The following is a 144,179-nucleotide window of genomic DNA, read 5'->3' as shown; positions in this document are numbered from 1 at the left end:
AGTGCTTGTTGCGTTGTTAATTCATGGGTATCCAAAGATCAATGCGTGATCCTCCTCAATGCCCTCTCACCACAGATAAATATGAAGAATACACTAATACAAAATTGCAAATGCTTCAAAGCCAAGGTAATGATAATTGGCCCAATTTTATGTGATAAGTCCCTCAAGACCACACTGAGATCACATGGCCCAGGCGTATGAAATGACTTCACTTTATCGACATCAATTCTATATAAATCACAGATCAAATGCTGTGAAATTGGTTTGGATTATTTCCCAAAGCTGCCAGCAGTTTGGGAATGAGTGATTCCTCGACATTCTGTCATGAAGGGTTGTGTTTCTACTTCAAGTCTGCCAAGTTCACTTTTACAGAATACTGTATAGGCAGGCAGATAGACAGACATATAGTTAGAACTACAGAACGAAAGACAGAGAATGTACAAACAGAAAAACTGACAGATAGATACAGTAGAATGACACAACAAAAAAGTAAACAGACAAAAAAAACAAAAAAAACAAAAAACAAAAAAATAACAAAAAAACAGAACAACAGACAGGAACAAAACAGACAGACAGAAAGAACAACTGACAAAGACAAACAAACAAAGAACAACAACTTACAGACAGATGAAAAGACAGACAAAACAAAAGACAGACAGAACAACAGACAAACAGACAGACAGAACAAAGAACAACAGACAGAGACAGACAAGCAAACAAAGAAAAACAGACAGCCAGACAGAAAGACAGACAAACAGAGGCAAAGAAACAAAGAGCAACAGACAGATAGACAGAAACAGAGAACGGTGGACAGAGACAGACATATAGAACAAAAGACAAACAGAGAGAGAGAAAAACAGACAAAGAACAACAGATAGAGACAGAATGAACAACAGACAAACAGATAGACAAAGAACGACAGACAGACAGAACAACAACAGATGGAGAAAACACTAAACAAACCGATAGAACAACAGAAAGACAGGACAAAAAAAACAGAGACAAAACAACAGACAGAACAACAGATGGTGAGAACACCAAACAAAAAGGGACAAACAGACAGATAGAACAACAGAGAGACAGACAAAGAACAACAGAAAGACAGACAGAACAACAGGCAAACAGAGACAGACAGAACAAAAGTTCAACAGCGCTAGCTGGAGGCAAAACAAAGGGAAAACTGTTCAAACCAGTGCAGACTTGGCTACATAAGTAGTTTAAAATATCACCTTGTTGTGATGTTGGGTGCCAGAATCGACGTAATACAGCCTCAAATTAGAAATTTTAGCGTATACCTGCTGCCACTGAAAAAAAAAAAAAAAAAAAAACACACGACGACAGCTGAGGTTAAATGCGATAAAACGAGCGGACTGGATATGATTGTCAAAAATGCTCGTGTTTGCTTATCAGAAAAGGTTCAATAAAGTATTGTCTTTTCTTGTTATGGGTGCAACTTTTAAAATAACAATCACGGACCCGGATAGTGAGTGACCTTACATATGCAGGTAAAACCGGATTTTCTCCAGTCATTGTTAAAAAAAAAACTAGCTAACCAACTTCATAGATGAAAGCATGAACAACTTACAGACAGACTGATACATAGAATGACAGTACAGCAGAGAATGACAGACAGAAAAGCAGAACTGTTGGCAGATGGAATGAAAGAGAGACAGACAGATGGACGGACAAATAGATAAAATGATAGATAAAAAGACAAAGCAATATATAGACAGACAGGACAATAGATAAAATGACAGAAAGCAATCAAAACAGGCAGGCAGACAGACAGAATGACAGAACAACAGAGAACGACAGACAGATATAGACAAGACACGTTGCATATTTTGCAATGTGTTTTTCCAATTTCTTATTAATTTCACACCTTCTATTTTTTCCTATTTTACCCCATGAATCAGATCAATAGTTGAAGATCTTGTAAAACGCTCTTTGGTTTGCCATGTTAACAAAAATGGGTTAGTCATCGAATGGGGATGCCATAACAAGTCAAGAAAAAGCTATGAAGAAAAAAAATCAAAGAAGGTAATAAGTGTAGATGAAAACACTATTGTTCTCTGTAGTAAAGCAAAAACAAAGCATTGCTGACTGAAAAAACTTCAGGTCAAATACTGAGAATTGATTAGTTTCGATTAAAGTAGTGAAGCATGTGTATCCAGTGCTAGTTCAGAAAATTGCCCCTTATGTTCTTTCTTAAAAACCGTTTCTGGTCTTATTGTGAACAATTCTTCGGTCCAAAGTGAATTCAAAGAAAGAAACTGTTTGTTTTCGTTATATTTCATCAAAATGTAATAACTTGTAATGGCTTACTTGGCTGCCTGGGCGAGAATGTTTGCTGTTGAGTCAATGTTTTTAACTACTGTTGAAGGTAATTCAGCCTTTCTAAAAGTAGTTATTGCAGTAATTTAATGTCAGTTAATATTAATGTAATGTAAAATAAATAAGTTCACATAAGCTTTTATCCAAAGGGTTATGACTGTGTATGGTTGTTTATATTTGTTTAGGTCAAAAAATGTTTATATAATGTCGGGAAAACCAATTAACAGTCAAATATTTCTATTCACATTTTATACATGTTCAAATATGATTTTAATATAATTACAATGTTCAAAATGTCAGAAAGCATTGTGATCTTAGTTATATTTTACTTTATTTTTAATAAACAAATAAATGGTTAATTTTAGCTGAGATTTGGCTGAGGAATATTTATAGAAATTATACAGTAACAAAATTTGCACATACACTGTAATTTCATGGGATAGGTGAGCTGTATATATATATATATAAATATATATATATATATATATATATATATATATATATATATATATATAAATTAAATAAACAAATAGATGAACAAATGAACAAACAAATGAAATGGTAAGAACAAAAGAAAGAAAGAAAGACAGAAAGAAAGAAAAAGATTGAAATTGAGACAATGTTATGTGCAGTGTTGTGTGTAACTCGTTACTAAGTAACACATTACTGTAATTAAATTACTTATCCACTGAAAAAGTAAAGTAAGGGATTACTGTTTATTTTTAGGTAATTTAATTACAGTTACTTATAAAGTACTTGCAAAGTATTTATAAAGTTACATGCTTTAAATAATTTCAACAGTTCTAAAATCAATATTGAATTTGAAATCTAAATTTACAGTCTAAATATTAAATTGAATGCAGCATTTATAACCCTCTGCATGCCTGACGCGTTCACTTTCAGTTTTTCCTGATTCACAGAGAAACCTTAAATACTCAGACACAGAAAAGACTAAAATCAATCGAATCTGCAATGGGCCTACTTTTATTTGTATACACTGACAATAAAAAAAAATATTGTGTTTTTGTAAAATAAACAAAACAAAATAGGTGCGCTTTCTGCCGTCTCGGTCTCTGTGAGACACTTTCTATGCATCACAAATATAAACCGAAACTCAGCAAATACTTGACAAAGAGACATGAGAAATATGTCTATAGAAAGCTTGAAATGTGTACTTTTAAATGAATGAATTCAAATTGAAAACAGATATTCTCTGTTTATGTAACCCGTATGAAACTAAAGCGAGGTACAGTCTTTCCCGTATCTGAGCTCATTATATGCAGTCACCTGCGCTCAAACGGCCTCACCTAAATACTCTCTCTCGCTCTCTCTCTCTCTCTCTCTCTCTCTCTCTCTATATATATATATATATATATATATATATACATAAATTAAGATTCATCTAATTTTCATTGTTTTTGAAAGAAGACCTGCTATAAAGAATAAGCAGGAATTTACCTCAGAAGAACAGTGCGATCTGACATGGTTTTATTCAGCGGAGGAGATCATTTCTGTAATTTATTCTTACCAACATTAGTTAACTTGTTATTTTTACATAAACCTGTACAGATTTTACTAGTTGGGCTATTCCTGAACATCTTGCCAAACTGAAATGTATTGCTTAACCTTTCTAAAGCTTTTTTGTTATTCAGATATTTTGCCTAGCAGTATTTCTATTTGTTAACCAAAAAAGGTTAACAAAAGGTGTTATATATAAAAAAAAAATTAATGTTTAAGTATTATAGATATTTTAAAGCTAAAAGGCTAAACTATTCTATGTTTGACTCAAATAGAATAAAGAGTTTAATTTTTATTGTCTATGCTTTAAGGTATATTGGGATTTTCAGATGTAGCCTAATTAGCGATTTGAATAATTAAGTTACTTATTGAGTAACTAAATTACTTTTCAGACAGAGTAATTAGTAAAGTAATTTAAATACGGTAACAGTAATACAGTATAGTAATAGTAATTAATTACTTTTTGAAAGTAACTTACCCAACACTGGATATATGATATATTGATAGCATGATATATTCCTAATATTTTTTTATTTTATTTTTTTGTCTATCAATTAACATTGAAAATAAATAAATAAATAAATAAATATCATTGTGAGATAAGTAGGCTATAAATAAATAAATAAATAAGAATCGAGTCTTTAAAGAAAAAAAAAATGTTTGCATCCATATATTAAACCAGTATGATATATTCATGATGATCAATTTTAGTCTATCAAATAAACATTGAAAGTAAATAAATAAATACATAAATTGAGAATTTAAAGACAAAAATATTTGCATCCATGTTACACCAATAATAATTGATACCATGATATAATCCTAAAAAAAATTTTCATCATTATATCAAACAAATAAAAATGTAAAATGAATGAATGAATGAGTGAGACTTTAAGACAAAAAATATTTGCATCAGTATATTATACCAGTATTATATATTCCTAATGTTCTATTTTTACTCTATGAAATAAACATTGATATAAATTATTATTAATTTATCCCCACCCCAAACAAATCTATACTAAATAAATGATACTTTTATGTATTTATAACAGCCCAAACATACCTTTATACATGTAGAAAGCTCCACCAAACAAATTTGTGTGGGGAAAAATTTAAACAATAAACCAACTCTAGAGCAGATTCTAAGTGATTATAGGCTTAGGACATTCCATTTCTCCAGTAGTGGGCACTCATTCAACTTAATCAATGACGTACATCCGAGTTAAGGAGACGGAGCGAAGTTTGCGAGTAACGGGCATAAAAAAATGGACTGGAACGCAGCCAGTATATCAACAAAATACTGAAAAAGGAAGTGTATGAGTTGATGTTTCTAATACTACAGATAGAAAATCTTCAAAAAGTAGGATGTGTTTTGTTGTTGTTGTTGTTTGTTTGTTTTTCTGTTGCTCTGACACCTAATAGTCTCACAAAAATACTGTTAGCCAGACATTAATCTTCCCAGAATACATTTCTTTCTCTTTACTGTAGTCTTTTCATTCGCATTCAGCCTTTGTATCTGATTATCACTTTTTTTCCCTGCCTCACTTTTAAAAGCCCGTAATGTGTTTCGCGGGTTCCTGTGACATCTTTGTCTGGTTCGCACTCAGGGAATCGATAGAGGTGCATAAAGGTGCAGCGGGTCACAGCGATGCGCACAGGAACAAATACAAACAGTCAAATAGCTGACCTTTGAGAGCCATTTTGACAACAATGCAGGCCCATGCAGGAGCAGGTTTCCATTTTGAAATAACGAGTGTTTTTAAAGATTTCACTAACAGTCTGCGCTCAATATGAGGCGCTGGTTGACCTTTCACAACACGTTTGCCGTCCAAACCTGCAAACACACTTCTCTGTTTTGTGGAGTTGACTAGAAGCGAACGAACACGGAATAAACAATGTGCGACATCTGCGAGAAGCAGCATGCAGCGCAAACACAGTGTGCTGCTGCTAGATACTACAAAACAAACAAACAAACAAAAAAATAGTACGATGATATATTGCCAAAAATACCATAATTTTATAATATGATAATATAATACCACTATCACTATGTTGTTTTTATACTGCTAGCATTTTTAATAAATAAATAAATAAATAAATAAATAGTTTGGATTGAAGATAATAATAATAATAATAATAATAATAATAATAATAATAATAAAATGAGCATATGAAAAGTGCTGAAATATACATTTTTAAAAATACTGTACATTATGAATGTGTGTTATGTTATCAGATGTATTATCAGATGGAAAAATGTAATATACTGTAAAGAGAGAGCATTTTAAACTGGAAGAGTGTATATGTGCCTATATGTCCAAGTGAATAAACATGTGTGTGAAGATCAAACAGAATGCCTGCAGACACCTGACACTCCTCGTCCTGATAGACCTTGAGCATGTTATTCTGCACTGTTACTAAAAATCCATTATGGCCTTGTATAAGAAAGCTATAGGGATTCTCCAATAACACCTGTTCTTCATCATTTCCCTCTCTTTCCCTCGCTTCTTTCTCGTACTCTTTTTAGATTAAAGCACTACTTTTGCTCTCTGTACAGTATATGTGTCGATGTGGTACAGCTCTTGCTAAACTCATTGAGCATCTCAACAGAGTGGATCTGAGAAGTTACCAAAGAAAAAACACTTCAGATTGACCTTTGTAAAGGTAAAATATATATTGCATGAGTTTACGTCATGGAAAGGTTCACTCAAAATGAATATCGTGTCTTTCTGAACTTTTACGGCATTTATTTTCTGTAGAACGCAAAAGGAGATATTTTGAACAATGTTCATGCTGCTCCATACAATGAACTCAAACAGTAACCATGTAGCTATGAAGCTTAATAAAACAAAATAAAATTAAATGAAATTTAAAATAAAAAGTTTTATTTTTATTTCTTGTGAAATCATACAATAGCTAATTTTAGCACTGTCTAAAAGAAACGATCCAAACATTCTTTCCACTTTGCATGACAATGATTTACAGATGAAAATGTGGTTGTTTAAATGTGTAAAAAACTGCAACTATTAACACAGTCTGGTGAATCTGTGTGGTGTGACAGGGTCATTAGCAAGTCAAAAATGTCTGCAGTTAACAAGTGTCAGACTGATAATTAATTCTCAACCGTCAGTTTGCATTCAAGGATTTCCAATTTTTTCCATTCTTGTGAATAATTATCTGTACATGTTATCATTTATTTATTGCTGTCACCGCACCCATCTGATTACAAAATACTGGGTTTTTAATAATGGTTTTGAGTATAATTCATTGTAATGAACGCACCCATATAATATTTTATAATGCTTTTAAAATAAATGACAACATGTTTGCTGTAAAAGCTTTTAATTATTTTCCCTTATGAAGGTCATTGTATAATTATTGTATCAATATATGTGAGTGGTTATAATATGGTGAAAAGATCCTGGCGCAGGAAATGCTCTTGTTTTTTAGTGTTCATTTAAAGTGGAAAGACATTGCTCATTATTATCATTATTGTTGTTGTTGTTATTGTTATTATTATTTGTATCGTTGTTGTTGTAATATCTTGTTTTTTTTTTTTTTAACAGATGAAGAAAATTTTATTTTAACAGAAAGGAAAGTAGTTTTTAGTAGTTATTAGTGTTTTGTAATAATAATAATAACAACATACACAAATATATACATGAATATGTATGTGTGTGTGTGTGTGTGTATGTGTGTGTGTGTGTGTGTGTGTGTGTGTCTGTATGTATGTATGTATACATATATATATTTGAAAACCCTGATTTAGATGATATGCATTAAAATTGAATTCTTTCAGTTATGTTATATAGCAGCTGGAACCGGGTGGATCATCATAGATGGGTGGCATAAGAGGCGACGTGGTCACAAAAACAAGGGAGGCAAACGAAGCAAGACAAAACATGTATTTGTTCACGAGGGAACAAGCCGAATCCGTCAAGGTGGTGCGCGTCTGCTCACTTACGACTGACAGTTGTCTGTTTCTATCCCACTATCTTCAGGGAAGAAGATGGAATGATATATCTCAATATATCTCAGGCTAACCTGACCATCTGTGACACCACAAAATGCCAGAGCCGAATTGTCTTTGCTGGAGGGGAGTGTGATGCTGTGTGTGTGTGTGTGTGTGAGGAGCATCTGCAATCAAATCCCTGGATGTATCCGACACAAACAGCTTCCAGGGGAAACAGAGAAGACGCGGCGGATCTGCTGAGGGTTGAAGATTCTATTGGCTGAGACGCTGCTGATTACTTTAGCACTTTCCAAACAACTCGTAAAGCATATTGTAGTCTATAAACAAACAACGCAATTAATAATTAACCTTCCCCGACCGAATTCACCCACTAAAGTGAACCGAGCTCTTGAGCAGAGGCAAAGCCATTTTCCACGCCTGTTGAAAATCAGTGTTAAATCACTTCAGAAATCAATGGGCATTCCAATTGCTCACCCACAACGCACATAAACGCCGGCGATATATTACGCAGAAAAACCCATCACTGGGACTAATGAACATAAATACTGGCTGCGCAAATAATGAAGTGTGGCCATATAAATCTCGGCCTCACATGAAAGACTGCCAAGAGAATAGACAAATATTATCCATGTTGAAGAGGCCAGAGGAACAGATGTATTCAGCTGCTGAGCGATCGGTTGTTTGCGCGAACCGGTTCGTGATTTACCGAGACTCTGAAGAGTCATTGTCTCCCATGAACTCACTGGCGAGGTACATTTAATTAAGGTGAAACTGTCAGGGAGGGACGACATTTCTCACAGCCGTAAATGCAAAAGCAATGAGGTGATTATCGTGTTTTGATGGCCAACATGAAACATTCAACTGCAGTAACTTCGTGGAGATCAATTGGAGTAGAGAACGAAAGCTGCTCCAGCGAATAAATAAATATCTAAATACTTATTTGTGATACATTATTTAAAAAAAAAAAAAGTGCACTTAATTGTATTGAATGTGCATTTGTAGTGTACTTCAAATCTTAAAAGTGTATCACTTATTGGATGTACTTAAAGGGATAGTTCACCCAAAAATACAAATTCTGTGATTACTTACTCAACCAACCATCATGTTCCAAAAAACCAAAAAACTCCCCTCCTTTTTGTTTTTTTGAGTGCGAAAAAGCAAAATGAATATCGGACGCGATGACACACTGGAATAAAACAACAGATTCCTATGGATGCTTCCACATAGACCGTGAACATTCACACACCAAAATTGCAATTTCTTTTTTTTTTTCAACCAGTCCGGATGAATCTTTTCAGTTTCAAAAAGTGAAAACATGGGGCCATCCTATAAGATTTGAGAATTACATCACGTGGCCAGAGCTGTTACCCAAAAGGTCGACGCGGTGGCGCTAAAAGCTCAGTGAAGACTGTGATCACAAGCCTAAAAAACACAGAAGTAGATGAGTTTCAGATTTAGAGCGTGTTTACTCTCTAGATCTTCCGTATTAAAAAAATCTAATAAAACATTTATACATATAATAATATATAACTGTAATGGATGACAAATTGTAAGCGGTGTAGCATTATTTAACATACAAACAGTGGATGTCTATCTACAGTCAACTATAGATCACAATCATGAGTTATTGCAAGCACTCTATGATGGTCTAAAGTGGGTTTTAAGCAAACACATTAATAATTGCATGCATTTTCAAGTGTAGCTTGATGCTAATTGTACCTCTATTTATATTTTATGATGTATTCTTGTAAGCATTAATAGATAGTTTGTGTTCCTAGTATAGAACCAAACTTTATTTATCTTAATTTAATGCTGTATATTGAGCAGCGGATGATGTTAAATCCATATACGAGATACATATCTGAGGGAAAATGCTTTTCTGGTCAGCGCCACCTAGCGTGCAGGCATGAATTAGCAGAAGGTCATCAACTCTGTGTGAAAGATGGCTTACTAATACATCAGCATGATTTACTAATTCATTCCCTCATTTTAAGTAAATTGTGCACACAATGTACTAATTTGTTAACTCATTTTAAGTAAATCGAGAGCACATTTTACTAATTCGTTTTTTAATTTTAGCAAAAATGGTTATTCTGTGGCATCACTATGAAAAACCCCTTTTGGAACCTTTATTGCTAAGATTGCGAATACAATTTTACTTTCTTAGAAAGAAAACACCCAGACAAATCATTCAAAAACACCAACAAAGAAAAAAGGCAACAAAGTAGACTTTATATAAAGTCAATTTTCAGATTCAAAAGAATCAATTTCAGGTTGACCACAACCTCTTTTGCAGACAAAAAGTATACACTTTTAAGAGTGTACAACTCCAAGAATGTCATTAATTTGGATTTCGGTCAGAAATTATATGTCACTTTTATTCCACTCTCTTTCAGAATATTTTCAATCTGTTTCTCTTTCTGAAAGAAGAGTGATTTCATTAAAACTTTCCTGAGAAAATAGTGCCAGCTGACGAAGGCTTGCTGATATCAGCAAAGGATTTTTCCTACTTCTTATAACCCTGTTCTCGTCCTCCCTCAGTCTAATATGAATATACGCTTTGAACTTTTGGTCATGAAGAAAAATATAGTGTTGAAAGTTACGCCACTGCCAGTACAACACCCCCCAACCCCCGTCCCTCTCACAACCAATTAGCTCTCTTCCTTCACGTATTTTGATTCAAACCAAGGAGATATTAAAAGCTACTGCATTAGATCACTGTGCCATAATCACTTAAGCTCATTTCATAGCTGGTTTCGTCCTTTGTGCACTAATTGGAAGTGGCTGTCATGTGCAAAAGAGCGATTTGTTTAGATTTACAGCGGGAGACAACAGCCCGTGTGTCTGTGACGCCCAATAATTAACCCAGAAGTGGCACTAGTGTCTGCGATAATCTGCCTGCGCTGTCAGCAAAAGCTTTGACGCTCACGATAAAGGCCTTCGGTGATAGTCATCGCACCTGAAACGTGTTCATTTAGCTAAAAAGTTCCTGTTTTTAAGCAGATCTGATAAGATGCGATGAAACAATTTCTTTAATTAAAAAATGCTTCGTGGTTTTACATACAAACATGGATTTTGTTGTTATATTAACGAGTGAAGTATATTAATCAGTCGACACACATGTATTTTCCCATAATACAGTTTGCAGTTTGTGCCCTAACAAGTGAACCGTTACAAACTAATAAGAGATGTAATTAAGAGCATATATATATATATAAAAAAAAAAAAAAAAAAAAAAATATATATATATATATATATATATATATATATATATATATATATATATATATATAAAAAGCTGCTGTGTTGTAAATGGGCTGGAGAGAATTGGCCTGTACAGAGGACACCTGAATGTACATAATGGTCCATTTTCACCACAGTATCTGCCGTTTAATTGGACAGCAGTTCCAATGTAACACTTGAAAGCAAAGTTGTGCCACTCTGGATTTCTTAGGAGTAACAAAGAATAGCATAAAGAAAGCACTTTTGAATAGAACCACTGATGTCACATACAAAATAACAAATTAAAAACATAAAAACTTTCATTAATTCGAAACAACTAACATCTTTAAAAAATAAATAAACGTCTTAACTTAAAATTTAACGTCAGAACGGGTTAACGAACGATTTACACAAAAATTTGTTCTGCTCATGTTTCATGAATGAGCCCCTTTGACTTTAGGATGATGGATCCAGGAGTGCTAAAATGCTAACTTGTTTCCAGTTTTGGCTGTCAAAAATATATCATCCCTGCAGCACTCGGTAGTTATGATGGAAATCTATTTAATGTCAATGTTAAAATTTAATCCAAAGTCAATGGAGAAGATGCCTCAGCACACTGAATAAACTGTTTTATTGTGGAAACTGTTCATTTATCTACCTGGATACATCTAAATCATGTTTGCTGATATATTCATTTTGTAGAAATGGATATTGCGAGTTAAAACCTTGTGTTGTACCTTGTGCCCACATTCTCCACCATCTGAACTATTCTCTGCAGTCTTCAAGTTTTGTCTTGCTGCCACATCCAGTAAGGCTACCTACTGTTCCATAGGCCTTAAATGTCTTAATAACATTATGTTCGATGGAAACAAGAACATTAAGGAGAACATCTCTTGAGATGCCAGTGGGATATACTTGAGCTCATCCATGCTTGTCTACAATCTCAAAAAAGTCAACAAAACTGTAAAATAATACAGATGTAAATCACATTTTGTGCACTTAATATTGTATTAATCACAATAAGGCACTGGCATAATAAATGTACTTGTTCAAACATAGCACGAGTCTGGAGGACATTAATATTATGTTTTGACACCATATTTAACCACTAAGTTTGTGATTACATGCCCGTCACTACGTTCAGCATATTATGTCCTCATACTTCTTTTCCAAGTGGCTCTGGAGTAAAGCGACATCTCTGTTCTCATTGCATTTTGTTGTTGTTGCTCTCCTTTTGGGATTTTTTTTAACCTACGCTGTCAAGAAATGGTCTGAAATAACAAGAACTGACAAGTAATTATACGCAGAACTCTCCTCGTTCGTCTCCAATTATCCCTCAACACCTCAAGCTCAGACCAATTATTCCAAATTGTGCTGCTTTGTCTCAGATTTTCTTGTCTTATTTTGCTGGGGGAAAGCATTCATTAGTGTTAATCGGCCATGTGTTTGTGCACTGGTCAATAGTATAAATATAGTTTCAAAGGCTTGCTTCTGAACTCATATTTTTTCATTAAATTCTTTTTTTTCTTCTTCTTCTTTAATCAGTATGGTTGAGCTGCAACAAATGAGTCAAATTAAAAATAAAAAGTACAACTCTACAAATTAAATAAAAAATAAATACGTTACAATGTAAAATATTTATGAAAAAGTGTATGATACTAATTAAATTAATGCAAGTTTAATATAACAAATATTGTTTCAAAGTAAAATATATATTTGAAAACAATATATATGATTTATGTTAATGCATGATATATAATATAATTTTTTTTAAGAATAACCACACATTTTAATGCATATTTAATACATGGTTCTTAAATATTTTGATAATGTAGCATTTTTAAGAATCATGCAAAAGCACGGTTATGCAAATAATATAATAAAATATAATATAATATAATATTGTTGCAAAGTAAAATATTATGAAAACAAATACATATAATTTATGTTCATGCATGTTTTTCCAAAGGGGGAAAAGAAAGTTTTGTCAAAATATAATACATTTTTCTTTAGAATAACCACATATTTTAATGTATATTTAATAAATGGTTCTGTAATATTTTTTTCTTAATGTAGCATTTTTAAGAACCATGCAAAAGCACAGTTTTGCAAATTTAAAATACTATAATATAAAATAGTATAAAATAATATAATTTAATAAATTAAATATTGTTGCAAAGTAAAATATTTCTGAAAACAAATACATATTGTTTTTGTTAATGCATGTTTTTTTCCAAAATGATGGGGGGATGGGATAGCCACACAATTCAATATTTATATTTAATCAAAGTTTATATATATTTTTTTATTTTTTTATTTTTTAAATATATAATAAATATTTAATGTATTTTCACTGCCTATAGAAACAGCAGGCTCTTAAAAAGCAGGCTTTTGTCGCAACTGCCCATCCATGCAGATCTGTGACTTTCTCTCTCGCTCTCTCTCTTACAAAGGTTACGATTTGTAGCTGTGACAAGAACACTGGTCCAAGATTAGTGTAAAATAACATCTAAAACGAGTTGAATAAGACAACTTAATTTCCCTTGTGAGCTTGTATGTCTCTCCATTTCCTTTTCTATTTCTTTCACCCTCTCTTTATCTACCTGCTGGATTATTGGATAAAAGAGTGCAACACAGCAAAACACAGGCTTCTTTTTATGAAGTCCCCAATCTAAATGTCACTGCGACCCACTGTAGCGCTGGGCTTTGTGGGTAGGCAAACACCACTGGGTGGCTGTTTTGCGCCGACTGCCGAATCTCCTCAGGATCTCATCTGAGTGAGCAGGAAATGACAGTGTACAAGATGCCGGGGACCTCAGAGAGGTCAGCTCCGACTCGTCCAACAGACTGTCTCTGACAGGACACACACATATATACACATTCACAGGCTCGAGCCGAGCAGCTGTTTGTGTAGCCATGTCACTGTGTGACATATGCTATCGTAAGCTCTGACTGAAGGGTATAAGACGCTCCCCTGCTGACTTCCTGCACAATACCGAACAAATAACACAAATAAGAGGAACAATGAGGACTGACTTCACAAAACATTCCAAACATGTTCAGGGCATTTCAGGTCATATTCTTCCTTACTATTAGTGGTAGGGATTTTGATTCATCTCACTGATTCAAATCTTTTGAAGTAGGTCACCAAAAGATTTCTTTAGATTCTTTCTCTGGTTTGATCTCAGTTACAACTTTATTTCTTGTAAGTACAACTTAGTATCTCACAATTGAGACTATTTCTTGCAATCATGACTTTATTTTTCAAAATATTGCTTTATATCTCATTATGGCAACTTGTGACCTTTATATTATCATTCAGCTTTTTCTTGATTTTTTTTTTTCTTGTTATTTTCACTATTTCTTGTAATTGAGTGTTTATATCTCGCAGTATGGGTTCATATCCTATATGACTGATCATTTCAACTTCATTTCTCATTATTGTCACTTTATATCTCATAATATGACTCTCTCCCCCACAACTACAACTATTACATGAAACGTCTTTCACCATTGTGATCAAACAATATGACAATTTATTTACTCCTTTCCCTGTTGGTGGTAGTCTCTCGGAAGTCGAGAATGACGATCAAGTCTTTGTGCAGTCATCTGTGGATCCTCATGTAGCTTCGAAGCTCAAAGGCAGAAGCACAGAGGCGGTGGCAGAGGGGACAAGGTTCACCAGTTGCTGGAGCAGGGGCAGTGGCAGCTCTGTGTCTGCGTTCTCTTGCAGCTGCAAGATGATGGTGGCATTCCTCTTCAAATGTGGTAGCTGCTATATTAATTCGGGCATGCCAACTGGCTCTGTCAGAGGCAGCAAGCTCCAGCTGCTTTGGGTTCAGGTCGGCCCATTCTAGATGTGACTTGAGGTTATCTTTGAATCTTTTCTTTGGACGCCCTTGGTGTCTGGACCCTGTGGCCAACTCTTCAAAGAACACCTGCTTTGGCATCCTCTGTGGGTCCATTCGGATGACGTGGCCAGACCATCGGAGCTGCATTTTCAGAATCATAGATTCAATGCTTGTTGTGCCAGCTCTGTCCAGGACATCTTGGTTGGTGACTTTGTCGTGCCAGCGGATCTTCACGATTGACCGGAGGGAGCAGTGAAGGAACTGTTCCAGCTGTTTAATATGTCTCCGGTAGAGCGTCCATGTTTCGCAGCCATACAGAAGTGAGGTGAGGACCACTGCTCTGTATACTTTGAGCTTTGTTGAGAGGCGAATGCCACTGTGTTGTAGAACTTTGGAGCGCAGTCTCCCGAGAGCTTGACTCTGGTATTGATCTCCTGGTCCAGGGATCCGTCGCTGGAGATTGTGCTGCCCAGGTACTTGAAGGTGGTAACATTTGAGAGCTGGGTGCCATCGATGGTGATACATGGCTGGTCTGCTTCTCTTCCTGGTGCAGGCTGGTATAAAACTTTTTTCTTGCTGAGGCTGATAGTTAAGCCAAACAGCTTTGTTGCTGCAGAGAATCTGTCTACGATGGTCTGTAGATGATTCTCTTGATGCGCCATGAAAGCACAGTCGTCTGCAAAGAGAGCTTCTGTGAAGAGCCTCTCCACTGTCGTTGTTTTGGCGGCCAGGCGGCGAAGGTCAAACAATGAACCATCAATACGGTAACTTATGTAAACACACAAGACCACTCCTCTTACAGCATGTAGCAGCACTTGGGTGAAGAACAGATTGAAGGGCACCTGAGCGACGACACAGCCTTGCTTCACGCCATAGGAGATGCTGAATTGATCGGATGGCTGTCCACCTGACAAGACTTCTCCTGTCATGTTGATGTGAAACAGCCGGATCAGTTTGGTGAACTTTGCTGGGCAGCCGAGTTTTCTGAGTATGACCCACAGGGCATCTCTGTTGACCATGTCGAATACCTTGGTCAGTTCGATGAAGACCATATAGAGGTTCATGTTCTGTTCAAGGCACTTCTCCTGCACCTGTCTCAAAGTGAAGACCATATCGATGATGCTGCGATCTGGGCAGAAGCCACACTGTTACTCTACACTATATGGATATTTTTCTGAAAAAAAAAAATTATCTGAAAGAAGATTATCTGTCACAATATGTTTTTTTTTCTTTTTCATTATTGCAATTTTTCATATTTGTCCCATAATTTCAAAGTTTTTCTTGTAATTGCAACTGTATCTCACAGTTGTGATTATTTATTGTAATTGTGACTTTATTTCTCACAATATGGCTTTAAATTCCATTCATGCAATTATGTTTTCATATTTGTGACCTTTATCTTATAAGTCGACTTTTTCCTGTAATTTTTCAAAAACAAAAATTGTAATTTTAACCGTTTCTTGTAATTATGTTTAGATCTCATAATATGGGTTCATACTGTATCTTATAATGGCAGCTTTTTTCTTGCAGCTTTATTTCTCATTATTGTCACTTTATATATAACAGAATAACTCTCTCTCACACACAACTACAACTATTTCATGTAACATATTTCACCATTGCATTTATAGAATATGGCTTTTTTTTACTTTTTATCCCCTCATTTCCCTATGTCATTCTACACTGTCTGAACGTCTAAATAAATAAATAAATAAAGAAGATGATTATTCACAATATGGCTTTACAAGAAATAGTCACAATTGTGAAATACAAATCTAAAAATTGTGACTATTTCTTGTAGTTGTGATTTTATTGCTCAAAATATATGGCTTTATTTCTAATTATTGCAACTTTTTTTTGTGTGTGTGTATTTGTGACCACTTAACTTAATTTGTTTTTTTTTTATTTAACTTTGTATTTGACAGTTCTGACTATTTCTTGTAATTATATAACAGTGTGAGTTTATATATTATAACTGTTTTTTACCTTTGCATTTTCTTGCATTTCTCACAGTATGACACTATCGTTTTTGTAATATGACTCACAATTGTGAATTTAGGTACAGTATGTGCATCATGACATAACATTTCAGAATTGCATCATTTTAACTTTATAAAAGTCATTTTGACATTTATATGCCAAATGCCAAACATTTGCACAGTCGTTCACATAAAACATTCCAAAAAACTTATTTGTGATTTAAAAGATTAATTCAAAACACCACTAATTGCACCATGGACCACAAAGTTGAAAGCACACCTTAAGATTTGGCTTCACTAAGGGGGTGTTCATCCATACCCACATTGGGCAACGTAGTGCAGCTCATCAGGAAAAGGGGTCACCCACCAAAACAAGCATGGGTGACTTTGAGAAAAATACACCCCTGCGACGGAGACAGCCACATAGGCTAGAACACAAGCACAGTGAAGCTGCATTCAGCTGGAGGCCGAGGAAGCATTGAAAGTATCAATCGTACACTGTGCTGCCATTTAAAGTTTATTGCCATCCATATTTTTGCCGGTTAGGGAACATTAGAGAAGTGAAACAGAACCCCTGTTGTACTTTAGGCTCTTCAAGCACGGCGTGGACCGAGGACAGACCGACCACTCCTGGGAGGGAGCCAGGTCTTGCGCCTTTAAGCCATAAAAGAGTGCATGACTTATGAACGTCTGGTGTTAAAGAAAGATGGAGAAAGAGAAAAGGAGATCGATATTTAGGTTGATGCAGTTGGCAGCCTTCAAACGTGGCAGCTGGAGACAGGGCCTTGGACACTTGGGGGGGTGTCAAATTTACAATGCCGAAAGCCGCTAAAATCCCCATAAACCATTGCAGCCCATTGTATTACACCCTCCCACTGCATTCTTCTTTAAAAATAAAGGTGATGGAGGATGAAGCTCAGAGCACAATAGCTAAAGGGAGAAATAGGCTGAGCTTTAAATATATCATTCTGCAGGGACAAAACTGTTGAGCTGAGGACCTCCGCAAACAGCAACACGTAAAGTCCTTAAGGAGCATATCTGAGAGGACGTGTCACAGAGAATTAATAAAACTGTCTTGAGCCGTTCAATTTTAATTAAGAGCTGGAGGGGTCTGGGAAGTGAATTTTAAAGTGAAATGATTCCACCCCTTCTTAGCCCAGCCCAGACCTCATGCTAACCCCAAGGACGGCCTTCACTGAAAATGCATTCTGACATGCAAATAAAACCGCCAGTCAAAGTGTGGCTTGATTCTCCAAAGACGCTCTGTTGTGAGTGCTTAAAAGTGGTTTGGAGGAGTCTGGGAGGTGAATTTTAAAAGATAGTATGTGCAGATAATTTACTCACCCTCATGTTGTTCTGCACCTGTATGTCTTTCTTTTCTTCAGAAAGAAAAAAAAAGTGAAAAATAAATTAACAACTTTCTATCTCACAATTGAGACTATTGCTCATAATTGTCATAAAGTCGCAATTACAAGAATTAACACAAGAATTGTGGGATATAACAATGCCATTGTGAGATAAAGTTGTAATTATGAGCAACAGTCACAATAGGGAGAAAAGGAGAAAATAAGTCACATTTCTGAGCAATGAAGCGGCAGTTATGTGAAATGAAGTTAAAATTGTAAGACATAAACTCACAAATGAGATATCGCGATTATAAGCAGTAGTCGCAGCTGTGAGATAGTCACAATCACAAAAAGTCATAAAGTACTTGTGAGGAATAGTTGTAGTTAAATCCACAGTTGCAGTTGAAAAAAATAAAGTTACATTTGTAAGAAATGAAATAGCAATTACGAGAAATGAAGTCGCAACTGTAAGATACAAACATGCAATTGAGATTGAAAGTCACAATTATGAGCAATAGTCACATATTATGTGAGAAATGAACTGCCAATTACAAGAAATGATGTACGAAATGAATTATGAAAAGTTAATTACAAGAAATGAAGTCACAATTGTGAGATATAAACTCTAGATAACAATTATGCAATTATGAGCAACAGTCAAAATTAGTAGTTGTAAGAAAGTTGTATTTGTAAGAAATAAAGCTGCAATTGCGAGAAATTTAGTCAATTTAATCAATTTCTCATAACTGACTATTTCTCACAATTGCAACTTTATGTCTCACAAATGCGACTATTTCTTTCAAATGCTACATACTTACATTTTTGTGATGGTACCTTTACATAACTATTTCTCAATGTTTTTGCCTTTTTTCGTGTAATTGTGACTTTATAGCTAACAATATATACTTTATTTATCAGAATAACAACAACATAGCTCACAATTTTAACTATTTCTCGGAATTAAAACTGTATTGTTCATAATTGCATGTTAAAGTCACAATTACAAGAAGTTACAATTGTGGGATATAATGTTGCCATTGTAAGTATAGTTGCATTTGTGAGAGTCACAATTACAACTTCTAAGACATAATTGCGACTTTATATCTCAGATATGAGTCTCACAACTGCAATTACCTCTCACAATTGTAAGAAATGAAAAGTCGCTACTGAATTCATTTCTGGCAACTGCAACTATTGTTCATAATTGCAACAATAACTCACAACAGCGATTTTAAATCTCACAAATGTGACAATTTCTCAAAAGTGCTACATTCTTTATTTTTCGTTATGGTGATTTTATATGTTTATATGTAACTATATCTTGTTTTAATTCTGATGTGAAAACTTTATTAACCAATTCAGTGAAAATAACAAGCTTATAAGAACAATTTGTTTTTGAATCAGCTGATCCGCTGCTACAGTTTAAGACTTAAATTTGCCAAGTTTTCATTTGACTTTAGAAGACTTAAAACAGAAGGGAGTGAGTAAACTATGACAGTTTCTGGTGAACTATTGCTTTAGAATGAAATGACTCCACCACTTCTTATCCCAGATGGATGGTCTTCACCAAAAATGCATTCTGACATGCAAATAAAACCACAAGTCAAAGGACAGTTTGACGCTTCTAACAGAATCCATTATGAGTTTTTAAAAGTAGCTTGGTCTCTTTCTTGAGATAATTTTCCACAGTCAAACTCACTTAGACAGGCTAAGCTGTGTCCCTTTAGCGTGCCATATTGCAACGACACTATTTTTAGAACAGCTGATGTATTTCCTCTATTATTTTAAGCAATGAGACAACCATCACAGATTATATAAACACCCTCCCACTGCTTTTCAAATGCTACAGTATCTTCCTCCAAACAAATCCATAGATGTGTTAAAGGATTTCATCTCCCAAAATGGAAATTTTGTCATCATTTACTCACCCCTTATGTTTTTGAAAACAAATATGGACTTTATTTATTGAGTGGAACATGAAAGGAGAAATTTCCCTGCTGAAAAAAAAAACAGCATATGCTGGTTAGGTATGTTTTGACGCTGGGATGCTGGTTTATGCTGGTCCTTTGCTGGTTTATGCTGGTCCTTTGCTGGTTTATGCTGGTCCTTTGGTGGTTTATGCTGGTCATTTGCTGGTTTATGCTGGTCCTTTGCTGGTTTATGCTGGTCATTTGCTGGTTTATGCTGGTCCTTTGCTGGTTTATGCTGGTCCTTTGCTGGTTTATGCTGGTCATGTGCTGGTTTATGCTGGTCCTTTGCTGGTTTATGCTGGTCCTTTGCCGGTTTATGCTGGTCCTTTGGTGGTTTATGCTGGTCATTTGCTGGTTTATGCTGGTCTTTTGCTGGTTTATGCTGGTCCTTTGCTGGTTTATGCTGGTCCTTTGCTGGTTTATGCTGGTCCTTTGCTGGTTTATGCTGGTCCTTTGCTGGTTTATGCTGGTCCTTTGCTGGTTTATGCTGGTCATTTGCTGGTTTATGCTGGTCCTTTGCTGGTTTATGCTGGTCATTTGCTGGTTTATGCTGGTCCTTTGGTGGTTTATGCTGGTCATTTGCTGGTTTATGCTGGTCTTTTTGCTGGTTTATGCTGGTCCTTTTGCTGGTTTATGCTGGCCCTTTGCTGGTTTAATGCTGGTCCTTTTGCTGGTTTATGCTGGTCCTTTTGCTGGTTTGTGCTGGTCCTTTGCTGGTTTATATGCTGGTCCATTTGCTGGTTTGTGCTGGTCCTTTGCTGGTTTATGCTGGTCCTTTGCTGGTTTATGCTGGTCATGTGCTGATTTATGCTGGTCCTTTGCTGGTTTATGCTGGTCCTTTGCTGGTTTATGCTGGTCCTTTGGTGGTTTATGCTGGTCATTTGCTGGTTTATGCTGGTCCTTTGCTGGTTTATGCTGGTCATTTGCTGGTTTATGCTGGTCTTTTGGTGGTTTATGCTGGTCCTTTGCTGGTTTATGCTGGTCCTTTGCTGGTTTATGCTGGTCATTTGCTGGTTTATGCTGGTCATTTGCTGGTTTATGCTGGTCCATTTGCTGGTTTATGCTGGTCATTTGCTGGTTTATGCTGGTCCATTTGGTGGGTTTATGCTGGTCATTTGCTGGTTTATGCTGGTCTTGCTGCTGGTTTATGCTGGTCCTTTGCTGGTTTATGCTGGTCCATTGCTGGTTTATGATGGTCTTTTACTGGTTTATGCTGGTCCTTTGCTGGTTTATGCTGGTCATTTGCTGGTTTATGCTGGTCCATTTGCTGGTTTGTGCTGGTCCTTTTGCTGGTTTATGCTGGCCATGTGCTGGCAAAGGACCAGCATAAACCAGCAAAGGACCAGCATAAACCAGCATCCCAGCATCAAAACATACTTAACCAGCATATGCTGTTTTTTTTTCAGCAGGGTGTGCTGGTCACTGTTTTACATGAAAGCGGTTTGAGGTTAAAATGTCTTGATGGATTTGTTTTCACTTAACAAGATGTTAATTGTGATTACTTGGGGAGTATTGTGATGTTTTTATCAGCTGTTTGCACTCTCATTCTGATGGCACCCATTCACCACAGAGGATCCACTGGTGAGAAAGTGATGTAATGCTACATTTCTCCAAATCTGTTCCCATAAAGAAACATCTTGAATGGCCTGAGGGTGAGTAAATTGCAAATTTTAATTTTTGGACGAACTATTCCTTTAAGAACCTGCCATTCCAAAATGATAGATTCATTCCTCAAGTCTGGAGGCAATCTAATTATAGAACCCGTGGACGGCGAGGGTGAGAGGACAGGGAGAGGTAAAGAGATAGAAAGAGGGATGTTTTTCCTCCTCGCGACAGTAATGTCATCTCCCAGCAGACTTCGAGGCAGTTGCCTCCCAGCTGAGGCGAGCCCAGACAAACAGACGCAGGTCGATAATAACGGCGCTAGCAACTCTCTTCCACAGCGTCAAACTACGTCTCTGAGAAACGCTGGAGGAAAGATGCAAAAGAATGAAGGGAAGCGAGTAAGATGTGAGAAGACTGTGGCGAAACTGCCTTAGGAGAGAGAACACATCTGTGAGGAGCCCTGACAACCCCAAACCCCATCTGTGAGTGTTATAAACTCTCTACATCTGCCAAAAAACTATGCCTGTGTTTATGTTTAATGGCTCTGGAGTACCATAGTAAGCGCAGTACTCCGCTCGGCCCTGTCCGGTTATAAAAATGAAACTGTTCCCTCCTGACACCTGCTCCAAACCACTGGTAAGAACTTGAAATAGTCACCAAAACACAGAATGAAAGAGGAAAATGAGGGTGGCTTTGGATCCATTATGAAGCAATGCACGGTCCCTGCTGGGAAAGATTTGGCTTGACATTTTTACATAGCAATTACCGCTTATTTAGTTCTCTTTGGTGCTTTCTTTGTGGTGCCGTCATGTGATATTGATGGCTCTGCCTCTATGCAGGGTTTAAATCATACGTAGATCAGGCTGAATCTGAGGGAAACACACGGTGATGGTTTTGATTCAACTCTAATAGCAATGTAATACATTCATGAATGACAAACAAGACGCCACCTGATCTCTGGCAGCTGAAAAAGAGAAAAAAGCCACATCCAATGCAACGTAACAACACTGAGAGCTGCTATTAATGTTTTTTTTTTTTTTTTTTTTTTGGTTATGCCCTTTGACTCATGGCCTTTTTTTATGGCATTTTATGGGATATTTACAGATTTAGCATGTACATGTTGTTGAAGATGATGTGTCATCTAATATATTATTATAGGAAATAAAAACATTTGCTTATTGTGTATTAGTTCAAATTCTAAGAACTTAACCCAGCTGTCATCTGATTTTTGTTGGCAGATTAATGCAAACAAAAGATTGATGATTTATTTATTATAATTTTTTAAGTGATATGCAATGCAATAATGTAAGAGACTAAATCAAACATGTTATGCAAATTTATGCATTGATAATTAATTTGAATAACTGAATGAGATAACTACTGTGAGGTAAATATAATGTTACAAGGAGGCAAGCCAGTTCTAACATATATGTATTTATTTTTTTAAATATTAAAAATGTAAAAATAAATGCAGGAGCTGAGGTAATACTATTCATCAAATAAAATAAATAAATAAACACAAGAATATTTACTGTTGTATAAACAAATATTGTAAATAAATAAATTCAGTATGTGAGGTCATATTTATTTTTTCGTAAAGTAAATAAAATGAGGAAATTATAATCTGTATCATTTTTAAAATATTAAAATACTTCAAATGAAAAAAAAGAAAAAGGTGTGGTAAACAAACAAACAAACAAACAAATACTACATTGCAAAATAAATAAATAAATGCAAGAAGTGAGATAATATTATTTATTATTTTTAAACAAGCAAATAAAATGTAACATATGAGGACGTTATAATGTGTATACTTTTTTTAAAATATTCAAATATTTCAAATAAACAAAAAGAAAAAGGTTTGGTAATTATATTCTTTTCAAATCAATCAATCAATAAATGCACGTAATGTGATAATTACTAGATAGCAAAATAAATAAATAAATACAATATGTGAGGAAATATAATTTATTATTTATTTAAATTAAATAAAAAGCAATATCTGGGGAAAATATAATATCTAGTTTTTTTAAATTCTAATATTTCAAATAAACAAAAACAAAGTGTGGTAATTGTATTTATGTATTTATTTATTTCAAACAAACAAGCAAATAAATAAATGCTGGAGGTGGGATAATTATATTATTGTCAAACAAACAAACAAATAAATGCTGGAGATGTGGTAATTATATTATTTTCAAACAAACAAACAAACTAAGGTAAGATGCTTATAATACTTATTATTATTATTATTGTTATTATTAATTATTATTATTATTATATTATTTTTAAAACATATTACCTCATCTCCTGCAAATCCTCCTTGACAGTATGTTTAACATGCAACAGTTAACACTTGATCAACTCAGAACGAAGCCTCTGTAACAATTCCCAGCATCACTGTGCATTTTATTATTGTAGTACATATTAAAATGTTAAACTAGCCTTCGGCTTTGTAGCCATCACTAGCTGTATAGTCGTTTGGCATATGCTCTATCTGCTGCAGCTCGTGTGGACTGAGTGGAAATTGAGTTCAGTTTAACGACAGCGTTTAATGATTGTTTTTATGCTATATAACAACTGGTTTTTATCATCGGTTGGACGACTCGATGAAATTCGATTTCTGTAACTTTTTAGTTTAATATTTTATGTCGCATGTGTTGCAGGCACCAAAATGCCAAACAGTCCACTGGCACTAAACAACCGTTTTAATTGGCCGTCTCAAAGTTTTCCTCCACCACACTCACTGAGGTTTAGTGGAAATGTTCAAAATCTGAGTGTTTAAAAGGAAGTTTGACTCTGAAAATTCCTGCAGGATTGATGAATAGGGAAAAGGCCGCTTTTGTAATACGCTGATGAACCAATTTCATCCCCATCCTTGTGAATTATATTCCTTGGCTTTCAAACCATATGATTCATAATTATTTGCATGTAGCATTTCTGGTTTCTCTGCAGTGAATAAAGTGCGGATTAAAATGAGTCGTTCCAAATTTCCTCCAGTTTATTGCCTGTTAAATGCTGCTGTGAAACCCTAAGGATTCAAAGAAGGAACACGATCCCTGACATGCTAACAAAACCCAATTTTAGATGATTTTTTTTTTTTTTCGGATTATTTAAAAAAAAAAATTTAATTATCTTAACTTGTCAAGCTTCTTGCCAGAATTAGCCGTGATTAAAATCCCCTGCAATTTCATACTTTGTTCTACATGTGATTGTCACATTATAACACTGTTTGGGCAATTACTGCTCTTTCACTGGGGAATTATGCTTGCATTTCATTAAAATAAGAGCTCCAGGAATAATTGTGTCTCTCTTTTTCTTCTTCTTCTTCATTTCATCTACTCGCTGCTTCTCGTGCTTCTTTCCATATCTGAGAAACGCTGGAGCAGAGGAACAAACGTGCTGATGATAAATGAAATTTGTTTGCAGTGACAAAGAAACAGGCGCATCAAGCGTCATCGAGGGGATCCCGCATCAGCCGCAGGATTTCACTGTGAGAAAAATCAAGTCTGTGGTTTGGGGAAGAGCTTGATTCACTGCTGCTGTGGTGCATAGGGTTGATTATGGTAAAAAAAAAAAGTGTTTGGAAATTGTATGTTGCAGGCTGAGAGACAGACAGATAAATAAAGGTGACGGAAAAAAAAAAATTCAATATTGGAATTATATATATATATATTATATATATATATATATATATATATATATATATATATATATATATATATATATATATATATATATATATATGAAACAAATAAATCAGTAAATAAGCAAATATAAATAGGTGTAGGTGAGGTATTTAGTAATTAGGAGATCATTTTAATATATTATTTTTTTAAACAATATCAAAATAATATTCAATATTTTAAACAAATCAACAAATATAAATATGTGCAGGTGAGGTAATTATAATAAACAATAACAATAAAACTGAGGAAGGGATCCAGAATGAAATATTAATAGTATAATACTACTATAATATAACAAAATATGGAGAAAGAATGGATGAATGAATAAATATATTATTTTTAAATAATACTAAAATAATATTAAATATTTTAAACAAATAAATCAAATAAATAAACAAATAGAAATAAGCACAGGTGATGTAATTATAATAAACAATAACATTAAATTATGTATTTCCTCAAAAGAATGAACGGAGAATGGGATCTAGATTAATAACATAATAATAGAATATGAAGAAACAAAGAAAGAAAGAAACAAAAAACGAATGAATGAATGAATGAATGAATGAATGAATGAATGAATGAATAATAACAATAAATCTGTCTCTCTACTTACAAAAATGTTTTTATTTTCTTATATTATTTTTGTTGCAATTAATGATCATAAATGAATGTTAAATTGACCGACCACTATTTATGTATTCATTTATTTACTTGCTTATTTACTTACTCAAGGTGTCAGTTTCAAATGTTTAAATCAGATTACAAAAAAAAAAAAAAAAAAAAAAAAAAAATCAATATTATATACATTTTTAACAACCACACTATGATATACTGGTGAAATAACATTATTGTTACCTCTCTCTCTCTCTCTCTCTCTCTCTCGCTCTCCTTTCCTCTCTCTCTCTCTCTCTCATACACACCATCTGTGCTTCCAGAGACAGGGAGCAAAACATGCCATCAGAGAGACAGTGTGATTTAGCCCTTAACGTGCTGTGCTTTTGTAGACATTAAACGCCGCGAGCCGAGTTTCTATTAATTCATGTTCTCCCGGGCCTCACAGAGTCAACACAAAGACACCAAACCCACCGGAAGAGGAACAGTTCTGCCAAAAGTAAGATTTGGCTATCATTTACACATCCTCACCCTGTGTCCTTTTTAACAGTGTAGAAAAGAGCAGCCAGAATGTTTTTCATAATATCTGTATCTTAATGGATAAACACAGGTGAGGAAATTACCATATAGAATTACTATTACTATATGTAATTACAATTACTATATATATATATATATATATATATATATATATATATATATATATATAGGCCATTATTCAGAATATCTGTATATAAACAAAAACAAGATAATTTTATTATTTTAATAAATATATTTTTTTTTTAAAATAAATAAAAATGAATGAATGAATGAATGAATGAACTTACCGGAAAAGAGCAGCAAGGACATTATTCTAAATATCTGTACAGAAATATGCAGCCAAAAAATGTATGTATATATATGTATAAATGCCGGTGAGGTAATTATTAAATGAATGAATGAATGAATGAATGAATGAATGAATGAATGAATGAATGAATGAATGAATGAATGAAGTTTAGGCTTTGGAACGACATAAATGACAGACTTTTTTTTCTTCTTGAGCTGTGCTTTTAACTAATCAATTACACAGATTCTCAAGCAGAATATCGATCTTACATCAAAACCAATTCCGGTTCCTCTCATTTGACAAATTACTCTCGATGGGGGACTGAAATCTGCCTGCACAGATGCCAAAATCACAGCAAACACAGTCAACGCAGACTGCGGAAATAACAGAGAAGCTCCTTCAAGAGCAGATCTCTGTTTGCAGCTCGCCTCGTTCACTGTTAAACACTTCAGGGCCGTTTCGTTTAGCTGTCCTCCTTTCCAATAAAAAAGACATTTTGATATACCAAAAGACAAACAAACGAAGGAAGCGACAAATCCTCAGGAAGAATTGAATGTAATTAAAAATAAAAAAAAATGTCCACAGGTAAACAGATCCGTTTTGTCGATGGTATAGCTCCCCCTAGAGGAGCGGACGGGAATTGCGGAAATAAAGCCATAAAAATCCATCGCCCCCTCCTTCTCTTTCTGTGCTATAGAAAAGCTTTAAGCAGTCTTGTCAGTGCATAATCAAAATCTCGCTAAGCAGCCTTCCTCGCGGCTTTATTACAAAATGGAAGACAGACATTCATTTCGCTACAAAGGCTAAATTTGAAACCCAGAGCTCAGACTTAAATTTGCCTGATTACTGAGCGTCGAGCTGACAGATAGACTTGAGGACCGGCTATATAAACCCAACAGGCCTTCTGGAACATAGGGACGACCAGACAATTCCCTGCTCTCATGTGCGGCTCAATATATACAGACGCCCCCTGCTTCATCTCCCCCAAATCCTCCATCACTAATGAGCAAGGAAATGTGCTAAACAAACCTGCTTCCTGAGAGGCCTATCTGCTCACACTGACAAATAAGAGTGTATTAAAAAATAAGAATGACCTAATAATAATAATAATAGTAATAATACTAATCTAATAAAAAAGTGCTTTATGTGCCATATTGCTTTAAAAAATATTTATACTGAGTGAATGAACGAATGAATAAATAAATAAACAAATCTTTCTTGTTGTCATTTTTGGCCCCACGTTGTGGGGAAAAAATGAAATAAAATTTCCTTACACTTTGATTATATGTGTACGCATCTAAAAACTAATTTATTTTCCTAAATAAGAAAAATAACAAGAATGATAATTATATAATTTCTATTTTATGCTAATAATTACAACAATTATTACAATAACTTGGTGGAAAGTTCTTTCAAATGAAATCATGATAGTTTCTTATGGCTTTAAAAACTTTTAAATATATTAATTTAATTAGTAAAATAAAACATTAACATAACTAAAATACAGAATCTTATTCAAAAAAAAAAACAAAAAAAATTTAAAAAAAACAAAAAAAAAATACACCATCTTACACTTTTAAAACAACCAAATATAAAAAAAAAAAAAAAAAAAAAATCTTACACTTTGAATATATATATATATATATATCTTAATAAAAATTATTTATTATGTGGAAAATTAATTAATTATACATTATATATATAAAATAAAATTCTTAATAAAAATTATTTATTATGTGGAAAATTAATTAATTATACATTTTATTTGCAGATAATGAATTAATGTTGTCCTATTGGCCTAAAATGAAAAGGAAATATGAAAACAATAATAACTTGTCTAACTACAATTTCTAACTATAACATCTAAAAACACTGAAAATATCAATGATTAATTTAGTTTGTTTTTAAATATTTTGTTTGATTATGTTTGATTTTGTATGATTACACATGCTTCGTGTTTGATATTATTATTGTTGTTGTTGTTGTTGTTGTTGTTTAAAAATCTAAATTATTTTAAATCCTGATATTAAAATTTAAAGTTAATTACAGAAGAGGTAAATTCATGTTACTTTATGTATGAACTGTATCTTTTATGTATACAAACATATACATTTGCAGTCAGCTGTGCTTGAGAATATGTATCAAGACAACTTTTTACTGCAATATTTATTTATTTTAACAACTTTGAGGTGCTACTAATTCTTATTAATGACCAGTTTTTACTCATTGTAATTGTAGCACTATGCAGAAAGGCTGTGGATGTTGAATGCTGAAAAGATCTTAACTCACCGGCTGGCCATCGCAGCCATCAACGCTGACACTAAGCGTTTCAATAAAGCGCAACCTTGATTCACCGATGCCCAGGAAGCGTTAAAGTTTTCTCAGGTCGAATCTGGCTCGTAAACATCCGTGACAAGCTTTCCGCTGAAGTGATGCTCTCATGAGGTCAATGGCATCTTTTTATTGCTTTGTTAAGTTTAATGTTTGCATTGTAAAGCTGGAAATATCTAATAAAATCTGGGAGCAGACAGAGTAATACCCCTCTCAACCTTGTATGTAGCATGGAAACTGACGGCCTATTACACTGCTTTGTATTGTCTGGAATTGGTTTTCTATGAATAAGTATCCATAGTGAATTGGCCTGCAGGAAACATCCATTAAAAGGCCAGCCATATTGTAATGGGGAGACTGTAACCCTCTTAATCTAAATTTCCTTGATATTCTTATATTCCACTTCCTCTGTAAGTGAAATGTATACCGAAATAATTCCTTCAAAAAAGAGCGGTGATATTCAACCACAATGTATGTCTGCAATTATTTGGATGTGTCTACTAGACATTAGAAATGAGTTAATTTATAACAACCATGAGAATATAGGATGGTTTCAAACTGGTTTTAGGCAGAAAATCGTATAACGTTTATGGCTGATGGTGTTGATCAAATAATATTTTGCTGTTTTCTTTTCTGGTGGCAATAGTATTTAGATATGTTTTGAGTATGAAATTGAAGAAAAGAAAAATACAAAACAAAACATACAACAGTCAAAAAAAGACAAAACATATAAAACAAAAATAAAGCAAAAAAAAAAAACAAAAAAAACAAAACAAAAACAATGCAAAACAAAACAATACAAAAAGGAAATGAAAAACAAAAATAAAATAAAAAATATATACAACAAGAAATGAAACAAAACAAAACAATGCAAAAAACAATACAAAACAAAAACAATAAAAACAAAATGAAGAAAATTAAAAATAAAATGAACAAAAACAAAAAATATATATACACAACAAAAACTGAAACAAATACAAAAGAAAACAAGAACTGGAAAAAAAACAATGCAAAAAAAAGAAAAAAAAGGAAACTAAGCAAAAACCTGTCACGCTTGCTACAGAGAGGAGCAAGGAACGCGGAGACAAGGGATAATCATAAACAACAGTCTTTAATAATCAAAATGCAGGGAAACACAAGGCAAGCTGGAGACACACGTAGCACATCAAGACGTTTAACACCAGACAAGGGAGCATAGGACAGACAACACTTTAAATACAGGACTAAACTAGGTAATTAACAAGACACATCTGAACCAAATGAGACAATGTTCTTGTCTTTGATGGGTATTGCACATTTCGTGCTGTTTGAATGTTTTATCTTCCGCTGCCTGGGGATTATCGTTAAAAGCATAGTACAAAATATTGTACATTACTACTTAGGACATTTTAGTGATCATTTCAAAATTGAAATGTTGGTGACGTCAGTTTCTACAATTTTGTCATTGCGTTTCTGCTGCAATTTGCATTGCTTCTCTAAGAGACGGTTTAGTAATGCACATCCTTTTGCATCGCTCTCTGTCTGTCTGGATTTAGCATCAGCTTCTGAAGAGCCAGTGTCTTTGACTCGGATATAAAGCAGGTCATTGGGCAGGCAGCAAGATGGTTAGTTCTGCAGAAGGGTTTCGCTTCAAATGCTAGGGGTGGAAAATGTCATGACGGCGAACGGATGGTTTTCAGAGCTGCCATCCAGGCTTTAGGAGCAGTGGACCAAGAGGAGACAGAGAGAACCCCAGCCCTCCTTCTAATTAACTATTTAACACCTTAGATTAAGAAAATATTGAATTATTGAAAGCACAGAGCACGATGGAACTGGGAAGGGCACAGCAGAAAGCCACACTGTACTGTAAAAAGCTGAATGTGTAGCAGCATGTTAAACGCCTTGATAAATGAGGCATTGCTGTGCCAGAATGTAATATGTAATATGCAATAAATTAAATACAACCAGCTATCAAAAAGACAAGAAATCACTTACAAAGAATTACAAAGAGTGATTTTTAATATAAAACCTCACGGCATGGACATGCAGAGCAGCCGTTCTCATTCGGTTTTACTCTGAATGTCATGTGCGACCCAGCAAAAGATCAAAATGGCTATAAAGCAATATGGATATAAGGAAAATAAAATAAAATAAAATGATTCAAAAGAACACAGTTGATTGAATAGGAAAGTAATATGGTTAGCTGCATTTTATTGTTTGTAATCAGATAATTTAATTACATATGTACCTGTTATCTATGGTGCTATCAGAACAGATCTGTCACCCATTATTTAAAGAGCACTGATTCAAATAAAGTCTGTGACTTTCACATCATGCCCACACCAGATCAAAAAAGAGAATATACAGAGGTTGTTGATTTGATATGAAATATTATTGTGTAGCCTAAAATACGTTTTGCAGCAGAGATGAAGCTGATTTTGCACATCAATGCTTTTGCATTATGAGGCAGACAGAAATCATACTGGAGCTGTATCTATTTGTGACAGGAGAATGACCAGAAATGTGCTGATCTATTTGTAAAGTGGGAACGATGAGCATTGCATCTTTCCATAAAAGAGATCTATTTTGTATTGTACCTTAGCAGTATTAGTTATATATATATGAACCTTCTCATTATTTTAGATCAAGCATATTCAGTTAAGGTTTTTCTTCTTCTCTTTTCTTTCCCAGATCTAAAATATCAACTAACAACATTTTAGGAATCTATGTTTCTTAAAATCCTTAAAAATAAACCAAAACAAAACACACACACACACACACACACGCAAAAAAAAAGCAAAGCAAAAGACAAAATAAAACAACAGCAAAACACAACTAAAAGCAAAACAAAGGGAGGAAAAACAAACAAAAACGCAAAATAAAAGCACAAAAAAATAATTGAAATATATGTATACATATTTTTTCAATGTGCATGTGCATTAATGAAATGTAAATTGCAAAGGGAAATAAATAATGCACAATTTACTTTTTAGACAGAATATTGATAAAGCCACAACTATTGCATTTTTCAAAGCAACATTCATTAGAGGTCTCTGAATGAATCTGTATTTTTAAACAAAATCGTTAAGTAAATGATTCAATGACACTTATAGGGCAAGATTTACTAAACAGGGCAAATTGGCGTTAGAGCACAATTCTATAAAAGCGCAAATGGGAGCGCTCGTATTCACAAAACATTTTATCTTATCACTAAGAGTTCTCCTACATAACAGTAAAACTTTTTAGCTAAGAGTTTTCTCTTAAAACCTATTGACAAAGCTGCTGAGACCAACTTTTACTAAGGAACAGAGAGAAGTCTCAAGCTAAGAGTGAGGGTGGGGTTGACCTTGTTGCTATGGATGATGTCAGCATGCTTACTAACTATGCACACAGTGATTGGCTAATAGTCTCTGTCAGAGATGTATTCATAGAAATATTGTAGAGCGCGATATTATGTTGCCATATTCAAATAAAGATTTTAAAATAAAAGTGTTAATTGCCACATTCAAATAAAGGTTTTAAAATGCAGGCTAAGAGTCAATAATTAATCGAGTATATGTTCAGCTAATTGTAAGACTCCTACATGTGTGCTTCTCGATAAACAGTTAGCAGATATGCAAATAAACAGCCTTTTAATTAACAGAGTAGAATAATTATGAATGAAAGTAAGACATGCAAACGTAAAAGAAAACTAAACTGGGTGCAAGAACAGCTGTTACTTATTGCCCAACTGGTTAATGAAAACAAGGATATAATCAAAGGAAAATTTGGATTTGGGATAACCTCCAAAACCAAAAATGATGAATGGGAAAACATATGTGTGTAAATAAATGCAGCGTGTTTCTAAAATATTTATGTTCTGAGGCATTGCCTGAAACAGCTATTTTAGCCCTGCTGAAAAAAAAAAAAAAAAAAAATTCCATCACAGAATTTTTATTGGTTTTACTGGTTATAACGGGAATTGTATTGGTTTTAATGGTAATTGTACATTTAGAAATAACAGTTCACAACTTGATGAGAATAATAGCATATCCCAGTGCCGAATATCAGCACTCTCAACCAATCCAGTTCAAAGACAGGGATTTACTATTGTGCAATTGATAATACAGAGAATTAAATACTTAGGAATACTAACATGAGAATAGATTCGCCCTCAGAGTGCAATCATTAAGAAGTTTGTTATCGTCTCATAATTGCATCTGGATATATGGAGCGCTTAACTGAAAAAGGAGCTTTAGGGGAGCATTCGTAAGCCACCTGCACATTGCCGAATTCATTGTCGGAGAACATCTGTGCATTGAAAACGGAAATAAAAATAATGAGGGAGATTATCTTTCCAATCAAGCCCCTACTTTGCTAAAGAGAGTTCATAATTACACTGTCAGGGCACAGGGCCGCATGTGCTGTTGATAATTTAAAAATGCTTATAGATATATCCTCTGCTTCATGTTTCTGGCCTCAACGGATTTAAATATGAAAAATAAGGCAGCACAGGAGTACTTTTAATTGCCTATATGAAAGGGCTTATCAGACATTAAAGCAGCCGTACATCATAAGCACACACACACACACAAGCACACAAATGCGCACGTATGAATAGATCAAACCTGGAACTCATAGCAACATTAATACTGCTAATTAGACCCTGCTTTCAAAAGGCTGAGAGTACCGTTTCAGGTCTTGGGGTTTAATTATGATCTTGGAGCATACGTGTGTGTGTTTTTGTGTGAGTTGAACTATTTGTCTCAAATGAAGTGGAATATTCTCCCCAAATGCTATGCATCTACCTATCTGCCTTTGTAGGTCTTCACAGCAGGGCATTCTTCCATTACGCTAATGAGTGAGGAAATGAATCGCTTCTAAACAGACCTCACAGCCCCAGGTGAAAACGGGTTTCCTGTATGAGCGAGAAGATCACTGGGCCCTGTGGCGCCACATCTCGTATTGTAACCTAAAAAGGAACATTGAGTCTAATGAGTTTGCATTGAAGAACCTCAGCTGTGTCTGTAAAACATGCATTGAAATATTGATCCGACAAATCAACATTTCCTTCCGTCAGCTGGTGCATCCAAGTTGTTTGCCCATCTGAAACCCAAGAAAATATATTAATTTATTGTCTTTATATTAGTGGTCTTATTATTACTGTCTTTATTGTGTTTTCTTTTTGACAAGAAAGTCATCATGGACATCATACATAGGGTTAGGAATTTAAACAAAAAGTATGTAACTCTTGCATGGTTTGTGCTACGGAAATTACATAAAATCCATATTCGTCCCAGCTTTGTAATGGCAGTGAATGGTGCCTGAGTTTTTGAAGCACCAAAAAGCGCATCCATCCATCATAAATTAATGAATGCCTTCTGAAGTGAAGCGAAAACCTACCATCACTGGCTTCTGGCAACTGCTATATGTGCGTTCAAGAGAGTGTCGAGTTATGACGTGCTACTTTTGAAACTCAAAATGCTAGTTTTGATTAGCAATGGTTGGGGCTGGTTTTGTTTCGTAGACCTGGCAACCCTGATTCTGTGTCAGTACATCTACCTTTGGTTTGGTTGGTTCACCAAATGTGTAGTATACATGCAGATATTGGATATTGGATATTGGTCACTTTTATGCTCATTGTTATATGGGGAGCTGCAGTGCCTAATGGTTAGAGTCAGACTTTAACCCAAAGGTTGCGGGTTCAAGTCTCGGTACAGGAAGGGATTGTAGGTGTGGGGAATGAATGACCAGTGCTCTCTTCCACCTTCAATACCATTACTGAAGAGCAGTTTACATGTTCTTTCCTTTTAACAGAAGATGTAAACTGCTCGTCAAAAAATTTGGATATAAACAACAGATCGGAATTGGGCATCAAGACCTGCAGTGTAAATGTGGCCAAAGTGGAACACTCTAGAAACCACCCACAACTAACTAGCAACTACATATAAACAACCTAGCAATTAACCACAAACACTCAGAAACTAAATATAAATGCTACTGCCACTGTGTATGAACGAGATATCGAGAAGACTTCGGTGTATTTCAACATACAATTATCTTTATTCATCCAAATAAAGAGACATAGGAGCAAGATGCACACGTAGCAGGGAGAACAGGCATATAACAGCAAACAAAGAAACTAGAAGTGGACTCACAATAAATACACAGGACTGATGAGGGGAAGACGAAGAACACCTGGAACTAATGGTAACACATAGGAAACACCTGGGATGACGCGGGAGACAGAAACTGGGTCACAGGGAAAAAAACAAACACAAAACATGGAACAGAGTCTAACATTACTCCCCCCTTCCGGAAGGCAAGACCTCGTGCCACACAACATCCAACGGGGAGAGGGGGTGGGCACTCTGGAGGTCCCTCAGGTAAACACGGGACAGTAGGCCTCCATAGCGGTACCCGTTCGGGGCACCATGACAGATCAGGAGACTCGGGCAGCCATGGTGGATCTGGGGACTCAGGAGGCCATGGCAGATCTGGGAACCAGGGAGGCCATGGCGGAGCAGGTAGTTCAGGAGCCCCCCCCCCAAAAGAAAAAAAATTATTGGGAAAAACTGGGCATCTTGATGGAGCGGGCACTTGAGGGCACTCTAGAGGAACGAGCACTTGAGCGAGCTCTGGGGCTGGAGCTGACAATGGGGCTAACACTGGAGCTAACTGGAGATCCGTTGCCCTTCCTGGGTGGAACTGGGGATCTGGAGCCCTCCCTGGGCTAAACGGGGAATCAGGAGCCCACCCGGGGCTTAACTGGGGAACAGGAGCCCCTCCTGGGATAGACTGGGGATCGGGAGCCCATCCTGGGCTAGACTGGGGATTGAGAGCCCATCCTGGGCTAGACTGGGGATCGAGAGCCCATCCGGGACTTAACTGGGGATCAGGAGCCCCTCCTGGGCTGAACTGGGAATCAGGAGCACATCCTTGGCTTAACTCGGGAACAGGAGCCAATCCTGGGCTTAACTTGGGATCAGGAGCCCATCCTGGGCTTAACTCGGGAACAGGAGCCCATCCTGGGCTAGACTGGGGATCAGGAGCCCTTCCTGGGCTTTACTCTGGGGCTTGGCTGACACCCTTCTCCTCACCCCTAGTATCCTCTTCTGGATCGGGGGGAAAAAGCATGGTCTGGGGAAAAAGCATGGTCTGGGCCAACACTGGAGCAAAACTCTGGGGCCTCAGCCAACACTGGAGTAAACTCTGGAAGGCGCTTTGAGGAGTGGCACTGGAGGGTGCTCTGGAAGGTGCTTACAAAGATCGGGCACTGGAGGGCGCTCTGGAAGGTACTTTTGAAGAGCAGGGACTGGAGTGAGCTTTGGGGCTGGCAGGCTTTCCACATTAATGTTCATTAGGCTTACCATATTACTGTTCATTGGGCTTGCCATATTATTGTTAGACTCTCACAACCCCCTTGCAACTGTTTAGCAACTACCTGGCAACCACCCACACCCCAATATCAGCTAGACAAAAAAAAAAAAAAAATGGAAACCACCCACAAACCCATAGCAGCCACATAACAATGCCCTGGCAACCAGCCATAACCCTCTAGCAACACCTTAGAAACAATCTGGCAGTCACAGCACAACAACTCCCTGGCAACCACCCACATTCCCATATCAATCAGATAGAAAAACTATGGCAATCAGCCACAAACCCATAGAAACACCCTGGCAGCCAACCACAGTCTTAGAGCAACCGGATATAAACAACCTGTAAACCACCCAAAACCCCACAGCAACCACATTTACAGACCTAGGCAACCACACACAATCCACATATAAAACTCCTAACAACTGCATAGAAACTCCCTGGCAACCACCCACATTCCCAGCAATCAGACAGAAACACTCTGGCAAGTATACAAAACTCAGGAGCATCTACATATAAACATCTTGGCAACCACCCAAAAACCTATAGCCACCATTCTTAAAAACCCTAGCTACTTCACAGAAAAAAAAAAAAAACTTAGTGACAACCGACATTCGTACATATCAGTCAGATAGAAACACTCTGGCAACCATGCAAAGCCAACTAACACATGCATAATATATAGCTGGTTTTCCAAGTAAAAACCACCAAAAATAACGTTTACACGTAGTTACATTATGATACGTAATATTCAGAGGGTGGGGAGATTTCCCCGAGTCTATACCCCTACTCAATAACTCAACTAATTTACTTAATTATTTTAATAAATTCTTTATTAATTCCCAGTGAATAGGAGTTAAAACTCCCACATGGGTGACACTACTCCACTACTTAATGCAAAATACCCAAATTAATAATATCTTCAAAATATTGCCAAGTTGCAACGTTGCAAACAACAATAAAATCAGAAATTGGCTTTCACTGCAAGCAAAAGGAGCATATGCAAACAAAAGGAACAATAACATCTTGTTCAAAATGTTCAGAGTACTGTTTATTTCTTTTCCTGCTTGTAATTATTAAAATTTATATAGCCCACATTTTAATAAACATTTTTTTATATATACCACATTGACGATAATGTATATCTTCAACATACATTGTCTATGACCAAAAATGTAAGAAGACATGTTTTCAGTGGACTAATAAAATTTGCTTTGCTTGAGAAAACATAAAAATATATATTTTATAATATTTTCTTTCTTTTTCTTTTTTTTCTTTTTTTTGATTTAGTCGAGTTGGTTTTGCATCAAACAAAATGTGATTCTCGGAAATCACGATCTGACAGCAACAGCACATTTTTCCGCTTGGGTGAGCGCTTCGTGGACAGCTTAACTCGTGCATGCAATCTGCCGCATACGAGCAAACCAATGAAAACACGCTACAATCCGAGTCATAGCAATAAAGCAGAGATGAGAAAGCTGCGGAGAATCCGTTCGCCTGGAAGCTTCCATAACTGACATTGATTTACAAAAAATACTGCCATTTGGCAAATAAATCATTTAACGTAATTCCTAACTCTTTAAGCTTTAAGTAACATTTTAAATGACAAGGGATCAACTCCTAAACATGTTTTTATTAATAACCCAGTGAACTTATTCTCTCAAATGGCCTGGGTATGTGGAGCATTCACAGCTTATATGCACAGAACACCACTGCCATATACCAATCAGATATAAACACCCCGGCAACCGCATAGCAACTCCCTGCATCCACCCACATTCCCATATACTAATCAGGTATAAACACCCTGGCAATCTCAAACCTCACACACAACTTCATAGCAACCACAGAGAAACCCTAGCAACTCCCTGGTAACCACCCACACTCCCATACAGTATATCAATCAGATAGAAAAACACTCACAAGAACCACACACAACAAACTAGCAACCACATATAAACACCCTGGCAACCACCCCAAACCACATACTGTACAGAAACCCTAGCAAGCACATAGCAACTCCCTGGTAACCACCAACACTCCCATACAATATATCAATCAGATAGAAACACTCTGGCAACCTCCCACACTCCTCTATCAATCAGACGAATCATATAAAGACTGGCAACCATTTACAACCGCAAAGCAACGTTCTGGCAGCATCCTAGCATGATGGCAGGGAGTTTTGCATGGTCAAACACAGCTGACATTTTCTACTACTACTGTGAAAATTTAGTTATTTTTTTACAATATTGGACCTCATTTCTACACAGTGCTTGAAGTTATGCAAGAACATCAGTGCGTGGGATGTCTTTTCTCTCTTCAGAAACGGGCCTACTGTTCAGGAAATAAAAATATAAATTATGGTTATTGTCTACTGATGAGATGGTAACTACAGCACTTTCAGCTGAAGTATTTGGAATGTCTACTGCATTCAAAGTGAGGTATGCATGCAGTAGTTTCAAAGGACATCATTTATTGATCTCATTCTGTGTGGGCTCGTTGTGTCTGGCAGAGTTTAGGATAACACAAGTATGTCTCTCCAGAGAGGACACTTGGCCACTTGAGTTACTGTTTTGCAGAAGCACGACGCATTTAAAAAAAATACAAATTTGGAAATCATTGCTGCAGTGAATGATGAAAAGATCAACACCAATAACAACAAATTTCACTTTACACGATTTGACGTGACAGTCAATGCGTCAACCACTCTACATGAAGAACACATTGATGCCAAACTGTAAAACAGATTGTATATTGGAATTTAAAGGCTTGATCATGAGATTCTAAAATATAATAACCCTCGTCTTAGCCTTTTACAGCTTCTGAGCAGACAGGAACAATAGAGAAGGAATGACAGAAGGTCATGTTCAATGACTTGCCAGTGTGTGCCGAGACTAAATGTATCTACTACCCTTCTTTGTTCCAGCGTTCAGCAAGTTCCCTACAACCCTACCGCACAAAAAGGGAGTGGGTGGACATTACCGATAAAAAGCAATTAATACCCGCAGTCCATAATTAGAAGATATGACAAAGTAAGAGAACTTTTACAGCAACCCAAACAAAAGACTCTAGTGTAGGAGGGCTCAATCTCTTTTAGCATCACCACACAAGGGCAATGGACTCCTGCTGATCGCTAGAATAGAACAGAATAGAACAGAACAGAATAGAATAGTCATATTTTTGAAAAACTACTGTATAGAGAAAGAAAAGGTATCTCATATCAAAAATATTCAGAGGTTTGACGGTAATAAATTAGCCAGAGGTGAGGTGTTTGATATATAGGCTTTCTAGAACACCTACGCAAGAGAAAAAGTCTTTCATCAGTGCTGGTCATGAGCTGGTGTAAGCTGGTCATGTGCTGGTCCTAAACTGGCCTGAGGAGGAACTAGTCGCTGAGGACCAGCTTAGGACAAGCACATGACCAGCTAAGGTCCAGCTTAAACCAGCAGCCATGCTTCAAAACATACCTTACCTCTTAAAAACTCCTTTTTTTCCATAACTCATTGTCAATAATGCATCCATGTAAATTAAATTACAAACAAGAGCAGTGAGGTGACTGCACACCTTTACCCCAGTATTGCAATGTTCAAGAAAGTTAAACCAAATTTCAGCATCAAGATCTTGGTCTGGTTTCAGATGATCACAGAAAGACAGAGATCTGATCATGTTCCTTGCCTAATAACTGAACCAGATCAGTATATTTGAAGTTCTGTGAGGGGACACAGACAAACAGATGGACGCATTGTCTAATTGCAATACCCTTTAAACATTAGATCTCTTAGAAATGTAATGTGCTAAATCAACAATGAACTGACTTTAACTGAAAAATTTACTGTTTACTAGTGTCATACAACTATACGCCAAGTACGTGCAAAACAATATAAAGCAATTTAAAATAGTAAAACTTTACAGAAATGTAAAAAAATATGTGCAGTGCGCTGTAGAATGTGTGTCCTGTCATCTCTGTTACTCTGTCAATCCTGCTTCTGTCATCAGTTTCATAAAAATTGTAAAAATGGTATTAGATACAGCCTTCCAGGTTTTTCACTGATATATACAATTATATCAATGGAGTAGGGTTGCCATTACTTACTGCTTGTGCCTCTTAAAAATAGTCCTTGTGCCGATCTGTATAACTGGCACAAGCCCACATTACCCATCAGCCCTAAGAGAACAAAGCTCCTGCCTGAGCAATTCAACCCGCCACAAGTTGTGGATAAATCTCAGTTGGAGGTTAAAAAAGAGCTCCCTTATCCATAATACAGTCCCACAAGATCCCATCTATCCTGTAAATGGCTTTGTTTGGGACCAAGTTGAGATTCATGTCCCAGTCGGGCATGCATTGTGCCTGACCCGTGGCCCGTTGGGATCTGCAGTTTGTTTGGCCGCCAGCCAATCACTATGTCCTATCCCAAGACCTCATTGGGACCGTGTGATGATACATCACACTGGCTCTCCAGTGCTGATTCAGACGCTCCGTCTTGAAAGACCCCAAAAAAATGGCTGCGTATTAAATTTGGATGACCTCTTTGTAATTGTCCATTTTATTTATTTATTTTAGCTTCTTCGATCCTAATATCAGCAAAAAGTATTTTTTTCCAAAAGATCCACAAAACCCTGTCTGGCAGCTGATGTCGCTTTTTTTTAATGGCGGTCTGCCAGCGTATACATTAATGCATGTACAAATCAGACAGACCCTGCAGTTGTCAGAAGCAATCTCTGTCTACAGCCGAGGCTCCGAAGTAAGCAGAGTAAGGACACTGTCTTTCTAGGTCTCTTGCAGAAGTGTGGGAACAGTCATTTTCAATGGAATATAATTATTTAAAGAGGTCATATGATGTTGCTAAAATGTATGTATGTGTATTTGGTGTAATGAAATGTGTTTATGTGGTTTAAGATTCAAAAAACACATTATTTTCCACATACTGTACATTATTGTTTCTCCCGTATGCCCCACCTTTCTGAAACACTCATCGGTCTGAAAAGTGAAGTGTGCTCTGATTGGCCAGCTATCCAGTGTTTGTGATTGGCCGTAAACACATTGTGACGTAGACATGTGGGGGGCATGTTAGAACGAGGCGTTTTAGGAGGGCATGGACAGGTCTTAACTTTTATAAAGAATATCTTTTTGGGTTTGAGACTTTGGTCTTTGCAACTTTAGGGATCTTATCTATTCACGAACAGCTTGTAACACTCCAAAGATAATGAAAAACTTGAAATCGCATCATATGACCCCTTTAAACTATTGACATTTCTGAACACCAAATGAACAGGGTAAACCAAGAACCTAGAAGCAAAATTGGAAGAAGAAACAAACGTCAAGTTCTGACGACTTGAGAAAAAGTGTGGGCCGATGGTGTAGGTGTACTATAAAGCTGGTCATAAAACTGTTTGAGTCTCATGTGGGTATGTTGTAATTTCTTGAAATACAGAAGAAGGAAAGGATGAGCAGTTTCTTGTGGGAGGTTTGTGGGAAAAGCAGGGCCCATTATTGTCTCATGGTAGTAATTATAGTAACTCTGTTTATGGTGTGTCCAGATGGCGGCTCCTGTAATGTTTCTGAAGTTTAACTTTTCAGTTAAAATCTGTCGCTGCTTGGAAGTGCCAGATTTGGGAGCGTATCATCTCTTTTCAATTGTTTCTTTTCAATGGGCCCGGGTTGTGATTCTATTCGAATGGCGCAGACACCATCATTTTCGAATTTTCACACAGGTGTGAAGCGCTCTCCCTCGTTCCCTGGCTCTTTTAGAAAGTGCAGGTGTTACACAAAGTAGTGACCGCATGTAATAATTGCATTTTTCCTGCTTGGGATGACACCCCTTATTCAAAAGAATGTGTTTAATCCAGTGAAAAAGCCAGACAGTCTGCGAGTTGTTTCACTAAATGGATGCTGCAGACTGAGGACTAACAGGTGTACAAAATATCTTTGGCTCTTTGAAATACAGTGAAGCGAAAAGAGAGAATAGTCAGAGACCAAATGCTAGAACATTCCTTGAAAAATACTGGAGGCATGCCAGAAACACAGTCATCTGAAGACTGGTTTTCTTCTGGTATCAACGTCCATCTGGGATGATCCAATCATGGTGTGTAAACAGGTTCCAGAACTTCCAGTAGGTCTTGGAAACACTGGATCATTCAAATCCCACTCTGAAATGGTTCAGGCCAGGAATGCAAATGATCAAATATGTAGTGAAGTTCACTACATATGTGACCATGAAGTGTTTCCTTTAAAGGTATAGTTCACCCAAAAATGAAAATTGCCCAGGAAAACCAGTCTCCTCTTGGCTTATATTGAAATCCTCCAATATTTTTCTTTCCAAATCCTCATTTTGTACTTCGAATTCATGACTGTTGTTTTGTTTTGCTCTCTCCTGTACGTTTCTGTGTTCGTCACTGAATTTTCCTACATCACTCTCTCGTGAAGGTGCGAACGACAGTTAGCAGAAGCTAGAGATTGTTTTATAAAGTTTTAAATATGGATATTTTTGTACAAAAATGCATCAATTCCCTTCAGAAGGCCTTTATTAACCCCCCGGAGCTGTGTGGAGCACTTTCTATGATGGATGGATGCAGTTTTATTGGACTTCAAAATCATAAATCCCATTCACTGTCATTATACACGTTGGAAGAACCAGGACATTTTTTTTTTATATAACTCAGATTGCATTTGTCTAAAAGAAGAAAGTCATGTACACCTAATTTTAATGTTTGGGTTAACTAAAGGGATACTTCACCCAAAAATGAAAATTCTGTTATTAATTAATCTGTTATTATTTTTGATGGAATCCGAGAGCTTTCTGACCCTGCATAGACAGTAAGGATACTGTATTACCACAATCAATGCACAAAAACATAGCAAGGACATCGGTAAAATAGTCCATGTAACATCAGGGGTTCAACTATAATTTTATAAAGCTACGAGAATACTTTTTGTGTGCAAAGAAAACAATAACAACATAATTTATTCAACAATTCTTCTCCCCGAGGTACCGTCTTCCGCCATTTTGGAGAATACCCCAGAACATAATCAGCATTGTTTACGTTGCGCGCCATGCTGAATGTAAACAACACTGATTACATTGATTACGTTCCAGGGTACTCTCCAAAATGGCAAAAGACAGTAACTCGGGGAGAAGAATTGTTAAATAATAAAATTATTCTTTTTGGGTGGGCATGGGTGAGCAATTAATGACAGAATTTTCATTTTTGGGTGAACTAACCCTTTAAGTCTTCCAAGGATGTTCCTACATACAGGTTTGGATATGAGGTAAATTAATGGCTTCTGTCAGTTAAAATTGACCCAATTGACCAAACTGAATTTTGGTACTCTCGAATGCACATGAACATCAACTGGATCATCCTAAAAATAATTTTTAGTGTAATTTGAACTAAAGAAATGTATAACGCTGTTGTTGCCTGATTTTATGGCTGTTTTGAAATACAACGTTTCAACAAATTCGACAATCAGTTCTAGAGATTTCACAGAGTCTTTCCACCATTCAAGAAACTACTTATTTGACCTACATGAAGTAATTTCCAAGATGGCAGACAAGTGAACTGACCTGCCTTAGAGGGACCTTCTCCTCCCCTCTTCAAAGTGGTCACTGGAGACACATTCGAGACAAATGTTAATGCCAGATATAAACAGCAATCTGGCTTGGCTGACCGCTTGACATGGGCTTCTGGTTGACAAGCTAGCAGAAAACAGTCATATAATGGACTGTGATGACAAAGGGAACCCCTTAATAAAGAACTGGTCCTGTTCACAAGAGAAAACAAGAACTGCTGTCCTTTCTGTTTTAAGATTGGAATGCTCTTAATCACTACTTTGGGGACAGTTAACACACATAAGGCCTGCTGACATTTCCCCTGGTTTATCCGACATGCCTAATGCACTCCCACTACCAAAATTCACCTCAGTTCAGAGGACTTTGTTAAATTATACCGAAATTTCCAATATTTGGAAGAAGAAAAATTCCCAGCATTCTCAAGTGCAGAAAGCACACAGCCTGGCCGTATGCCATTGGAGCCACCGTAGAGACCATAGACCCTCTCTTCCTACATACCTGCGGTGCTGTAATGGCTTGTGACAGCTGGCATGTCGCAGTTCAATATGATGAAGTTTGGGACTAAACGCTATCCCTGGGATGCTGCAATGTGCTTGTTGCAGGACAAAATATTCATGGCATGTCAACTCCATTTGCCGTTCAGTCAAGAACTATGGGGAGGTTGTCAGCAGTCTCCCCAGCAAATTGTGAAAGTAAGATTCAAGAAATTACTACTTTGTCTGGTAAATGACTACTAGAACTACATTTGTAGTGTCTAAACTCTAATCTTATATAGCAGGGCTTGGAAAGCAGCAAAAGACAGTTGCTAAGATTGGATAGAAGAAAGAAAGTCAATCAGTATGCAGATATTCCTGTGTTTTGAATGAATACAAGTTAATCTTGTATTTCAGCAGAATGGATTTCAGTAGAGACTGCCATTAGCATGATGCTAAGCTACCAGCACAAAACCCAACAAAAAGCACAAAAAACATACAGTAGAACACATTTGTATTCACGATGAGCTATATTTATCAGTATTCTTCAGTATGATGCCAAAAAATGCAAAAGTTTGCACAAAAGCGCAGTTAGCTAACAGTTAGCTATCTTCATAATTTGTTAATACTAATCTTAACTGAGACTGCTACTACTAATGTTTTGTTGCCGCCTCAAATGCAATTTCTGTTCAAAAGTGTTTGTTTAACCTTGGCAGCAAAGTTAGGTGAATCAGTGTGAAGAACTGCAAGACAAAGAGATACACACTAAAATTGGTATCTGTCTGTCTGTATCCTATAATGAGTGCATGTACCACAAAACAGGCCTGGGCAAGCCAGGTTCATCATCATTCTCACTTAAACTATAATGTGGAAACCAAATCTCAGATGAGTGTGTTACCAAGATACACCCTGAAAAGCTCACAAAAATGCAGGAATGGTTTGTGGATTAGCGTGCTAAATGCAGACTCTGCAAAGTTCATCCTGGGTAAGATTTCTGCTTGCTCAAGTATTCATTAAAAATGCATTCTTGAACTTCAAACTGGATAAGAATTCGAAATTGTCTGAAGGAAGAGTATACTGTAGCTCACTGATGAATGTGCGTACTCCCATTTCAACACTCAAAGGCCGCTTTATCAAAAAAACTTGACTCTGTAATTAATCCAGTACTGGATTGCTTAAGCACATCAAAGCACACCTTGTGAAGCTATATATCGCTTATACAACTTCAAAGGAAAGGTATACAACAGTTACGTATGTCCTAAAATTACTAATATAAAAAAAAAAAAAACTTCAGAGCTTTCGCTCATCTTAAAAAGTTACAGAAGATGAAAGACTGGCTTTAATGAAGCAATAACTGAAATTAAGCCATATTCTCACAATATATTTGCACAGAATATCCCTTCTGTGACATTTTATTTTACACAGTAAAGGTCAAAATTTATACTATTTCTTTCTGATAGACTTCATGCAGATGTCTCAGAAATAGCAGCCTTTAAGGACTCCTTATATGTAAAAACATACATACACAGCCGGTATTTATAGAAATGGCTACATCTTGGTACTATTTTTAGACAATTAGTATGTTATCCCTTAAAAGGTGTGATAAAAGCGCCCCCTCCTGGATATGGAGTAAATTACATCGTAGAATTCTTGGAGGCCAAATTCATAAATTCATGATATTGGACCTACAAACACTTAAGCCACACACACATACATATATAAATACAGATATTTGCATAATTGAATTTTTTAAACAAAATTAAAAAAAATCACAAATTAACAAATACACAAATACATATTACAAACTCATAGTATTTATTTATTACCTATTTTATTTTAAATGTCCAAATATTTTTTGGAAACGTTGCGCATCTATATTAATGCTCTTAGGTTAGGGTTAGGGTTAGGGTTAGGTTAGGGTTGGGGAGTGCCAATTCATGTAATTTGTAGCTACTTTAGAAAATGTCAAATAATTAATTACTAATTTCTAAGGGTTATGGGTGGCATTCCTTCATTTTTGTGAAGTTCATTAATAATTGATTAAAAATGGTTATCATGTACATTCTCTTTCACCACAAACCACCACAGCCGGAATTAATGCAAGTGTCACATCTGCCATGAGATCTTGGGATTAAGATCCTTGTGCAAACATAATGAGCAACACGCCAGTCAAACTTCAACGGAAAACAAGCAGGATAAATCAATACACTCATTTTCAACCATGGTCTGCATTTATAACAGGTACGAGAGAGAGCATTTGAACAATGGACTATTGATTTTGTGTCGGCCTAATACATCCTTCGGCTTATTAAAGTAAGCAGAAGCATTTGAAGACAATGTTTTCTGAATTCCAGGGGTCTCGCAAACCCTTAAACAGATCACAGAAAGCTCACAAAGCTATAATGGCCTCCTCTTGATATGACGCTTTCATGGTTTCCCAAACAGAGCTGACAAGGTTTTACTCGCTGACAGTTTATTTGAGCAAGTGCGAGTGAAATCTGATCTTGGGTCTTGATCCGCTCCAAACGGACCTTCTTCTTTGTCAATATTCCTGTCTCTGTAAATTACGAAGATGAAGTTAAATCTCCCTTAAAACACAAATAAAACAAAAATAAATCCAAAAAAAAAACAAAAAAAAGAAAAACAAAAGTGAAGCGTTTGGATTAAGATGCAGTCCTTTGTGGACATTTGCACAAAAACCAGTCAATACTCAGGTGACTACAAAGCATTTGACCACTGGATTAACAAAAATCATTTCAAGCTTCAACACTGCATCAACTACTGATAAACACTTTCATTTTTATTTTAATTATCATTCTGTAGATTATTTAACCTTGTATTTCTATGTCTTTGGAAGGCTTTTGTCTTTCAGACACATTAAATCCACAATTTTTTTTTTGTCATCTCATCCTCTTTCACCAAATATAATTACTTGAAGTACCCCTGTGATTTTAAAATAAATATTTTAATAATTAATAGCTAATTAATAAAGAAAATAGCTTTTCATTAAACTTATAAACCCCCTGCAGTTGCTTCACAAATCCCAGTTTGGGATATAAAGTTTAATGCACTTCATGTTGTTAATAACAACAAAGGGAATATATTTTCTTAATCTTTAGATTTTTGTCAATATGGTACAAAATTAACCTATTTAAATCAATGTGATAAACGAGATAGGTCAAAAGTTATCTTACTAAATATACTTTTTGTCACGTAATTTGGAATCACTAACGGATTACAATTTGTAAATATTCTTCCCAGCTATGTGTTTATATTCGATCCCAGTGATTACTGTAAGAAAAAAAAATATATATTACAAAAAATTGATGTGACTTTTGAGAAATTAAAGAAAAAAATCTAGGTAAATTAGATTTTTTTCTTACATTATTTATAATAAAATATTTTTGTTATATTATGCAGGAAGTGTAGAAAATATTAATTGTTTGTGTTTAACATACAAAAATGCTATATATGAAATTAGCTTTAGGGAGGTAAAGGAACTGGCCGTTGTTTTACAAAAATGTTGAACGAGTCGTTTCAGTCATCATCATTTCCATTGAAATTTGTTAGAAATGACTTGTCAGAAGAAACAAACAAAACAAACAAATGTCCTGTATATATCACCCAAATGATTTCTAAACAAATAAATACATAAATAATTCCTAAATACATCATCTTTCATTTACTACAACTTACAAGCCTTTAAAGTCCCGAGGTGGTTAATCAATGGTATAGGCTTTTTTAAAGCCATCTTCTTGCATAATTTCAACTTTATTTTTAAAATGATTGTATTTATAGGTGGAATTTGTGGTGAAAATGCAAAAATTCCCACCAATCAGAGTCCAAAAGAACTTGCAGAGCTCCTTAAGCTCTCTAAAAATGCTATATTGTCTCTACAGTTTTTATATTAAACAGTTTTATATATTCATGCCTATGATGCTTTAATGAAGGCTTTTTTTTTTAAATCCCTATGGTATAAATTAATGGGGGGAAAAAAAAATCAAGAACTTGCGCTTCTGAAAAAGTGGGCGGTCACTAAAAAGCTACATTCTAAATGATTGACGCATGTCTGAGGTTAGTGATTTGGATAAAACACACCCAAACCATCTCCATATACTGTAAGGTTATGCTGCACACCTTTCGCATTTCGTCAAACACACATGGTGCTTTTTCCAGATGCTTTACCTGTCCACAGACTCCAGAGCAATTTCAGAGGAATCCCATTCATATTTCAAAAACCTCCACTTGCTGACTTACAATCGGCTTAAATAAGATCTCACATTCTAAAGTGGCACAATTATTCGTAACACCTGCACTGTGCCACTGCGCTGACAGAGACTCCTCATCTTTAATTATTTCTAGCAAATGGACTGGATCTGCCCGCTTTTCTGCTAATACTCAGTATATTTCAAATCGCCTTTGCCTTAAACGCTATCAGGAAAATAGGTGGAAATCCAATCCACGTGACCGGCAGATTTCTGAAAGTAGGATTTCTGAGTTCATAACTACTTTATTAGAGCTGGATGCTAGATTGTTTTAACTCTGAAGCCTATAATTAATAGCAACTTGTCACATACTGCAATTTAACACAATAACAATGCATCTGAAGCAAAGGTCACTCTCATTATCCGTATCGACTGGTAACACTGGATATCACTGCACCCCAGTGAAATAAAAAGACTCACAAACACACCTAAGCAACAAGGTGGATGTGGAAAAATAAATAGCTGCTTAATGAAAAACAGTTGCAAAGGGACTACTAAAACTATTAAGACTGAGGAAAAAAACTATATACCTCACATCAAATGACAATATTTCACTCCATATGAGCGGTCTACAGTCTACAGTACACTGCAAATCATGACTGGATCTTAATTAGTATTTTTGTCTTAGATTTCTTTTTTACCCAATTGTTGCAGGTTATTGCATTAAACATAAAACTTATTAATAAATGTTTATAGATTAATGGTGAAACGAAAAAAGACAATAGGATCGGTGCACACTGAGTCCAAAATTTTCATATGCGTTTTTTCATATTCGCCATCCTTTCCTATCAAAATGCTTGCTAAAATTTTCAAAATTCCTATCAATTCCTTTCCTATCAAAATGCTTGCTAAAACGCAGAAATACGAAACCTGATCCGAATTTTTTATGACGGACGAAAGTTTCGGAGGCAGTGTGTAAAAGTGATTGACACAACGTGAGGTCGTATTTATTTTTCAACGTACAAAAATTTCGGATGAGAATTTCGTTGACCTTTGAGTCATTGAATCATTCGCCCAATTCATTTCTCAATTAAATACCCATTTCATAAAAACACACATATTCACAAATATTAAATAGTAGGGAAGATTGGCGTAATTATGCAGGAATGATATTAAACATGCAAATAGTCAACTACAGTATACACAAAATTGCATGGAACAAAAGACAAAAAGAAAGGCACACAACTATTACAAGCAAAAAGTGTGTTTAAGAATATCTTTAAAAAAACACAAGTGTTTATACCCTCATATGCTAAACCCTGCCGCAGTGGCGCAAACACGGTAAATATTTACCGCAAGCTCCCAGTCGAGCTCCACAAAATTCAAATCTGTAACGATATTCACTGTAGTTTCGCTTCATTTTGGGCTTCTGCTGTCTTATTAGCACGTACGTTTGTCTGTGGTGATACATAAGATGGGAACAATAACTTCAAAAGCTCCAAGTTCATCTACACGCATTCAGATAGACAGCTGCTTGTTGCATATATTCATAAAATTACTGACAGACAGAAAGCGCCTCAAAACCCGTCTGATTGAATAAACATATCTGACCATTAAATAAGCGAGTCATTGAATCATTTCATTTAAGCTTTCACTGAACCGATTCGTTTAAATACACAGAGTTTTTCAAGAATTGAACACTATAGTGCATTGTTTGGCGATGTGAAAATGTTTCGGCGTAGTTTGGAACTATTTTCAATGGAGGAGGAAAAATCAACCAGGTGAGTGGCAATAATTGTATGAGATTTATTTATTTATTTGCAGCCATGTCCCTTGGTTTAACCATGGTTTTATTACAGTAAAAGTGTAGCAACCAGGGTTTTTTTTTTTTTTGGCATACTGACTACTATCTAACCACAGTTTTACTACAAATACCATGGCTAAACTATGGTTAGTGTAGTAAACTATGGTCATTTTTATCTAACTACAAAAAATGTTGACGATGAGTATGAGTATGTTTACTCAGCAGAAGGCAACGACAGATGAGAACATATGCCAGCGCTACAGTCCTGCACCGGCGGATGCCTCTTCACTGTAAGGACTGTTAAGACTCGTTTTACAGGAGATGATCAACACCTGCTTGCGTGATAATGAAGGGTATAGAGAGGTTTGCAGAAAATGCAAACCTTTACAATGGCAAACGCAATTTTGGCTACTGAAAGTTAAGTTCAGAAAGACAGCTGAACAATCAACAATATAATAACATCATGGAAGTCAATGGCTGCCTGCAACTGTTTGGTTATCAACAATCTACAAAATATATTTTAATATGTTCAGCAGAAGAAAGAAACTCGTTTGTGAGTGAGTAGGGAAAGTTAGGTGAATCAGTGTGAAGAACTGCAAGACAAAGAGATACACACTAAAATTGGTATCTGTCTGTCTGTATCCTATAATGAGTGCATGTACCACAAAAACAGGCCTGGGCAAGCCAGGTTCATCATCATTCTCACTTAAACTATAATGTGGAAACCAAATCTCAGATGAGTGTGTTACCAAGATACACCCCTGAAAAGCTCACAAAAATGCAGGAATGGTTTGCGGATTAGCGTGCTAAATGCAGACTCTGCAAAGTTCATCCTGGGTAAGATTTCTGCTTGCTCAAGTATTCATTAAAAATGCATTCTTGAACTTCAAACTGGATAAGAATTCGAAATTGTCTGAAGGAAGAGTATACTGTAGCTCACTGATGAATGTGCGTACTCCCATTTCAACACTCAAAGGCCGCTTTATCAAAAAAAAACTTGACTCTGTAATTAATCCAGTACTGGATTGCTTAAGCACATCAAAGCACACCTTGTGAAGCTATATATCGCTTATACAACTTCAAAGGAAAGGTATACAACAGTTACGTATGTCCTCCTAGGATTAATAATATAAAAAAAAAACTTCAGAGCTTTCGCTCATCTTAAAAAGTTACAGAAGATGAAAGACTGGCTTTAATGAAGCAATAACTGAAATTAAGCCATATTCTCACAATATATTTGCACAGAATATCCTTCTGTGACATTTTATTTTACACAGTAAAGGTCAAAATTTATATTATTTCTTTCTGATAGACTTCATGCAGATGTCTCAGAAATAGCAGCCTTTAAAGGGCTCCTTATATGTAAAAACATACATACACAGCCGGTATTTATAGAAATGGCTACATCTTGGTACTATTTTTAGACAATTAGTATGTTATCCCTTAAAAGGTGTGATAAAAGCGCCCCCTCCTGGATATGGAGTAAATTACATCTTAGAATTCTTGGAGGCCAAATTCATAAATTCATGATATTGGACCTACAAACACTTAAGCCACACACACATACATATATAAATACAGATATTTGCATAATTGGGGTTTGTATATAACATTAAAATATATTTTAATGTAACTAATACAGTTTTATATATTACTATTTCATAGTATTTATTTATTACCTATTTTATTTTAAATGTCCAAATATTTTTTGGAAACGTTGCGCATCTATATTAATGCTCTTAGGTTAGGGTTAGGGTTAGGGTTAGGGTTAGGTTAGGGTTGGGGAGTGCCAATTCATGTAATTTGTAGCTACTTTAGAAAATGTCAAATAATTAATTACTAATTTCTAAGAGTTATGGGCGGCATTCCTTCATTTTTGTGAAGTTCATTAATAATTGATTAAAAATGTTTATCATGTACATTCTCTTTCACCACAAACCACCACAGCCGGAATTAATGCAAGTGTCACATCTGCCATGAGATCTTGGGATTAAGATCCTTGTGCAAACATAATGAGCAACACGCCAGTCAAACTTCAACGGAAAACAAGCAGGATAAATCAATACACTCATTTTCAACCATGGTCTGCATTTATAACAGGTACGAGAGAGAGCATTTGAACAATGGACTATTGATTTTGTGTCGGCCTAATACATCCTTTGGCTTATTAAAGTAAGCAGAAGCATTTGAAGACAATGTTTTCTGAATTCCAGGGGTCTCGCAAACCCTTAAACAGATCACAGAAAGCTCACAAAGCTATAATGGCCTCCTCTTGATATGACGCTTTCATGGTTTCCCAAACAGAGCTGACAAGGTTTTACTCGCTGACAGTTTATTTGAGCAAGTGCGAGTGAAATCTGATCTTGGGTCTTGATCCGCTCCAAACGGACCTTCTTCTTTGTCAATATTCCTGTCTCTGTAAATTACGAAGATGAAGTTCTATTTCGCTGAATTCTTCGTTTCAACACAAAGAAAGCTAAACTTAATTCTAAAAAAGAAGAAGAAGAAAAGTGAAGTTTTGGATTAAGATGCAGACCTTTGTCGACATTTGCACAAAAACCAGTCAATACTCAGGTGACTACAAAGCATTTGACCACTGGATTAACAAAAATCATTTCAAGCTTCAACACTGCATCAACTACTAATAAACACTTTCATTTTTATTTTAATTATCATTCTGTAGATTATTTAACCATGTATTTCTATGTCTTTGGAAGGCTTTTGTCTTTCAGACACATTAAATCCACAATATTTTTTGTCATCTCATCCTCTTTCACCAAATATAATTACTTGAAGTACCCCTGTGATTTTAAAATAAATATTTTAATAATTAAATTTTAATAAACAAAAAAAATAGCTTTTCATTAAACTTATAAACCCCCTGCAGTTGCTTCACAAATCCCAGTTTGGGATATAAAGTTTAATGCACTTCATGTTGTTAATAACAACGAAGGGAATATATTTTCTTAATCTTTAGATTTTTGTCAATATGGTACAAAATTAACCTATTTAAATCAATGTGATAAATTTTTTACTACAACTTACAAGCCTTTAAATTCCACTACTGCTTAATAAATTGTAAACACTAAAGGAAAACAATTTGTAAATATTCTTCCCAGCTATGTGTTTATATTCGATCCCAGTGATTACTGTAAGAAAAAAAAATATATATTACAAAAAATTGATGTGACTTTTGAGAAATTAAAGAAAAAAATCTAGGTAAATTAGATTTTTTTCTTACATTATTTATAATAAAAATTTTTTTGTTATATTATGCAGGAAGTGTAGAAAATATTAATTGTTTGTGTTTAACATACAAAAATGCTATATATGAAATTAGCTTTAGGGAGGTAAAGGAACTGGCCGTTGTTTTACAAAAATGTTGAACGAGTCGTTTCAGTCATCATCATTTCCATTGAAATTTGTTAGAAATGACTTGTCAGAAGAAACAAACAAAACAAACAAATGTCCTGTATATATCACCCAAATGATTTCTAAACAAATAAATACATAAATAATTCCTTTTTATTTTATTTTTTGTTTACTAGAACTTATAAGCCTTTAAAGTCCCGAGGTGGTTAATCAATGGTATATGCTTTTTTAAAGCCATCTTCTTGCATAATTTCAACTTATTTTTAAAATGATTGTATTTATTGGTGGAATTTGTGGTGAAAATGCAAAAATTCCCACCAATCAGAATCCAAAAGAACTTGCAGAGCTCCTTAAGCTCTAAAAATGCTATATTGTCTCTACAGTTTTTATATTTTACAGTTTTATATATTCATGCCTATGATGCTTTAATGAAGGCTTTTTTTTTTAAATCCCTATGGTATAAATTAATGGGGGGAAAAAAAAATCAAGAACTTGCGCTTCTGAAAAAGTGGTGGCGGTCACTAAAAAGCTACATTCTAAATGATTGACGCATGTCTGAGGTTAGTGATTTGGATAAAACACACCCAAACCATCTCCATATACTGTAAGGTTATGCTGCACACCTTTCGCATTTCGTCAAACACATGGTGCTTTTTCCAGATGCTTTACCTGTCCACAGACTCCAGAGCAATTTCAGAGGAATCCCATTCATATTTCAAAAACCTCCACTTGCTGACTTACAATCGGCTTAAATAAGATCTCACATTCTAAAGTGGCACAATTATTCGTAACACCTGCACTGTGCCACTGCGCTGACAGAGACTCCTCATCTTTAATTATTTCTAGCAAATGGACTGGATCTGCCCGCTTTTCTGCTAATACTCAGTATATTTCAAATCGCCTTTGCCTTAAACGTTATCAGGAAAATAGGTGGAAATCCAATCCACGTGACCGGCAGATTTCTGAAAGTAGTATTTCTGAGTTTATAACTAATTTATTAGAGCTGGATGCTGATTGTTTTAACTTTGAAGCCTATAATTAATAGCAACTTGTCACATACTGCAATTTAACACAATAACAATGCATCTGAAGCAAAGGTCACTCTCATTATCCATATCGACTGGTAACACTGGATATCACTGCACCCCAGTGAAATAAAAAGACTCACAAACACACCTAAGCAACAAGGTGGATGTGGAAAAATAAATAGCTGCTTAATGAAAAACAGTTGCAAAGGGAAAAAAAACTATTAAGACTGAGGAAAAAAACTATATACCTCACATCAAATGACAATATTTCACTCCATATGAGCGGTGGACTACAGATTACCTCAGACATACAGTACATTCCAAATCTTGACTGGATCTTAATTAGTATTTTTGTCTTAGATTTCTTTTTTACCCAATTGTTGCAGGTTATTGCGTTAAACATAAAACTTGTTAATAAATGTTTATAGATTAATGGTGAAACAAGAAAAAAGACAATAGGATCGGAGTAGTACACATTTCAGTGACCATTGTGCAGCCTTGCACCAGTAGATGTCTTAATGAGTGAAGGCCCTTGCACACTTTTCAAAATTCCTATCAATTCCTTTCCTATCAAAATGCTTGCTAAAACGCGGAAATCGAACCTGATCTGAGTTTTTTATGACGGACAAAAGTTTCGGAGGCAGTGTGTAAACATGATTGACACAACGTGAGGTCATATTGATTTTTTAACGTACAAAAATTTCGGATGAGAATTTCGTTGACCTTTGAGTCATTGAATCATTCGCCCAATTCATTTCGGAAGGAAATACCTGTGTTCTGGCAACACACATATGCACAAATATTAAATAGTAGGGAAGATTGGCGTAATTATGCAGGAATGATATTAAACATGCAAATAGTCAACTACAGTATACACAAAATTGCATGGAACAAAAGACAAAAAAGAAAGGCACACAACTATTACAAGCAAAAAAGTGTGTTTTAAGAATATCTTTAAAAAAACACAAGTGTTTATACCCTCATATGCTAAACCCTGCCGCAGTGGCGCAAACACGGTAAATATTTACCGCAAGCTCCCAGTCGAGCTCTGCTTCCTTCAAATCTGTAACGATATTCACTGTAGTTTCGCTTCATTTTGGGCTTCTGCTGTCTTATTAGCACGTACGTTTGTCTGTGCTGATACATAAAATGGAAACAATAACTTCAAAAGCTCCAAGTTCATCTACACGCATTAAGATAGACAGCTGCCTGCTGCATATATTCATAAAATTATTGACATACAGAAAGCGCCTCAAAAACCCGTCTGATTGAATAAACATATCTGACCATTAAATAAGCGAGTCATTGAATCATTTCATTTAAGCTTTCACTGAACCGATTCGTTTAAATACACAGAGTTTTTCAAGAATTGAACACTATAGTGCATTGTTTGGCGATGTGAAAATGTTTCGGCGTAGTTTGGAACTATTTTCAATGGTGGAGGAAAAATCAACCAGGTGAGTGGCAATAATTGTATGAGATTTATTTATTTATTTGCAGCCATGTCCCCTTGGTTTAACCATGGTTTTATTACAGTAAAAGTGTAGCTACTACAAATTTTTTTTTTTTTTTGGCATACTGACTACTATCTAACCACAGTTTTACTACAAATACCATGGCTAAACTAATGGTTAGTGTAGTAAACTATGGTCATTTTTATCTAACTACAAAAAATGTTGACGATGAGTATGAGTATGTTTACTCAGCAGAAGGCAACGACAGATGAGAACATATGCCAGCGCTACAGTCCTGCACCGGCGGATGCCTCTTCACTGTAAGGACTGTTAAGACTCGTTTTACAGGAGATGATCAACACCTGCTTGCGTGATAATGAAGCTCCTCTCTGATGGAAAAACTGGCGTTATGTAACAGGCCTCAGTAAGGTCAGAACGATGAATGTGGGGATTGGATTTAATTTGCAGTCTGACCTTCACTGTCTTGAGGGATGAAGTGATTTGGCTTGAGAGGTGTGAGTAACATGCTATTGTTATATGTATACATGTATAATGTTACATATTAGTCTTATTTTCCGTAAAATATCTAAACATTATCATCAAGACACTTTTAGGCTGTTGGGAGAGCGACATTTTGTAACATAAAATTTTGATTAATAATTAGATTTTGAGATAAAGATTTACCCAAATTTAGTGGTTTCGTCTTAAAACAACAAAAACAAGTTCAAATGGGGTATAGAGAGGTTTGCAGAAAATGCAAACCTTTACAATGGCAAACACAGTTTTGGCTACTGAAAGATAAGTTCAGAAAGACAGCTGAACAATGAACAATATAATAACATCATGGAAGTCAATGGCTGCCAGCAACTGTTTGGTTATCAACAATCTACAAAATATATTTTTCTATGTTCAGCAGAAGAAAGAAACTCGTGCAGATGTGAGTGAGTAAAGTTAGGTGAATCAGTGTGAAGAACTGCAAGACAAAGAGATACACACTGAGTGGGGTAAAACTCTCTCTAAAAATTATAACAAGAAAAAGTACAACAACTTGTGAGTGAGTAGGGTAGAGTGGGGGAAAACGCCCCCTACTGTTTTTTCCCAAAATAACAACAAGATAAAGTCTAGATACATTTGTATTGTAACAATGGACTACTTTGACGAAGTGATGAAGTTTCCACGATGAAGCTTACACTGGTGATGAACCAGAAAAAAAAATTAATACACAATAATATAACATTCAGCACTAAAAAGAGACAATAAACTGGTTGAAGCTAAAACTTCATGTACTCTGATTTTGCTGTAAATGTTTGAAGCAAATCGCTTTGTCTGACTGGGGGGCATCTGGGGCGTTTTGCCCCATAGATGGGGTAAAATGCCCCCTTTTTAAATTTTTTTTTTGTTTTGTTTTTTTGTTAAAAATCTAATAACATTAAAAACAAAATTACACAGTCTTTAAGAGGGGCGTTTCCCCCCACTTTACCCTAATGATGACAGCATTTTCATTTTTAGGTGAACTATCACTAAAATTATTATTATTAGTAGTAGTAGTAGTAGTACAATCCATTAAACACAGTACTTCAATCAATCAATCAATAAAACGGTAGGCTACTACCCTAACTTAAGGTTTATGGAAATGTGAGCAAACAGAAAAAAATGTATTACCAAGTACCACTAGATGGAGATATGTTTCCACCTCAGACCTTTTGAGTAAGACTGTGTTCAAGAGTCTATAAAAGAAATCTTTAAATGAACCAAAATCTGAATTTGAAGCTTTCACACCACCTAAAATAAAACAAACCCTGTCAAACAGAAGAGAATTTAACTACAATGTTATCATCATTACTATATCTGGGTTGCTGGAATGCCTCTAGACCACTGCGTGCCTGTAATGTTGCACTTGTGTACTGTCTGGAAGCCTTTCACACCTCGACACGCTCCCCCGCCGCGTTTACACTCGCTCTTCAGCTCGGTGAAGTGTGGACGCGTGCCGCGAATCTCAGGTATTCCTCATGGCTGTCCGCACGCGAGACACCTGTTGCTCTGTCTGTCAAATCTGACTCCATTTGATTCGCTCAAGTGCTGTTTGAGTCTTATAACATAGCTAAACCAAAATATCCTACTACGCTCTTGAAAGCAGAGAACAAATGCATTTGGGGAAGTCCGCGGTTATGATGGTTAAAGCACTGGGATTTTGGCATTGACGCGTTGAGAAGCGAATACAGGTGTGTGCTATAAGTGACCTGAGCCAGGTACAATAAATCACTTCCAGAAAAGCTGTCAAAACCATTCATAGTTGTTTACCACAGACAAATGTTCGTGTCATTTAAAGTTCGTGTCAAAAAGATGCCAGTCATACTAAAAAAGGAAACATATACTGACCCCGCCCCAGTCTTTTCTTTCACTGTGTTAAAAACTTGTTTTACCCAGACACAACTTCTGTCATCATTTACTCACTCCAACGTCATTCCAAACCTTTATGACTTTCTTCTGTGGAGACAAAAGTTAGCGGAATGTTGATGCAGCTTTACAATGGCAGCATATAATATGGAAACTTGTTTGTGAAATAAATGTAACTGCATTTTTAAATAATAATAATAATAATAATAATAATAATAATTTTTGTATTTCACAATTCAGACTTTTTTCTTGCAAATTGTTCAAAACTGTGAGTTTATATCTTGCACTTCTGAGTTCATAAGTCAGAACTGAGATAAAGTCGCAATTACATTTATATATATATATTATTCTGTGGTGAAAACAGGCACCTATAATGTAGCGACTATGGACTGATAAAGATAAAAAAAAAGCACCATAAAAGTAGTCAACTTACAAACCAGAGTAATTTGTTCGTAATGTTTTGGACTTCACACATCACGTTTTTGATTCACTAAAAAGAACCAACAACCAACCCACAAACAAAACACATAACACATAATATATATTTAACATTTAACACTACACACTACTCATTGAATCAGGAAACAAAACACAGATTGTGCTGTATGTTTTTGGTTCACTAAAAGAGCTGTTTAGGAGTCATTTGTTCGGAGTTTCTGATTTACTAAAAAGAACCGGCTCATAAGAGTCATTCATTCAAGAAACAGACTTCTTGGATTGTGCCCTGTGTTTTTGATTCACCAAGAGTTTTTTTTTTTTTTTTTTTTTTTTTTTTTTCAGGAATTAGACATCACATTAAATGGATCGCACTCTATGTTTTTAATTTACTAAAAAGAACTGGCTTGTATGAATCATCTATGGCTTGTATGAATCATTTGTTCAGGAATCGGACTACACGGATCACGCAGTAGGTTTTTGATTCACTAAAATTAACCTGCTTATAAGAGTCATTTATTTGGAAAGTGGTTTGATTACACTGGCTGGGTCACTAATAGGAATGAGTTTTAGAAGAGTCGTTGTAGGAATCGGACTACACTGGTTGCGATTTATGATTCAGAAGAATAAGCTGTTTCTTTTAAGGGAGTCGAACTATATTAGTCTCTGTTTGTTGAGTCATTAGGTAATCATATTACATTAGTCGAAAAAAAAATGCAAAAGTGCAGTGCAAACATTCTCATTAACATGTTTGTGTTCTGCTGAAGAAAGCAAGGCATGTTTGGAACAACATGAGAGTGAATAAATGATGACAGAATTTTAGTCATGTACAGTATTTATGTAGGCTATTCATTGTGAGTGTCTAATTTATGCCTCTTATGACTAACAATTCACTGAACAGCTCTACAACAATGGAAACAGGCGATGCCCGATCACCTGTGCCCATTTTTCACTGTCACATGACCACATTTACCATTGCCTTCATGCCACATGAGCTTGAATACTAGTGTATCAGTTTCAGCCCAGTTAAATATACACAGATAATTACACTGTTGTAATTAATTCAAAGAAGCATGGAACGACAGGCCAAAGCACAGATTAGCTTTTTGAGTTATAAATAAATTATGTGGGACAATTTCTGTATCACAATAACATATATTATTGTATAGCTACTCAAATAGGCTAGTCCCTGTTTGCAAGAAATTTCTTTGTAATTTAGCGGCACAAGTACGGCAGCAGAGCTCTGGGATGGTTTGTAATCAACAGGAGGTCAAGTCTAGTGTTCAAATCATCTCTTACTGGCTGAAATGAAAGATCTCTCCGACCCTGTGTGGCCCTGCGCTGCTCGTTACAAGACCGCAGAATATTGAGAAAGGCAGCTTCAGGCTCCCGCTGACTTTATTTCATTTTTTACAGCAGGAAAATTAATTAAAACATCCAGAGAAGGAGAACGAGTGCCAATAACACCTTCAGATAGCGAGAGACTGTCTGTCTACATGCACCTGTGGGGAGAAAGTGCAGTCATGTGACATGACTAAAGCAAGTTCAAAATACAGGTACATCCAATTGATTTTATTTACATGTATATTATTATTATTATTTTAGTTTGGACAAGTAATTCATATTAGAAAATCGGTTCACATTGCATAGAATAAAATTATAAATTGAAAACATAAAATTTCATTAGTTTCATCTACAGTAGATTTTATTTGAATTTTCAGTTTTGCATATAGTTCGTCCTGTGCAGTTCATGATAATAATAATAATGCATTTCAGTGGTAATATACTGTTAACATATAATTATTTATAGACGTTGTATTGCCACTAGGTGGCAGTATTTCTTAGCACATGTCAGTTTGCCCTGTTTACAATGTATTTATTCATTCATCTATTTATTGTTGATCAATATAATGCATAATGCAGAAAGTCTTCGGTCTGGATTTTAAGCACCTGAAGACTGTTTGATGAGTCCGTCCGCAGAAGCCAAATGGATTTCATTGTGCAAATGGATTTTATAATGTCTATAAAATCAGAGCTATTCTGCAAGCAAATGAGCTGTAAAGTTGATCAACTTGATCACAAAATGAGATGAGACTCTTATTTCATCATCATAGTTTTAGCATAAAACTAAAGTTAACCATTATATATCCTTAATTTAAAAAAGAGATACATGTAGATCAGTAGCACTTTATAGGCCATACAACATTAATTACACTATAAAAGAGTGCTTAATATAGCTACATTCAAATAGGTATGTGTTCTGGAACTTCCATAGGCTGTATATCATTTGTTCCATATAGCCTACACTTATTTGAGGCTTGTTAATGAGTCAGTTACTTAAGTGTTAATGACTGTTTTACAAACTGCTAAATACATGTCTAAATGCAAATGGCCATAACAAAAATAAAAACATTTGTCTGTTGCTGTTCTTTCTTGGTTTATGACACAGGAGCTTCGATGAATCGAATCGAACTGTATGTCATAACTGTCAAATCAAACGTTCATGCAGAATCAAATCGCATTCATTCATTCATTCATTCATTCATTCATCAGCCCATCACTGTCAAATCAAATCTTGTTTTTTTATTTTTTTTTTCAGCACTTGGTCGCTGTCAAATAGAATCCAAGTACGAAATCGATTTTTTTTCTTACTATCGATTCTATTTTGAGCGTAAGCGAATGTTTTGTTTTCAGATCTATTTATTTCCCAACTACGTCGAATCAAATCGAACCTTCGTAGGGATTCGAATCGATTTAATTATTTATTATTTTTTTAATTCATCAAAGCGCTGTGGAATACCAAGCTGAAATATTATGGCGTGACATTTTAGCCTAATAGAAATGTCAGCCAAATTTCTTATGAAATAATCGAGAAAGGACAATGGCTCAGCTGAGAAAAAACAAGGCAGGCTGATTTGTCCTCTCGGCATACGGTTGTGCATTGTTGTTCTTTTTAATCCTCGTTTGTCTTTTGTAATTGGATAGGATGGTCCTATCTCCTTTAGCCCTCTCTCTCTCTCTCTCTCTCTCTCTCTCTCTCTCTCTCTCTCTCTCTCTCTCTCTCTCTCTCTCTCTCTCTCTCTCTCTGACATCGGGGTTTTCTCTCCTACAGTAAGCGCCTGGCACTGACAATGTGGACATCAGCGAGGAATATATAGTGTAGGCTATCATCTAAATTCGCATCGTGTTATCAGCGCATTCAACTTCATTATTACCAGGTAAGACGGCATTATAATGCCGGATATATTTTCCCTGTATTCATTTCGTATCTGTATATGTTTTGGTAAAAGCATCCGCTGTTAATCTGATCCGGTCAGAAGTGAGAGATGGTCCAGAATCGCGCTGTTATCCCTCAGGAAAGCGCTGCTGCTGTTGTTTTGGGAATAAAAGCGTTACGCGTTGCGTACCGGTCCGTTTCAGCACTACTAATACAAGTTTAACAACTAATATCAATAGGAGTACAGATTTGTGAACGTTTTATGCAGCAATTTACCACGCAGCTGTTTGAACGTGCCGTTAAATTAGCATAACGCGCAATATTTACCGTCCCTATTTTGTGTAGAAGACGAGACCAAGTTGCCTTGTAAATTTAAATTGCTAGTTAATCGGATTAATCTGTCAATGCAAAGTAAATCTGAAACGACCCAACCCTGGTTAGTGATTTAGGATTCAAATCTGTTTAGACTCAAACTGAAGATTCTTCTTTTCAGTACTTTAAGGGTATGAAGCGACGTTTTGGTTGTGTATACATATCAAGGTATTGCTTCTAGTTTCGTTAAAGGTTTAATGCAAAACCTAAAAAGTTATTTCTAGTGAAAGCATCTTCATCAACCTTTTTTTGGTTCAGTTGAAGCCTGTGTGGGGTTTGTGGTGTGGATTGAAGTTCATAGATTGGTGGCCAGATGCCAGAGGTCTGGGTGATCACTCCTTCTGGACATCTATTTGATTTCGGATGCTCTAATTGATTAGGTTGACCGGGAGCCGAACCCCCACAATTAGTGCAAATACTAATTTGCTTGGGTCAGTGACTGAATGACTGAGCATCTTTGTAATTGAACTGATCCACGAGAGTGCATTGGCTGTTTGTTGTCGAGAACATGCAGCAGTTCTCCAACTTAGACTTGGAAATAACTGTCTATCTATCCTACCTACCAACCAACCAACCAACCAACAATCTATCTACCCATCTAAATATCTATCTATCTATCTATCTATCTATCTATCCTTAGTTCTATAGTTCTATCGTTCTATCCATCATTCTATATATCATTCTATTGTTCTATCCAAACATTCTATCCATCATTCTATCTGTCTGCACTTTTATTTAAATATTTGTATGGTATCAAATTTATGTTTCTACCCATTATCAAATCAGAATTTAGTTTTTTAAAGATACGTAGATAGACAGTTAGATAGATAGATTCAAATAAACAGTAATTTATCTATCTATTAACACTTTAATATATGCATTTTCAATACAATGAATATAATATAATTATAATTTTATATAGTATAGTATAAAATAATATAACACTGAGAAAAAATGGTGTATGATTTATTTTGAAACAGTCACTTTCACTATTAATGGAAAAGAGATACATTGAATTACACATTAAATTGTTTATTACAGTGTTTATATCATATTTCAGTTTAAAGGAAGGATCTACTGATATTTGCTATGCATAACTGTTACTGCATTATAGCTTTCTAAATATTATTAAGGCATCTGTGGAATAATAGAGTCGATCAGTGATTTAAATTGCTCTCCATCACAAAGAAATGAAGTAAAAGCTTGACTGCACCAGCCGAGCTTGTAATGTAGAATAAAAACCTCATTGTGCTCATGGTATTTTCTCTGCTAAACTGTTTGGCATGTGAGCAGCTAATTCTTCTTCTCCGAATCACTGAATAGAGATCTTTGTTGCTGTTCTTTTGCCTCTCAGTACAAACTAGCTTTGAAGATAACTTTGGATATTAATAGGGTGTACAGGGACGTGTTCGTAGCTGGTCGTCATCGCCTGTAGAAGACCGTCAGATGTCCTTCAAAATAAGTTGGAAAAAATCTTCAGTTCCTATGAAATGTCTTTTCATGAAATAAGATGTGCCGATGTAATTGTTGCCATTAAAGCTTTGACAAATCTGCACCAAAGCACATTAGTTTTGGTTCTGTGATTAAGCCCAACTCAAAACCCAAAACATAATAAAAAAAAAAACAAATCTCCTCTATGGAAAAGAAAATGACAAAAAAAAAAAAGTGATGAATGACTTAAGAAGTGAAAAAAAAGAGGCTGAAGTGTAAACATCCTTCCAAAACAAAGCTGGAACCAAGAGCGGCTTTGCTTGGAAGATCTTCAGACCTCCTCGTTGAAGCACCTAACGCACAATGGCATTCGGCGTCGCAGACAGGCGATTAACTGTGCTTTAATCTGCACGAGGCCCTTTTCTCCTTAACATTCTGATCTACGACACTATTTTTAGCCCCACAAAGCAACCCCCTAAAAACACTGCAGGCGTCTGTGAGGAATCCAGCATTTAAGATAAGTGCGCAGGCTCACTTGGAGCTGCGTGAGGATGCTAAGTTTGTCAGCGTGACATGCATGTGATTCATGCAAATTCTCCCTTGTCTCTGCTGTTTGTTTGTTTTGGGCGACTTTGTGGCGCGTGGTGCGTCATGAGGCGGCAGAGCCGATCGTACATGTATTCTGTGTTTAAAAAAAGATCAGAGATCAGGATATTGACCGCTTGCAAGTACATTGGCATTAATAAACGCGGCCCTCGGATTGCAACGTGACTGTCAAAACTCTTACGACTGGGGCTTTAGTTGAGTTTAAGGCACAAGATTCTTTTTAGAAAATTAGAAACCCATGTGATTTTCTTTTATCTGTGGAACCTGCAAGGAGAGATTCTGCAGCTCTTTCCTATACAACGCAGTGACCACATGTTTTCAAACTCCCAAAAAGATTGGTTTTTTTTTTTTCCCCAAAAATCAGTTTCCATTTTCAGTCATTTGAAGCTTTTGTTATAATAATGAGGCGAGCTCAGTTTTATTTATTGTTGGGCAATTTTGAGCTAACAGTCCAACCAAATACTTTTCCTTTTCTACACTCATGTATTAAATTATTTAAATCTTTCATATCGTTTGTAAATCATTTTTCAGTGACCTACTATTCGTATTTTAAGAACTAAGGGAAGTTTTCAGGGATGCACAATCAATATATGCATAAAATAAAAATAATATTTTGTATCAGTCAAAAATGTAAATATTGGTGCATCCTTTGTTTGTTTAATGTTTTGTTTATAGATTCTATTTATATTTTGTAATATGATATAAACACAAAATATTGCATTTGAATACAGCTAGTTATAGATTATTGACCATAACATAAATTATTTAAAATAATTATTGACTTAATAGTATCAGACATAATTTTAATATTGGTGCATCTCTATCTATCTATCTATCTATCTATCTATCTATCTATCTATCTATCTATCTATCTATCTATCTATCTACGTCTGGCTGTGAATAAATCATGACAGAACTTTCGTTTTTGGTGAACTTCCTCTTTAAGTAAAACGACACCGGCGTATTGACAGATTGATAGTATAATAATGGCTTAACGTCTGTCGTATGAGGTAAACAAATTAGATCTATTGAGTCCTGCGGAAAGAGACAAAACTCGCTGTCACTGTGTGTTTGGAGCTGAAACAACTGTTCCCCCAGACTCTCCTCCTATAGCACTTCCTCCAGCTACATTTGTCAGCTTACATGAGTATATTTTTCCAGTCTGGTACATTTATAGGTAATGCTATGAATTTTATTTTTGACAGACAGCGTTTTCCAGACTGGTCCATTGATCTCTTTTTGCCACCACAAAAGCTTTATTTGATATTTCAGATCTTGCTTTATGCATGGTATTAATAGATTTTTCAAAGTTGTAAATAAAACAACTAATTAAATAATTTGTAAATAAAACTACTGAAGTATGTGTATGTTTATATAAAATATAATTTACTAGCAATTTGAGTGTTTTTTTATGTAATATCTTTTTAGACAAAATACTAGCATTACTAATGTGAGTTTTATTAAAGCAATAAGCTGCAAGTAGCCGTGGTTTACAGTGAATTTATAACACGAGTTATGCACGATGCGAAGTGGAGTGACTAAAACCCCCTTAGCTGTTATAAATTCACTGTAAACCACGGCTTCACGGGGCTTATTGCTTTTATAAAACGGTTATTCCATATATGTAGTAAGGTTTTACAAAATATAACAGAGCAAATAAAGTGCAAAGATATTAATAAAAACATTATTCTTCCGCCAAACAGTTGTGCTTGCAACAAAGTGGTTGCCGAGCAACACACAGAAGTGAACAAAGGTGTATGTTTGTAGAGTAATTTACAACAGCTTCGAACGCGGCTCAACCAATCAGAATCAAGGACCGGAACAATCCGTTTTATAATTGTTGATTAATTTATTATTATTATTTATTGTTTGTTTGTTTATTTAAAGACAGTCACTATGGACTGCAATATGGATTCTTCAAAAAATCATAATAATGCGTTATACAGAAAAAAATAAATAAAAGCATAATAACAGCATTAACAAAAAATGCAACTAAAGTGTTTCTAATTTAACATTTAAGTCAATGTTACTTACAGTTTCTTTGTAATTTTTTTGTATATTTAAACATATTTGTAGTACTTATGTTTATGTATATATATATATATATATATATATATATATATATATATATATATATATAAATAAATAAATATATATATATATATATATATATATATATATATATATATATATATATATATATATATAGACAAAATAGTATTGCTACTTTTATTTATTTATTTATTTTTAAAGACTGACTATAGACTGCAATATGGAAAAGAGCTCATTTAATTCATTGTGTTACTTTGTAATTTCTTTGTGATGTTGAAACAATTTTCACTCAGAAATTACTAGTAAATCCTACATATTATTTCATTCATCATTTTCGTTCTTCTACTCATGACGGTTCTGACAAAAATAAGGGCAAAAGTAATGACTGTTAATTTGAAACGGATATAATATCTCACTATTTCAGCCAGCTTCTATTGTATAGCGTCATGGTTGTTGCTTTTGTCTAAAGACAGCATCTAAACTTAGAAGCGATTCTCCGTTGTGCATGTTGTTTGACACTCATATCTGCTTCAGTCGAAGTTTTCTCCCATCAATGTCACAACAGCACCCCCCCTTCCCTCGCCCACTGTCAATGTTGTGCTTCCAACTTTTTCCGAGCGTCTTTGATATATTTCTTTGGAAGAGAGGTGTTGCAATTTAGAGCTCTGAGAATTTTTAGATCAAGACGTGCTTCTTCTCTATCTTTCTCATTCCCATCTGTATCAAAGCCAGCTGGCAACATTGCAATCAAAAAGCTGAAGATGATTTCCGGAAAACGCGACACGTTTGACCTGCTCCTGAAAAGTGAGAGAACATTGTCGTTTTGATAAAAGAACGCAGAGATATTTGCGTCTTACTGTCGTTCATAACGACTGTTAGAGTTAGCGTGGATTGTGTAATTGTTCAGTCGATTTATACAGGCCTCCACTGAATAATTTCCAACAGAACGGTCCTTTCATAGACAGAGAATACAGATATTGTTTCATGTGTGCTAGCGAGCAGAATGCACGAAACACAGCCCACTGCTCCGAACAAGCTTCCCCTTATTTTTCTGCTTTCTGAGAGATTGAGGTCATTGTTAATTGAAACACAGACACATGTTAATTAGTGTGAGATATTTTCCCCTGAATCTCTCCAACTAACGATGTCCTTCAATTAATTACCGTGTTCCTGTCTCCGCTGCAAGCTAGTGCTAGTTAAGAGAAAAATAAATGAAAGGAATTGTTCACCCACAAATGAACACAAACTGACTCTCTTCTGTCGAGCACATAAGGAGATGTTTAGCAGAATGTTCATGCTGCTCTTTTCCTTACAATGAAAACAGTGGCCACAGACTGTTTAGCTGCAAAATGTAATTTTATTTGCACTTCTGCATTTTCAAACCCAATATCATTTGGTGTCACTGATATAAAGCCTGTTTGTTTCTTGTTCATTGTTTACATGTCTTTTATTTTGTAGTTTGGCCACAGTCATGTTCTGTCATGTGATTCCCTTGTCTGTGTGTTATGTTCAGATTGGTTCCTTGGTTCATGTGTCATGTTCTCATTGGTTGTCTTAGTCATGTGTCTTGTTTCTCATTGGTTGGTTCTTGTCATGTGACCCTCATTGTTTGCTATAAATAGCCATCATGTTGCCTTTGTTCTTTGTCTAGCTTTAATGTTGTAAACCCCTGTCGGTGAGTCTAGTCTGTTCAAGTCAAATCTGTTCAAGTCAAGTCAAATCTTTTTGGATTATGTTTTGTCTTTATGTTAAATAAACTGCACTTGGGTTCTCACTTCAACTCGCCTAATTGTTACAGTGATGCAGATATTGACTTAAATTTCGGTATGTTCCTCACACAAAGCTATTGTGTGATTTTCAAAGTGCTGGAATATATTACACAAATTCACACAAACCACTATTTTAAGACTTTTATGGCTCTTTTTGTCATTTTTGGAGCAGTGTTGTTAAAACTACCAAGAACTGTTTTGGTAATGTAAATACTGCTGGAAAAAAAAAAAAGAAATGAAAAACTTTAAATGTTTCATTGGAAACTAACCGAATTAAAGTTAAAATAAAATAAAATGATTAACATAAAAATAATAATGACTTAAATTCAAGTTTGTTTCTCACACAAGGCTATCGTATAGATTTTGAAGAGCTGGATTGTATAAGTGATATGAATAACTATTATGCTGTACCTAAATTATGATTTGTTTGGAGCAGTAAAACTATTAAAAATATTTTTTATTAATGGTTTTTGGTATGTTACAAGCTAAAATAAAATAAAAAATATTAGATGAAACTTGAAAAACTTTTTATATATATAATCATTTTATATATATTTATTTATACACAGATTTTATATATATATATATATATATATAGATATATATATATATATATATAGGTATATATATATATATATAAGCATAAAAAATGGTCACTATTAATGGAAAAGAGCAACCTGAATTTTCTACTAAATATCTCCTTTTGTGTTTTACAGAGAGAAAGTAATTTCTGAATTACATTATCTACATATTATTTTAAATAATATCCAAATTCTAGCCAATACTGGTAAGGTGATCATTTGTTTCCTAATAATAATAACAGATGACTGGAAATATTAACTATTTTGTCTAACAAAACTAACAAACAAACAAAATAAACACTAAAAGCTAAAAGCAGTCAATTTAAAGGCTACAAGTGATAATTATATTTGTTATTAATGTAATTATAATTATTATTAATGTACTGTTATGACATAATAATTTTTTTTACAGTAAATCTAAATTTAAAAGCATGTAAAATTTAATATTAAATGATAAACTAAAAATGTCAGCCAGAATACTGCTATAGTACAGCTATTATTTTAATGTACTTATTTTATAGTCAACTGTGACAGAATTAAATGCCTTAATAAAGGAGTGTAAAATAAGTGATTTAGTCAAATTGTTAGTTTAGTGAAGCTGCCATCAATTGAAAAGTTTGCCTGAGAGAAATGTAAAACGCTGCTTGAGATACTCTAATAAAGCTTGAGTAATTAATTCCAAACCAGGAGGATTTCCTGACAACCAGCAAGTTTCTCCATGGTGATTTTTGGGATATAATCAATCTGACGTGTGTATCAAACACCTGTTTTCCCCAAACAGAATGGCTGCCACCTTCCATTTTAATCAGCCACAGGATATTCCCCTCAAGCGATATTTATGAGATGCACTATCCGCCTCCCACAGCCGCAAATGATGTCCTTTCCAGAAAGGCATGTGTGTACCTGAGCGTTGTGGGCACCTTGCCATGGCACATGGCCTTTACATCAAGAAGAACGCTGTAGTACAATGCTATTTTCTAAAGTAGTACTTAAAAGAATGAAGAGGGGAGGGACCTCTGGACTTTCCACCACTCGTTGGGAGTCTTGATAGTAGGAAAAAAGAGTGTTCATTTGAAAGCACTCTGTATCCTCAGAGGAACGGCTAAGCGCATAGGGAAGAGCTGAAATCCTCCATTAGACTGAAAGGTTAAAAACTAACAACTGAAATAGGAAATAAGAAAGAATAATTAACGCCATTTGACATAAGAGAAAATTGAAAATTGCAAACTTCAAAATCTAGAATAAAGCAAAAGTGAAGGACTTATCTCTGTAAAAGCAGGATGTTAAAGTGGACGTCAGCTCAAAATTGACCTTATTTGTTAATGCGTTTCTGGCCTTATTCTGATTGATTTGGAGCGTCTGATTCCAAATGTCTTTGCAGCATTTCATCAACATTGTTCTGCCTCTGAAACAACTAGGTCTACAATGTTTTGTAGGACAATAAAATTAATGGTAGATTATAAATATTTAGAACGTATTAGACTTTAATGTACAACCTATTTTATGTATAAATATTTTGAGAATTGAGGCAAAAACTGTGATTTTAGATGAAATGCAGCTGACACAGGGAAACTGGTTATAAATTTAATATTTCCCTAAAGTAGTGATTCGTTCATAGTTGAATCATAACTGTAGCATTCATTTTTCATTAGTTCCCAACAGCAGTCGGTAATATGTTATAATATTAACGTAATATTACTGATATTAAAATTAATCAATATTTTATGAATGTATTATTAATTTAATATTAATTATTGTCTATAAATATATATATAGACAATTTATTATAAATATATTTATAATCTTTTTATTGCAATATTACTATAAATATACATTATGTTATAATATATAATATAAATTATATTTTTATCAAATTATATATGTTATGCTTTATTTTTGCTACAATAACAACTTTTAATAACAATAGCAATAAACTTAATAATAATATCTATCTATCTATCTATCTATCTATCTATCTATCTATCTATCTATCTATCTATCTATCTATCTATCTATCTATCTATCTATCTTCTCCTAACAATGAATATATTGCTGTCATTGACAGACATCATTGACAATTGTGCGGAGGAAAATAATAACCACATACATGTTTAGAATTGCATGAGGGTGATTAAAATGACAAAATTTACATTTTTGGGCAGGCTACTCCTTATAATATGCAGTCCTCTTGTTCAGTTGTCCATTGCAAACTTTAATGGCAGGTCGAATTACACAGAGCGACCAAAGCGAGACGCAGCATTCGAGCAGCCATGGAAAAAGCACTTCCACGTAATCGAGTTGTACAAAAACATGCTCCATTAATTCACATTTAATGCACAACTTTTAGGCAAGATCTAGGTCAAACAGTACGTCTCATCGAAAGAAAACTTCAAGTCTGCCTTTTATTTCAAATGAGCCCCCCCCCCATGCATTATTCGGCTTCTCCGGCTCATGCTTGGGTGCACAATTATGTCAAGCAATGCCTTGGCTCTTGAACAAGCGTCTGAATGGTTCACTTGGTCGTAAAGAAGATCGCAGTAGCACTCAAGTACTTTATTATTTAAAACCCATCATCTGCTCGTTTCCGAGACTGGAGCCCTGCTGCACCTCCTGAGCTTGGATGAGGTGTATTTGTTTGTGTAATCCAATAGCAAGAGTCCCATCTGTAGTCGTCGGCGAATCTAGATGTTTGTCTTATGAATGCAACAAATTCTGGGACATTGTCACCTATCTCATGTCCTGATATGGGAACCTTGTGATTTCGATAAATGTCAAGCTTTTTGCCTTTTGAGCTTAAAGGGTTGGTATTGGAAATGAGGTCAAACTGATACTTAATTATTTTGGAGGAATATGTAAAGATGTAAAAAGATCTGTAAATGCGGGACAGCAGGGACGGGAAAGCTTATGGTAAAATCGTAAATTTTTTTGCACATGAAATACTCAAAAAAAAAAAAAATACAATAATGTACATACATACTAAAATACTGTACCATGCTCAACACATGGAATTTTATTGGTACTATGTAAAAAAATCACAGTAATACTATGGCATTCTTTGAAGATAGATTCATATTCAAATACCACAGTATTTACATGACTAATTAATGTACTTCAAAGAATACCGTGGTATTAGCATAATATGTACCATGGATGAATATGATAAGTAGGTCTTTTTTTTTCTTTCCATTTTTACCATAGCAGTACAGTGTGCTATTTTACTTCAAGAGTATTTTTTTTTCTAAAAGATGGTACTCTGAGGTATTATCATATTACATGTCCTAAGAGTATGGTATTTCCATGCTAACATGTTAAAAAAAAAAATTAAACGTGATACCTTGGTATCTTTTGTATGTGTTTACTGTCTTGGAGAGCTTAATATTCCCATCTTCCTTTTATACAAATGGTCAAATTTCTTAATTAGGATTTCTTGCTATGAACATGATTGATACCTCAAATCAAGTAGTTTGTGCATTTTTCTAAACAATCAGACTTTCATCTGTCAGAAAAAAAAAAAAAAAAAAAAAAAAAAAAAAAAAAAAAACTAACGAAAAACCTCCTAGATTTGAATTGAAAAAGGGACTCAAGCCATATCTGGGGGCCAGAATATCATACTTTTAAGTTGGGCCAGTAATACCCTAGCAACAATGCAGCAATCACTCTGAATGCTCTGTGGCAGTTTTGCACAGAAAATGCAATCATTTTGATAATTTGTCTAACAGTATTGCTCTTTTTTCATCTTTGTGTTTTCCCCAACAACAACCGACTTATGTCTCTCCAGAAAACGAGAAAAATACGCCCTTGTTTGTGAGACAGTTTCCCCTAAGTCAAATAAATAACAATGGCGAAGGAGCTGCCATAATGGAAGCTCACATGTCATGAGGAATGCTCCCAAGGCGGCGCGAGAGGGGGGTGTTATGCTGTGTGGGCGCATGCATGCACGTCTTTATCCTCGAAACACGTCAGAATGATTCATACGATGACAGAGCAGCCACTGTGCCGGCCCCGCCATCGCTTCCTGCTCACAAGTGGCTGCTTTGTGCCTTCGTCAACCTCGGTGCAGAGACGGCAGGACACGACAAGCGGGGACCCATTCAGAGAGACATGTCCGTTCTCTCTGGATTTGACCGGTCCAAGACCGGTGAGGAGGAGGAGAAGGTGTGAGGAGAGACAGCAATGGGGAGTCTTGCCAAGTCGGCAGACAGCATCCATTCCCATCCTGAATTTAATATCCTAATGCGCTCTTGGAATCGCAGATCTAATAAGAAAAGAGATGGGGAGGGAGGGAGGGAAAGAGGGTGGTCCTTTTCAATAATGAAAACTGGGCAGAAATCTCTCAAGCAGCGAGAGAAAGAGAGCGAGAGAGGCCTACCATAAATTACAGAGTCAGGAAGTGACACGCACATCTCCAAAAGCTCTTGGAAATGCCAATATCTGGACTTATTTGTAGTGCAAAGATGCGGCAGTTGCAATCCCAAGCAGTAAAAGGGCTTTGCTGGGTGGAAAACTCAAGACTGAAGCATTGCTGACTGTGAAACCTCAATCCAGCCGGTGTAAAAGAAACAGCCGACTGCTCAACTTTATCTCCCTCTCCATCATGCTTTTCTTTGTCCCATCTTTTCGTAGAGTTCAGGGATTTGATTGTTGCTCCACAGCACAAAACACATTTAGAAACACATTTTTGACAGTGTTGTAGTCAAGATGAGCACATTTGAGCCTCAGTTACCAAAACTGGACCAGAAATGAGTCATGTCCAAGTCAAGACCAAAACCAGAAGAGGGTCGATTCCGACTCTTGAACGAAACCAGAAGAGGGTCAATACCTAGTCAGTACTAAGTCCAGAAATGGGTCGAGTCTAAGTCAAGACCGAAACCAGAAGAGGGTAGATTACTAGTCAAGACCATGAATCCGAATGAAGACAAAGACCTGAAGAGGGCTCATTCCGAGTCATAAATGAAAGTAGGAGAGGGTCGATTCCTAGTCAATACTAAGACCAGACATGAGGCAAGTCTGAGTTAAGACAGACCTGAAAAAGGATCGATTCAGAGTCAAGACCGAAACCAGAAAAAGGTTGATTTCAAATCAAGATTAAGACCAGAAACTAGTCGAATCCAAATCAAGACAAAGACCTGAAGAAGGTTGATTCCGAGTCATGAATGAAACCAGAAGAGGGTCGATTCCTTGTCAAGACTAAGTCCAGACATGGGGCGAGTCTGAGTTAAGATGGACCTGAAGAGGGATTGATTCAGAGTCAAGACCGAAACCAGAAAAAGGTTGATTTCAAATCAAGACTAAGACCAGAAACGAGTCGAGTCCAAATCAAGACAAAGAACTGAAGAGGGTCGATTCCTAGTCCAGACTAAGTCCAGAAATGGGGCAAGTCTGAGTTAAGACAGACCTGAAGAGGGCGATACAGAGTCAAGACCGAAACCAGAAAAAGGTTGATTTCGAGTCAAGACTAAGACCAGAAACGAGTCGAGTCCAAATCAAGACAAAGAACTCAAGAGGGTTGATTCCTAGTCCAGACTAAGTCCAGAAATGGGGCGAGTCTGAGTTAAGACAGACCTGAAGAGGGCAATTCAGAGTCAAGACCGAAACCAGAAAAAAAACCAGAAAAAGTCAAGACTAAGACCAGAAACGAGTCGAGTCCAAATCCAGACAAAGAACTGAAGAGGGTCGAGTCTGAGTCACAAGTCATCAAGTCCAAATGCTCCTGAATCCATGACTCTCAGACTAAAACAAAATAAGAAATACTAAAAAACTGAATATGAAAAATTGTAAAAAAAAATCAGGGATGACTGACAAAATTAGCTTTCTTCTGTGGAACACAAAAGAAGATATTTTGAAAATATGTCTCTGAATGTTTGTTCATACAATAAAAGTCCAGTTTTGTTCTGAATGCCATTGACTTTCATTGCTTGGACAAAGACAGTTGGGTAACACTTTAGTTTAAGGACCAATTCTCACAAGTAACTAGTTGCTTATTTAGCATGCCTATTATTAACATATTGGCTGTTTATTATTACTAAAGCAGATGTTTTGCATGACCATATGCTACATCCCTAATCCTACCCAACACATATACTTAACAACTGCCTTACTATTAATAAGCTGCAAAAAATAAGATTATATAGACAAAAAACACATATAAAATTTTTTTAAAATAGAGAAAATTATATCAAAAAAAAAAGTGACAGACAACAGAAAAAACATTCTTTGAAATATCTTCTTTTACGCTCCACGTAAGAAAGTTGTGCAGGTCTGGAGCAACATGAGGGTGAGTAAATGATGTATAATGACTGTAAACATAGTCAATTTTCGATTTCATGTTGACTTTAAGTGAACATAACTGATAACTATTATGTCTCATAAGCTATAAAAGAACATTCGAGCAATAAAATCTTCCTCTGCATTATTGCTTTCCTTATTCTCGCTCTCTCTCTCGCTCGATCACCTCCTTGTTTTATCTTGAATATACTTGTCTGCGCGGGTAATTACTGCACAGATCTCTCTGTTATGTAGTGTAGAGGATGTGGTGTCAGTATGAATTAGGGATGAGACAGCCCTGCAGCTGACGTCTGCACTCGTTTTGAAGATATAATCATCCACCCTCGTGGCTCCACCAGCACTCGTTTCCGTCCCCACCTACTCGTTACGCTAAAATACAAGCTAATCGCTATTATTAGCCTGCTAGGTTTCTGCAAAATAAATCGATTAGTCTGACCTAGTTTGATTGGTGGTTTATAAACAGGACAAGGTTTAGTAGAGGTTTAGCGACTCCCATGCTGGTGGGATGATGGGACTGTCGTGGCGCTCCAGCTTAGTTTTAGCAGCAGGCATCTCGTCGTTCCAGGATCAAGGCCGTACCCTGCAAAGACCTCAGAAATAGTCTAATTCCTCTTTCCCGGAATAGGCAAATAAATCTCACATAGGACAGACACAAGCATGGGCTCCATAGGACAGAACGGGACAGTTATATCCCCAAATTGTCCATCATTTCTGCCGTTGTCTCTCTTTTAGTGTATTTTCCCAAAATAAGTTTTTCAGGTAAACAAGATATTCAATGTCAAAATATAATTTTATGTTTGTAACTCAAATAACTTGCCGTAATTTCACTGTTGCAGATTATGTTACATTAGATTATACTGCAGTACTTTTCAAAACTTCTTAACCTGAACCTAATAAAATAAAATACCACAAAAATTATCCTAAACATGGCTTGCCTTTTCTATATTTGGTTGACCAGAAATCAGCATGCGACATTTAGAAAATGTACATTTTATGCAACCAAAATCAAATGTTTTAAATAACATACAGTGCATGAGACATAACAAATGAATACTTAATATCCTATAATAATAGGATGGTGACGCTTAGTGGCATCTTGTATGTCAGAAGGTTTATAATCATTGCAAGAAGGCTTTCTAACAATGTCATTACAAGATTTTTGCAATGTTATGATTTTTTTTTTTTTTTTTTATGTATTACGGATATATGATTAAAACATTATTGCAATATTATTATAAATATTTTAAAAAAGTTTTGACAATGTAGTTGTGCTAATGAAGTATCCTTCAGTCTTATGGTATCTGTATTTAATTAGTAAACACTTTACTTTTAAAGAAATATACGCCAAAAATGTAGGCCTTGCGTAGTAGTGGGTTGGACGTCACAAGGTTTATAAAACGTTGCAAGAAGATTTTCATCATTACAATATTTCTGCAGTGTTTTTGCATTGAGATTTGCTTACATCATTATTACAATATTCCTGCAATGTTATGAAAATTAAAAAAAATATATATAATAATTCAATTAGTAAACTCTGTTAAAGAAATAGGCAAAAAAAAATAATAATTTGCCTTACGTAGAAGCAGGTTGGACGTCACAGGGTTTATAAAACATCGCAAGATGATTTTCTAACAATGTTATTACAACATTTCTACAATGATATAACTTAAAAAAAAAAAAAAAAAACTGGTACTTTAGTTAGTTAACACTTTACTTTTAAGGAAATTTATGGTAAACAAGATTTCACTAAAACACAACATCAATAGAAATTACAAATTTTCTAACAAAAAATACAAAAACACTAATGAAATAAATTTTAAAAAAAAAAATGCATTAAGTCTAAGGATAAAAAAGTAGCGGACATCACAAGGTTTATTACAAAGTTTATGCATGTTATTAAAATTATTATTTCTTTTTTATTATTTGTATTATGGCTAAAAATACTGTAAATAAAATGTTCCTGTGGTATTTTCAGGACTTTAGGGAAATGTTTTTACCACATAGTTCTGCTAGTAAAATTAGCCTTCAGGCTAGCCTTCAATTAGTAAAAAAAAAGAAATAAATAAATAGCATTGTATAGTAGCAGGTTGGGCGTTAAAGGGTTTATAAAACTTTGCAAAAAGATTTTCTAACAACATCATTACAACGTTTCTGCAAAGTTATGACTTTTTTAAACTTTCAAGACTGAGGATTAAAACAAATTGTGATTTTTTTTTTTTTTTTTTTTTCAGGATTTTTGAAAAACCTTTTTTTTTTGTGCTAATGGAGTATATTTATCACAAAATTGCGATCTTTTCAGTATTTTCGAAAAGCTTTCAAAAAATCCTTTCTCTTGCAGTGACTGTATTCAATTAGTTAACACTTTACTTTTTAGGAAATTTATGAAATTTTTTATTTGCGATGCTACGATATTTTTTTTAAAACATTGTAATAAGATTTTCTAACAATGCCATTACATTGTTTCTGCAATGTTATGAAAATACTGATTTAAAAAAACGTAAGAATGTAGGATAGAAACATCATTTCTTTTCAGAACTTAAAAAAACCCTGTAGTTTGAATGTGACTGTGTTTTTATGCAGCATTGATAATTGTGAGAGCAGAATAGCGGTGGCGGTGAGCAGGGTAACTCTGGGTAAAGGAGCTGGCGCACTTGCAATTGAGCATGCACTTTTATTTTTACACAGCGTTTGTGTTCCTCTGCGGCATGCGGCATGTCTTTACCTCGGCACTGAGCTGCTTAGCATTCTAGAGGCTGGTTACCACTCGCTGGCTTTGATCAAACCCTGTTTCTAGACACCCTTCTGCTCCGCCTTTACTCAGCTTGCCATGAAAGATCCTGACGCCCATAACCTCTGCATCTCTCCCACAAATCCTCTCTGCTCTTTCCTGATGGCCTATGGGTGGTTTTGAAGGAATGTCATAGGTTGTTACGAGTGGGTAAGAAAGTGCCAAGCTCTCGGAGGTTCCCTCAGCCCTGTCCTCCCACCCTGCGCTAAGCCGTTCGTTGCTGGCGTGACAGTAGCAGCCGCTAACCGTTGCTAAAAGTGGCCTGCTTTTCCTAGCACTGGCTAATCTCACTTTGTTTCGCCAAGCTCCTAGTTTCCACAAAGCTATAGTACCTTAATAACAGCGCTGGCTTGTAAGAGCCGGCCCGGGTCGAGCTGGAGGGATTTACAGGGCGAACAGTTCATCGCTGCAGATGAGTCGACGCCTGAAAAAATTAATAAAACAATAATAAAACAATGCATGATAATAATCAAACAATACAATATTTTTTTTTGTTTCTTACTAATTTTTTTTTTTTTCTTCTTCTTCTTCTTTCTGTCTGCCGAATGCCTAAAATATTTAACAGTGCTTGTGCTATTTTTGGATGGAAGCTCATTCTCCCTCACTGTGTGTGTTCCTTTTCTATTTCTCTTTTCGAACAATGATACAACGACTTCTGAAATTCAGTCGGATGCAGTTTATAGCTGTGCCAAGAAGCAGCAGAGAGTAGGGCTTCGAGGTATGACGACGTTTACCTGGCGACGGTTGAAATGTGTTACTGGGTAGAGATTGCGTTTATATGTGATGCTATTCTACAAAATCAAACATCTAGCAGATTGTGTTTTGTTTGGGAATCCTTTTTTTAAAGGGCTGTCTAATTCTTGTCCACTTCCACTTTTTAATGTAAGGCTTCATACTTATCAGTGTTTGTTTGTTTGAGTTGTTAATATTCTTATTATTAGTGCAGTTTATTTTGTAATCTTAATAAATAATAATAATAATAATAGGTTACAGTTTATTTTTAGATGTCCTTGTTACAGTATAATTATACAAGGACACCTTAAAATAAAGTGTTACCTAATAATAATTTATTTATTTATTTATTTATTTATTTATTTATTTATTTATTATTAACAGTTTATTTATTTGTTTGTTTCAGTTCATTTTTAAACTACATATTATTATTTCTGCAGTTTATTTTGTTAACTATTATAATAATAATAATAATAATAATAATAATAATAATAATAAAGTATTTATTTGTTTGTTTGTTTCAGTTTATTTCTAAACTACATATTATTATTATTATTATTGCAGTTTATTTGGTGAACTATAATAATAATAATAATAATAATATAAATAATAATAATTATTATTATTATTATTATTATTATTATTATTCAATATTTATTTTATTTTGCAGTTTTATTTTTAAACTGCCTATTATTATTTTGTATTTTTATTATTATTATTATTATTATTATTATTATTATTATTATTATTATTATTATTAACCATTTCATCATGTTAAAGGTCTATAAATGTAAATAAATAAATACGTGCATACATACATGTCTGTATTATTATTATTTTTTTTAGATAATATCTCTAATTCAGAAAATATTATTATTATTATTATTATTATTATTATTATTATTATTATGTTTGCCATATCATGAAAATAATTATTGCCATAGGCTAAAGTTTTAATGTTGTTAATACAATATAAATTTTAAACAAAACTATATTAGACATTTCTTTTTTTTTCAGGAAATGCATTTAGAATTATTTTTCTTACTCAGTTGGCAAATGTCTTGTTTAAGCAAACAGCTCACTGTATTCTGTTGAATTTATTAGATCTATTTTTGGTTCACCCACACAGTCCTAGCAGAGAATATATGGAGGCCAAAACAAGTTTGCGTTTTCGACAGCGATTGGTGCTTTGAAGATATCCTGCATGCAAATAAAAGAAGTTGGCAGGTGTCACCATTCACTAAGGACATGTAGCCTATCAGCGTGCATGTTAATCACTTTCAATGCATCCTAGATCTGTCTATTTTTCACATTTTTTTTTTCTTTCCCTGCTGTGCATCTGTCCATCACGATGACAGACAGTTGGGATGCACCCTGGAAAAAGAAAATCTGCATGGAAATCTGCTGTTGTGACAGACAGAAAGACCAAAGTCCTGTATTCAGAGACAAATCTCAGGCAGAAAAGCTAATCTAAGAGCAGATTCGGTTGCTAATGCTCTTAGCCTCTGCGCCCCGTCCTGGTACAGTTGGTCCACCGCGGTGTGATTTCCCACAGGGATAAAGGTCGGATTCGTGTTGGCTCGCTGTCAGTTGTCCACATGGTGTTGATGTCAAGTCATTGCTTCTCGAAGGACTGTCACAAATCGACAGAAGTCATGGGGCGTTCGAAGTGTTGTTTTCAGTGTCAGTGATGAATGATAACCACTTGCTTCTGCCCAATTAAATTTGAAACATACAAATATTAATACTTATACCCTCACCCTCACTGATGAAAAGGCATTTCCTTGTTGGTTACTGCTTGGTTAAACATGCTGCTCACTGATGAAACCTGGTGAAGCCCATTAACCTGGTTGACCAAGTAGGTGTAGATAGAGATGTATCAATATTAACATTGTCACTGATCTATTTTTAACTTTTAGTTACTGATAAATGGTACTAAAATCCTAAAAATACTCAAACACAATCCAAAATTCTTTCCTTTTTGTCAAAATAAATTAAAACATAAAATACTAATTTTATTAATAATAAATGAACTAAAATAAATAATTTTAAATCCTGCATTCTAATTTACAAATTTAAAAAATAAATGTATATTTATTTGCTAATTTTTTGTATTAATAAAAGTGTTATTTATTTTAATAAAATTCATTTGAATATATATTGTTAATAATAATAATAATAATAATAATAGTCTTAAAATTGTTGTTTTGAATGTGACTATAAATGTAATGTTTAATGAAGTTTTTAATGCTATTTATTATTATTATTATTTTTTTAATTATTATTATTATATTTAAAATGTATTACATAAAATATATAAATATAAAGGTTGATTAGGTATTTAATTAGTCATATTCTAAACATATTATCTATATTTTTAATTTAATGCATTATTATTATTATTATTATTATTATTATTATTATTAAAAACAGGATGCTTAGAATATGATTTATACTAAATTCACGATAATCTTTATTTTGTAATGTTTTGTTTTATAAAAGATTGCAATAATAATAAAAATGTTCTGTTACTATTACTGTTTTATAAGTTACTTAATATCCCCGTGTGTGGATGCATAAACAAATTTATAAAATATATTAAAATACATTTATAAATAATTATATTAACAAAGTGTATAAATCTATATTTAAAAAAATATATTTAAAAGTCTGTTTAATGCTATTTAAATGGTCTTTTCTCTAGTGATGCATAGGTACTTTTGCTATAAGTATATTGTGCATAAATAAATATTTTTACTGGAAAATGCGATTAAATATCCTGTAGCAGCATATATATGGAAATCCATTATCAACTGATACAATAAATTGGGGAAATCTGTAATATCAGCTGATATCTGATAGTAAACTGGTATATTAAATATCTCAACATGTAGATGCCTAAGCTAGTTAAGCAGCCAGTTGAGGACAGAACAAGCATTACCTTACCGTCACTGTAGACATCAAGATTGTGTTCCTTCATTATCTTCACTGCATGTTTCAAAACAAATGTCACCCACAGGTTTATAACGACACTCACAGGCCCTACAAACCAATCCTCTTAGTTGCATATCACCTCAAGCGTGAGAACCAAACATGCTGTGTGGGATTAGACTCAAAGGTCACATATGTCCCATTAAGCGAGCCGTTTATGGTGAGATAAAAGAGTGAGGTTTGAGGAATAGCTTTGAATACCTGCCACGACATGTGCATCTCGCCTGAAGAGCACCATGTAGGATTTTCCTCGTGTTTTGAGTATACAAGTGCCTTCAAATGAGCTTTTTCCACACATGGCTTCCCAGAGCCCAACACAAAGCCCTTGTTGAATCTGTGAGATGCTTTCTCATTAGAGAGCTGGCTGCTTTTCTCGTTCTTTGACTTTAGCTCTAGTGTTGAGATGTTCTACATTTTATGATTTGGTTTTTGGATTAGCGCCATGATGGATGACAACTGGTGGTCTAGACAGTTTAGATTGCTTGCTGTTTAGTGACCTAGTTTATTTCAGCCTTACGAAACAAGTTAGAAAACAAGACCTCCGATCATTTTTGTGCTGGTTGAAATGTAGTTTACTAGTTACGAGTCCATTAAATTGAGTATTTTGGATTTGGGGACCCAAAAATGAAAATTTTGATGAACATTTATTCAACTTCAGGTCATCCAAGATGTAGATGAGTTTGTTTCTTCGTCAGATTTGGAGAAATATCGCATTACATCCCTTGCTCAGCAATGGATACTCTGCAGTGAATGGGTGCCGTCAGAATGAGAGTCTAAACAGCTGATAAAAACATCACAAGTAATCCACACCACTCCAGTCCATCAATTAACATCTTGAAAAGCATGAAAAGCTATGTGTTTGTAAGAAACAAATCCATAATTTAGACATTTTAACTTCAAAACATTGCTTAATATGACCAAAATATCAGAATAATTATGTTTCCTCCAGTGAAAATGTCAACTCCTGTTGTCCTCTCACATCAAAATCCACAAACATATTTCATTTGAACTATTTTGGACTGTTTTGGCTTGTAAACGGTGCTTGATCTGTACATATTTTGCTTCTGATTCAGACGAGACCATTTTTTACTGGATAAAGCAATACTATGGATTATGAGCTGATATTTGGGCCATTTTAAAACATCTTAATGATGGATCTGTTTCTTACAAACACACGTTTCACTTCACAAGATGTTAACTGATGGACTGGAGTGGTGTGGATCACTTGTGGATTATTGTGATGCTTTAATCAGCTGTTTGGACTCTCATTCTGACGGCACCCATTCACTGTAGAGCATCCATTGGTGAGCAAGTGATGGAATGCTACATTTCTCCAAATCTGATGAAGAAACAAACTCATCTACACCTTGGATGATCTGAGGTAGAGTATATTTTCAACAAATCTTCATTTTGGGGAGAGCTGTTTCTTTCAAATTGGGATTCTGTTGTTTCTCAGGGCAGAGGCTCATGGGATAGATGTGGGTTACAGTAACTGAAGGTCACAGCCCAGAATGGCAGGTCACGTTGGAATCATGCATATCAATTATTTTTATTTCTTGTTCTTGGCTGGCGCTCGGAGTAGCCAATTTGGGTGCCCGTTTTAGAGCGCTGGCATTCCAGGCAAGGTAAGCGCCCACATTCAACCACCAGTTCTGCTGTTTTATTGGTGTGGCGTCACTCCAGCATAAATGAATAGGTGTTACGGTGCCCAGCTCTGCCTCTGCTCAGTGGGTGAATGCAGCATAATGTGTAAATTTAACCATAATCTAATTTAACTGTAGAGGAAATATACAGATGGTGCACTACAATTTAAGCTTAGCATGTGAGAAATGAAATCATGTCTAGGTCACATTTTAAGGTCAAATTTAATTTTTTTTTTTTTTTTTTGGATGTGATTATTTGACAATTTGACACAACTTTTATTATTGTTTTTGTTGTTGTTAAATTCTTCCTATTCGTGGTTGTTGTTGTTGAATATTTTTGAGCCATTTAGCAGTGTGTGATGTAATGCGATATGCTATAAAAGCTAATTATTTTAATTCATGATCTAATTCTTCTAAAATTAAAAGGGAAAAAAATAAGGAAAAAAGAAAGGAAAAAGCTTCTTATAACCTAATATTAATAATTTCAAGAGTAAGTGTATTTGTACTTTTAAAAATGTATTTGTCACACTGTAAATTTACAACAAAGAGCAATTTCAGTTAAACTAGTGATTGTAAGGTTAACTTTTAAAAAATGATGAGAAATGGTTAAATAACTTGAGATTTACACTTTCTCTTGTACATGTGTCAACTTTAAAATTTTGAGGATGAAATAAAAAAGAGAGAAAAAAAAACTATCATCAGTGGTAAATCCATTGAAATAAATAAATAAACTATTTATACACCATAAATGTTTTATAAATTTATTTATTCATTCATTCATAATTTTTTAAAAATCATTTAATTATATATTTATGTATGTAATGCATTTATTCAAATAATAATGAATTGTAAATGGGGATTAAATAAGAGGGGGAAATGTGCTTAAATCCAAAAGTATAATTCCTTAATTATTTCCTTTGATTATGTGTTGAAACAGAATGTGTTCTTAAATAGTTTTGTGAGATTTAGTAACACAGCAACTGTTCAGTGCACAGCTCCTCTATATGTGCCGGGGACACTTGATTCAAATAAAACGAGATGAAAACAATCAAATCCAGACGCGCTCCTCTGGCTGCACATTCTGAGGAGAGAGATCTTGACATCCGTGCACCTGCATTTTTAATTTCCACCCTGACCACTCCACAGGCCTCTGGTTCCTCCAGCAGAGATCAGTCAGAGCCAGATGGAGATGTCTTTTCCCGCAAGTCATATATTACTCTTTCATTCCCCTATCTCTCTCTGTCATGAAGCAAAGGACTTTACTGAAGACGTCTTCTGCCAGTGCTCCTCCGTCACAGGGTTTCAGGCGAGCCGAAGCACTCCAAATGTAAAAATAGCATGACGCACTGTCTGCCGATTGCCAATGTAATAATAAAAAATGATTTGTTAGCGTCTGACTCTTTAGTGCCGGGTAAAACACAGCAGCCAATAACCAGAGACTTGCGGATGTAATCGAATGAAGAATGGCTCGGCTCAAATTACGACCAATTTAGGCGCAAGGACAAAATGTACATATCCGTAATGTGTCCTCATTACATTTACTGGAGCCATTCAGAGATCAGGTGACAGACGTTAAAACAGATAGAATCCCTTTGGTTTTCATTGTAGGAGTGACTTTGGATGGTATTTTTTTTTTATTAAGAAACTACCCAGAACACCCTAGCAACTGCATAGCAACATACAAATCCTTTAGAACATCACTAAAACCCAGTCAGAACACATTATCAACTGCACAAAAATGATACAAAAAAAAAAAAAAAAAAAAATAGAACACCCTAGCAACTGCAAAGCAACTTAAAAGCCATTTAGAACACCTAGTGACTGAACAACAATGTTAAAAAAAACATTCAGAACATCCTAGCAACCGCTAAAATCCAATCAGAACACCTTAGCGATCAAACAACAATGTTAAAAACCATTTAGAACACCCTAGCAACTGCTAAAACCCAATCAGAACACCTTAGCGATCGAAAAACAATGTTAAAAACCATTATCGAACACCCTAGCAACCGCTAAAACCCAATCAGAACACCTTAGCGATTGAACAACAATGCTAAAAACCATATAGAACACCCTAGCAACTGGTAAAATATAATTGGAACACCTTAGCGATCGAACAACAAAACCAAAAAACATTAAAAACACCAAACAAAACACCAAAACTACAAAAAAAAAACCTTAAAAACCATTCAGAACACCCTAGCAACCGGTAAAATCCAATCGCAACACCTAAGATCTAACTGAAACACCTTAGTGATCGAACAACAATATTAAAAACCATTTAGAACACACTAGCAACTTCTAAAATCCAATTGGAACCCCTCAGCGATCGAACAACAATGTTAAAAACCATTTAGAACACCCTAGCAACCGGTAAAATTCAATCGGAACACAGTAGCGCTCGAACAACAATGTTAAAGACTATTCAGAACACCCTAGTAACTGGTAAAATGCAATTGGAACACTTTAGCTATTGAACAAGAATGCTAAAAACCATTCAGAACACCCTAAAAACCGGTAAAATCCAATCGGAACACCGTAGCGCTCGAACAACAATGTTAAAGACTATTCAGAACACCCTAGCAACTGGTAAAATCCAATTGGAACACCTTAGCGATTGAACAAGAATGCTAAAAACAATTCAGAACACCCTAGCAACCGGTAAAATTCAATCGGAACACCGTAGCGCTCGAACAACAATGCTAAAAACTATTCAGAACACCCTAGTAACTGGTAAAATGCAATCAGAACACCTTAGCGATTGAACAAGAATGCTAAAAACCATTCAGAACACCCTAAAAACTGGTAAAATCCAATCGGAACACCGTAGCGCTCGAACAACAATGCTAAAAACTATTCAGAACACCCTAGTAACTGGTAAAATGCAATTGGAACACTTTAGCGATTGAACAAGAATGCTAAAAACCATTCAGAACACCCTAAAAACTGGTAAAATCCAATCGGAACACCGTAGCGCTCGAACAACAATGTTAAAGACTATTCAGAACACCCTAGCAACTGGTAAAATCCAATTGGAACACCTTAGCGATTGAACAAGAATGCTAAAAACAATTCAGAACACCCTAGCAACCGGTAAAATCCAATCGGAACACCGTAGCGCTCGAACAACAATGCTAAAAACTATTCAGAACACCCTAGCAACTGGTAAAATGCAATCAGAACACCTTAGCGATCGAACAACAATGCTAAAAACCATTCAGAACACCCTAGCAACTGGTAAAATGCAATTCGAACACCTTAGGGATTGAACAACAATGTTAAAAACCATTAAGAACACCCTAGCAACCACATAGCAACATAAAAACATTCAGAACACCCTAACTAAACCGCTTAAACCCAATCAGAAGAACTTAGCAACTGCATAGCAATATCATAAAAACCAAACCATTCTGAACACCCTAGCAACCGCACATCAACATGTTAAACACTATTTTGAACACCACAGCAATATGAAAACAACTCAGAACACCTTAACAACTGCATAGCAACATGCTAAGAAACACTTGAATACTGAATCACTCTGAATCATTTAGTCAGTCCTGAATTCACAATGTGATCTCTGATTCTTTAAAAAAACTAGTTCTTTTTATCAATAAAACAAATCAGTGGTTAATCACTTACTATAAGTAAAGAAATATGTATTTATTTATTGGTCTATATTTAAAGTTACAGTTTTTATGTTTTTACATATTTTTATGTAATATTTATATATTGCATTTCTTATTTCCAAATGTAACTTCCTCAAAAGTATTAAAAGAAACGTTGATGGGGCTGTTAAGGAACCTGAATTATTAAATTCTTTCTGATTCTCATTCTTCTTTGTTCTCGTCACATCCTCTACCTTTAATCCTCCACAAAGTTTGCTTGACTAAACTGATCAGAGTCAAAGTTCAGTTCAGGATTAGTTGATCAGTTAGGCTGAGATAATCGGGAGCGAGCCACTGTGGAAAAAATCTGTATTTATTTATTTATTTTAACTCTTTGAAAGTCTTATCCCAATCCTGCTGAGTTCTTTATTCGCTCTTATCCTGCTCTTAACCTTTGGATCTCCACAGACACTCATCAGGCGGCTCTGCTGGGAACAAAAGCGCCTGACAGGCCTGTATGATAACTATTACAGATGAGAAACGCCATGCCTCTAATTTACACATCTATCTTGCTTAGGAATATTCTGAAATCTATATGCTAATTAAAAGGTTCATCTTTCCGCCTAAGTCTCACAATGTCCTGTTAGAAAAGCTTCCTAAACCTCTTCTGGCTCTTCGAGTGAGTATGATGTCACATTACTTTTTAAAGTATTAAAGGAACAAATCCTGTGCTTTTTGTGAGATCTCCATTATAAGAGAAACTATTTTCTGTCATGTTACAAGAAACCCTGTTACTGATTCTAGTAGTATTAGTAGTATTTTATGTTTATACATCCATTATAAAAGTATATTATTATTATTATTTTTTTTTAATAAAAAATAACCTACATTTGTAAACAAAAAATATTTGTTTGTTTGTTTGTTTGTTTAAAACTTCACACATCTTTTTAATTGAATTTAGAAATGTTCTAAATTTGTAAACAAGGTTACAAAAATTACCCACTTTATTCATTCATTCTTTAACTGTAATTAGAAAAGTTCTAATTGGGTTACATTCATTCATTCATGATAAACTATTGTCTGCCATGTTATACTTATATTTTAGTATTTTATGTTCTATACATCGGCTTGTAAAAATATATATAAAATTATAATAATAATAATAATTACATCAGCAGCTTTTATTAGAAATCCCAAAAACACAAAAACTGTTTCAAAAAAAGCTAACCACTATATTTATTTCTTTTTCTATATTTATTGTGTGTGTGTGTGTGTGTGTGTGTACCATTGTCTACTATTGTCTGCTATGGATTATGTTTATACATTTTATATTTTTTTTTCTGTAATTGTATTTCTTGTATAGTCTCTAAATAAATAAATATATATAACCTATTTCTACAAAGGGACTTCTGTTCTCTATTATCTTTTTTTTTTTTTGTCTCCTCTACAGTATCTCTACAGCATTTATTTTATCCTTTGCATGTTTATGAAAAAATCCATGCCCTGATCTGCAGTCTCCACTGCAGTGGTTTATCAGACATGAAGAGTTCCCGTAAGTAAGCAGCGAGTAATGCGAGACTCTATAACCTGAACCGCCTGGCTATTCTAAAACTATTGATCATGGGGCTCCAAACCCCCATCCCAGCATCTCTAGTGGCTTCTCGGGTTGCTTGCATCATCATCATGGTGTGGAACCAGAGTAAAGCGACAGATTGATAGAATGACCTTCGACCCAGACAGAGGTCAAAGGTCCAGATAGGCGTTTCTCCTAAATTACAGTCCATATATAGTCACAATGCCTTAAATTGAAGGACGAGGACTGGAGAGGGATGAAAATAAAAGGGTTACTCAACTGTATCAGTGAATAAATGAGAACACAGGAGGTAAGAAATTCATTTGCCATAGTTTAAAAGCGGGTAAAGTAAAACATGCTTAAGTTTTTATGCATCAAGGGAAGCATATTACGTGTTTTTTTAATATTGCATTCTAAATTCCCTACATACCTTACAAACCTTTAAATTCATCAACAAAAAACAAAAAAAAACAAAATAACAATTCAATCCAATGGAAGGGAAAATAAATAAATAAAACTAGAAATAGCCTGGAATATTTTACAGAAGGGGTAAGAAACAAATGCACGTAAAATAATTCCCAACAGGATTGCATCGCATATATTTTTAGATGCGCTTTAGTTTCTAGCTATGATGTGTCTGTCAGCAATGTAACCGAATTTATCCAGAAAATTGGTTGTAATCTGAGAGAATCTGCAGCATATGTAGGGATCTCGCCTGACGGGCTAATGTGTCCCGTGAGTACAAAGTGGTCCACTCTGCAGAGTGCCCATTTGCCCCTGTGTGATTTTAACAGACGATTGCTCGATCTGAAGAGGGCTACATGTCATTAGCGAGCCCTGATTCCATGTCCTGTGAGAAAACGTACTCTAGAGGCTTAGCCTTACTTATAAGGTTGGACTTCATCAGAGAAAAACTAAATTTGCACAAGTGTGCAAATGTGAGTTACTGGCCACAGTCTTGTTGTACATATGTAATGTTCGCTCTGTTTGACCATTGAGTTTGTGTGTCTTGTGCATGACTTGGCATTTTAAAAATGCAGCGCCCAAGTTTTTTAACACAAAAAACATGTTCTGTGCATATTGCCATTTACTTTGCCATTAACAAACCTCCAAACACTAGGGGGCGATAGAGTTGCTTTGAAATGTTTGTGCAATTAGTCAGAGCTAACTGAAAACATGCTGACTTCATCTAACTCTCTTTAAACTGTTTTTCTGTAATGAGAATATTTGACCTGAAAGAGAAACCCAGTGGTAGATGGTTTACGCTAGTGCTAATGCCCAAACAGTGCATTGCATAATGCTAAAGCAACGCATAGCATGAAATTGTGCTTGTGTAGATAGAAGTGACTGTGTTCATATACTATGTTTTTAGACCTGTTTAAGCTAATGTTCATTATAGCGTGACTATGCTAGGAATTCACTTGCGTACTTGCATGGGGTTACGAATTGCGTTCTGACACACTGTGAAGTAGAGCTTGTGTTTCTAGAATCATCTGCAACTAGCACTAGCAACAATGCGAAGAATTAAGAATTAAACACATACTTCAATCGCGTTTGGCAAATTGAAATAAAAAAAAGCATGGAATTAAATTTAAATAGTTATAAGCATCTACATTCACATACTTGCATTAAGTTTGTTTCTGGCTCTGTTTATGTGTGTTATAGTGAATGCTAACAATTTAATACGAACTTGTGTGGGATTCCGAATAGCTTTCCTGACTCAAGAAATGTGAAATCAAGTTTGTGTTACTGAAAGCATCTTCATTCACTTGTGTAGAGTGTGTTTTCAACCTGTTAGCTATACTAAAAATGCATTATGAACTGCATTCTGACATATTTCGATAAACGCAATGCGTAAAATTGAGATTCACATTCTCCTTGCATTGAGTATGTTTTAGGTATTTTTTACTCTAATGTCTTGTATAGTGCAACTTGTGACTATGTTAAGAATTGAGCACATACTTTTGTTGGGTCATGAATTATGTGCTGAACACAAAGAGAAATCCAGCTTGCGGATCTAGAAGCATCTGTGTTGACAAACTTGTGTTACGTAGGTTTCTGGCTTTGTTTATGCTAATGCCTGCTATTCAATACATACTTGCACAAGGTTATAAATTGTGTTCAGCACATTTTTGAGAGATAAAACGATGCATAACATTGAATTTATATAGCTATAAGCATCTACATTTACATACGTGCATTGAATTTGTTTCTGACTCTGTTTACACTAATGTTCGCAATTGTGCAAAATTTCACATTTTAACATGTAAAATCAATATTGTGTATTTAGAAGCATCTGCATTCACATACAGTATTTTGAGTATGTTTCTGGCCCTGTTTATGCTAATACCCACTATATTGCAACTCCCAACAATGCTAAGAATTCAACACATATTTGCATAAGGTTATGAATCATTTTCGACACATTTCGAGAAAAAAACAAAAATGAAGCATCTGCATTTAGGAAATGTTCTCAGAACTTATTTACCATTCTTGCAAAGTTCTCACAAAATTATGAATAAAAACGTTCTTCCGGTAATGTTAATAGAACATTCATTCAAAATTTTCAGGTTTTTAATAATGTTCCCAAAATGTTAAAACAAAAATGATTAAAAACTTTATGAACATTAGCAAAATGTTCTTAAAACATTTTTGGTAGCTGGGTTGCAATCATGCTAAAAATGCACATGCTATCAGTTGCGTTCTGGCACATTTCGGAAAACAGAAGTGCATAAAATCTAGTTTATGTAGTTGGAAACAAAGTACTTTGAGTATCTTTCTGGATCAGTTCACACTAATTTCCGCTAGCACACAATGATGCTTAGAATGCATTATGCTGTGTTATGAATGAAAATTAAATGACGCAAATGAAAATGCAAATCAAACTGAAATTACATTTTTTGTTTTTGTTTGCAAAAATCTTCTCAATGCATAGTGTATTTTTAAAATCGCTAAGTAAAAAACTGAACAATGCATCTTTGAGCTTTACTAATAAACAGACCTTTTAAATGACCCATTAAATGGGCCTGGGAGGAAATTCATCAGAGACATGAGAGGAAATGATTATTCGGATCTTAACGGGATTCTGTATTGCCGTAGCGTGTTCTACAATTAGTCTTCTGAGCTCATCAATTTAAGCCCACTATCTAGCAAGAGACGAGACGTGCAGATCCTTTGTGGGTGTTTTTACCCAGAGGGGCCGTCCTGATTGCTGTCCAGATGTCCATTACTTTAATTGAGAGTAAGGAACAGCAGACTGCCAACTTGAGAGAGAACGAGATAAGACAGGAAGAGGTAAAGTGCAGGGATGAGATGCTATTCCTGGTCAAAACATTCCACTTTGCCACTGTTCTAAGTGCTGGAGCAACTTCCTGTTGGTGCATTAATATCTCCTCTGTCTATAAAATCGTAATGAGATCCCTCTCCTAAATATTGTTCAAGAAAAGGTGATTTTACCATTTCCTTTTGTGTATTTTGCACAACCTGACCAGGTATTCAAATAAACAGGGTCCATTTTAATAGTATGTTGACTTTAAACTATTTTGCTAAGAGTTTCAGTCATGTACAACTGCAAAGGTCATGTTTCTAGACGGCGTCCTTCGAGGCTTAGTTCATTCCAGTGTCATTCGGGATGAAAATATTTTTATGTAGCTCTCACAGGGACTGTAGTCTGAGGTTGTGGAGACGCCAAGCTTAGGGACAAAGCCTTGTATTTGTTTTGAAAGGTTCCCTTTTCATAGTTTGTAGTGTTTTAGATATTTCTGGGGTCATAATTTAGTTGTGTACGGTTTTATTTTACACCAGTTGCTTGTTCAGAGGATATGAGATCATTTATCTTGGCTGCGTTTTAATTGTTGTTTGTTTGTTTTTCTAACATTTATGTGATAAAAGCGCCATTATCAAACCGAAAATCTAAAATAAATTTGTGAATTTGAATAATAAATCAGTTTAAAATGAGGCAGTATCGTTAGGAATATACCGTAGGCTTTGCATGAGACATTTTGTCTTAGCAAATAAATCATGCCTCTTAATTAACTCGCAAATTAATCCACTCAAGACTTTCATATTTTGAGCAATTATAGGACTTTATTTCTGATTAATAGTCAAAGTAAGCGTGGGAGTTCTGCTTCTAATAATTATAATGCCCGATATAATGGATGATTTTAATCAAAGAAAATAGAATGAGACACAAACCTTGTGTCTTTCATGTCCAATTGCAGTAACTTGCCTGCCATCACTCAATATTACAGCAGCGGATTAACTTGTGTAACAAAATAACACACAGTCATTTTTGTTTTATTGCCTGGTGGCTGATTTATGATGGTTATTTTGGGCTTTAAAACAACAGGTGATATAAACAATGACATTTATCCATGTACAACCACTACAACTTTGCAGGCCTTGCATTCAGTTTAGCCAAAACTGTGTTTCAGTGTTTAAAAAGCTATTTTACATAAACTGACACTCTAGTAGATACACAATTTGACTGCATAGATCAATATCAGAGTGGATGTAATGATATATATTAAATTATTTATTTTATTTATAATTTATTATTATTATTATTATTATTATTATTAAATATTAAGGTACATTTACAAAATATTTTATATAATTTTGTGGATATACATTTATTTCATAACATCAGTAGTAATTATGTGAGTTATTATTATGAATATTATTAAATATGAAGGAATATTTACAATATTTGGCATAATTTAATATTAAATAATAATTAAAGTGAAAAATACAAGATAATTTTATGAATAAATGCAATTTGATAAAATATTTGATGTAATTTAAAAGTTTTAAATTAAAAGTTTTGTAAATTAGCATTTTTATGTAATATAATAATAATAATAATAATAATAATAATGTTATATTATTGTAATTTTTATTATTATGAAATATGAAGGCAAATGTACAAACTATGTTATGTAATTTTGTAAATATACATTTATTTCATAACAACAATAGTATGTTGTTCATTGTAAATATGAATGCATATTTAAAACATTTAATATAATTTAATATTAAAATAATAATTAAAATGAAAAATGTAAGATGATGATGGTAATTATTAATAAATGCAAGTTGATAAAATATTTAATGTAATTTAATATTAAAAGTTTTGTAAATTAAAAAAAAATAAAAAAATAATAATGTTGATGACGTTAGGTCATTTCTGAATTTCATATTATTATAATTATTATTATTATTATATGGTCAAACTTGAAAAAAAATGCAATACATTTTACATTATTGTTATGAATTATTCTTTGTTTTATTTTTAAGTAGCAGTAGTGAAATATATGTATGTACATTGAAACTGAAGCAATGAAAAGCCAAGAAACAGAAAATATACTTCTGCCGTCTCAGCAGAGAACCAACAGATGGCTAAATTATCTTGACTTATTGTCCTATTGAATTGCAGCAGACACAGGAAGCCTAGCATTATATTATCCCTTGTAAATCCGAATAAGCACAATGGCTGTGGAAAGCTTGAGGATCCGTAAAATCATGGGGAGAAAAAAAAATCAATATGTGCTGTAGGGGTTAATGAGGCAGATGCATGTTACGTAGAAGAGTTTGAATGCTATCTGGACGGCTTAGCTGAAGGTTCGCGGGACAAGGGCCAGACAGTGTTCTAGCACACGACGGACCCCCTGGAGACGGAGACAGAGTGTTCACTCAATAGACAAAACATGGACTGACACACTCTCGCTATGGACGCTAAGCTCAACATCGCAAAGGCTTCGCTGTCAGGTGTGGTTTTATTTTTACTTGTTGGAATGTAACACCGCAAATAGGGATTTTATACCAAGTAACGTGTAAATTAACAAGGGCTAACGCCACGTGAACCTCTTAACAAGCCGCCTGTGCGGTCTAGCGCTACTCCACACTTCTATGAGGACCAAATTTACCTGCTTCAACAGCACTGATAATTGCTGACAAAACCAACAGTGAATCCAGTCGGCGGGCCTTGCCCAGCTCTCGGATGGTTAGTCAAATGACACGGCGTGTATAGCGGTCAGCGCTTCCCATTCTTTGCTACAGACGAAGGGAGACATTTACTAATGAGAGCAGGCCATCCAGTCCATCAGACGCCTCCATCACACACGCATTGACTGAACAGAGCTGTAAATCACAATTAGAGTGACATGTCTTAACAAGCCTGTCTGCCGTCCCCGCTTCTTCGCCCATCGTAGCATAGACCCCCAGAATTACGATTATATAATCAGATCATTTGTCCCTTCACCTAATTGGCACTGTGTCGCGGTGGGTTGTTATGCTGCTCCTCATTTAGGACTAATATTTTGTTGTTAAACTAATAAGATAAAGATGCGTAAATGTCAGCAGTGCATTTATTGAATCACAACGGGATCCAGGATATTAGTAAATGGATATTGCAACCTAGGTTACCATTTGTCATCTGAAGGAGTAATGAGATTCGTCTGTGACGATACATTCATTTGCGACGAGGATTTTTAATCAGACGTATCTGTTTGTAATATGTTTATTTATATCCCTCCAAAGCAATCTTTCTGATCACCAAGAGTGCGAGATTCGATGGTGCGTGAGTTTTAAAGCCATAATTTTGTTTTATCTGAAGAACGGTTTTCGGAGAATCAGATTGCCTGGTTTTGATGGATTACAGCCGGTCTTTGTGCCTGCTTTGAAATGCAAATAAATCAAAAGGCCATCTTCGTTTCATTAATGCGCACACACACACTTGCTCATTGTATGTGCAAACTCAAGTAAAACATGCTTGTTGTATTACATTTATGCACTTGTTTGTTTAGAAAGATCTTTATTAGAAGCTGAAGTGTCTAATTTGGTGTAAGTACAACGAATAACAGCAAAAAAGAGACTGTTTTCAAACAAAAACACTCCCTGTCTGCTATTGGTTTGTGAAAAAGATTGCCCTGCCCCCAAACTCACCCCATTGGTTGAGTCATTTCTGCTGTTGTCAGGCCGGTCAGGTGGCTCAAACAAACAGAGAAATGTTTTGAAAACAACAGAGCCAGAATTTACACATTAGAGGAACAACCTATAATATTAGCAAACTAAAAAAAGGACTGTTTTCAAGCAGAAACACTCCCTGTCTGTCATTGGTCTGTGAAACAGATGACCCTGCCCCAAACTCACCCCATTGGTGGAGTATGTTCTGCTGTAACAGCAAAATAATAGCAAAAAATGTACTGTTTTCTAAAAAAAGAAAACACTCCATGTCTGCAATTGTTCCATGAAACAGGTAGCCCCCCCTCCAAACTCACCCAATTGGTTGACTCAGTTCTGTTGTTGTCGGGCTGATCGAGCAGCTCAAATGTTTTGAAAACAACAGAGCCAGAGTTTACACTTTGGGGGAATCAATCTATAAATATATTACTTTATATTTCTCTGAAATAGAGAGAATTTTAATATTGACACTCACTTTTATGATGTAAACCTGTATGGTGTGACGCTGCAAATGAAAGGGCAGCGCTTGAATGGAGATTACAGGATAGATGGTTGGTAAACATAGCAATCATTTATTTCTTATACCATGAAGTTTGGTAATGATAGGAGATTAGGTTATATTAGTGATCAAAATAGCTATGAAATAAAACAGAGTGAAAATATCGCCATTGTAGTAAAGGATTAAATGGTAAGGAAGCTGGCTATCAAGAGCAGGGCCGAATGTAACCTTTAACATCTGTGACATTTTATCAGTTGGGGTAATTATCACCTCCATGTGACTGAACATTAATCACCCTGGCTTATCTTTGAACAAAATTAAGAAATAAACAGTGGCAGCCAACATGTACACTGAATGGGTCATTAGCAGCATAATTTTGTAACTCATTTTTCATTTCTCATTTGGTTTTAATAGTTCTTGGGTCTCTCATGACACGGTCTGACAGTATGATAGGGCAGGAGGTCAGTGCTCTTACAGAGTGTTAGGGCACGGCGAGCGAGCAGCTTTGCTCCCCACGGACCTAATTAAAACCTTGAGGAGAAGTGGTGTGAGTCTGACCACTGAAGAGCACTGCCTGGTAGAAGTTAAAGTGCTCAGGTCTTCAAAGACATGTTGGGAACTTCAAATATTAGAGGGAATGTTATGAATTTCTTTTGTTTTTGTCACCCCTGTGGTGCAGCTTATTATGTAGCAAAGTCAAAGGCTTGAGTGTTTTTGAACTGCTATATACAATTACAGACTTTATGTGGAGTTAGGTCTTGAAACAATATTTCTATTAACTAATGGGATCAGGCTTTTTACAGTTATGGGCTTGAACCCTTGTGACTCAGTATCAAAATGAGTATTGATTGTCAAGTTAGGGTTTGGGAAGAAGTTAAGCCAAAAAAAAAAAAAAAGAAAACCTTTGTCAAAATATCTTCTTTTATGTTCCACAGAAGACAGGATGTCATACAGGTTTGGAATAACATGAGGATGAGTAAATCACAAGTTTTTCCTTTAAGGACAAACTATTCCTTTAATGCATACAGTATTTTAATCATGTAATAGAGCATTGACCCAGGAATGACAGTCCAAAAAATTTTGATCAAGCAGTAGGTCCTTCTTGCCGACATCACGTAATGCCCGATTACGCACTTTGAATAATTAAACACGTGTTTATTGGTGGAAATTGAGTAGTTGTGTATATCAAAAGCAAGACATGTTTTCACAAGGGGGGAAAGCGTCGAGTCCTGTCGCCTGCACTCTAATTCGAGCAGGCAGTCTGAATCCCTCAGGGGTCCAGCTGTCCAGCATGGAACAGCTGAGGAGCTTCCCAAAGATCAGAGGCACACGCCCGAGTGGCTCTGCTTGTGCAGCTGACAAAAGCCCAACCCCGACCCTCCGCCCAGCCCCTCTCAGTTTGCTTTGTGCAACAGTCCTGGAATCCATTCCTGTGAGAAGGGTGGGTGGCACGTCATGTTGTTTTAGCACCATGCTCTAGTGGGCTCAGGCGTCAAGTCCCTAAACCTACCGTGTCCGAGACACATATCTGTCATTGGAAGGGCTGATGAACACAGGCCTCTAATAGCTTGGATATCACAAGCCACCCCTCAGAAAAAAAGAGAAGCCGTGACGGCAACTGAAGGCGTCAGTCGCGAGTTAATTCAAATGGAAGATGCACTGCAGTGCTGGTATATTATGTATTTGGGTCAGTTTGTGTCAGGAAGGCTGGGGTTGGCTCATCAAGAGCGAAGTTTCCCATAATCTCCGTGTAAGGCAAGAAACAAGATAGAAGTTCTCTCAAGTTTTCTTTTGGAAACAGTCTGGGATAAAGTGCCAGATTCATTTGACAATTACGAACTCTTTCAGAGTAGTAATCACAAGCACATGCATACGGCTCTGGTCAAGAGGAAGCACTTACGGATGTCCAACTAATAGCCGTCCCTTGTGATCTCAGCGTAGTTTCACAGGAAGCAAATGGGAACTCCAAAAAATCCAATAACTCCTTTACGTTGTGCCTCCGGTCCTTTTTTTCCAATCTCCGTTGTATTTACACCGCCATCAGTTGGTATGCGAGTAATCCTTTGCCACTTTAGAACCGGGGTCAGAGATAGAAAATGAGAAAACAAGCCAGGGTAATTTTCCTGTGCCAATATTCTTGGCCGGTGACCTTCACCCGGACTGAAGTGGAGGAAGCCAGGCAAGTGGCTGGCCGAGGAACCGAGGGGTGAGAAATGAAAGCGAAGTAGAAATGGAGTTTCCTGCCGGCTACACCCACCGAACCCAACCACAAAGCCATGGGAAGGATAAATAACTCCACTGCCTTTTGCGGAGCATCTAATTAATTCGAAATGGGGCAGTTTCAGGTTATTGCCTATACTCATTAAGTACCTACCCAGTCCTTGTACTCCAAGCTTTGATTGGAGTCTAAGATCACTGAACAAATTTAATTCGGCACCACCACTCAGCTGGAGCCTTTTGCACAAAATGAGAAAAAAAGATGAGTAGAATTGCACTGGGTTTAAACATTAGAGAAATCGCTGATACCTTCATATGCTAGTCTCAGTGGTTGGATTAGTGGTCCTGTGCTTGACTTTGGTAACTACTTCTATTATTCAAAAAATTACAATTTTACTTCTGGGTCTAAGCAATAAGAGAGTATGCTGGCTTTAACAGTTTCACAACCAGCCAATTTGCAATTATTCAGACCATTTCAAATCAACAAGAAATAGACCATCTTAAAAATTCAGACACTGATCTGAAGTTGTAATTTATAGGCTGTTCTTATGGATGTGTGCTGAAGATGTCCAAACAATGGGGATTTGATTATAAAGGCCATGACGACTGGCACCTCCACACTGACCATGTGGGTTCTTCCCACACACGTTATAATCCGCCATCTGACTTACTGAATCATGACTTGAGCGTGATCTAGGCCAACCCTGTAATTCTAGTACCAGGTAACCGAGTGGTTATTTAGGGGGCGGCACTAGTCTCTGGAGCAACCCTGACACACGAAAACCATAAAGCATGAAATCTAAGGACAATAAACATGTCATTAGCATAAGCTTTTGGCCTAAAGCTTTAGATTTTATGTGGTAGAGATTGGTTTATTTTATCCTTTGTAGTTCATGATTAGACTGAGTTTATCTAAGAAAATGTCTTTACGCGAAATAAGAGAATACAATTTAGGGGCGCATTAGTCTTTCTGGCTATTTCTCTTTTGTACCAAAGGTCTTGACACAAGAAAAGCCAAAATATTACCCAGAAAATGCAAATAGGAGGAGACACACAATCAGTTAACAAACAACCTTGTTTTTAGCATTAGCATTAGTCTAAGTAACTCAATCAGGCTTAATATTTATAGCAACTGTCTTTCACTTTATCCTGACATGATTAGGTAAATGTCTTCTGAAGTGAAAATAAAACAAACAAAAAGCATAGGGCTACAATCAGACCTAACGTGAGCAACAAAGAAAACAATAACCCTGTTGATAACATTAGCATATAAGCTAACCCTTACGAAATTTAACCATAGTTTTACAACAAATAAAACCAAAAAACATTGTTACTATAGTTACACCATGGTAACCACAAATTAACCATAGTTTTCCTAAAATAACAATAGTTTAACCATGGTATTTGTAGTATAACTGTGGTTAAATAAATGGTACTAAATAGCTACACCAAAAAAACAAAAAAAAAACAATGGTTACTACACTTTTACCATAATAAAACCATGGTTAATTTTCTATAAGGGAAGTAGTTGGAGTCTGGAAGCTATGTAATTAAACTGTGACCATTGAGTGCATGAAGTGTCCAACATGCCTTCCTTCAGTTTTTCAATGAAACTTTTTTTCAGTGACCCTCTACTTGTTTCAAACCTGTATGAGTTTCTTCAGTTACTGTAAGTAAAACCTACGATATATTGAAGAATTCCGGGAACCAAACAGTTGACGGTAGCCTTTGACTTCCATAGTAACCTGTCCATATTATGTTGACGGTTTTTCATGTTTTTTGAGAATTTTTGAGAACCATCACCTTTGATATTTGAAGTTTTTTTTTTTTTTCACTGTGAACACTAGTTTTATTTATACTACAAAACAGCATACTCTAGTGCATAAGTATGTGAATTGGGACACAAGAAAAATAATTTAGGTAGCAGCACTAATCACAAAGTCCTGATTGGCTATTTTACTTTTTGTACGAGAGACCCTGATATGGGAAGCCAAATCAAATTCAAAACAATGCAAATAGGATGACTATCAGACACACACGATCAATAAGCAAAGATAAGAAATATGTCGTTAGCATTAGCATTTAAGCTAACTTGGTAGATTTAGAGTTTGGGGTTTGTTTCTAGTTTAACTTAATGCAGTCCGTGATTAGACTACATTTGTCCAGGAAAAATGTTCTCATATGCAACAAGACACTGTAAAGGAAGCGCAGACGATTTTGGCGCAGACGATCAATGGTATCAGATCCACATTAGAAAACAGTGCTTGTGAAACTACACAGGGATTCATTTAGAATGATATGTCATTGTCTTTGTGAACCTTTTGTTTGTGTCCTAGAGTACATGTTGGCTATGGTTTTCCAGTGCTGAGATTCAAATGTTAGGTGTCCATCATTTGAATATTACCCAGCATTCTGCTTCTCTTTGTCCTTGTGCAAACAGCAGTTTTCGATTCTATGTGAGCCAAAGGCTTCTGTTCACTGATCTGAGGTCAGAAATCTGTTTGAATCTCCTCTTCTACCACATGTGCTCCATTTTTTCTTCTTCTTCTTCTTCTTCTTCTTCTTTTGAGGATGCTGATTCCAGATCAGCACTCAGGGAAAAAAAATGGAGCGTGACTGTGATCTCATGAGTCATGTCACCTTTTGCACAGATTCTCTCACTATTAGCATATTATGTTTTTCCCTTTGGTCTTTTTCTTGCTGTAGTTTAGTGAATGTTTAGATGGCAAAGAACATTTATGTACATAATTAACAGTTGAAGTTTAATCAAAATTATAAGGGGGAACAAATTCATTCATTCATTCTTTCATTCATTCAATGTAATTATTTAATCAATCAGTCAATCAATCCAGTTATTTATTTATTTATGTATTTATTTATTTGTTTGTTTGAAATGTGTAAAAATAAAAGTAACAACAACAACCAACATCCATTAAATTATTTATTTATTTATAAATAATTTTACAAATCTAAAAATAAATATGTATAACAACATAATTATTTAATAATAATAATTAAAACAAAAGTAATAATAATAATAATAATAATAAACAATTAATAAATAAATCCAGTTATTTATGGATTTATTTATTTTTTTGTTTGAAATGTGTAAAAAATGAATTATTTAAGAAGAAGAAGAATGGAATAAATTAATGACTAAATAAATAAATAAATAAATAAATAAATAAATAAGTGCTGAGTGTAACATTAAATGACTGGATTCATTTATTTATTCATTCATTTAATGTCGTATTAATCTCAATTATTAATAATAGCCATTTTTATAAAAGTTTTTTTTTTTTTTTACTAAATTATACTTACAAATAAACAAATAAATAAATATACTTCACTAATAATTTGCTAATAATTATACTGCAGTTATAATCATTATTAAACACATATAGTATTAGTATTATTATTAATGTTTTCATAAGCAGCTCAATATTTTAAATGATCACTACAGCAGTATTTAAATTTTTCAGCAATTCCTTAACTTAATATGAAAATTCAGTTTGCGTCTGTTTGTGTCCGTATTTATTGTTGCATCTTGCTTTTGACATTTCTATGTGCACTGCTGCACATGTGCCACTTGCAAATGCAGCACGGAGGATTCCTCCTCCAGCCCCAATCCCTGTGCTGAGCTGTTTTCAGACCCGTCACATAAATCTCCGGCGGCCGGAGCCCCTCGACAGCCAAGGTCACCGCCGCCGTTTAGCTGTCAGTCATCCGGCAGACCTGCTTTTACAAAGCAACGTAAGCCAGCACTGCACAGTCAGCTCTCTGTGGAGAACGAGAGAGACGGACATAAAGACACAACGCAAATAGTATCGCAGCTACAAAACTACTGTCGGTTTGCATTTAAAGTAAACTCAAACTCAAAATCTCCACCGAACAGTTATTATCTTTGACTATATAATCACTCTCAGATTTGCGATAACATGGTGTTATCTTTACGTCGGAGGCATTTATTGACCTTTAAGTTGTTGTAGTGGCACGAGCTGTCAGCGAGGAAATTGATTCAGAAAAGATAGCAATCAGAAAATCCAGCCGTCATCCCTAACTGTGCCGCTCGCCGTAATTATCGTAACAAAACGTAACAACGTACGATTGTGATACAACAGTCACAAAGAAATCAGTCTAAGTTGAGTCTGACTGCTTTGTACTTAAGCTCGCGCTCTTCAGAGTGGAGAACGCGGCTTCTTTCGAGAGCTCTTCAACGCCCCTGCTATCCCACTCAGCATAATTATAGTGATCATGAGCGCGGGATGAGTGATGGAAGGAGAGGGAGGGAGAGACGTGAGGATGGATGGAGTGGGTGGAGGGAGGAAAGGCGAAACGGCATGATCTTGTTTTGTCTTTGTCTTCTGGCAAGGCCCCGTTAAAGCTCAGACATGCTACCCTGAACTCGTGCTGTTTAAATAGTGTTTGTGTGTGTGTGTGTGTGTGTGTGTGTGTGTGTGTGTGTGTGTGTGTGTGTGTGTGTGTGTGTGTGTGTGTGTGTGTGTGTGTCACTGTGAGGAACCCTCTGAGCACGAATCACAGAGAAATGCACATCAACTTCTAGTTTTTTTAGTAAATCGTTTTAGGCAAATTTCGCTTACTTTGGAAAACAGCTGCAATTTTTTTTCATCTAACACTGATTGCATCCTGTTCCGTAAACAGCAAAACACTTTTGAAACTAGATAACTGGCATCCATGTTCATAACTGGGACACTTTCAGATGCAGTATGTATCATTTTTGTGTCCGATTTTCCATTTATAATTAAATAAATGTATGGGTTTTTGTTTAATGCATGTTTATGTTTGTTTTGTTTTTGTTATTTTACATTTTTATTTAATACATAAGTATTCATGTATTTTATTTATTTATTTTATTTTTTTTGCTAATCTTTGTTAATCAGCGTTATGATTTATTGGGATCTGTTTCTGAAAACCAATTAACGAGTTCATTTACGAAAAACATTGAACTGTAAATTAGGGAAAAACTGAGCTATAAGTAAACCATGAATTGAATGTTATATTACTTTTCTATATCTAATAATATCCACAAGCACTTACATGCCTCAGACTTAAAAAAAAAAAAAAAAAAAAAACACTTTAGGTACAGGGTTCATGTGTGGATTCTTTTGCGAATTCAAATGTGTTTTCGTCAGCAGAGAAAATATTGTTTACCCAAGGCCTGCTGGCTCATTGTTGTCCTGCATACGAGATTAGACGCAGTGCTTTTAACCAGCTTCCTTTCATATCGTCAAAGCAATTCACCCAACAATAACATTAACTCAGTCCTTGTGTGATGTTAATAGAGCCTCCAGTTCAAGGACAGCCCAGCGTTTATAGAGACGGAAGCTTGTCTGTTTGATTTGGAGGAGTGATGGCGATATGGGCGAACAACCCGTTGGGACCAGGCCGTGGATCCTTCATCCGTGGGTCACTGAGAAAGAGAAAGGGAATTGGGGATGGACAGGGATCTTAAAAAATGGGTTTAACCCCATCCTACAAGTATTCAAAATCAGTTCCATAATTCATGTACACTGAGACGAAGTGTCATGGGCTGTAATAGAAATTCTGCTGTGTGTGTTGATGGACATCCAAGAAAGTCCTTCAGAATCTGAGATTAAACCCGTAATCCACAACCTTAGATGGTATATGTGCTCAGTAAACAGTTTAGAGGAAACATCCCAGAGGAGCATTTTATTGCTAAGACTGTAGCTGTTTTTAGAGCCTAATAATATACACTGCGTTCCAAATTATTATGCAAGTGACATATCAATAGGATTTCGGTATAATAAAGAATCATATTTTTGTTTGTGTTGTTTTTCACATCTTTTTAGATAACTGGTATCAATCTCAGACAGGTTTGGTCAATAGTTTGCCAGGTCTTCTTAGGTAAATGGAAACCCTACTTAAAGAGGTTGTTCCACATTTTTAAGCAAGTCACAGTTCTCATGAAATATTTTCAGAAAAGGATAGAAGTTCATTCACATTAATCTAATTTCTTGTACAGAGTATTTCAGGAGAAATCGATGAGAAATTTTGAGTACTTGTTGAGATCTTTGATGTTTGCTCGCAGACTTTGGTATCTCAACAAATCTTTGTGTAATTTGAGACTTCACTAAATGCTGTGCTTCAGAAACTAAAGTAAAACTCTAGTACTTGATCAAAATACAACATACACAACAAACATATCACAAATTTAAGAGAACCCCACAGCATTAGAAACCCTAATCTTTACAGAAAATATCCAACCAATAAAAAACCAAACAAATTAAAAATGCCTATTATTTCATATGCAAAGAGGGTAGCCAATCACAACAGAGCTTATTTACATACAAACGAATGAACTACAATGCCCTGAACCATTGTGAATGACATTATCAAATAAAAACAACGGAGAAAGATAAAACTATCAATTTAAAATTGCCGACTGTGTATATAGAAACAACATAATTTATGTTTATTGCAAAATATGCTAAATATTTTGAGAGCATGTGAAGTCAAATTCATCATGCCAACTTCATTTCCTCTTCTTAGCGGGAGTAGTCCAACTCCATCTCTCTTTTATTTTCTTACTTGCTGCAACTCTGATTGGTGGAATTTTCTGTATCGCATCATGGGTATGGTACTTTTTTCACCAAGGATTCCACTGTTAAATATGAATACTATTATTATATAACACATATGGTGAAATAATGCAAACTGATGGCTTTAACAAAAGCACATAACATCGATTAAGAACCTCACAGTAGGTACGTTTTTAAAAGTTTATAAGGTATTGTTAAAAATCAATTTCCCTATGGAGAAAATAAATGGTGCTTTACTGGAACTGTAAAATACAATAAACTGCAGTATATGGCCACTTTAAAATACAGATGTTGTAAGGCAAAACTGCACAATGCAGAATGAAATAGTAACCAAGTGTTCATCAAGGCCTCAGTGATCATTAAGGCCTGTCTGGGGCACCCCATCCATTCTCGCTTTGGTGGTTTCCTGTAACAACTCTTGTATTCACGGAATGCACCATTATGAATGTTGAAGGGCTAAGGGGTGGGGGGGCTGCGGGACAAGCACGCAGTGAACCGACACATTAGCCTGAGCGGCCTTGACTGGCAGGGTGTGTATTTGAGCAGCGTGTCAAACACGGAAGAAGGGAGCGAAAGAGAGAAACAGACCAATGCAAATAGCAGCGCTCTGCCGTGACCTCAAACACCTCCCTGCATACAGATGCTTTGAATGACTCCTGAGTTTGTGTTCATATTCAAACCATCCCAGCGTGAGTGCAGGTGGTCCTTAATGTCAGCGCAAGAGCACGTATCGATCTCAAGCTGTGCTCTGAAATGCACTTAAGTCTTGTGCATTTGGGATACAAGCTCACAACATGTGGTCAATATCCCATGTTACATTTATGTAAGGACACATGAGGCAATCTGTTTCTGATGTTTAGACATGCTCACTGTACCATGATAATATTTGCCTTAGATGGTAATACTATAGACAATACCATGGTATTTACATGGTACTCTTATATAATCAATAACTATATTTGCATGAACAAGAATATTCCAATATCAATCAGAATAAAAAAAAAAACGTCTGACGTGTTTACGTTTTACGTGGCGTGAGGGCGTGAAAAAGCTATGCTAAATCTTAACAGTTTGTTCGATCTTCACCAAATTTTACACAGATCATCATCAGGCCATGCTGGCAAAAACTTATTAAAAGCTTTTTGATACCTCAAACCATTTTCTTATAACTTGTTATCAAATTTGTTGGCATGATGCCAAACTGGATCTAATAATGATACCAAAATTTGTGCGCCAAATATTTGTCAAAAGCAATGAGCAATTATGTCACATTACAAGTGGCTTGTATTTATGGGTTTCCAACTGTCAATAAATGTCTTTAATTACTATTTTTTTTAATTGGTCTGATTCTCCCTGCAATGCTATTCACTGTATTTGAATTTCTTGTAAAGAAATATTCCAGTAGCTGTGAAGCGAGTTATTCTTTTTCAGAATAAAGGCTTAGCCAGATTTTAGACCTCAGTTTTCAAGCTCCATGCATGTAAACACAGTCACTGTGGTGCTCTAATGTAATTGACTGTGGCCAGTCTTGATAATCCATATTTTCACACACTACAGGCGGCGAAGCATCATTTAGCACTGCTAATTAGTCTTCATTAGATGCGCAATTGTATTACACATGAAGAAGAAGGAGATTTACAGGTGATTTGCATTAATTAGATGGGAGATCATGTTCAAATAGAGACCTTAGATATACAGGTGTATGTAGGAAATGTTCCTGGATAAACATCTTTGGTGGTCTAGAAACAACATTTCAGGTTTGATTACAGGGTTAGAGGTTTAGATCTGTGGTTCAGTGCTGTGGATGGATTAAAAAAAATAAATAAATCAGCTGGCTTTTACATTTTTATGTAATTGATTATATGCTCAGTGGGAACCTTAACAGTCAGCAATGGATTTTTTTATTTTTATTATTCAAACAAGGTCAGGCAATTTTTAAATACTTGACATAATTTGCATGCCTTTCTTGGTTGAATGAAAACTTTGATTGGTTAGAAACATTTTTATTTCTTCACTCACTTGACTTGCCTTCTGTTTTGCCATAGTATCACATATTAAGCCAAGTGCATGGCTCATTTAGGCCTAGACATAGTTATAAACCTCTTGACTGAGGTTGTTTTAGGTCTGGTGGGAATAAAGACCATTTGAAACCTGACATCTGTAGCAGCAGCGGTTTATTATCATGATCTGGCTTGAAAAATGTACAAATATTCAATGATGACATGATGAAATTTCCATTTGGCATTTTGTAATTTGACTACATTTGGATGAATAAATCAAAAGTAAGGCTTAAGTAAGGCACTTCATCCAATCACAGTATAGTCTAGTTTCTGAGAATTTTAAACGCACACTGACAAAAAAATTATTTGATAAAAACTATCATCAGATACACATATATAAACTATAACCTGTCAAAATAAATGTCAGATTTAATTTGAAGAAATTATGGCAGAAATATATTCATAATAAAATCAATCATTATAATATGGTTTATTAAATTATTATTTAGGAATGTAATTTTTTCATCCTTGTTTTAATTTTAACAGTAAATATATGTTGTGCAGTAATTTGTTTGCCAAAAAAGCAATTTTTATTAAAATTTTATTACTATTATTATTTCATTTTAAAAGATTAAATTGTTCAAGTTTCATACTTTAATTCCATCTTTTTTAAATAAATGTATATAAAAACTTAAAAAAACAACATAAAAAAAATAAAATAAATCATAGGACCCTATTGTTAAAATATTATTAATTAAATTTGTTATGCATCCTTTCTAGCTGATAAAACTAAACTAAATTAATTAAAATGGAATCCAGAAAAATTAAAACAGAAAAACATAAAATAAAAAAAATATTTAAAAAAAAGTAGTAAATTGTTGAAGTGCTATGTAGCTTTGATTTGAGTTAATTTGTTTTGGTATTTTTAGCTAAAGTTTTAATTAATTCAGTTAATTAGACTTCTTTTATTTAATAAAATTTTATTAAACCACTAAAATGAGTCCAGAAAAAAATAAAATAAAATGAAAAACAAAGAATTTGGGAAACTTATTGAACTTGCCAAACAATTTGGGGATAAAAAAAAAATAAAATTTAAAAAAATCAAAATAAACTAATAAAAAAAAAATAAAAAATTAACAAAAAAAATCAAAAATTCCTGAACCAACAGAAAAAAAATAAAAATAAAGAAAACATTCATAGGGCCCTAGTTTAATGTTAATTCAGAGTTGAGGTATTAAGACTATGTTTCTGTTGTTCCGGGACCAACAGAAGATCCAGAAACACATTCAACTTGGCAAAATCCTGGCGACCACAGGTGCGAACCAGTGGACACCATCATCTCGCTCTCGTTCCTCTCGCTGCCTCTTCTTCTAATTGGTTGGTGGATCGCCTTGAGGAACGAGAAAAAAAACGAGGCAGGCACAAGTAGCGATCGCTTTGCACTAATGGCATGCATACGCCACCACCACCCCTGGACATGACTATCCAAATGACACACTGCCAAACTCCTACACAGGCCCCACCGACGCCTCTCGGCTTCGCTTTTTGGATTTCTGACCTACTTTCTCAGAGCCCCAACCGACTGATGTGCCGCCCCTTTGAAATCTTGGCTGTCTTCCGATGTTATCTGAAAACACACACCCACACCTGTAATTGAGCGGCCGCGACAAACGCAGCTTTAATTAACCTGTCGGCAGACTTCAGAAAGCGCGACGTGGGTGAATCTGTGTGGTGTTACGGCGAGCAGATGTTCTAGGAATCATCAAGCGCTCATTCGTCATTAGCATGCTGTGATGTCGCAGTTTTAGTCTGATGTAGCAGTTCCTCTGAGAGCCGAGAGCGTATTTCATTCACCCTGAAGCTTTAACAACACTTGCCAATCAAGTTTTAAATTATAACACATGCAGGCTAATTTTTGGGACGTTTAGAAGCTGATGGAAGTTTTTGAGTGTTAAGTAGGCTTGATTCTGATCCCTTGGGAAATGGAGGATACAAATGAAATATTTAGCAATGCTTGTTTTTTCTGTCTTTTTCAAGATCAACTCTTTCACCAAACTTTTCTTTTCTAACTGTGAGAATTGCTTTGAATACTTGCCGACACAACATGGAGTCAATATAATAGGATCCATAGTAAAGAAAAGAAAAATCTAGTTGTTCCGTCCGCTTAGAAACATGTTTTTTTATGTATTTTTATAGCATGTATAACTATTTTGCTTTAGCTTTTATTTTTGAATTTTCAGTTTTAGTAATTTTATGTACTTTCTCTCTTTTTTTTATACAGGAGTTTTGTTTGTTATTATTTCAAATTTTGACAATTTTAAACTAAAAACTGCAAATTAGAAATTATGCCTAATTGAAATGAATTAAAGTTAAATCATTAAAATTACTACAAACTTACTACTTACTATAAAAAAATATAGAGATTGAAATATTTTAAACAAAAGCTAAAAGGCACATCAAGCTACTATAAACTAAAATAATGACTTAATAATGACTATATATAAAATTATTCTTTGGAACATGTTTCAGTTGAATTTACTTTTTTATTTATAGTAATTTTATGTGCTTTTCCCATTTTTATTAGTTTTTGTTTAGCATACGGTATGTCTATGTAGCTGTGATTTGAGTTTATTTGTTTTAGTAATTTTAGTAAAAAACAAAACAAAAAAATATTATTTTATTTAGTTGCCAATGCATCATTTTTAATTTCTTTAAGTTAAAGTTGTTTCATTTAATATTTAGATTTTATCAGGGGTTTTTTTCAGTTATCGAAAACAATTTAAAAGTTTTAACTAACAATAACGTTAAATAATGTAATTATTTAATGATGTTTGTGTGTGTAATATTTTTGCACATCTTATTTTTTTTCAAAATGGTTTTGAACTAACTTTCAGCTTTGTCATAAAAAAATGTACAATTATCTCATATTTTACCTTTACACACATAAAGGGCTATTTTATTTTATTTTAATTTCATTTCATTTCATTATAACAGAATGTTGGTTGGACCACATGCACTCAATCTGAAATTATCCTTCCTTCACCTCTCTCATTGCTAGGGGCCTAAACAGTGTCTGAACCGATACTTATTAAAAAAATTATACTTTTAAAATGGTTCCGATGCCTAAATGGTGACTGAACCGATACGTATTAAAAAAATCAATAAATTCAATAGATTGCTCAGGCATGGCACCAAAATCTTTGTTCAGATTTGGTTCTAGTACATACCGGTTAGATAGTTACCATTGCCATATTTGGTACCGGGTTTCTGTACCCAACCCTACTCATTGCTATGTGTGTGTGTTTGTGTGATTTAGGGATTGTAGAATGCATATAAAATTATTATGGCACATTTGATCCAAAACCGGTTAAAATTTGCTATCTTAGATATTTCCTACTGCTCTTTACAACATACAGCCTAAAAAAAGGTCTCAACAGTTTTTTTTTTTTTTTTCTCTCCATGTAGAGGCACGGTTGCACAAAATCTTGCAATTTCCAGTATCAAAAAGCAAAAGAAAAAAAAATTGCCGAACTCAGCATAACCCCTCGCTCCACTTCTGGGCCGTACACCAAAAAGCGTAGTGAATGCAGCGGGAGTAATTTCAGCGAGCACTTCCCCTCGTCCTCTCCTACTTTGTAAGATTGGCTAAATTGGTGATACTGGCTTTGGTGGCCCTCATTGTCATCATTCAGCTGCTGAGCCATTGTTGGATTGTGTGTCATGGTTGTCCTCACTTAACTGAACACATTGCACGTAAGAGCAGGTGGCGTGGCTATTACATATCATCTTATTTACTGCTGTGAGACATGCGGACTCCTGTCAAGGCAAACAGAAACCACCACGTGTTCGAATCTAGGCCGGGGTCGTTTCCCAATCCCACCCAACCTTCTCCCATGTGTCCCAGTCTCTCACTGTTCGGTAGCAATGGAGGCAATAAATATGGATCTACAGTTGATGTCAAAAGTTTACATCCAGCTTTCAGAATCTGCAAAATGTTAATTAGGCTATTTTACCAAAATAAGAGGGATCATACGAAATGCGTGTTATTGTATATTTAGTCCTGACCTGAATAAGATATTGCATATAAAGGATGTTTACATATAGTCCACAAAAGTAAATAATAGTTGAATTTATAAAAGTGACCCGGTTCAAAAGTTTACATCCCCTTGATTCTTAATACTGTGTTGTTACCTGAATGATCCACAGCTGTGTTCTTTGTTTAGTGACAGTTGTTCATGAGTCCCTTGTTTGTCCAGAACAGTTAAACTGCCTGCTGTTCTTCAGAAAAATCCTTCAGCTCCCACAAATTCTTTGGTTTTTCCAGCATTTTTGTGTATTTGAACCCTTTTCAACAATGACTGCATGATTTTGTGATCCATCTTTTCACACTGAGGACAACTGAGGGACTCGTGTGCAACTATTACAGAAGGTTCAAAAATTCACTGATTCTCCAGAAGGAAAAAAACATGCATTAAGAGCCGGGGGGTGAAAACTTTTAGAATTTTAAGATCAGGGTAAATTAAACTTATTTTGTCTTCTGGGAAACATGTAAGTAACTTCTGTAACCTCTGAAGGACAGTACTGATTGATACTATATATATGATATTTAGACTAAATAGGAAAAAATAACACATCTCCATTCTGTTCAAAAGTTTTCACCCCCCGGCTCTTAATGCATCGTTTTTCCTTCTGGACCATCAGTGAGCGTTTGAACTCTTATTCAGGTCTGTACTTAACAAACAATAACATGCATTTTGTATGATCCCTCTTATTTTGTTAAAATAATTAACATTTTACAGATTCTGAAAGGGGGATTTAAACTTATGACATCAACTGTAGTTGGCTTTTCTGCAACATTTTAAAAGCATAATCGTGTTCCAGTGTTAAAATACTGACATATGTTTTGTGTGTTGTCGTTCCAGAGTGGTGAGTGGAAGGAGAGATCCTGCCTTCCCCCCTCCCTGCCCATTCCATCATCCGAAGAGCATCTTTCATGCGTCTCCCTGTGCCCGAATCCCACGTCAGGATGAACTGTGAGCAGGATTTTGGAGATGGAGGCATGAACGTCACTCTAACTCTCCGGCTGCTCATGCACGGCAAGGTAAATGCACACACGTACACCACAAACATTCAGTGATTTCGGTGCAAGACAACCTTGAGAGAAGCAGCCCGATGTTTACATTTTGAAATGATACCGTGCTCTATACAGAAACTTCTCATGAAAACTGAAGCTGGATGATTATGTTTAATATTTACCTTATGATCAAGGGTATTTTGTTAGCAATGTAGCATAGTTTTGTGTGTCACAACCAATTAATACAGAGATATTTTAACATAATCTTTGATTTAACTTCAGCATGCAGATAATATTGAGAAGTGTAATTTTGTATGCGTTATTTTGATCAGTTGGATTAAAATAATGGTTCAACTGTTCATTATGTTTCCATCATTATTCAAAAATGTTCAATGAAGTTCCAATGTGGGATTTTACATATTAAAAAAAATATATATAATAATAATGTTTTTGCAATAAATAAATAAATAAAAGAAGAAAGAAAAATGTATGTGGGTCAAAGATGAAAACTGTTTTTCATTTTATTTATTTTATGTTATTTTTATCTTAAAGCATCAAAACAAAGTCAGTCTATTTTTTTTTTTTGCATACCTTAGAATGTGTCCTATTCATTCATTCATTCATTCATTTTTCTGATCCAAAACAATGACCATCATATATTTTACCATGAATTACAGAAGACACCCACTAAAATGTCATTTAGTGTAACAAAAGTTTATATATCTTCACCAATTTTTGCCACTATCTTTCAAACCACTAGGTTTTACCCATTTGTTTTTTACTCAAGTTTTTAATCATTTAAAATAATACAAATTAGAATCACATTTTCTTCTATATATTTTAATGTGTACAGCTCAGAATAAGTATGTTGTTTCATGTTTACACAAATATTTGTTACGCCGAATATGATGGAACATTATTTCACCCCTATTTTGTGAATTTAAATCAATGTGGACAAAAAAAATTGGGCTGTTTCATCTTTGACCCATATACAGTATATAAATATCTATGTTTATTGCTGAGTTTTAATATACTGTTGGATAAAATGTAAGTAAATTGATTAAATATTTATATCTTTAATGTGATAACTATCATTCTTGTGATAAATAAGTAAAAAACAGTGTTATTTCCAACTAGATTCTTTGATGCATTTTACATTTCCTTAATGTTTCGAATCTGCTTGAATTCTCTAAAGTTCTTAGTAAACAAATGGTCGTGGATTTCATTGCCATGTCATTACAGTGTCAACGTGTTCGTTTAACTGTCAGCCAGCTGCCAGTGACAGATTTCCACCCTCATGCCTGGAACTCCTTGATTTTTCTCATTTGCATATTACTAAAAAGGAATGAGTCATTAAAAACAGTCATGAAAAACCAATGAAAACATAATGAACCGTTAATAAACCACCACATTTATATGATTTATGTGCCAATTTACCTTAATTCTCCATCAACAGATTGTGATCAGATCTTCCGATGAAGATAAACATAGAGATCATTCAAGACTTAAGAGATGCCTTTCATTTTTGGCAGTTTAAAACTCACATCCTTGCTGAAAACTTTTCGAGAAACTTTGGTACATGATGTCACAGTACCATAAGTGGTACATGACATCATCCTTCAGACTTTTTCCTGCACTCTAGCCAGAGTTATAACACTTCACAAATCAACCGCCACCTGCGAGAAAACAAAGGTGACGGTTTGCATATTCGTACAGCATGATTCGTATTGGAATGTACGATTTTTAGAAAAACAATCAAGCATGAAAGTCCACCTCTAAACCTAAATTTGTCAGTATAATCTAATTTGTACACTTTCGTCAAATCTTTTTATACCCAATCATACGAAAACGTACAAATGAGTATAAATTAATTTTAATTAGCCACCAATTCGCCAAAACTTACAATAATAACAAATTGCCAATAGAGTGTGTTGAGCCACTTGACAAACATTACATGAAAGTGCATTGCAGTTTCACAAGAAATGATTGTGATTTTTCAAGCATACTTTAAACTCAATATGAAATCAGCACACATTTTTGGTCTTATTGTAAACGGTAAATAAGTGTATGCTACTCTAAAGAAGAAAAACGATTTGATGTTTAATATCTAATTAAAATGAAATTATCCAACATGCTCGACCTTTAAAATGGCTTCACAACAAACTACCATACACTCTTAAAAATTAAGGTTTCAAAATGGGGTTTTCACAGTGATGCCATAGAACAGGGGTCCTTAACTCTGGACCTTGAGATCCACCTTCCTGCAGAGTTTAGCTCCAACCCTAATAAAACGCACCTAAACAAGATAATCAAGGTCTTCAGGATTGCTACAAAATTGCACGTAGGTGTGTTTAGTAGGTAGGATCTCGAAAGTCCAGAGTTGAGGACCCCAACCATAGAAGAACCGTTTTTGGTTCCCCAGTGAACCTTTCTGAGAACAGAACCACTTTTTCTTAGAGTGAAGAACATTGAAGAACCTTTTTCCATGAATGGAATGGAAAGGTTCCATGGGTGTTAAAGGTTCTTAATGGAACCACTGATGCCAATAAAGAACCTTTGTTTTTAAAAATGCATAGTAACTTTCACAATCCAATCAAATCCCGATGGATAAAACCAAGTTTTGCCCTGAAATATTGTACTTCTTGGTCACATAAATCAAACTGGTTATGAACACCATTTTGTGTTGACTTTAAACCCAAGAGGGGACTTTTAAAAGGTACCAAGTGCTTCCAGAGACTGTAGGACCCTAAACTAATATGGTTCCACGTGATCCCCGAGTGCACAGACACTCCAGACCCAGCCTACCTCATCAAAACCCACAGACGGATGAGTGGGGAGTGAGCTTGGTAATCAATAAGCTGACATTTGCTTTGTTTCTCTTTTCACAGGAGGTCGGCAGCATCATAGGCAAGGTGAGGGAATCTCTTTGTTCCTGTTGTCCCTGCTGTTGACTTATTAGATTTGGTGGATGTGTCTTGAGATTTTTGTTGCTATTGGGTTTGTTCTTCCCTCTGTATTAGATTGTTCTCACAATATTTCTCACAGACCTCTAGGTTACAATCCAAAAGCCCAGATTAGAAACCTACAGAATGTGTCACTATGCGACTTGATGTTTCCTAGCAAATGGCTTGTTAAATGCGATGAGTCGTGCATCTTATGTATTAATGATCTGGATATATTACGCTGTTCAATTCTACAGCTAGCTCTGTTTATCCCTAGAGCGGAGAGGCCCGATGTAGATGTCACAATGATTAGTAAACATTGTGTCAGCTACTGATGAGATGATTTTGTGGGATTTTTTTCCTGCTTCGGCCAACTCTGGGTCCTGGAGCGACAAAACACATACACGCAAAAACACACACAGTTGTTGGCATTTCCTTGGCTCCAAATAAATCTCTTGTGACACAAAGCTCTCTTCAGAACTGGCCTGCTAATAGGTCTCTGGGCCTTTGCCAGAGTTTGGCCTCAGGACAAGAGCCAGACGGACGGATACAGACCGCTCTGAGCTCCATTGCTCCATTTCTTCACGAAAACACAGCTCAGTCTTTTGTCTTGCACAAAAATATTTGAAAAATTAAGACTGTTGCAGTGTCCTAAAAGTGAATCTCCAGAAGAACATCTAAATGACAAGTCAAGAACAAGCTCAGCTGCACTTCCTGTTGCAGGGATCTTATCGACTAATAAAAACAAAGCTTAGATGCAACAAGTAGTGCCGAAACATAATCAACTTGAATATGTGAACACAAACGCAAACTTGATTTCATAGTGTGTTCTGATTAAAACATTTGAACAACAAATCAAGAACAAGTTTAGCTGCACTTACTGTAGCAGGGATCTCATCAACCAATGAAAACAAACGGTAACTAATACAAGTAATGGCCGAAACATAGTCTGCACCAGAGCTGGGTAGATTACTTACAAACTGTAGTCCGTTAATGATTCAAAAATACATGACAAAAAATTGTAGTTGGTAACATCATCCATTATATTACACATTTTAGATGATGTAATCAGACTACTTTTTGATTACTTTTGATCCAACTAGCTTATCACATTGATTTAAATCAGATAATATTGTACCATTAGTTGTATTTTTGATATGCAATGTTGAAATACTTCTTAAACCTGATTTTTGTAAATCGAGTGGTCAAATGCTGTGTAGCCACCTGACTGATGACTGCTTTTTAAATGATTAAATTCTAAATCATATATTGCTATTATGTGAATATTTTATCATGTTATCAATAAAAAAAAATTAACATGTAATTTCATCTAATTACAACAAAACTCAACATTTAAGCAAACTTTTTTATGCTACGCAAATTTTATATTTACTACCCACACATGGTCTGCACAGACATGTGAACGCAAGCATTCCTTGCTAAGCAAACTTGATTTGATATTGTGTTCTGATTAAAACATCCAAACAACAAATCAAGAACAAACTTGGCTGCACTTCCTGTAGCAGGGATCTCATCGACCATTAAAAACAAAGCATAACTGCAATGAGCAGTGCCAGAAACAGAATCTAATTAGATCTCATATTTTATTCTGGTTAAAACTTCCAAACTACAAATCAAGAATAAGTTTAGCTTCACTTCCTGTAGCAGGGATCTCATCAACCAATAAAAAGAAACCGCTGCAACAAGTAGTGCCTGAAACATACACAAGTATGTGAATGCACAGTTTCCTTGTTACGCAAATTTTATATTGTGTTCTGACACACACAAAATAAGTTTGTGCAGCTGTGTGTGCGTTTCTTGCATTGCCACAATGAGCGCTAAATCGAGCGTATATATTTTATTCTTTGAGTATAGATCTTAAGTTAGTTAATCCATCTACATGATTAGCTTGCTATCTGAATTATAACATGTTGATAACTCTATCGCCCCCTTAAGTTCTGGGGTTATGCACACTTTCAGTTTTTTGGCCGGACATTCGTTTCTGCATTTAAATACTTGCGTAGAGTATGATTCAGCTGTACTTCCCAGTACTGGCAATGTTCTTAAATCAAAGTGTAACATTGCTGTATCAAAGAGAAAAAGTTAAAAAGCCTCCATCCTTTTGATGCATTAATTTAAGCCAGTGTCAGAATTTTCATCAAGCCAATTTGAATATCATGTTCTCTCTCCAAGGACTGAAATCATACACAGCTGTCCCAAGGCTTTTGGGTGACATTTATGGAATGATGATCATGTAATGCTCAATCACCTTCCAGTATAAGATCAGCTAAATTATGTTTTGACATCCTCTGTTGTCTTATTTTTCCCCCTCTTGTTTTTTCTATGAAGCATAGTAAATAAATGAAGGCCTATGGTGTATAACTCCCCACTGTGAAATCAATAAACCAAGGCTTGGTTTCACAGACATAGATTAAACACAGTCCTAGACGAAATCTGTGCCGTTACCGGTGGTTCTCCATCACAAATCTCCACTGGAGATATTCGTGGGGAGGGGCTGCCTAGAGTCAATTACTATTCATAATGCATCTTCAGGAGAAAGGAATGAAGGTGAATAGTAAATTATAAGCAGTAAGAGAGCTCAGCCACAGTGGACAAGGTTTAATTTGACATAAATGAAAATGAGGCCTCGGATGTGACTGGGAGTGCAAGCGTTCAATGGGCTTTATTCATAAAAATACAAGCAGAACTAATTTTTTTGTTCATGCTGGCTTCTTTGTTCAAGAAGCATTCTTGCGTGAACTTTTGCAATGAATCGTAATTCATAATTTATTTATTTATTTATTTTTTAATTAATGGTATGCACAAAACATTTAAAAGATGAAAAAGAATTACTGAGAATCAGTAAATAATGTATTGCTATGGTGTGATAATAATCATGTTATCAATAAAAAGCAACTGCAGTATGAATATGAGTATTTTAAAATGTTATTTAATCTAATTACAAGTACATAATTTTTGGAATCTGATTACATAATCCAGATTACATGTAATCGGTTACTACGAACATAATGCATTTATTTGTTCACACTGGATTCTGTTCAAGAAACATTCTTGCATAAAATGTTACAATGAATCAAAATTAATTGTTTTCTATGAATGGGTTGCACGGAAACAAGTTTTTTTTTTTCTTTGTCATATTTATATATTTATATATTTATTTATTTATTTGACAAATTTTGTTAATTAGAAAATTACAAAAAGCTTAAATTTATATATTAATATAATTGGGATGCTATTAATGTTCGTTTTTTATTTTTTTTATTTTAGTAATTATAGTAAATAATTCTAGTAATTTTATGTTTTATAATTTTTTTTTATTTTTTTTTTAACATCTCTATATATGTATACATATAGTATATTATAATAGTTTTCATTTCAGTTTTATTTTTAGTGATGATCAAGTTAAATTTAATGAATATGAGATATGTTTTTTTGGCAACAAGCTGAAATGAAATACTTTACATGTTTTTATTTTATTTTTTTCAGTTAATGTTGATTTTATTTCAAATAACATTTAGTTAGTTGGTTAACTATAATAACCCAATATTGGCATTGATAAATAACACAAAAAAAAAAAAACATTTTTGTCAGTCATTTTGTTAAATATTCATTTTTAATGTTTCATTGGATGAATGATCAACACAGAAGTATGACATATTTTAACAAAATCCTGTCATGAAACTCTAGATGGTGCAGTCCAGTAGATCTAACTCAATCTGACATAATGACATCATCATATGGTGCAGCTGATTCATTCTTTTTGTATCAGCAGCCAATGAGCTTGCTGCTCAACATTCAAATAATAGTATAGTGCTTGCTGTAGCAGTTGCAGCATGCTTCAGAAACCCTCCACCTTCCCCAGCTCCACCTGTATAGATCTGCTATGGGGTGATTCATGTGTGCTACATAGGGGTTCATATTCATATATGTTATATGTGCAGCAGCAATATTTCTTACCAAAGCCTCTGAGAGTTGTCATGATAGAAATGTACTTCTGGTCTTCTGCAGCCTCGTTTTTGTTCAGTTATATATGGTTTCAACTCTGAAAGGGACTGGTTAAGTTATATTTAGGTTATTTAATAAGCATTTGTAAACACTGCTACATGCATAATAGTTTGATGTTTTAAAGAACTTTGTGACATGACATTTTATTCATATTAAGGCTAGATTTATGAGATGGGTGGTCTCGGAAATGTTTCATCTGAAATGTCAATTTCCCTGATAAATTAAAACCACCCAAGCCTCGCTTCACCTCTGTTATGACATATCCAATCATCCTTTAGCCCATCTAAAGACAATGAAACACAAGTCAAGCGTGCAAAAGCAGGTCACGGGATCTGCAGTCATGACTATGCTGCACACGTTAGCTTCTGTGTCGGAGATAGCGAGAGGCTATCTAAGTGATTCATGGACTATTGATTCCCTAGTCAGTCCAATTGCAGGGCTTTCGATTGGAAAACCTGTTCCCCTGAGGCCCATCCATGCAGATGCCATATTGCTGTGTAGTGAAGCAGAATTGATATTAATCTGACTAACTAGTCAAACTCACTTTATCCTCCACTATAAGCCATTGTGAAAGACAGTCACCCTTGGAAAACAACATATCATGCAAACAAACGCGAGATAAAGGCAATAAGTGCTTTATGATCTTTTTTCTCCCCTACAGAAAGGAGAGACTGTGAAAAGGATACGAGAGGAGGTAAGCTACAAAATATTGTCATTCTCAGCTCCTCAGCATGCATCATGCACGCAGAACAGACGGTATTCCTTTGAAGCTAGTGCGGCACTGCACCACATGGATTTTTACACATAAATGTGGTTTAATGCTGGAAAAAAGACACCAAAACGCCCTTATGTCCCACATACGTCCTCAAAACTGTTGATGTCCACCACATTAAAGCTGAAAGACTGCAGAAGACATGAATATTTAAATTAAGCCTTTCATCTCAAGGGCGCATGTAGCGCACACACGGTGGACTCTAATTCATTAGTTTGATATGAATGCGTTGGTATTTTCAAGGTAGTTGCTAATAACAATAGCTTCCGGATAAAGATTGAAGTGGGTTACCTAGGAGAAAAACCCAGGAGTGGGTGAATGTGTCACTCTGACTGATAATCAGTAGAAATTCATCGTCTCTAGTTCTCTAGCTCGCCTGAACCTCTACCAAATTTTTTTTTTTTTTTTTTGCTTCCTAACAACATAAAATGTCAAAAAGGTCGTGTTTTTTCGACATAATTAATGGTATATAATTAACGCAAGACTGCGCATGAGGCATTCTCTATTGCATTAGTTGGGACACCACATGGGTCAATCCTGGGCCCGATAGATGTCATAAACAGAAGAAATTGCCACTGGATTTGTTTCTGCTGTTCTGTGCTATTTATTAGCAGAAGTAGCTTAAAGAAAGAGTTCATCTTGGGGAGGAAAAATGACAACAAAAAAATTCACCATGTACTCACCCTGTAACACCAAATCCATAAGACTTTCTTGTGTGAAATGTAAAAAAATAGATATTTTGAAGAATATTCATGCTATTCTTTTCCATACGACAAAATCATATAGTTGTGAATCTGAAAAGGCTAATACACTATAATCCAAATCTTTTGAATAAGTCGTTAATTTCTATCACTCCACAACAAATCCTTTAAAAACAGAACAGTTTAAAACAATCATAAATTATAGTGGAATTCATTATAATCACAAAGTCTATACAAAATTAAAGATAAAACTGAAACTACCATTGTTTGGGGAAAAATTAGCTATAAAAAATAAACTTCGGCTCAAAATCTTTGCACTTAGTGTAATATATATATATGTGTTAATATATAAATAGTGTTATATATAATATATAAATTGTATAAAACATAAGTTATACTGTAGTTTCAATATACCGTTGACTAAACTGACTTGCATTTGCATGCATTTGTGCATGATTGATAGAGAAATCAGTTTAAATGAGGCTGACAGTCAAAGCCCTGCAGGAGAATGAATCATGCAATTCAGTCCAGATCTCTGCTGGAGACATCCACACATTTGGACAGAACACACACGATATGCACACCTAACATAAGGCCTATGCAGGCGGAACTAGTTTCCCTGAGGAGGTCAGGTAAATTTGTGTTTTACAGACGTACGTTGTGATTTTAATCCCATCCGAATTGAACACGCCTGCGTTTTTCACGCACAACCCTGGTTAAAAAATACCGAACAAATTGCCTACTATTTTCTTGAGCGTCCTCTGAGAAATCTAATCCTGTCTACATAGGAACGTATTGTGGTATATTCCCTTTTTTTTTTTTTTTTTTACAATGCTGAATACAGTAACTAATTATTTTTTTCATTATGGATTAAGGTGTTTTTGCCAACTTGGAGATAAAAAACAGTTGGTGGTTCAAGTACTGCTGGCATCCTACCTGATGTAGAAAGAGAATGCATTTTTATTCATTTATGTGCCTAAAAATGCACACATACCTCCTGCATATTTCATTTCTGAGGTTAAAATACAATAAAAGCAAGGCCACAACTTTCCTGTGCATTTGAGCAGAAATACTATTAAAGGAAATGCATAATATTTAGTTTATTTACTCTGTTTCCCCCTCTCTTTCTCTTTATCAACCTCCCATCCATTTACTGTTTCTTTACTTTTCCATCCTTACAGAGCAGTGCACGTATCAATATCTCAGAAGGCTCATGCCCAGAGAGAATCATCACCATCACGGGTCCCACAGAGTGTGTGTTTAGAGCCTTCACTATGATCACAGTCAAACTGGAGGAGGTAAGTACAGGAAAACCACTCTTACATAAACAAGCACGCTGAGCAATAAGCATAACATGATAAAAACATGTATGTCATTGCACCAATGTTAGAGAAACAGTCCCATAAAAACACACACCATAATATAAAACAAAAATAAAAAATATAAAAAAAAAAATTCTTATACATACCAATAATTATTTAATGTTATGTCAAATCTACTCAAATTTTTGTCAAAAAATAATGAATTCCTGTCAATTTGCAGTGATAATGCTTCTTAAAGAAACAATTCACCCAAAAATTTGCTGAAAATGTACTCACTCTCTGGCCATCCAAGATGTAGATGAGTTTGTTTCTTCATCAGATTTGGAGAAATGTATCACTAATGAACTTGCTCACCAATGGATCCTCTGCAGTGAATGGGTGCCGTCAGAATGAAAGTCCAAACACATAATGAAAACATCACAATAATCCACCAGTGGTCCACACCACTCCAGTCCATCAATTAACATCTTGAAACTGACAAATCCATCAAGACCTTAATAAAAAATACAAGTCCTCTCTTCATAATATTATTTTCCCCAGTGAATAAAGTTGTCTTGCCTGAATAAGGAGAGAAATATACACAGTCTAAAACAGTTCTAAACAAAATGGTGGATTTTAATGTGAGACAACTATTGGCCAAGAAGTAATGGTTTAAAGTTAAACAAACCCATCATTAAGATGTTTTATTACAAACATGAAATTTTTGTAATAAACTAAAGTCGTGTGCATTATTGTGATGTTTTTATCAGCTGTTTGGACTTTCATTCTGACGGCACCCATTCAGTGCAGAGGATCCATTAATGAGCAATGTAATGCTAAATTTCTCCAAATCTGTTCCTATGAACCAACAAACTCATCTACATCTTGGATAGCCTGAGAGTGAGAAAATGTTCAGCAAATTTTCATTTTCAAAGACTATGAACACAACAGAGACAAAAATGAACATACAAATTTGATGATACCAATACATTATTACTTAATGCTATTCAAAACCTTTGTAAATTTATCACATAGTCAACAGTCTGCAAATAACTGACTTGTGCAGAAACTGAATGGTTTCCGGACGATTTGCAGAGATAAAGCTGTCAGGTTGAATGCATGAACACCCTTTAACTCTGCGTGTTTGAATTTCAGCAGTTTCCAGACATGGTTTGTAAGAACAGCTGGATGAAAGAGTCGTGGGTAGTTTTCATATATTGTCAGTCGGTCCCAGAGCAGTGGGGTGCCTATCTGTTGTAGGATAACCTCAGAAATATAATTCGAGCCCCTACACGTTACATTCCCTTGCTGATGCCAGTGAACGATTGCTGAAAAGAGACATACAGCTCTCTGAAGAAAATGTGCTAGACTTCCCAAATCGCGATGGGACTTTTGAAGCTGATGTGTGTCATGTATTTCAAATACTTTCTCACCTGACAGCAACGTTAACTCAACCAATGGCTGTATTTCCAAGCAACAGCATTCTTGAGCTTAGCAAATTGGGAGGAAATTATATAAAAAAATAAATGTAAATGCATAAGGAGCCAAATGCAATCCTGAAAATAACCAGTCATTTATAGAAACATACATACGTATGCATCCCACATCCGTATTTTTATGAATGGCATCAGTAGAGTTATATAACTGCCAGTCAATGAGGTGTGTATGTCTGCCTGCAGCATGTCAGCTCTACACTCACCAAGTAATAATGAATCTTCTCACTCCTGCTAAATCCATTATGTATTTGATATCCTTTCATAGCAGGCAGGGTGCCATTCATTAAACATCTGTTAGGAATCTCCCTGTCTTCCGCACAAGTCCGTTTCCGTACCCATAACGGAAGAGTCACCATAGAAACCCCTGAGGTGGCGCTGGGGTTCGTTTATGATGAACATTACTGGTTGAATTTTACAAGGAGCTCTATTGAGGTCTGGCCCAGCTTTGATCCAGAGTGTTTTTGCCCAGTCTTTCAGTCAGCTGAGAACATGGAGGACATCTAAAAGCCATGTTTCAGAGTTTCGGATGATAAAAAACAAAATAAAAAAAAAAACACCTCAGATCATAGAGAAAACACTGAAAAACTCCACTACAAAAAAACAAAATAGTTGTTGATTTTTAAGCTAAAAATTCACAGGACATGTCATGGGACACTAAGACACTAGGTCTTATTCAATAATAATTCCACATGGTTTTATGTGCAAACATTTTGGCAAACGATGTAAAAATTCACATTATTTCTTATTCACACATAACCAAATCAATCCAAAAATTAATATTTTTCACACAAAAATAACATTAACATAATATGAAGTACCCCTAAATATTTAAGTAATTAAATATCACATTTGCATGTTCACAGTTCTCTGATGTTGGTCAGTGTTCACATGACATGCAGGTACACAAATAAAATATTTCACTTTTTATTAAATGTTTTTTTTATTATTATTATTATTATTATTATTATTATTATTATTTATTTTAATTTTACATTTTTGTGCAGCTTTTCATTGAACCCATGAACCCCCTACAGTTCTGAAACTCATTGGGGATACCTAATATAATATAATATTAATATAATATTTAATATTTTTTAAAATTTAATATTTAATCCACTTCATGTTGTTAATAACAACAAATGTAATATATTTTCTTACTCTTTGTATTTCATATTAATATGGCATAAGATTATCCTATTTAAATCAATGTGACAAACAAATATAAAAGTAATCAAAAGTTTTGATGTTGTTGATGTTGATGTTACTAACTACAATCCATGTAATTTGGAATCAGTAACAGAATCCTGTTTAAGTATTAAGCAATCATGTTTAAATAATAAATATAAAACTAAATGCATTTACATTAGAAATCTGCCATGATAGATTTATTATTATTACAACATAATTAAATGTATAGTACATTTCGCAAGTAATTACAAATAAATTACGTTACACATTGAATTATTTTCTTGTAAAACGTCAAAAAATAATCTCATGTAAAAAGACAAAATATAAATTAATTTATGTACATTAGAATATTTAATCTAATGTATTATTTACAACTTCAAAAAATCATGTTTACAGTGTATAATAATAATAATAATAATAATAATAATAAATAGACAAAATAAGGGTAATTTATTTGTACTTTTTTGTATTATTTACAGAATGTTATATTGTTGTTGTTGATTCGTGGTACTAGAACAACAGAAGGCACTTGAATGGCACTAAACATTTCTTGCTTTGCTTCAGAAATTGTTTTTGACTTCACCCGCATGGTGTCAACCCTGAGTTGTTGTTGCATATGCTTTAGATTGCAGCTTTAAAACAGCTCTTTAGTTGCATCAGATCAAGAGCCTTTAAAAATTGTCATAAATTCTGAGCCAGGACCCCCTTACTCAACAGCTAATATGCAAATAAGACAGTCAATCTGCTGAGAGTAATATCTAAATTGATATTTTATTATCCAGGAGGGTTGTTAAATGAGACGAGTGGGATGAGGGGTAAAGGCTTTGTGTGATGTCCTACATCAAGAATGAATCAAGGGAGTGGACATCCTTTAGTCACTGTTAAGAATGAGGCATATTAATATCACTCCTAATTCCACTGAGAAAAGACTACAGAGGGCCACAAAGAGGCACTGGGAACAGAAAGAAATAGAGAATATAATTTCAGTCAGACATTTGGATATTCCTTAGCACAGCATCGGCAAGAAAAGATGCAGAGATTTCTTTTTTCCCACCTCCCCTTTGTTCTCTGGAGGTTTTGGGGCGAGCCGTTGAAAGAACACAACAACAGCGTCTCCAACCCCTAGCGCTGATGGAAACACTAAATAGAGAAGAAAAAGACTCACTAGTTCTACTTTCTGAGATGCCACTTGAGGCGTATTCATTCGACTCACGTAGGTGAAGTCTAGGTTGATGGGCAAAGAGACAGCACACGCTATTTACATTTTAAACCCGGGAAGATTCTTGCTCCCCCTTATTGATTGCAGCAGTGGTGGGCCACGATTCGGGCTGATATTTATTACCTGGTTTAATTAAAGAGAAAGCCTTGGAAACTGCACTGGGTGAATAATGGACGCTGAAGCTGATTTCTTGTAGTGGCAGGAATACGAGTGTGGAACGCTAGTTGTCCTCCTCTACTCTAAATTTCTGAAAAGCCAAGATGTGCTATTTTATTGGGGTTCTGTTTTCATACCTAGCGAATGCATGCCACATCTTGATAGAGACATGTGCAGGTGACAGGTGGGTAAATATCATTTAATTTGGTCATAAAAAATAAATATCTTTCTACAACAGCACAACAACTTTCATTCAGCCATATACAACCTTATAACAACGAAGCACATATATGCAAAAAACGAATAGGGAAATTGATTAAAGTGGCTTTGGTAAAGAACATTTCATCAGATTGCAATCAAAAGCCACGAAGGGTCATTGGTGCACAATGGCATTTTCAAACCTTGGAACAAAGAACGTACGTTAACAATCCTTGTGAATTATGAGGACATCCTTCAAAGGGGAATCATCAGATTAATTCACGGCATGCCTCAAATCTTGTTAAGCAATGCTGTTCCTGGTTTACAACCAAGCCTCTGATCTCTAACCTGAATCAGGTAACAAATAACTGTTGTTGTTTTTTTTTGTTTACAGCAAAATATGGGACTAGTTGGCAGGAATCATTTTTTTTGTTTGGAAAGGCCAGAGTTGTTGATTCATTCTAGAAAATCCAGGTTAAGTTGGTAGAAGCTGGTCTTGGTAGCATGAGGATATCATAGGGCCAATTCCCTCTGGGGGTAAACTGGGGTTCTTTCACTTGCTCAAGGGTACATTAGTGATGGATCAGTGCTTGAAGGTTCAATTCAAAAACTTTCTACTTACCAGACCAAATCTTTATGCTTGGTTCCAAACCACTCAGAATCAAAATCCTTATTCTTTTGAAAGATACCACAACTTTCAGTTAACACGTCATTCATTCTATGTTTGGCCCTCAAGACTTGGCTGCTCTTGTGGCGAATGGCACAGTCACCAGTAAGCCTCCGGTCACACTGCGGCTGGTCATCCCGGCCAGCCAGTGTGGTTCACTCATTGGCAAGGGCGGCTCCAAAATCAAAGAGATCAGAGAGGTAAGTGCTTTTCCATATCCCTATCTTTCTTTCCTCCTCCCCAGGATGTCCATGTTAGGACTGCTTGCTCCCTTGCATATTTCATGGGTTTGGATGCCAGTAAAAGCCCATTTATTTTACATTTATGGTCTCTGGGCTGTCAAGATGGTATGAGGTAATGGTGAATGGTCTGTCATGCTAAATTTGGAGTATTCCGTAATGCAGTGACGGGGTGTGGGGAAGGTTGTTTGAGTTGGGGGAATATCAAGTGCGTTAAGCTAATCAAAGCAAGAAAGTAAGTTCTGAAACGGGGTATGTTTGGTGGGTTGTTGGAGGCTTTCAAGTTAGCAGCACCAAGTAAACAGTGCATCTCAATGTATTAGTCCTACCCTCTTGCTTCATGGGGTTTGGTTAAGCAACTCTTGGATTCAAGGGTTTTCCCTTTAAATTAATGTGTAATTGGTGGTTTTAACCTTGCAATACTTAAGGGGGAATTGCTAGAAGTTATCATCTGTTTGGACACATTTTCAAAGAGAAAGATCTAATTGCAGTAAAGTTATAGTTCACCCAAAAATGAAATTATGTTATTAATAACTCATCTTCATGTCATTCCAAACCAGTAAGACATTCGTTCATTCGATATTTTTGATGAAATTCGAGAGCTTTCTGACCCTGCATATACACCAACGCAACTACCACGTTAAAGGCCCAGAAACGTAGTAAGTACATTGTTTTAATAGTCCATGTGACATCAGTGGTTCAACCGTAATTTTATGAAGCTACGGGAATACTTTCTGTGCACAAAGAAAACAAAAATAATGAATTTATTCAACAATATATTTTCTTCCGTGTCAGTCTTTGATGCGCATTCATGAGAGTACCACGATGCATCCATTTGGTTCCATTATTAATTCATTATTTTTGTTTTCTTCTGGCCTTTGAACTATTCAAATACCCTAATAAAATTAAAAACCAACCAACCTTTGAACGTGTCAATTGCGAAAGATGTCCTAACCACCATTCTGGACCTTGTCTATGTAGGGTCAGAAAGCTCTCAGATTTCAACAAAAATATCTTAATTTGTGTTCCAAAGCTGCACGAAGGTCTTATGGGTTTGGAACGACATGAGGGTGAGTAATTAATGACAGAATTTTCCTCTTTTGGGTGAACTATCACTTTAAGGTTTGGGTTGGTCCTCATTTTCCGTTACCTAGGTCAGGGGTGTCCAATCCTGCTTTTGGAGGATCAAGTTCTTACTGAACTTAAACCCTAAATAAAGACATTGCAACCTAAACATGCTATTTAAGGTCTCACCTGTCATACAGATGTGTGGGAGCTAAACTCTGCTTGAAGCTGGCTCTCCAGGAGCAGGATTGGACAGATCTGACCTAGGCAAAACAGTGTACTAATGATCTGTTCTTCCTTGGTGTGGCAGAAAACAGGGGCTCAGGTACAGGTGGCAGGAGATCTTCTACCTAACTCCACAGAGAGAGGTGTGACGATATCAGGCAGTCAGGAGGCCATCATCCAGTGTGTCAAGCTCATCTGCACTGTAATACTGGAGGTAATTTGACTCCGAGCAAATCCATTTGGCTTCATTAACACAAGATTTTTATGTATGCATTGTCCTTGAAAAACTGTTGTGGATGACTATTGTGTGATATTCCTAATCTGCAAGACTTCAAAGGCTTCTGTGCTTCAAAGACTGCATACTGGTTTTCAGTTTTAGCTTTGGTGGCGTTGATAAATGGATATGATAAATTTCTGGAGCCTAAACAGATATTTTTATTGCTTTTTGCATGTCAAATACAATTTTGTTCCAAAGATACTTGATCTAACTAACTGCATGTTAAAAATCATTACAGTAATGATTAGTGACTGTGGTCTCAGCTCTCACACAGCGTGAAATGCATTTGTTCTCAAATGGGTTTCTTTGCACATAAATGATGAGAAAAAGAGTTTATACTTTTTATTCAGTGGGATTGTGCTGAATGCGTACTGCTCGTTCTGTTTAATTTTTAATGGACTGGATGAGGGACAGATTGTTGACGGCTACGCTGCCCATTTTAGGAATCCACAGCTGTCTAGCTGCTACAGGATGCAAATTATGCAAAGTCACCCAATGAATATTTAAAAAGACTCTTTTTGTTTGGTTGAGCAATTGTGGGGGATGCGCTTCACTGGGTTTTCACCACATTGGCCTTATTCTGACCTCTTAATCGAATTATATATGAGCAGGTACAGTCAGTTATCGGCGTACTAATGTTTTATTTTATAAAAGATGTCCTTCAGGCTCAGATAACACCTTGTCTTGGACTAAAGGGCCAAGAGTGATTTCAGAGTCAATTTGTAAATGCATTTTATTCCTTTTTGAAGTTTTAGGTGTAAAATGTAGGTTTGAACAACAGACTTGTGATGCTACTTAAAGAAAACATGCTCAGGGCACATTTTCAGCATTGCAAGTTTTCCATCTGAGGATATCATGAGCAAGCATTAATAGCATTCTGAAATAATTTGGCCAAATGACTTCCTGTGAGAGGATAATGGTATGCTTTTAAGTGATCCGATGAAGAGCCAATCGATAAATGTTACATTTGTGCACCGTGTCAGCATTTCCAGTCATTAAGATAATATGACCAAATGACTTTGCAAATGCCTTAGGTAAGAGAAACCTTGATTTGTTCTAGACGTTTTAGAGCTATTAGTCGAATGAGCCGAGAATGATAGTCAAAGTTTAATATTGAGGGTGAATCTGTAAAGTTCTGAGTTAAAATTAATAATTGTTGTATGTTTGCAGTCTCCTCCAAAGGGTGCTACAATTCCGTACCGCCCCACTCCTGCTCCAGGCACGGTGCTCCTTGCTGGAAATCAGGTAAAAATACACACCAAAATGGCAAAACACTTGAACCATTTCATCAACAATACTAAGCGTCCTACTTTTCTTATAAAATCCATAACACTTAAAGGTGCTACTACAAATGTCTTACACCCATTCTGATCTTCTAATAACACTAACCAATAAGAATAATATCAATGTGTCATGTCCATAGACATTTGTAGGATTGTTTATGATTTCAATGAGTCAAAATATGTTATGTATGGATATATTTTGTGTGTGTGTGTGTGTGTTATGAATTTCATTTTTTTAGATAGGGTGTACCAGTGTAAGTTTTAAACTTTAACTGCTTAAAGAACCAAATATTCCATAGTGCACCTTTAATAATTGTTAATGTGATCAATCAAAAAAGTTACTTTTTTTTTCAATAATGTACTCACCATAGTTTTAAACCTGCATTACTTTTTCCTTCTGGGAAAATTTTGCATATCCTGGCCACTTTTTTTAAAATAATAAAAGTGAATGAGTTTCCAAGTAAAAAAATGACAGAATTAAATGTTTGGCCCAACTATTCCTTCAAATCATTTCATTTTTGGTCGAACTATTCCTTCACAGCTTTGTTCATACTGTTCACAAATCTGATTTGTTTTTCAAATCCAGTGTTCAGGACTGGCTGTCCAAAGTGACATTTTGCAAGGAATGAAATTGGAATCCATTTGTTCAGACAATATAGTCAATGTCTGGTACTGCTACATCCATTGTGAGAGTCATGACGTAGGCATCATCATGGTGCCAAGAGAGTTGTTTCTTTTACAGCTGAAATTAGCAAGTTGTCATTGTGGATGTCTTTTATGGCTTCTCACCATGGTGTTAAATTTAACAGGTTTACAGTATTTAATTTTATGAATGCATGCATTTGAAACTATGAATGTATTTAAATCAGGTTTTATTATTATTATTATTATTATTATTATTATTATTATTATTATTATTGTATATCAATCTAGTAACAGTGTTTGTATATATCCAAAAAAAAAAAAAATGCCTGCGTGAACAAGATTTAATTGTCTCAAATATAACCCTCATAACTAGTGCTGGGATCAAGCAGTTCCAATTAATATCACTAAAAACAAACCCAACATGTAAATATGCTGTGTGCACTGAAAATACTTAATATTCAGTTGATTTAATATTCTAGAGTTTCATAAAGCACCACACAGCTGCCAGCATGCTGCCTCTATTTCCTTTAATAAAAAGTGTCTGTCCATCAATGAAGGGTTTTGGTTGGGACAGTCTGTGTTTATGAAATATTTCTAAGCTTGTTTGTTGTGTGTTCTCATTAATGACATGGACTGAAGTCACGTAAACAAAGTATTGCAAACATGAATAAATACATCTAAGGTTTAGTTCCATTTATTAGGTTACACTGTTATGAATCTGTCATGCAGCTAATATCATATTGCGAGATATTCTTACAGCCTCAATAGACCTTATTCAGTGTGAATGGCATGTTTAATATGGCACAAATGAAAATGGGATCCTGGAATGGAAGTATATATTTAAAACCTGAAACACAACTGAACAAATGTGTGTGTAAAAAGTGTTCACAAGTCCCAGTTTTGTCTGAAGATATATTTTGAGTGCTTCAACTAAATTTGTTCATAAAACCATTCTTACTTAAATTATCAGATTTAATGGCCTTTGAACAAACTGTGCTTCCATCCTTCACAGCCTTGTTTTCATCCCAATCAAATAAATATGCCCTCTATCCTGACTAAAGTCTATTGTTACACTCTTTAATCTATCGTTGGCACCGTTACTCACTTCACATAATTCTCTAACACATCTCCATAAGAGAGTAGGAGAGGCCGTTATGTTTATTTATGTTGACACAGATTCATTATCAACACTACTATGCATGAATAACAGTAGCATTAAGATTAATCAGGCTCATGAATATTCCTCACCATTAAAAGTATTGTGAAGTCTTCTGACAATAGTGTAATTAATCGGACTGGCAGAAACTTTGACGTGCACTTATGATGCATCGTCTGTTTGATATATTTACCTGTCTGTCATGATGAGTAAGATTAATGTGTAATAATGAAATTAATGTTCATTGCTTCATCTTTTTTTCAACGCATTTCTGTCTGTATTCAAATCACACCTAATGGTAATGATAGCAAAATTGACGCTAATGTACATGCGAAATATGCATATTCGTACGACTAATGACATGCGAATGAAGCCTTGGTTTGTGTCTCTGTCCCCTATTTGCCTTTTTAAGTTTTCGAAACTTCAGAGTTTGCGTCTCACCCGCTTTTCTCAGTGGCTCAGGGCGGGCTGGATCTGCAACAAGTGAGTATGATTTATCCAAGACGGATAATATAGGGAGCCGTGCTTCCTACTCTTTCTTTATTTGACTCTTTCGCCCCTGCATGGAGATGGGAATTCTGTTCCCCTCTATCATTCCTCCTGCCGCATGTTGCAGCCAGTGTCCTCCCCACTTGAGCAAGGGAGCGAGACTATACAGCAATTACTGTTTTTAGACATGAGATTGTTTTTCCACTTGACATTCAGTTCAGGCATGGCTTTACCATCGATCCGCTGCAATTGATTTTTTGCTGAGAACTGAGTTTTGACTTGATTTTGTGAATTTGTGTAAACTTTACAGGTATTAAATATAGGGTGTCCCCCAAGGCTGTGGCTTTGGTCCTATCATGTTTACATTTTAAAAGATTTAGCAATATTTTTTATTATTTTTCTGTTTTCATGTAGCTCACATACAATTATGAGCTAAAAAAAAAAAATTATAATAAAAAAAAATTATAAAAATAGAATGCAACATATTATAAAATGTATGCATCCATACATTTTGTGAGGAACTGACCAAATTTTAAGTTAATTTTCATCTTGTTTGCAAACAACTTAGTTTTGAGGTGTATAATTTACAGTGCGGAAAAAAAAAATATCACTGTTCTTCAACAGTATGAGGTGCTTATCACTGATGTTTCTGTGAGAAACAATTATTCTGGATGTTTAGTTACAGGATACTCTGCTGCTGTGGGAAGTTCATTTGAGGATACTATGATGGTGTGAATGACTGATAATCTCTCAATTTAATGTTCAGGTCTTCTGGGCAGACTGTTATCAGAGAATGTGTGCAAGTTTTACTATGAAGATTAACAGGAACAGTTGATAGCATCACCTATCCCCCCCATTCCCAAGTCAGCAGTTAAACACAGTGGTGAATACATTTTTATCATGGCCTGGAGACACAATATGAAGGTTAAGACTGTTAAGTGTCTATAAAAGGAGTATTTCCTAAAAAAAAAAAATTTACCAACCTTTATGTGATTGCAAATCTGTGAGATTTTTGTTTTTCTGTGAAACCCAGAAAAGAGGTTTAGCAGAATGTCTAAGCTGTTTTTATTTACATAAGCACACATTTGCACTCACACTTTGGTTCATTTATGAGACGTGAGAACCAGTGGCATTTTGTTGTCGCTGTTTGCTGGCATGACACATATAATATTCCAGGTCTGATAAAGAGCTATGGCGGAGGGCAAACATTTTTATTAAAACAGCTAAAATTATGGTCTGTTCCTCATACAAAACTGTTTTATGACTTTAATAGTTTTTTTGAGATTGACATTCCCTGGTCACTTGCCTGCTTTTGTTGTATGGAAAACAACCGCATGAATATTACTGAAATCATCCTGTGTTTTGAGAGTGAATTAATGATGGCAGAATTTTCTTTTTTGGGTGAACTGTTCCTTTAAGTGTCAGCCGCCTCTGACTAATGCTGATGTGAAGGCTAAAAAGGGGAACCATGTGACCTTCCAATACACACACACTACCTCAAGAGCTGTAAGGACGAGGTGTCAAGCCCGAGCACTGACATTCTCTTAAACGAGCGAAGATAAATGCTGTCTGCCAGGAGACGGGACTGACATCACCACGGCTCTCGCTAATGAAGGCACCACGTATGTGTGTGTGTGCATAAGGATTACGCAGCGTTAAGTGGCTCAGCCAGGCGATTAATGCTTTTCTACATTATTTACGAGCATTTTGAGCTCAGAGAACAGGAAGGAAAGAAATAATATGGAAATGACTGAAATGATGAAAGCTCTGCCTCCTTTTTGCTACCTTAAGTCCTTACCCGCTAGCTTTTGAAACCAAGTAATAGTTCAACCAAATTTAATTCCAGTTTATTTCCTCAGCCCTCAAAAAGGTTAGGAGCAAAATGAGGGTATCAGGCTCCAGAAATAAATTGCCATTAAAGAGGTCCATATGACTTAGGTGCTATATTCCAAGCCTTCTGAATCAGAAATAGACCACAATTTAAGTCCTCAATAATCAGTTGCGAAGCAATGAGAGTAGTGTCATATCTTTCGTATTCTGATGTAAATCCAATATCCAATTGCTCCATTGAAGCAAGCAAGCTGTATTGTTAACATTGTAAGCACAAACTGAAAAGGAACAGGAGGACAAACAATAAAGATAGCAAAACAAAATGGGAGCCTATCAGAGACATTGAAGGGTAGGGGTGCCAGTCACGTAGCAAACTCTGAGCTCAACTCCGGAGACAAGATAAATCCGTCCTGACAAAGAAGGGTCATGTTTTCTCCCCCCTAAACAATGTTTGCCTTGAGAGCCATGACCAATCATTTTCATTAACTTGGCTACCAGAGACACAAACTAGGGTTGCTCCTCAACATGGACTGCCATTTCTGCATCACTGATCTTTTTTATTTTATCTTTTTTTTTTTTCATTTTATCCTCCCTCGGTTTCTCTCTCTCCATCTCTCTTCCATGTGTTTAAACTTTTAAACAGGCTTATGCAAGAGAACCTCTGGGAACAGCACACAGCGTTCTCTGTAGCTTTTGCGTCTGGCTATTTGGCTTCTCATTCTCTTTGATGAAGAAGCCTTGATTCAGAGATCTTCTAGTTTCACATATGTCCCCTTTAGAAAGTTGAATTATAAAGGTGGGAGGGTGGTCTAGATGGTTAGTTCTGGCCTGACAAGTTGACAAGTGCCTAAATACCTTCTAAAATCAGGCAACAGGAAAGAGAAGACCAGCAAACAACTCTAGGCTTGTATGTTTATATCTTCTATAGATATACACCAAAACTTACATATCAACATACATTCATAATTTAACAGCTTCAATGTTTAGCATGTGCGAAAGTTATATACCTCTTTAAGGATTCGACATTTCTTTCAATAACATTAGGCAGTTTTGATTTACATGCTGTTAAATGTTTGATGATAGCTTCTACCCAGATTTCCTGATCTGAAGATTCTGTAGAAGATTCATAATAGTGCCCCTTACCGTAAAACAGTGAAAACATGGATTGCCAGATGATGGGGAAAGAGTTAAATATTTATGAGGAGCTTAAAAAATAATGATTTAATAATATGTTCTAAGTGTATCTTTCAATTTTAGCACTTGTTGCCATTTCTTTTTCAGGCTTATACTGTACAAAACCAATACGGCATTCCACACTCAGAGGTAAGAAGCTTTAGAGAGAATTTCTGAAAACCATCTTCATACTGCATAACTTCCATTAGTTGGGTGTTCTTTTTGTAAAGTAAATGAGCTTGTTTTACAATTGTGAATGAACTATACAGTATGGTTAAATTCTCAGCTGTGTCTTTTGATGATAAAACCCTTTCATAAAATTTAAATGACATTTCCCTCCCATTTTTCTTTTTTTTTTTTTCTCAGTTGGCCAAGTTGCACCAGTTGTCCATGCAGCAGGGTCTTGCCCCCATGGCTCAACCAACGGCCACCCAAGTTCTGCCTGGTATGGTTTGCCAATCCGAGTCTCTTTGAAGAGGAAGATAATGGTTGGGATGGAGGCAGATCACACAAATTATGGGATATACAGTGGCTTAGACTGTAATCAGCTTGTTTCCACCTTGGTCACACAAGCAGGATTCCCCTTTTAAACTGTTCACTAGATGGTGTAGCGGTGATCTAGTTATGTTTTTAAAGTCCAGGAACAGTGTGAATGCAAAAAGTAGGTTCGTTTTCCATTTGGTTAACCTTTACTCTACTTCTAATTGATCTAAACTTATAGAGAGAACTCTAGTACAAAAACAACGTATATTCACCCAGAAACACAAGTCTACTTTAGCAGCGCTAAATCTCCTCGTACAGTGAGTGTGGATGTGACACAATTCCACCTGAGAACTCAAGCTTAAGTACATGGAATCAAACAGACCTCCCAAAGGCCATCCAAGTTCAAGGTAACACACCTGAGCTCCATGGAGCATAAGGCACATGCAGATTACAGCTGCAAAAATGGGGCCAAGCTTTACAAGGCTCCACAGTCAGCTCCTGGGGCTTCTCAGAGGCATGACAAATGTCCAGCTAAAGAAAAAGGAGGGACTCTCTTCTTTTCTTGCACCTTCACTTTTTTCCCTTGCAGAGAACCAGACATCCAATTATACAGCCACCCCAAGATATTCAGCGATGTCTTTCAAGTTGTATGAAGTTTCCCAACATTTACCAAAGGCTTTGTTGTGTAGGCCCTCTAAAGCCAACAGACTGTTAAATATTACGTAAATAAGCACTTTTGGAGCAAATGTGAGAATCAAAAAGCCCCTTCAAGGAATTGATTGGTCAAAACAAATGTAATAGTTGCCCCCTGCTGCTAAAACTACAAGAGCACATCCTATCATGATATGGCTGGGGAATTCGATTGTGTCTGAGGTAAAAAGCTCATCAGTCAAGCCAATGTTTCAGTCTATTAAATAGGCCCCTGTTGGGTTGGGAGGCACTGCTGGGTCTGGGCCTCCTGCTGAGACAGGAAGTAGATGGAAAGAGAAACAGGGTAGCTCTGTGCCCATCTCTGTTGAAGAAAAAAAAAACATATGCTTGTTAGGTATGTTTTGAAGCATAGCTGCTGGTTTGAGCTGGTTTAAGCTGGTCAGGAGCTGATTATGTGCTGGTCCTAAGCAACTAGTTCCTGCTCAGGACCAGCTTAAACCAGCTCAAACCAGCAGCCATGCTTCAAAACTTACCTAACCTGCTGTTTTTTTTTTTTCAACAGTTTTTTTTAGAGTTTATTTGATAGCATCCTGCTAATAGATAATAGAATGCTTCAAGGAATATTCTGGGTTAAATACGATTTAATCTAGTGCTGGGTGGTATACCGGTTCATACCAAATACCGGTGTTTATTTTTCTTATGATATGAATTTTTAAAATACCACAATACCGTTGTCGTTTAAACAACGTTCGGAATGCGACACTGTTTGAGAGGAGTCTCTTTCACTGTTGCACTGTGGTGAGGGAACAGCTGTATGTGTTACTAAGCATGAAAGTTCTGAAACGGCATGAACAAAATTAATACCATCATATACCATGAAACTGGTATAATTTTGCAAAATACTGTGATATACATTTTTGGTCTTACCGCCCAGCACTAATTTAATCTCTACCGAGCATTAGTGGCATAATGTTGATGCACAGGCCTACAGTAGGTTTTGGTTCTGGCTTATGATCAAGCTAAGAGGCTCTTCTATGGTAAACCCATTTAAAAGGGTTATGCTTTTTTTTTTCAGAGGTCACCAAGTTTAAGTGGTTGATCAGTTGGCGAGTGACTATTGGGATATGACTGTTAAGGGTATCCTGGTTAACCAGCCTGCATAAGCTAATGGGGACTTAGTTGAGTTGGTTAACCTTGTTCTGAAACAGCTTGACCACTTTAGGCTGGTTGTTGTTGTTTTTTTTTTACAAGATGCAAGGATAAAGAACTTTTATGATTCACATACCATATATAATTGTAAAAAAAAATCAGGTTGTCCCTCCCAAACTCATGCCATTATTTGAGGTACTGTTGCTGTTGATTCAATTAAACAGATTGCGATTTGGTTTGATGCTGCTGATTTGGTACAGTCCTGCTTTTTAAAATAGCCTGAATAAGTTGAAAAATTGTTTTAGGCTGTAACTTCATCGTATCAGTGAATTAACCTGAACTATTTCACTTTCCTTCCTTTAGGTTGTTATTTACAATGAACATACAAAAGAGTAAAGGGAGAAAGAAATGTGCTGTGCATGATGGGTGAAAATAACACATCCTAAGATAACTCTTATCCACATAAGTTCAGAGGAGCTTCTGTCAAATTTAGAAGAACACAAATGCTGAACAAAAAGAAAGGGAAAGAAAGTAGAAAGCAAACAGTGAATTCTCTTATGGTTTGTTAACTTGGTATCTATTCCTCTTCCAGCAGGTATCGAGTCCAGTTCCCAGACAGCATCACAAGAACTTCTCATTCCAAATGACGTAAGTGCAAAAATGTCTTTTTGCAAGTATCACATTACTCATGCTACTCATTGATATTCTGTACAACAGCACTTTTGCTTTAGTAATAATGCTTAATTATGTTTATGTTGTTTGTGAAGTCATTATTAAATCCTTGAGGATGGTCAGATCTTTGTTTTAGACTTAAGTGCTTTCTCTAGAAAGGCCTTTTGTTTTTTTTTAAGAGCACACTTTGGCCAAACAGAAATCCAGAACTTTTCTTTCAAACACATCGACTTGTGTCTTTTATCTGTCCACCCCCTGCTCTGCTAGAATAGCTTCACAAGATCCAGTTCAATCCTGTCATGGCATCTGACATGCTTAGCACTCCTCTGCTGTCAAAACAGAGACAGTAAATAAAGCCAGAGCCTTTTGTCAGAGCTCTAGGTTGTGGTACATACCCGCACCCCGGGGGCCAACGAGACGTTCCCTTCATGCCTTCTGACTGGGGCTCCCTCTCGCCTCCACATCTCCCTGAGATCGCAGGATTAATTGACTGGCGAAGGGCCCAGACATGGACTCTGACCATACGCAATACATACATTGAGCTCCCATTGTTTTGTTATTTTAAGCCCTCATGCCCAACTAGTAATAATCTACAATTAAGGCAGAAACTTTTAGTTAAACGGTGCTGTTCAAATAAGTTTGTGTATTGTCTGATTTTTCCCATTATCTCACTGTCTCGCACCAGTTAAACACAGTTTATATTCTAAAAAGTCATAGTAATGTTCTTTATCAAAATGTTTTTGAAAAAAAAGTGCATGTCCTATATGAACTATTACTTATTCATTTTGTGTTGCTGTCAGTAAATGTAGTTAGTGACCTTTTCAACAACTATTTTTAGAATATGCCCTGAAATTTGAGAAATATTTTAGTTATACAAGCCAAGTGCTATTATACAAATGAGTGTGAAGCTTACATAGTGCTTACATCAGCATTTTAGATTTCTTGCGCAGCTGTAAAGACTTGAGTGGATGCATTATCTAGAGTGATTCCGGACAAGCAAATTCATTGACTACCTTGATGCACATGAACAAGAACCCAGCTCTTATCACACTGACACCAGCTTCAAATAAATCTTGACTTTCTGAATGCATTCATTAGGTGCTAGACCTCATTTCTAAACCTCAATATACATGGTAAACTTCAAAGAAACTTCACCAATTTCTCCAATCAAGGGCTAATTTAGCATGCTTGTACATTCATATTCCTGCGTAAAGCTATAAACGGCAATGGAAAGTATGTATTATCGAAATTCCCTCACAGCGATGCAATTCCAAGGCAAGGCAACATCAAACAGACATCAAACGCCTGGCAGACTAAGTTGTTTATCATTCGCAATCAGGTTTCTCTCTATATAGGAGCAGTTTCTCCATGGTGAACCATCCCTCTAAATCGGTAGAAACACGTTGCAATTAGATTGGGATCGCAGAGCGCAGTAGTGGATGCGGAGACTGCCCTGTGAGAGGTGGATGCAACCATCAGCGATTCCAGTTTTAGCTGGCAGGAAATGTGTTCATGCTCCCCATACTTTCAAAACTAAGACCTATTCACCTAAAATAGACCTGTCTTCAGCTTGACTAGGGTATACATACCTTTCTCTCACTTCGGACAGATTTGACCCCAAGCATGCACCTTGATTTCAATAGATACAAAGAAATCAATAAAACATAAGTATTTGTTTGGAACTGGTAAACTTGACGGTTGGAGGAGGGTGTGTGGGTGTCAATACTTTGTTTCGTTGATATGTTGCTGGAGGATAGATAATTCATAGAGTTTAAAAAAAAATGAAGGATATCAGTGGGCAAATATGTGGTGCAGTGCAGAGGACATGCTGGAATCCTCTACGTCAGGGTGGCAGTGAGACCTGGCGGTCGACTATAAGCACTTAGCCACAATCAGCTGAGCCATTAATAGCCCCTGGGCACCAGGGAGAGCGGTGTGACGGATCAGGAGCTTTGACGTTCGTATGACTCGTGAGGAAAGGAATGCTTTGTGGAGCAATTCTTGCTCACATAATCCAACTCACACTCAAAGTGAGGGTTGGGGGCTGGGATGCAGGGTGGACAAAATACAAGCTGTCAGTCATTTGAATGACAAACCGTTAACTCATCCCAGTTGGGGTCACTCCACTTTATCATTGTCTGAGCTTGACACCAAGCCTTGAGGTCACCCAACCCCCTTGGTCCACTTCCTTGTGGACACCTTCCACAGAAGGTACAGTAATCTGGATTCATACAGTAGGTTTTGGCTGTGTTGGATTGCCTCAAATATTAAAAAAAAAAACTTAATGCTGCCACAGTAGGGTGAATTAGTTCACCACCTGCTGTTGGTTTTAACTGACCGCCTGCAGAACTATTAGCAGATGCTTGTTACAGAGACAATGCCATGCAGAGCCACAGTCATCTTAGGCCCAGATGAACAAATGCAACAAACTAGCACCTCAAAGTCAACCATGATGACATGCACACAAAGAGAGATTGGAGTGTTTGTCAAGGAACGCATTATATACAGATGAGAGCGCAAATACTGTCCCTGAAATCAATAATCACTTGGGCAATAGGACCAAGTGTATGCCATATTTTATGAATTTCTGGATTGCAGTTGACCAAACTCCAGGGAAATTATCCTGATGTGGAATCTGAGTGACACAATTTTAGTTTTCTTTAAACTGGCTAGGCTCTCATAATGTTTATGTTGCAATATGCACCATGAACATTGGTGTCCTATCCTGTTCCCGGAGGACCACTGTCCTGCAGAGTTTCGCGCCAACCCCAATTAAACTCAATTGAATCAGCTAGTCAGGGTCTTCAGGATTTCTAGGAACCTCCAGGCAGGTATAGAAGTGTATGGACTTTAGCCCTCCAGAGGCTGGATTAGACACCCCTGTCTAAGAGGGAAATAGTGCCCAGGAATAGCTGTTTATAGATAATGTTTATTAAACTGATTGGTCTTTTCTTTCCTCACAGCTGATTGGTTCAATAATTGGCAGACAGGGTACAAAAATCAACGAGATCCGTCAGGTGTCAGGGGCTCAGATCAAGATCGGCAGTCAACTGGACAGCACTAGTGACCGACACGTCACCATCACGGGCTCCCCAATCAGCATCAACTTGGCCCAGTATCTAATCACATCCTGGTAAGCACTGGAAGCCATTCCATCATAACAGAACTAGGGTGTTTGAACTTGACCATTCCATTTGTTTATGCGGCATACTTTACATCATAATGCTGTAGAGGACCCTGAAGTAGAAGACCCAGACAAAACCTCTGAAATTTTCAATCAGGGGTCTTTCCAGTCCATAGTTTGCTGGCCAAAAGAAGCACTCCTGAGCAAAAGCATTGCACAACTACAAAGCAAGGAGATGTGGTAGGAAGAAGCCAGACTGAGGGATTAATTGGCCAAGTTTCAAGCCAGAAGCTTGTTAGAGCTTAAAGGCAGAGTATTTTGGCTGCCTCATAGACAGACTGTAATTTTCTCCCACGAGATCTATGTGGTTGCAATTTGATCAAATGTTGTGTCAGGCAAGAAAGCAGTAAATTCCTGACAGCTCAGTTCCTCAGCGAAGACTTCTCCATCAATGCTGGTGCAAAATTTCATTTGCTAATGTAACAAAATTAATAGTTCTGTTCTTTAACCAGGCTTATAAAAACGTCAGTTCAGTTACCATAAGGAATTTGCAAAAACCCTTATAATAAATCTGAACAATTAAAACTAATCTTGTTAGTAAAGTTCAAGTCAGTAACAAAAAGACGACCATAATTTATTCTGTGGACCCGAGCATATGCATTAATGAATAATAATGAGGAAACAGAATGAGTGGCTTCTTTATTTATTCTCACATTTCTGTACTGGCTAGCAAAGAAATTAAGATTTCTAACAGATGCAGTGTCATGTGCAAAATAATATATTAATTCTTCTAGCATATTATGACTCAGCAGGTTGACAAGAGAGCAATAATTGGGTCTTGAATGAAATATTTATGCTCGTCTCAGGTGTGTTCAACAAGCAGACCGGTGCAGAATGTCAAACTCACTCTGAGAAGCCCCTCATTATTTTATTTGAAATATGTTACTCTGGCATCCTGCATGGACAAATTATTGTTGGTTTTGGGAAAGCTTTTGTTGTTTTGTTTCTGTCTTAATATTATTGATTTGAGTGGTTTCCCCATCAGTTGAATTCCTATCAGTTTGGTTTTTGACAAGTGACGGCAACAAACGCCGATCCCAGAGCAACCGAAGGCACTCTACTTCCTTACTTCAGAATACTTCCTTAATGAGTCAGCTCCATCAAGCCACTAAAAATCAAACATGATTATTCATGTCCTGGATGAAGTCTGGAGACGTCACCCCCAATCTGTGTCACTCTCAAACTATACTTCCTCCGAGACAGACGTCTCGTTTCATTGCATTGCATCAGAGCGTTCTGCATATTGAACACACCCCATACTTGATAAAGTCCTGAGAAATAAGTTATATGCCCCTGATATATACGTTAATGGCAGAGCACATTTGATTACATGCATTTGTCAACATGGTACTCAGTGCAAATGCATCTTTTTGACGACTTGATAAAAGATAAAGGAAATGCTACTGAAATTGAAATCATTTTGTTTCTTTTCCCAAAGCCCCTACCCAAGCCATCACCCTGAATTAAACAGCTCCTTTCCCATGAGTGCCAAGGTCCCCCCTCAAATAATCTGTTGCAACCACCAGCAAAACACACCTCTCTTATGATTTTTTGTTTCTGTTTTTTGATTCTTTCTTTTTTTTTATTTCTCTCAATTTTTGTTTAACATGTCTTTTATTTAACCTTCTAACCCTTCTCCATCCGGCTCCCCTCCCTTGTCCCTCCACCCTCCTCTCCTCCACCTCCTTCCTTCCCTCCCTCGTACAGTTTAGAGACCGCCAAATCCACTGCCCAGTCCTCCTCCATGTCGACCCCTGTAGACCTCAACATGAGCTTCACCCAGACTGCTCCCCATGCATCGTCCTCTGCCGCAGCCCTGGCAGCGATGGGCGGCCTGCCCCACGCTCCAATCTTGGGCGCCCCCTATACCCTCCCCCTCTCCAGCCTCCTGGGAATCAAATCCGTCCCCTTCCTGACACTCTCGGCCCCTGCTGCAGCCGGCGCTGCCCCCGCCCATGGCTCCTTGGCCTCCTACACCGCAAAGATCTCCTCCGCAAACGGCATCAAGAAACCAGAGCGACAAAAGTTTGCGCCCTACTGAAGAGGAACTACTGAGTACCTCCTTTGTTTCCGAGAGAGGAATACTTTGAGGGTTCTTCTCTTCTAGCCTGATGTAGCGGTACATAAACACACATTTCCTAATTATCTTCTCCTTAAAAAAAAACTAGTAAAAAAAAAAAAAACATTAAAATAATATCATAAATTTTAATTTATATTTTTATATAAATTAGTTTTTTGGCTGAGGTAGCCGCTAAAGCCATAGACTATACCTAATCTCCTTTTCCCCGAAATCTTTACACACGTTTATTGTCTGCTCTTATTTATTGATAATAACGAAATATTCCCGCAAAGAGTTTATAACGTAGAACACTGTTGACTGATGCTAATCTCTTATGTATCAGCTTTTATACAATGATGTCTGTGAATGCTTCTGTATACAACTTCCTGATTTTTTTTAGAACTCTTTAAATGATGTATTAAAACAAAATATGAAAAAAGGAAATGTTTTTAATAATGACAACAGATCTAAACCTTGCTCTTGTGTTACATTTTTACGTTTTGTTCACATTCGTTTTGAAATGTTATTTATTTTATTTATTGTGCGGAGTGTTTCTTTTACAGTCAATGTTTGTTTTCTGTAACTGCTGCAGGTAAAAAAAAAAAATATTTT

General features: G+C 35.6%; 1 protein-coding gene across 7 annotated transcripts; it reads left to right on the top strand.

Moving 5' to 3' along the window:
• The first annotated feature begins 60,880 nt into the window (after positions 1-60,880).
• LOC109057481 (poly(rC)-binding protein 4-like) lies at positions 60,881-143,648 on the top strand. Of its 7 annotated transcripts, XM_042749286.1 has the most exons (15): positions 60,881-60,898; positions 62,455-62,560; positions 112,170-112,348; positions 115,210-115,233; positions 119,951-119,983; positions 121,944-122,060; positions 127,056-127,187; positions 128,602-128,730; positions 129,964-130,038; positions 132,289-132,360; positions 135,478-135,519; positions 135,736-135,814; positions 138,245-138,300; positions 141,288-141,457; positions 143,216-143,648. In XM_042749286.1, the coding sequence occupies exons 3-15, from the start codon at positions 112,241-112,243 to the stop codon at positions 143,547-143,549; spliced, it is 1,371 nt and encodes a 456-aa protein (XP_042605220.1). In that variant the 5' UTR covers positions 60,881-60,898; positions 62,455-62,560; positions 112,170-112,240; the 3' UTR covers positions 143,550-143,648. The 7 variants fall into 7 exon arrangements, with proteins under 7 accessions (XP_042605220.1, XP_042605222.1, XP_042605219.1 ...); XM_042749288.1 differs by lacking the exon at positions 60,881-60,898 and having other exon boundaries at positions 62,432-62,560; positions 138,248-138,300; XM_042749285.1 differs by lacking the exon at positions 60,881-60,898 and having other exon boundaries at positions 62,432-62,560.
• Positions 143,649-144,179: the final 531 nt, after the last annotated feature.

Source organism: Cyprinus carpio, chromosome B22, assembly GCF_018340385.1.
Source record: "Cyprinus carpio isolate SPL01 chromosome B22, ASM1834038v1, whole genome shotgun sequence".
In the NCBI taxonomy this organism is placed as follows: domain Eukaryota; kingdom Metazoa; phylum Chordata; class Actinopteri; order Cypriniformes; family Cyprinidae; genus Cyprinus; species Cyprinus carpio.
Note: the sequence above shows the minus strand (reverse complement) of the source record. Positions and strands in the feature narration are given on the sequence as shown.

What these genes read in the sequence shown, in the direction of transcription:
- LOC109057481 (XM_042749286.1), top strand. Translation starts at nt 112,241, where the DNA reads ATGCGTCTCCCTGTGCCCGAATCCCACGTCAGGATGAACTGTGAGCAG. An exon ending in AAATCAAAGAGATCAGAGAG is followed by an intron (nt 127,188 to 128,601) that starts GTAAGTGCTTTT and finishes TTGGTGTGGCAG; the next exon opens with AAAACAGGGGCTCAGGTACA. An exon ending in GCGGGCTGGATCTGCAACAA is followed by an intron (nt 132,361 to 135,477) that starts GTGAGTATGATT and finishes TTTCTTTTTCAG; the next exon opens with GCTTATACTGTACAAAACCA.